Genomic DNA, 144,179 nt, shown 5'->3' on the forward strand with positions numbered 1-144,179 from the left:
GGGAGTCTGTATTCCAATATGATATTTACATATTATTTCATATACCGAACACACACACATACACACACACACAGAGCTTTCTGCTTTGTGTTTTTTCTTTGAAAGGCCCAGGGTATGGTCAACCAATTCTCTTGGCTGCTTAGCAACAGGCAATTGAGCCTGCCTATCAATTCTCAGTTTATAATAACCTGAGGCAGACCTAGATTTTTGTTTTCCCTTGAGCTTTTGTCTTCCCTTCCCTCTATAATAAATACCAGAAATGTAGGGGCAGCATGTGTCAGAAATCCTCTAGTGGAATATCTTTCATCGCGCTGGCAGGGCTGCTCCTCTGGCAGGACAGAGCTCCAGGTCCTACACACCCTACTATCCTTTGTTAAAACGTTTGAGAGATTCATTCTCCATTGGGCCACACCTCACAGTGGATTTATCATTTAAATAGCTAAGTTAAAAAAAAAAAAAAGTTCTATTTAAAAGATGACCCAAAGGGTTCACCTGGACAGAGAGACTGAATGCAACCCTCAAGATACACAAAACCTGGATGTCTCTGTCTTTGAATGTGCTATAAAAAAAAGACAGGATATAATTAATTTTACTGGCCAGTAGAGCCCTAAACAGCATGTCGTTCACTGCAGCTTAAGGGTCTGGAGCTGAGGGGCCTGGCTGTGCCCCTGGAGGGAAATGGCAGTGGCAATGCATGATGGTGTTGGGAAAGGAGTGTTGTGCCTCAGTGAGCACTGAGGAATTGCTGCCTAGAGTTGGTGGAGGGCAGCACATGGTGCTGATGGAAAGGAAGCTGTTTAGCCCATCCTGAGGGTGCCTGATGGGCAGTGGGTGGGATGTGGTGGGGTCTCGTGGTCACCTTTGCTGTAACAGGACACTTCCTCTGAAACTTTTGCTCTCCTTTGGCAGCATCTTAGGGATGCTGCTTGCTGACCATCACTGCCCTTACTCAGGAAGGAAAAGAAACCTATAAGGCCTGGAGATAAGGGCTTTTTATCTGCAGATAAGAAGTGGGCAAATGGGAGAAGCCTGCACCCACTTCTGCCCTATGAGCAGGCCCATTCATAGGGCTTAGAGCAGAGAGGTGTGGGGATTGTGTGGTCTTTTTAGATGTGACTCTTCCATGCCAGGATGACTGCAATTCTCACAGTTATCCTGAACCAAACCGAAGAATTTCCATCGTAAAGAAGCATTTCTGGGAGACTGACATGTTTTTTACAAGCAGGTGAGCAGGAGTAGCCCAGCCAGCCCACATGTCCTGAGTCACTCTGGCAAGGAATCAACATCCCTGGTGCTGGTCTGCAGCCCTCAGCCTCAGCACAGCTCTCGTGCTCACACAGCATGGTGCAAAGCTGCTGCCCACAGCCCTCCTGCCCAAAGCCCTGCTCTCCCTGCCCATGGGGTTCCTTTCCAAACTCCATGCAGCCTGCAGCTCTCCTGGCTGCGCTCCCCACAGAGGATGTTTTCCCTCATGTGGGGAGTCCTAGCTCTTGGGGAGAGGTTTCACACCATCCAGCCCCTCACCTTACCAAGATATCCCTGCTCATTGCAGGTCCTTGCACTCCCCAGGCATTGCTGATTGCTGATTGCTGATTGATGAGCACACAGCACTGTCCCCCAGGTCCCTCATGACATCCCAGGCTGTCTGGAGGGGACCTGCAAACAAACCATGACATGAATGACTGAAATACTCTCACTCAGGTCTCTTAAATTCCTGCAGGCAGACTCTGATCCTTACCTGGTCTCCACTGTAGGCACATCACAGGACCAAGTGCTGCTTCTCCCCAGAGCTCATGACATGAAGGATAGTCAGAAACTGCTGGCAGTGCCTTTGCTTTCCTGATCTTTCTGTGTATCAGCGGGTTCTTAAAATGCTGGTTCATGGAGATGGTAGAAATGATGTGGGTGGAGAAATCCACTAATATGCATGGATTTCCTCTCACAAGGACCAGACCTCAGAAAATTTGTAGCATGAGTGGAGCTCATGCCAGGGAAGGAGAGCTGGGGGTCCCCATGGTCCCCTTGAGCACAGCTCATGTGCTCACAGGCCCCCTCTGGGCTGGAGCCTGTTGAATTTTTCTGATCTGCTGGATCATGTAATACAATCTCACATCTTCTGTTTGCTGGAAATATAGCAGAGGATCCAGCTTTTAAAAAAGCAGAACATCTGGAAATGAAACATAGGCAGGGAATACATGGAGACTGGCCCAGGTGTTCCCTTAAGTATAACTTCAGTTAATAGAAGCAGCACACGACTGAGAATGCACATAGCCAGCACCTTTCTCCAAGAGGCATCTTCTCCTTCATGTTGTGCCCTCCTGTTAGGACAGTAAGATTACAGGACAAAGCAAGCTTTACCTTTCAAAATAAGATGTTAAAGGAAAAAGGTATTTTTCACAAAATCTGTGCATTTTACCTGTTCATAGCAGGAATTAAAAATCTACAAAGAAATTCAGGACACTTGGTGCACTATTGTTTCAATGGTAATTTCTGGCTGCAAAGCATCCAGCAGGGGTTACAGAAATGCTATGCAATCTTTCAAGAAAGGAGAAATATTGTAAAACATATTAGCTGTGGTGTAAATGAGAAAGAACTTCATTGAAGCCACACAGGAACTTCACAAAATTGACAGTATTTTAAGTATGCATTTAGCTTACAGTAACTCTGGCACAATTCTCCACTGGAAACTTCAGCATTAGTTAATAAACTTTTAAAAGTTTACTTATGGATAAGAGTATATGTTTAAGAAAACAGAACAACCAAAAAGAAAACAAAATACTGGAACAAGTATTCAGACAAGAGGTTACGCTATTTTAACACCCTAAATTCAGCTCTGGCTCTCAAAATATTGACATTTTCATGGATACACTCTTCCCATAGACCCTTGTACATTTATGCACCTGAACATCTGGTGCACAAGGTGGAATGAGACCCTTTTCCACAATGAGGATGCAGCACTGACAGTATTTGAGGAAAACAGCTTTGCTTTACCAAGAACAATCAGCAGCAACGACAAAGTCCAAACCAGAATAACATAGGATAGAAGAAATGCAACTGGGAGTGCAAACTGATGAAAAAATGGCTCCAGTGTACAAGAAAATTATCCATATTGAAGCTTTGTGAGTGTTCAACTATTTATTATGCTCACACACATGGTGATAAATTAAAATTCTTGTTGGCAAAATGTCCATTCAAAATTAAATGATGCTGTAGCCTCACCATGAGGATTTCTGTTGTACCAACTCACATTTGTAATAAACTTTATTAAACGTGATAAAATATTACACAGTTCAAACAGAGAAATCCAACAGGGAAATCATGTCCGTTTTTGTTAAACTAAGCAGCAGAGCTTTGTCGTTGGCATTAGAACAGCTCTGAGTTTTGCTAGAAATATGTTCTAGAAAATCTCCCCATAGTTCTTAATGAATAATTAAAGACAATATATAACTGAGATGCTTGTTTGCTACCTCCAGAGTTAGATCCTAGAGGAGCATTAAATTAATTTTTAATCACCTATGCTATGGTTAAAGTTATAGGACACAAAATTTCATTCTAAATAGACTCATCATATAAAGAATAATCCCAAGGTTACAACCTGGCTAGCAGGAAGTGTACAATGACTAATAAAGCAGAAAGGGCAACATTAGCACAGCTTACAGCTACTCCAAGTTATTTTCAGATATCATCTGTTTGTGCCTCTTTCCTACATGTTCCATGACTTTAACAGAGCACCATGATGCAAATGCTCAAATCTTGCAGTGCAGTTCTCCTTGCTTTTGTGGTCACCTTTTCACCCCAGAAGCTGGAAACTGATGAGGCCTTTTGAGTGTACAGGGTCTGTACAAGATCTTACCCATTTAAATTATTTATCAGTGTGGAGGCAATTTCTGTTAGTGCCTCAGGGTGATGCTGCAAATGTTTCACAAATGTATTATCCAAGAAAAATTCAGTATAACAAGTTGTCTGCAAAATAAATTTGTAGAGAACAATGTAATCATTAGGAAATCCAGCCCATTTTAAGTAATTGCTAACTGCACCTAGGCTTCCATTAATGACTGCATAATTGTGTTTCACCTAGTATTAACTTTGTCCTCAAGAAAGGCTGTTTTTTCTTTGGAATAAATGAACATAATAAAAGAAGGGAACAATGAGGGAGTGACAAAATCAGTACAAACTTTAAACCAAAAAGGAAAAGAGGAGTTACCAAGTACCCTGTGCCATGGATGACTCAGTATTTGTATAGAAATTCTACAGTCTACCACTGAGATATGCAGCATGCAAGAACATATTTGAATGCAGATGGACTACATTTTGTGGGGCTATGATGAAGCATGAGAGTTTAGGACACAGTGTCTGTGCCCAGTGAAGCTTTTGTTTTGTCAGAAGCAGAAAGCAGTTTTGGAAACCCTGGTGTGCAATTTCTTGGCAAACTCTCACCATCTCAGCCAATGATCCATACTCAAGGTGGAAAAGCCTTACTAATGCTTGAAATGAAAATTGGAGAGGAAGGAAAACGGGGATGTGCTCAACACCTAATCTCATCCTGTTTTCTTAACTGCTTTTGAACATAGGCATTTAGAATAAACCTGTCTATGATGTGTAGACAGTCTCTTTATCAAAACTAACCTGATGAAGGAGAAATTCAGGGCACACACACCTAGCCAGAACAGTGAGGTTTCTTCCTTCTCCAAAAGAAACTTCTAGTCCCAACAAGCTCTGCAGATGTATATGCTTCCTATACAGATTTACACAGATTAACTTGGATGAGTGAGTATCTTGTCATTTTGGGGTTTGAGAGAGTATCTTCAAGAGATTTTTCAAATAAAGACGTGACTAAATTTCAAGGCTTTTAAGAGAGACCCATGAGCTGAGAAGGTCTGTTAGGACTCCTTGAAGATGTCTAAAGATACCTGCAAATGCAGGAAGGTGTATATGACTTTCCCCCAGCACCCAGCTAGGGATATGCTACTTAATTATGATTAGAAATCTTAGCTGGAGCCTGTACTTTAGAGCTGCCATTCAGTGCTGGTGATGATGAACTGTATTAGGAAGGACATGGGAAAAACTTGTAAGTGCCAAGCTGAAGCAATCCTAAACTTGGTTGTTCCTTTTTCTCATTTTAGGTCAGAGCATAAATTGTAGATGAAATGTGGCTCCTGCCAGAAGATTACAGTTATGGTTTCTATACCCAGTAAAGATGGAAAGAACCATGCAGTATATACATATACATGTACATGTACATATACATATATATATAAATGTATGTATGTATGTAATTTTTTTTAAATCTTGACTTTGGCCACGAGGGGTTTAGACCTGCAGGGCCTTTTGTGCCACCCACTTTTCACCATCTCAAAATATTGCACAGATTTCTGGCTAAAACCAGAATGCACATATATCCCTCAATTTACAGCACACCTTATTTTCCCTCCAAAGTCTGTCATGCCAAGGCAACAAAGACCTGAGCAGTGAAAAAACATTTGCAACCATATGGGCATTTAAATTCTGATTCATTAATTTGACTTTTTTTTTTTTTTTTTTTTTTTTTTTTTTTTTTTTTTTTTTTTTTTTTGGTGGTAATCCAGAGTGCAAGAGATCTAGCTATTCCAGACATCACTCAAATACTGACCAAGACAAGATTGCCTGTTACTAAAACCTTTGTGAACTGGTTAGTCACATCTAGATTAACACTTTGTGACCTTTAGAGGAAGGTCTCGCAAGCTCAAAGATTAAACAGAGAGGAATGTGCATCTGATCATGCAATACACTAATGGCTCTGTGTTTAAATATCACCTGGCTGGAGGGATTCACTGTTTCGAAGACAGCAACATCATCCTCCAGGAATCTTCTCTCTGAATTGTGCAAAACTGAATCAGAGAATTGGCTCAAAACACCGTAAGCTTTTACTTCTGTCAGCACTGCTACGAACCCAGGTAGTAGTTTAAGAAAGGTGATTGATCACTTTTGTTTCTGTGCTTATTTTTATTTTAATCTTATTTATTTTTTTAGATAAGCAGGGCTCCTCAGCTCACTCCACCTGGGAGGTTGCTGTGGTCAGATGTCCTCCCCTGGGCTGTGCAGGCAGTCCTGATGAAGACAACATCAGCTCACCCTTGGTAGCTCTGCTTCTCTGAGACGTCACCTTCACAGATCCTTGCTAGCAGGGTGAGCCCCAAATCACACGGTCTCTGTACAACAATGCCCTAGCTACCAATTGGTGAGAGAAATCAAAGTTATGTCTAGTGCTCCTCCTTCATAGGAATTTTAATTGCGTGAAATTGAAGGATTTGCATTTACTCTTTTTTTTAGCACTGCGTACAAGTTGCAGCTTTGTCTCAATGAACTGTCTGAAATAAATACAAGCTGAACATGGGAGTTACCCATGCCCTTGGATTATAACACAGGCAGGATTCAAAAACTCAGTCTACAGCTGCGACCCACTGACTCAATGAAGTTGAAACATTCCATTAAAAAAAAACCCAACAACTCCACATGAGAAGTTCCCAGGAGCATGACAAACCGATGGGTAAAATAACGTGTGGGCTGGAGAAAGCACTATCAAGGAAACGCCTTGATCTTGAACTGTGGCCGCCAGATCACAGAGCAGTCTTGAGGGAGGACATCAGGTTCCCATCCGATTGCTGCTTATAGTAAATGGTCCCAGAATATCCCATTACAGAGAGAGGGTGCATACAGCTACCACAGGCATTAGCTGACTGCTCAACTATGTCCCTGCAACATATAAAAATCAAATAACAAAGCAGATGATGAAAGAGAAACAATCAAAATGAAATTAAAGCTGACTGGTATCTTAATGTACAGTAAATTGCCTTGTGTTGTCCTGAGGAGCTAGGTAGGCATGTTGGTACTAAATAATAAAAAAATTAACCCTGCTCTTTTTATTTAATCTCAATGTTAAAAGCTGTTCCATGTTGTCATTGCAGCCATAATATTTGGAACAAACTTTGGCTGCTCTCACTTTTCCAAAATCTTATTCCCTGTTAAAATCCAAGAGAAGCTTACAAAGAGGATAACCAGCTCAATTTCAGACATGCTGGGGGGGTCTGTAGGTAGCACAGTTCAAGCATAGAAATTTAAATCTGTGCTCTTTTGGTAAATATGTTAAAAAAGAAAGAGGGCTAAAATCACTTTAAGTCGCTAAAATATGGAGCCACACAATAGCCAAAAGCTATGGAAATAGAAGAGCAGAGAAAAGACACTTTCAGAATATAAAAGCTGGCAAGAAAGTATTAAATTTCAGCTCTACTAAATAAAGTATCATCTAAAGGATTTTGTTTAAAAGACATTGCTGAGATCATAATCAATCAGTCTGGCTACTTGGACACAGCACCCCATCAGAGAATTTAGCAAAAATGAAGTACTAAATTATTCAGTATTTAAACAACTGTGTAAGGAATATGTAGCTGAAAAGGACAAACTGCAAACCAAGATTATTTTCCTGTTACATCAGTATATACAGTAGTTTTAACAGGGCTTTCCAGGCAGAGATCTAGACACTTTTTCCATGCAGAGAATCGAGATCCCAGGTTTTAGTCTAGTATTTTAAAGTCAAATTACACTAGTATTTAGATGCAGCTGAAAAGGATTACCTCTTTCTCTCAACTTTTAAAATTAACATTTTTACTCTATTTACATCTATGTTTTCTCTTTCTCAGTTAGGCTACCTTTTTGATAAAAAATACCCAGAAAAATCCCCTGCCCTTCTCTATTACAAATCCGGGCAATGTTAAGCTTATAAAAAAACACTAGGTAAGTCTTATCTTTGTATTATGTGTACTACACACATACAGTACAGGAGTATGTCCAAGGAGTCACTGAGATAACACTTTTCAGACAAATACTATGTATTTTAAGAAAGATAACTGGAAATTATTAAGTTAAAAAAATTCAGTTTCCTCAGGTTTTTCTAGCTGTCGTAAATCTGTAAATCTAGCAGATGAGATTTACATTTTCCATGAAGAGTTTTGATGAATTTTGGATATGCTTTGATACATCAGCTCTAATCTTCTGAAAGATTGTCCCTTTTCAAGTCTTCCTCAGGATTCATTATCAACCTTTTGAATGTCTTACAAAACATGAATACAAGCCTAGTAGTGCTGGAGACTGTATAACAGCAGGTAACAGCCGTAAGAACAATGACAAAATGGGCATTTTTGCATGCAATTTCACGCAATTTTCATACACAGCTGTTAAAACACAGGCAGGAGTTCTGTAACACTGGAATTCACAAAGAACTGATACTGTAAAATGTTACGCGGACACCTGACAAAATGGAAAGTGTTGTTTGCCAGTGCCTGCATCTCAAGGTCACAGTATTAAAGAGCATCAAAATAACTTGTTAAGGTGATAAATTTTGTCTCAAGCCCCCATCTCTTTTATTTTAGCATTGAATTTCCTTCTGGCAGCTGCACTAAAATACTAAACCACTCTCAGAGGCTGAATGACACGATCTGGGCATCATGGTTTATTGACTCATGATGGATAACTAACACACACTTCAATTCTTTGATCAGTGGTAGGGTTTCTTACTTACCTTGCAAATGTATGCTGCAAATTTCTGAACAGTAGGAAACCTCAAATCTAAGCCAAACAATAATGACTAAAAGAGCAGACATCAACTACACCTAATTTAATATTAAGATTTGTTTTTAGAGGATGCTTCTTGAAACTTTATACCAAAAGTTCTTAGTCATCAGTCACAGAGCAAGCAGGAATGTTGTACTGGATGGAACTATGGTCGATGTTAGGACTCATTCAAATCTACTTCCACAATGTGGTGATAGCACTGCCTGTTGAACAGAATTTGAGGTGTTCTGCATTATTTAAAAACACAACTGTTTCAAATCATCGTGTTTCTACCCTGCCACTGTTTTAAAAGATTTTCAGAGTTCTAACCCCTTTTTTCCCCCATCATATGTAAAACATTAGAAGTGAAAATCTTACTCTGACAGATTTAACCCATATACATTTACCTAAATAGATAATTGTTACTTATGTGACAGTCTTCAAAATAAATCAAACATGTCCAAATAAACACCTACAACATCCACCTTATTTTTTTCTCACTGTTCTTAAAGTATGTTAAAAAAATGTAGAGGCCCGTACATTTGTAAAGGCAACTTGAGAATTCAGCAGCAAAACCAACTTACAGAAAGTACACTATAAAATAACACTTTTAAGACCCAGACCTTACATTAGTGAATTACTGACCTATACCCAACCTTCATTTTTGTATTGCTTAACTTCTGAGCAGCTTTAGAGATTTTATAATGTATTTCCTTCTGAACTCAGGAAAACAAAATCCAACAGAAGTGGGAAGGCCCACCCCTGTGGCATGTGAGCCAAACACCTCCCTGGTGGCACAGCATGGCAGCTTGCTTTCCTGATGGTTTCCTCCAGGCTAGGTGCAATAAACCAGAGGTCCAGTCCTGCCACCCTTTGAGGGCTGACACATTCTGCCAGAGGATTTTGGCTCTTTTTCCTTAGAAGGAATGGTGAGAATCTTCAGATGCATCCCAGGCTAGAAATGTTTTACAGCAACTACTTCACTGCTTCTACTTCACTTAAGCTCTGTCAGATTCCCTCTTGTCAACCTTTGCCTTCTCCAGCCCCCATTCCAGGTCAGTTTCCATTACTTCTGGAAACATCCCATGGTCTATTTCATAAAGACTCTTTACAGCTTATGTCTTCTGCTCCAGCCAGTTCCAGTTGTCTGCTCTGTGTCACAAAGACAAGGGGCAGTCACTGCTTTTGGTGGCATTAGGATCAGTCCTCACAGCTCATCAAGGTCTTGTTTGCATCCACTCACTTCCCTCAGGCCTTTTATCATCTCTACAGTCAAACTGGACAGCTGCTTCTTTCCTCAAGCTCTGTAAGGGGTCAATCAACCCAAACAACAAAACCCCCCACTACTTTTTTATTCCTGAAGGCATCCTACTTTCAAGGAGCTGAGAGAGGGAATATTGCTGGGCTACAACTGATGGGACTGGCCCACTTGCTTAGCACAGGTGGGAGGGGCACAGGGAGTATCAGCAGGGCTAGATGGACTGAGGGAGGGCATGTGCCATGGAAGTTAACTACTTAGAAGAAACTGTCAACTGATCTTCAAAACCTCCACAGGCACTGCCAGTAATGCCCCTGGACTGAAGGCCTAAGGAAGTCACAGCTTCTGTCTTGATGTTTTAGAACAGACATTTTTGAGATCATTGTGGGGTTAAGTTTGACAACTTAATAAAAACTTGTTACTGAGCCTTCTAAAACAGAGAACCACAACAACTTCCCTGCTCAATACAAATAAAAATACAAGGCATGTAAGCATTTGACAATTCCTTTCTTTTTGCCAGTTATGGTAAATTCAAGTCAAGAAATGTTAAGCAGTTGGTCTTTCTCAAATGGTATTTTGTAAAATAAAAATCCAAATACCAAAATGCATCTTGGCATGTATTACAATGAAAAAGTGTTGACATGCATTCACGCTTTCATTTTTTTTCAAGGAATAAAGTACGAGTAAGGATCCACATGTTTGCCATACTGCAAACTCCTTGTTCTTAGTGAGAAGTACTTACTTTTGCAGACAATCCCACACAAATCAGTGCTTCCTTCCCTTAGATGTCACATTAAACTGCTCAGGTTTTAAGTGCTGTGTATGGGATTTGCAATCTGTTACAGTGCAAGTAAAGAGGATTGTCTGTATTTATGGAGCAAATGCCGGAAAGCAAAAAGAGAATGACATCTGCTTTGAAGTACCTGCAGACAGTACAACTGGCATATTTTGGAATTCTAAGGTGACAGTGTTGGACCAGCATGTGAAATTCTGCTGCTGACATCAAATCAATGTACTGCTTTTTTCTGCAAAGGAGAAATACTCTGGTGTTTTTCCCTTGTTTTTCTTCTAATTCAGTGATAGGCAGCAATATGAAATGCCAACATTGCCAGCAGATAACTTCTGTACTTCTGCGTTCAATGAACCCCTTAAGATGGCATGTAATGTCTGGTTGAAGTAGCACACTCTTTATTTAAGATGATCTATCTGGCAATAATAATGTATATTAAAAATACACATGCACATTTTTGCAGACTTGCAATTTAATGTATTTTCAGAATTCACTACAAAAATGCTGTTTCACAACTGTAACCATACACTGGGACTCCTACAGTAGTATGGATAATGTACAGATGTCTTTCCCAGGACTACCGCTACTGCGCATTGTGCAAATTGTCTAGGACTGCAATCCTTCCTCAGCAGCAGTTGGAAGAAAATTTGTGAGCTGAATACTGATATCAAAATACAGATTTAAATAATTTACTCTTAAAAACATTCATATTTATAACCTCTTACAGAAAATAAAACAATTAATCTGATTATCAGATACATCCCTCAGTTTTTCCAGTTCCAAGGTATACACAGGTCTCCATCCTGCAGCACAGAGTAGAAATGTGAAATGCATAGGTGCATGCCTTGTAGGTAGGGCAAGGATTCCTCCAGCAGCCGCTCACAACAATCTATCATCTGTGCACTGGAAACACTGGGTTCCTTATACAACCGATCCAAAGAAAATCTTTCAGTGGAAGCATCGATTAGCTCTTTCTCTGTAATCATCATCCTAGCAAACGGAGACAACACACAGCGACAAAATTACAACTTCATCTCTTGAAACTCCCACCTTGAAATAAGCATTTCAATATATATAGAATATATATTAAAACCAGAAATACTGAAGTAGATTTTATGCAGGTAAATAAAGGTGTCAACTTATGCACAGATATGGTACAGCTGAGATTTTTGTGCAGGTTGATACACACACCTATCTCAGAGATCAGAGTGAACATTCTTCCGTGACTATGGGCATAGCATGCCCATGGAGTCACGTTTCAAAGCCTGCACCGTGCCATCTTTTTGCTCACTAAGTAACTGGGAAAAACACAAAAATAAAAACCATGTGAGGCAACATCTTTTATGTAAGGGATGAAAGTACTTAAATAACATCGAAAATAAAAGTTTTAAGCATAAAACCATGTTCATAATTACTGTGTCTTAATTACACCAGTACTCTGTATGTCATCAAAATCAACAACTGACAAGTACAGTCAACTTATGCATATTAACTGCATTAGTAACTTCCCAACTGCAGAATTTTGTTGATCTGCTTAGACCTGATGATCTTAAATGTCTTTTCCAACCTAAATGATTCTATGAATTTTGTTTCCAAAGCTTGCAGGTGATTTTTTTCCTTCACCTCAGCAAAATAAGATACCACATGGCAAACTCAAACTACTCAGAAAAAAAGTTAATGTGTAGATTTAATTAAGTCACTGGAGCTGTGACTGATCAACTAATGAAGAGAGTTCAGGTTCAGCCAGTCCCACTAGCTCAGGCACTGTGCCACATGAACACAGCTGCACTTCCAAACCAGCTTGGCTACAGACACTGCACCACCACTGGGATGTAAAATCAGCCCAACCTAGGCATGGACACTGCTACTGAGACCATTCACCTCACACTAAAACACTACTGTAGGGCCTTGCCACCACTCTCTCCAGAGCTCAGGATGGGATCTCTGTGTACTTGCATGGCACTGTGCTCTGCTGAGGCAGTTGGCTCACTGCACAAGAACCCAGCCCACCCTCACAGTCAGGGATAAGCTGAGCCAGTGATTTAACCTAGAGCAAAGCCTGTCCTCTCTATGGCTCATTTCTATGCCACCTTCCTGAGTGCATTCCCAAATACCTAGGCACCAAGGTTTCCTGTTCTGTGAAACCTTAGGCTCCCCTGAAGGAGTTTCAGTCAGCTGGACAACTGGAGGTTTGTTTTCATTCACTTCCATAGGGAGGCTTGCACCTTTATCACAACACAAACCTCATACTTTACAGAAGCATGGGAAGGAGAATCCTGCATTACTAGAAGACTGACATTATCCACACAGATAACAGAACTTTCTAGAGCAGCAGTGCATTCAGGTCAGAATTCCAGCCACTCTGTGCTGTTTACTGCATGTAAAACACTGAAGTCCATGTGCAAAGTACATCCAGTACGTCTCAAAATATTTTCCTTTATCTTAGGGCCTCTTTAACCACCACACGAGGATACAGAAAATCAGAAAACCAGAATGAGTTCTGTCCAAGGAAGCTTCAAGTGGAAAAGGAGTTTTCAGCTTCGATAAAAGGCAAGTAAGAGGAAATATGACATAGCCACAAAAAAAAGCAGAGGTGACAGAGAATGACTGTTTTGTATTTCCTATCACACAAGAACAAAAGAATGACAAATGCAATCATCAGGCTGTGGGTCTGTAAATCACAGAACACCTCCTCTCCTCTTTCAGATATACATACCATATGCGATTCAAATATGCAATTTGCTGCCATGGGGTATTTGGAGCCACAAAATGCAAATTGGCTCAAAAAATAAGATGACAATTAAGAGGGGGAAAATAAAAAGGTCTACTGAATGCTATTAACATAAGATAATGCTTCCAGCTTCAAGTATTTTCTCAAGTGCAGTCAGTCAGAAACTGGGAAGGAGAGTGGAGTAAAAAAACCCACCACATTTTTTGCCCCATCCATAAAGCCTCTCCATAAGCTAATGGATGACGGGGACAGACATTGTGACCCAGTATATTTGTTCTTTACTATTTCACACAAACCAGCAATCATCCAGCACACAAGATACGCATCTTGGCTCTTACATTCTTACAACACAGCTGCTTGTACTCTGAGAGCACAGTTTTCCTGCATTAGTGCCTTTATGAAGTGCGGTAGTATGAGCTTTTTTGGAGAGTGAGTTACCCAGATGCAAATGCATACATTTGCTACAACATCCCTCCCAAAATCTATAGACAATACTTTCCCAGCTGTCACATGTGGACAGTTACACAGAGAGCTATTCAGTAGTTACAATTTATATGGCAAAAATCTAACTTCAAAGCTGGACTAGGGTTATGGAAAAATTCCAACAAATCATGTTTACTGAAGTCCACCTGCAAAACATATCTTTCCAAGTAATGAGGTCTTAACAGAGTTAAACCCATAGCGCCTTCAGCAACTCATGCCTAAAATCACTTCACAAAAGCATATCTGGATCTATGCATCATGTATACACTCAAGACAGTTTGATAGCTCAACAACTCATCAAAAGCTTTCCAAAGCAGAAAAATAAACTTGCAGCAACAACCTCTAAAAGGACTGTACCACCCAGTTACCCATCACAGTATTTTACTGAAAAAACCCAGTATCTCTACTTCATCCTCAAGAACATATGCAGCATACAAGGTCAAGAACCAAATTTACAGTTCTGATAGATATTATAAAGCATGGATCTAATATTAAGTATGGTGCTGTGACTCCCTACTGTAATCTCTCTCACTCCCATCTGTGAGAGAGTACCCACAAGGTGTTTCATCATTCTAACCCTTTTTTTTTTTTTTTCCTTGTTAGGCACTAACTAACATTCTTCTCAACTAACCGACAAGCAACTAGAAATAATGATTCTCTAGTTGGTCTCAGTTATTTTTAGTTTAGATTTCACTGTTTTTTTGTCACATTGTAATTAACATTAATACAAGTTGTTGCTTTTCTTACTGAATAAGGTGTTTTCCACCTCTTCCTTGATAAAATAATTGTAAAGAAAATTATGCAATTTTGTCTTGTAGGCGAAGATATTTTACTTCTGAATTAAGTATAATGGTCTCTACAAGGTGAAAGGGGGTATTTTCTAATGACTGTTTGTGTTCATTAATGCTGTAATTCTTTACCTAGTAAAGCTGATGGATAAAATTCTATTTTAGAAACCGAAGGGGTTTTTTTCACCAAAAGAGCATGAATCCATTCTTTAAAATTCTCCTCCTCCTCCAAAAAAATCCAAAACAGGACATGCAAAGATTTTAATGAGCTAAATGTATCAAGTCACATGAACACTTACTCCTCCTTTCTTTTCAGATTCTCTCTTGCTTCCTGTGCTTTGGCAAAAATAAACCACTGAAGAGCTGCTGGATCACAGACTGTTGGGATCATAAAGTGTCCAAATGCATGTAAGCTTGGTGCGTATCTGTCACTAATGAAACATGATGGAAGTAAAAAACAAGGTACAGATTTTAATGCAACTATTTCTGTAAATTATCTTCAGAAAAATTCTAAAGATAAAAGAATATAAATTAATCACAATCACAATAATTGGTAAAAAAATATTGTTTGGTTCATGAGACTAGAGAAATACAGTAAGTAACACTTTTTAAAAATTACATTTCAAAAGCAGCTGGTAAGAATACTCAAAAAATATCAACACCAGCATGACAGCACAAAGATTTGATTTAACCCAGCATAACACTGTAAAATAGACAGAACTTTGAGTCCAACTTGAATGAAATTAAGCAGGATTTTCTTCAGTCTGATTCCTTCTTAACCCATAAAAATGCACTTAAAACCTTCTGAAACAAAAAGATTTTGACATAATGAAAATCCAAGATTATATTACTTTTCTTCTTAGTGAGAGCAATAAGCAGTGTAACAAAAAAAAAGAAAAGAGTAATAGCTTTAAAAGAAATCAACCTTCCCTGCAAATACCTACCTTTCCAGAATCATTTGCAAGCCTCGCAGACTGCGAGGATGAAAAGGTAGTCTGCTGTCACGTAGTTTATTATAGAAAGAGTTCAAAGTCTCATAGTATTCTTCTAGAGTCAACAGAGGTTGCAGTTCTTCAATATATATTACTTGGATGCCTCCCAGAAGTTGGCTTATCCGATCTTCCAAGAGCAGCAGCCTTTTTTGAAGCTTAAAATAATTTGGCAGTCTCTCAAAAATCTGTGCATACACATGAACAAACATTTTCTATGTTACAGAGCATAAAATTTAATTTTAATAAATTAAATAAAAAATTATTAAATAAATTAAATAATAAAAAAACCCCAAGAAATTATAAAAGAGATACTTAACAATGCAAACATGGAACCCAAGGGGAAAAAATTAAAATCGAAGAACACCAAAGGTGAGAAATATCAAGTATATTCTTTTTGGGGTAAGATATAATGGAACAAGCTTTTAAGTATTTTCTGTGTTTATAACATGAAGGCACCAAAAGGACATAAAAACTTGGATGGATATCCTCTATATATCAAAAAATTAATAGTCTCAGTTAAAAAAAAAATCTATAACCTGACGCCTGTATAAAACTTTTATCACCCCAGTTTTAGTGGTAGAGTTATTCCTCATACAGTAGTCACTACCTACCACCTACCCTGTTGTTATTATTTTAAAGTAGTTTTTCATACAAAAAAAGTGCTGCTGGAACAAGTGAACTGATTTCAGAATTATCTCATTCGAAATGCAGGAGGACAGTAGAACAGATAGCAGATAGTTCTGGTAGTAGAATCAGAACAGCTTTTGGAACAATAAAATTTGGTTCAGCATTTGCATTTGTTACAGAGAAAACCAGAAAAAATCCTTTAAATATTGTACCTCTGACCAAGCATTCTACAGACTGACTTGTACAGTATTCTACTGCTTTCTTCTACCAATTAGTAACAAAAAGTAACAAAGCAATTAGAAACAAAAAGCACTTAGGACTACTTTCTAAAATGGGATAGAACTGGACAAACATGCTCTCTAAAAACTGAGTCATAAACCTCTTCAAGATTTTCACTGACTTTCTGTGTAACACTCCACATGATTTTCAGTGCATTTCAAAATAAAAATCCTTTGATTTCAGGTTCAAACATATACCTCACCTTTGTCTCCTCAAGCAAATACCATCGCTACAACTAACTACACACATTGTTCCACCTGCATGGCATTTTGTGTGGATCTATGACCCCTTTGGAAAAAGCCACAGCAAAGGCTAGAAAGAAATATTTACCTTCTCAAGGAAGTTGCTGTTTAATATTAATCAGAACACTTTTATTCCAATGACTATCAACACTCTCTAATCCCAGAAAGTTTTCTATTAAATTCTAGTTTCTCAGTTTAAGTTCTTAGCAAATCATTCACACTAACAAGGCATGGTTTGTTTTCCCCTCTCAGTGAAACACATATGCAAAAATTCAAACACCACCAGAGAAAGAATATTGAGTGTTAACTTTTCATATTATTCACTGATTGGAATACAGAAAGAGAATATTCTGATATTCTAGCAGGGTGAAATTCCCAACTATGAAATTCCACCAATAATCTCCTTTTGGAAGAAATATTTTTTGATAGAAGTATCAGTAATGCTTCAGTAACCAAGATTAAAGAAAAATTCCTCATGTGATATGCTGATATTGCTACATCTTTAGTTTTTGGTCCTTTGCATACAACACTTATAATTTAGGATGTTAGAAAGCTTATCAGTTCTGAACTTTACACAAGCAGGAGCAGAACTGGCATAGTCACTAAAGATAAAATTGCGCAACATCCACATTAGCTGCCTAAAAGAACAAAACGGAGTGACAGGGTTGGTTTGTAGCCATTGACTGAAATCATCAGTTCACAACTCCCTTTAGATCTCATATTTACAGAAGATCGGAATAAAATCCATTACTTCTTCATGGGAATGAGCTCTTTAAGGATCACAAAGTATTCTGCCAGGACTCACTGCACAGACTGGAACAGTGCATAACAAATTAGTTTTCTTTATAGCTAATCAGGAGTAGTACTGACTTGTTAATGAAAGCAGCAGCAAAGATCTAGCAAAGACTGTTGTTAGTACCAGCATACACAGGATTAAATTTAGAACGCAGTGTACACCATTATGCTAAACCCATTAACTGTTCGCTTCAAATTACTCATCAGTTATCTGCACCCATCAATATTTTTGTTACAGTTTAAAAAAGGATGTCACAACAAGAGGAGTTATATTACTTTTAAATCTTCTTACTTTGGTCCACTGATGATGAACATCCATGGTCCCCAGCATTATGTGACCTGCTGCACTCATACCAGAGCGGTCTGTAAATACCACTGTGCGTCCTAGAGATTGAACAAAGCTCTTTACTCATTTGGGTTACTGCAGTCATTCCTACAATTGCTGAAGACTTAACTATGCTGCTAACATGTCACAAGCAATGTATTTCTGCAACACAAATGCACGTGAGTAGGTGCTTCTGTTATTCTCAAAATTTTGAAGGAGATTCTTGCGAAGTACAGTTTAAGAATTTCTTTTCATACAAACCTGACCCAGCATTTGCCTTCTCTCTGTTTGAACTTCATAGATTTTTAGTTACTCAGACATTTTTCTTAAGACTACTTTTAAAATATGGGAAAATCTCAGCAGAGAGGATGTTCAAAGAATCTGTATAAATCACGTATAGAGTAGGAAACAGGCTATATGCTTGAAGAACATACAACATAAAAGTGGGTCAAAGAACTATTAGCAAGGCCATTCAACACTACTTCAGAACTCTGCAATGTGCAAGCTGTAAGAAACACTTGCACATAACTCTTTTTTTACATAGAGACAAAATAAAAGGCTAATTCTACGTGGATGTTTAGGGGGATAGATCAGTTTTGAGTCTGTTTTTTTACGTAGAGTACAAAGATCCTCAAGAATTCTTTAGGGTAAAAGTACAGGAAACTGTTTATCAAAATAAGCCTTCACAAAAGTCTTCAGTTTGATGTATTCATCTACAAGACGAAGCTTAAATAGGAGCTCTTGCTCTCAGAATTCAGTTTTCCAAAATCCGAAGGAAGACCAACACTGACTTCACGGCATCCACCCTTGTATCCTAAGACAACATCAACTGTACCTGTATAATTACTGACAGATATTTGTCCAGTGTATTATTAAATATCTTCAAAGATGGAGACTACAACAGGTTCACAAGACAGATTTCTCCAGCACTTTGAATTCTTAGCACGCTTAGGAAAGGAAACTCATTTGAAACCTGATACAATTTAAAACTACTACCTATGGTCCTACCCACTCTGTCTATTGGCAAAGGATTAGGCGAACCCTCAAATGAAAGCCACTCAAAACTGAGTATCTGCAGACAGGCATAAAATGTGGAATTACAATTAGAGGAAACAGCTACTGCCACAGATCCAACAGCTGTATGAGAAGAATGGGGGGTGAGGCTTACAGAATATTTTAGTTTTTCCTGAGAAAATACTGGTATATTCAGTACTAATAATAGAGCACTGAATTATTATATATTATACTAACAATATAGTTATTCTATGGAATACGCATGAGAAAAGAACGCAATACAATTTTAAAGGTATTCTAGTAAATCCTTGTTTGAGTTAGAGACCCACTCACATTTTTGTCTTGAATATACCATTGCTAACAATCTGTTGCTACCTCCACCCTTTCAGAGGTTCAGTTTAGAGTTTTTACTGATTTTCAGTTTTACTAGTTCAATTTTACTAGTTTTCAGTTTAGAGTTTCATTGCTAATATTAAGTCCGGTGCCTTCAACTGACTCCACTTACTTCTTCACTAAGAAGTAAACTAGAAGCTGAGTGCAGTGAATAAACTACAAAGAAAGGTCACTTCAAAAAATACCCAGTAACCTAAAATATAAGTTCTCACCAGTTTTTCAGTAAGCCTGACAAGTTTGTTTTTGCACTTACCAAAAGAATTTGTAAAAAGTACTGGAGGCTCCCATGTCACAGAAGACCCACGTTCATTTCTGAATCAATATTTTATTAGGATATATTAAAAAAAGCAACAGAAATACCTTTAACATTCTTTAATATTTCAGGTCGCTGCTGGACCAAGCGACCCAGACTGTGTAGCTGACTACAGCGGTGAGCAATACCCCAGCTTCTCTGCCACCTAAATAGAAATGTGATTGAAAGCACTTAATCCTCAATATCATTTTAAATGAAGATCACAGAAGTTGAGATGCAGCTCAAAGCCTTAAAACACAAGCAAAATAGCACCCCAGTAGTAATAAAATGCTACTCAAAAGCTGTCCACATCATATGCTATGTGAACAGCTAAAAAGCCTAAATAAAATTTCAGTGTTTCTTAAAGTGAGTCCCAAAAAAACAAGCAAAGAAAACCAACACAAATACAAAACCAGGTAGATAGAATGCATAAATCTCTCCCAAAGTAAGAAAGGGGTTAGTAAGAAAACAGGGACAGTGTTTGGTTTGGTCATGGAGCATGCAGTTTGTTTGGACACTGTGTAATGTTTGTCCAGAAGAGAAAATGCAGTATGTAAGGACATTGTCTTTTTTCTCTTTTTTTTTGGTTCCTAGTCCAAAACATTACCATGATTCCAATGGAAAAATGGAAAGTTGCTATGTATTATTCATATTTTACAGTGGAGTAATTTTTGCAGGTGTTACCTTGCTGGCTTTAATACGCATAGTTTTAACGTCTTTTCCATCCAAGACAGACCAGAGAGATTGTTAATTTCAAAAAGCATCTAAATTGTGAAGTTGTCCCAGTGTATTGGAAAAATACACAGACTTCTAGCTGATATAAAACTGTCTCAAAGTGGGAAATTACCATTTCTTTATTGTACTACGTCTGTCTGGAATTGAGTTAATTTTCTTCATACCACAAGTATTTTTATATTTTTTACTAAAACAGTAATCACAGCACACCAATATTTTGGCTACTGTGTAGTGCTGGCACAGTGTCCAGGTCTTCACTTTTTTTTCCTGCTCTGCCCCCCACCATCAGCAAATAGGCTGGGGCGGACAAAATGCTGGGAGGGAACACAACCAGGATGGGTGACTCCAGCTAACCAAAGGGATATTCCACACCATATGCCATGATCAACAATAAATGCTTAGGGAAAGGAAAAGGAAGTGGGAACCTCATGGTTATGGTGTTTGTCCTCCCAAACAAACATTACATATGAGGCCCAACTGTCCAGAAGGGGCTAAACACCTGCCTGTCAATGGGGAACAGAGAGTTAATTCCTCCTTTTGCTCAGCTTGAACTCACAGCTTTGCTTCACTACAGCTATTACACTTCTACTTTAATCTACAAATTTTCTTGCTTGTGCTCCTCCTGCTCTCCTCCTCCCATTCCAGTGGGGATGTATGAGCAAGTGGCTGTGTGGATAATCAGCTGCTGGATGGGGTTAACCCACACCATCTCATTTAGGGAAACCCAACTGGAAAAACCTCGCTTTTTAAGATGCAGAGAATGGCACTATGTCACAGCACTTGTGAGGCAATTTAATCTAATACAAGTAATTAAAATAATTATTTACTGTAACCTAGCAATATCACTTTGCTTTCAGCAGCACCAGACGGGAGTGGAAAAAGGTGGCCATTTCTTCATCTGTCCTAAGCTTATACATGGAATAAAGCCGATGACCCAGTTATTTTTCAGATCTCTGTGAACACTAGCATGAGGCTCCAGAATCACAAGCAACAGTGTCCTATTAAGATACTGGCTTGTCAGATTTCCAGCACTCACATTCTTTACTGAATTATACCAATATAAATCATGGAAGATTAATAACTCTTCATGGAACACAGTAGCTTTAATATATTTCAGAAGTGCAATCTATTTAAGAAAATAAATATAAGCCATCAATAAAATCAAAACTATGCATTTAATACTGAAGACTGTTTCAGAATCTTAAAAACCCTCACTATAGCACAGTTACAGAGCATTAGAAATTGTGTTCAAAAAACCTGGCTTCAGCTTAAAAGAAACCAGGGTCTTTTACAGGGTGAAAGGACAAAAGCATGATTTCAGAAGCTCCAACTCTCTCTTTCCTGGTCAAAAAAATAGAACCTAACAGACTAGCCCTTGAAATAATCCCTGAAAGTTTATTTTCCAGTTGGTGAATACCTTCACTGCCACTTTCCTAACCCTGAATATCTCACTTCAGAACATCCTCACTCAAAGGCACAAAATTAAACAAAGGATTGCAAATTATTTTCTGGAAAATATTCTGAAGAATCAGTATCTCCAACTGCACTCAGCTCTTTCAATCAAACAAATCTCCTCCTCCTCTGGAAAGTGAGAAACAAAACACTAGAAGAAAGAACATCTCAATTAAGCATTCACAAGATGTCAGTATGTACCATGTGCAAACTTGCATTTCACTGCCAGTCTAGTTACCCTTGTAGATATTAACTTGAATTCAGGAAATGCAATTTTAACCAGCAAAACATCCAAACTAACACACAGACACATATTTCTGTGTTTGCCTCAAATGGAGCCTACATTTTCAGTTACAAATAGGAGGTCTCTCGGAGCAGATTGTAGCAGGAAACTTTTATCCCAATAGAATTCTTCTAGAAAAAAAAACTCAGTGCAGTAACACTTTTTCATATATGAAATAAAGCTGTTTTGCTGAAGCAAGCTTTTGAAGTTCATAGCATAGTACTAGGCAACACTTCCTTGCTTTGACTGTCTTAATCCAAGTTCAGTTGATCTAATGTATTACCTGATATCTGAGAGCTGGAGCTCATGACAAAGTTCAATTTTTAAACGTTCTAGTTCTTTTCTAAGCGGCAAACTCTTTTTCAGCTTTTTTACTGCACTTGCTTCATTATCATCTAGCCAGGACCTGAAAGAGGAGGAAAAATACTCAACAGTAGAAGCATGCTGCTGTATGATCTATCATGTAAACAGTACAGGTAACTCAATTCTTACTGCTAATATAAGTGTTTCAAGCCAAATTATCAGGTAAAAGATTTTTTTAAAAATAGAGGATAGAAGATGAAATTGCTAAATGCTTTACCTTAAGATATTTACAATGGAAATCCTGGCACTTAATGTCTTCGGAGGGGACTAAGGAATCAAACTGAATTCAAACCACTGACAAATTAAAACTGTAAGATTTGGATGTGTGTGTAAAAGGCATAAAACAGCATATTAGTGTGATTTCAGGGGATATCTTCAGAACTTTGTGGTTTAATTAAAGAAGTTTCCATACATCTGCCTTTAAAAAAACCCCAAACAAACCCAAATGCACCAAAACCTAACAAAAAAACCCCAACCAAAGTGATCAGAGTAGACTATCAAATATGGGAGGTGGTACTAAAGGGCTAAGTTAGGTAACTTTTACAGAGCTGACATGAACATAGATTAAACAGGTCAAAGTTTTATAGTTTTTTTGCCAATAACCACAACCAGACAAACATGACTCTGAGTACATCTAAAATTTCAGTAGATAATTCTGTTTCTAGGAAAAAGTTACTCTTTAAGAGATTTAGCCTTTGTTCATAGCATAAACTTATTTTCATACTCTTATTTTTACAAACAAAAGGTTCCATTCTCATACTGTATTTTAAGCAAAAAAATTCAAACTCAAGTAAAAAGACAGGCCTGATGCCAGCTGTCTATATATTAAAACAAGACTGTTAATATGTAACTGTCCATGGCATCCTTGTAAATGTGTAAAAATAAGTAAAAATATTCTCTAGAATGTTAAATCTCAGTTAAGTGTTTTACAACTGTGTATATTACAGTAGTTTTATTTCTGAAGTGGTTTGCAGGATGAGGAGTACACTTTGCTCTGAAGATCCTGCCAGCATAGTTGTGCATTCATTTCAAATGGCACCTAAATCTCATTGTAACAAAAAGTTTTTCAAGGCCCCAAAACGTGTATGTGTCCTAAAACGAACACATGCGATTTTTTAAAAACCATTAACTTCTAATACAAAACACTCTACATGTAATGCAAGTTCAGTATTTATAACTGCATTGATTTAAATATTAAGGTTTTCATGCTGAACAACAAACGAGAAGCACAACACTAAGATACCATGCATATTAAAACCTTTTAACCTTAGTTTTCATGTATTATTTCCCATCCTCACCAGAATGTGATAATGAACTAGGAACAATAAAGATAACAGACATATAGGTTTGTGTTCCAGAAGTCCTGTAAGAGGTAAGGAACTATTTGGAGCAAGTGGAACCTCTGTCTCCTTCTGAACTGCCACAAATATTCCACAAATCTGAAAAAACAGATCAACCAGAACTAGATTGACCAAACATGACTGCTGGGCAAAGAGACAAGAATGCTTCAGGTTTGCTGGCACTGTAGTTATGCCAGGAGCTCATTTGAAATCCAATTACAAAAAACATGACAAAACTACATGTTGGACAATAAAGTTTTGTATTATTCATAATGTTTATTGGCTACCTTTAAAAAACTCAGCATTAGAATAAGACCAGTTAAGGTTACAAAATTTCAGTTCAGTGAAAAAGCATTACGTACATTAAAGTTGTTTCCACTCTCTGGGCTTGCTCTAGCTCCTCCTCAGGATCCTTGAACCCAGTAAACGAGTAATAGGTCTTATCCCATTTGATAGGTCTGTTCACTGTGCTTTTTGCTTCCTTGTGGGGCTGAGAGTTCAAACTCTGAACATGCTCTGTAGACAAACTGCAGGAGTTGAGAATATCTAATACTGTGCTCAGGAGATCCCTAGTATGTAACGTAAAACTGACTGCTCGAAACCCTGTAAAAAACAAACATTATTTAATTAAAATTATTTAAAATGCATTCCCACTTCCTTTCCCTTACACAAGAAACAAAACAAGGCACAGATAATTGGAAATTTCAATAAGATATTTTCAATAATATTGAAATAATTGAAAGATAATTTCAATACTCACTGTAAAATTCTCATGCAGTTTAACTATGTCTCATCACTTAGCTACCGGGCCTAACTTCCCTGTTACAAAGCAAGCTTTTGACTTGAGAGTAGAAGATAGCTTCCAGTTCAAATGTTTATGTTAAATAGACCAGACATAACACCACTATTTTCTTGAAAAACAGCATGATTTTGTTTTCTAGCACAAGGGTCCCTCACAATTTGCTCAAGTGTTTTGACTGTCAGAATATATAATGTAAAACTCATCTGTCAGGCAAGGCATATTGGTACATTGGAGACAAATTTGTAGAACAAAGTTAATCAAAAGCAACATTCCAAATCTGGCAATATTTTTTGTAGTCTCTATGATAAGAGACAATGAAGTAAATTGAAACTTCAGATATTATACAGCTTGAACTTAGAGAGTAAGTTCCTGTTGATTCTATAAGTGCCCTGAAGTTGTGTACTACACCTGAACTGCAATGAGGACAAGAATCCAACTGTTGTTCCAGTTAAACATGGCAATGGTATCAAAAGCGGAAATATTATAATTTATATCCACCTTTGTCTTTTACTTCCTCATACTGTAACTTAACCTCAACTCTGCTATGTCTCATTCTTTCATGGCTTTTTAAAGCTTAAGATGTTTAATTACTTGGGATGGTCCCAACTGCCTGATTTGATACGGATTTTCATGGTTTGACAGCATTTTTTTCATTTGAAAAGTCATTATGACTGCACAAGGCTAAGCAATGGTCTGAAGGAATTTAAATACAGGAAGATACATTCTGCACAATATAAAAGCACCTGAAGCACTGAAGGACTCCTGAACATTCGAAGAGTTTGGTTCTCTTTCTCTTACATAAAAAGTAAGCTGAGTTGGCTTAAAAGAATGAAATCCTGGTTTCTGTAGGTTCTCCAAGTAGCCATTTAGTCTCTTCAGAGAGTTTTCATTTACTTCCTGTTTTAAAACAAAAACAAACAAAAAAACATTACAGAAGATGAACTTGGCCATTTTTCATCTAAACCTTTTTAATCTTATATGCAGAATCAGGTTTTACAAAGTGCCAGTTGCTTTTAATGAGTTGTGATACAGTTCACATTCTCAGCATTTATAATTACACTGCATGAATAAATTTGTATTGTGTACATACTTGTGTATTTGTTTACATTCCAAGACCCACTGGCTTTCAAGCTTAAAGAAATTAATTGGTTCAAATATAATGCACAACATTTCAAAGAGATAAAGCAGTATGTATTATAAATTGGCCTGGAAGGATTCAGTATTTTCTTTATAACAATTAGAACATATGATTACCAAATAATAGACTTTTAAGGGACCTAACCTTGCTAAAAATTGAGGAAGTACGTATTTTTGTTCTCTGGAACCAACCATATTAAATTCTAACACTACTTTTGTCTCTCTGACAGCAGGAAAACTAGAAAACTTCCATCCTTGATACATGAAATATTTACAAAGAAAGCACACTAAAATATATTTACCCTCTCTTTGGGATGCTGGCCAAAGAAATCTGGATGTACAGCAAAATAGAAAGGTCTGAGAGCATTGATGGCATCAGCGCCTGACAAAGTTCTTGACTGAAGAACGCACTGCAGCAATATCTTGTCCAGACATAACCTAACAAAGAAGTAAGATATTTATGTATGATGCTACCAATCAAGTGACAAACTGATATAATTACATTAAAATGTGACAGAATGGAATAAACATTCACAGTTGCAAGTATAATGATTTAAAACTGGTATTAGGAGTCTGAGTTCTGGATCTTCCCCCTTAGCATTCACAAAGCTGTGCTCTGACAGAGCCAATCCAACAGGTTTGAGGGATGGTGGATGCTAATGGTAGAACAGGACTTGTAAATAAGTACAGCAACCTCTCTCTACTTTCTCAAAGATGCCTCAAATAAAAATTCCCCAGTCAAGTAGCTCCAATTGCAAATACTGGCTTTTGTGGTATTTTTGTAGACATTGCTGAAGCTGCTCTTAAAAGCCAACCTTTATATCTCTGAACCTCCAAGTTAAAGAGCCAAACCCAGCATTTTTCAAGTAGTGCCAAAAGAACATTAAATTCTACCAAGGAATAATAATCATAATTCAGTGAAAAAAAGGTCTGCATTATGTTCTGAGTTCCATTAAAAAAAAAAATCTATTTTCCTGAACATACTCTTTTATAGAAAACATCAAGTAAAAAGACAGTACTTTCTGCCCTTTCATCTTCACTGAATTACAAGGATTAGAAGATGTTTAATTGTAGGAGAAGCTAAGATCAGAAGGAAAAGTTAAGTTGAAGAAGTTCTAGGAAGCTCAGAAAGTGCCAAATTATTGAATACCTGCAATTATGTAGAAATCAAACAGTTCTGTAATGAGCACACTTGTGTAACAGAAGACTGAAATGGAAAGAAAAACCAAGTCCTGCATGAAAGACCACCGAAATATCCTGTCATTGTTCAAAGGCAATATTCAGGTTTAGCAAACTAAGTATCAGGAGACAGTACACACAAAAGCAGTAAGAAAATGAGAATTGTGAGGTGTACAATGGGTTTCCCTTACAGCTGATTTCACAAGCTAACAAATTCAACAGGCTGCTTTCTGTGATTAACATTCATTTTAGTTTGCAAATCAGAAGGGCAGGGGCACTGCTCTGTTAAGCAGTACAATACAGTCTTACTCCTCATAGTGTCATTCAAACTGCAACCCCCAAAAAGGAAAATATATGTCAGAATAAAGCTGCTTCCAATTCACATAAAACAAGTAACTTTAGCAGTAATAGACAGCAGGACTGTTTTACAGAGAGCTATTTGTCCAGCACCCTAGACCAAATAATCATCCTGGACACAGAAATATGGGATATTTTTCTGACTGCTGTCATTAATTTTAAAAAATCCAAAACCCCCCCAAATTTGTGTTCAGACAATAAGCAGAATGTTTTATCTTGGCAAATGATATGTGACAACATTTGAATTGTCAAGCAGATGCAGTGACCCTTACTTTACCTTTTCTCTGTCAACTTTTCCAGCTGTTCAGTTAAAAACATCAAAGCAGTTAAGACTAATGTTGTTTGCCTAAGAGGTGGGCAAATATTTAATTAGCAGGTCTTAAAAGGCAGCTTGCTGAAAACAGAAGTTCTTGTAGAAAAGTGGGACAGAAAACCCGTGATGTAAGAAGACTGAAGGAATTTCAAATCCATTATGACTTAAAACCAATTTTCATGCTTGTGGATGAAATATAAGATTTAAAAAAAAAAAGCTAAAATATATTACTGGCAAACACTTCTACCTCTTTGTTGGCTACACCTTAGACACTCTTAAGACTAAGACTAGTCATCACTACAGCCCATGATCCTACTCAAAATAGCAGGAGATGGTGAAGTACCACAGACATATCACGTTTTTAGGGAGAGTGAAAGTTCTTCAGGACAAAAATATGCCACAGTTGCTCAGTGACACAGGAAGAACATCTCTACTAGGCCAGGTAAGACAGGAAACAAAGCACACTGGATAAAAGTCCACTCGGTCACGTGCTTTACCATTTTGGATCTGGAAACACCAAAATAATTGTCCTGCTGAGGAAAAAAAAAAAAGCAATTTTATCTCTTTTTTTTGGGTAGCAAGTGGACACAAAACAGTAAAAGGAAAAAAAAAATCTAGCAAAGGAAAAAGTAAATTAACCAGTTACCTTTCTGACTGCAGCTGATTGCTATGCATGAAATTCACATCCTCCTAGACCAAGCTGCTTGGAGGAAGAGGAGCTCAGTTCTCTGTTCACCTAATTCGTACACCATCTCCCATATCCACTCTCAAGCTACACTGCATGATGTTTCCAGTAGTTCACAAAAAAAGTTCCAACATACCTTGAAACCATTAATCATACTTTCCAAGTTTATTAATCATGAAGTTCAGTCCCTTATTCTACATGAAAAATGGCCAAGAATGGATAACTTCAGTTCTGTTGTTTTGTATCTAAACAACACTGTCGTGCTAGTAGGAAGGCTTGGGATTCCAGCCAAAAGTCTATTTTGAACTTGCTTAAAAGAGAAATGCTCAAAGGCCAAAATTAGTCTGCGTGACAGAAGGAAGAATTCATTCACTGAAGGTGAAAGACAGAATTCTGAGGCATCTTTCAACTGAAGTGACGAAGTAAGTGAATTAAAATGAATTTAGAGAGATAAAATGCAAGAAACATGTTTATGGCTTCACTCACAAGGAGTAAAGATTGTTCCAAGAGCTTCATTTAGATCTGAAGAGCAGAGAAAGGCTTCGTATTGAAATCAAGGTCACAACTACTTCGAGGACAGTGTCTCCACGAAAGACATGAAACACAATCTCCAGTAGAACACATTATGCAATCATACTCTAGGACTGATTTAATTTATTGGTTAAATAATTCCTTTCAGCTTTCCTTTTCTTCACATCTCTCCAAAGTTCAAGTTTTTGGCGTATAGCTTTGGCACTGAAAAGCTCTGTTAAATTAAGCTCATAGTTACAGACATATTCACACATTTTGAAACACTAAGCTTTAATAACTCAATAATGCAGTAATATATTTGATATCATATTCATATTTCTCATAATTAAGCCATTTAAAACCCCTTGTTTTGTTGAGAGCCTTTTTAATGTCTCACTCGAGGACAGGAATATGGCTTTGGAGGATTTTCAACTGTGGATGCTCTGCTGAAAGCTTCAAGCTGTAAAGATGAGAATGTCAAAGAAATAAGCATGGAACTATAAAAACACCAAAACAGTTTCACATATATGGAAGTCATAAGCAAACACTTAAATGCTAAAGGTAAATTAGGTCAGTAACATGTCATACCTTCTCACGGTTCTCAAGCAGCAAAACATTTCAGCAACTCAATGCTCAAGCCGAATTTCAGCCATCCACTAATTCACTGAAAAAAAGGAAAAAAAAATCTCTTTCAGTAATGGATGTGGGTATTTTCCCATTACTTATCAGTGCATTTTCAAAACCTCAGGTGGTAACTTTTAAAGTCACAACAGTAACATAAAATTGAGCAACCACACATAAAACCCAAAGCTTTGTGTAAGAATGTTTTCAGTTTCCTCTACTAACAGTGAGTCTTGCCAATATTAAGAGTTGTTACCATATTTTCATTTGGGGATGAATATTCCCAGTTAGGGGAAGAAACTCCTAAGAATTATAAAAGCAAAAAACCAAAAACTTTCTTTAAGCACTAAGACATACCAGCTCATGGAAGTCCACGTAAATGTTTACTAAATCCTACACTCAAGCAAATGTCAATACTTTAAAATGTCAATATTTTAACATGCCAACTACTTTATGGGAGGAAAATACAAAATCAGCGGGAAAAATCTTTATCAAATGTTTGCAGACATTCATAAAAATGAATTAGCACTTTTTGCCAGTAACTTCTGCATTAGGCAACTGGAGGGGAGAGTCTTCTAACACGAGACAAACCATTTGGTATGTAAGAGTGCAAATACACACCTAATTATTAGGGATTATGAGGTAAGCTCCCTATTGGCAATATTTTCAAGCTTTTTTAAAAAAAATACACTTGGCACTTTTCAAAATAACATGCCTGCTATGCATGCTGTTTTAAAGTGCCTGAGATGAACAGCTATCAGAGAAATTTCATCCCAAAGCTGTTCCAATACAGCGTGACACTTCCTATGCCTACTTTGCAAAACTCTTGAAGTTTTAGATGTGCAGAACAAATATACTTAACCAAGAACCTAAATTTTTACTAGAGGCAGATAGTGGGAGAAAAATATATACAGAGATAAAATATGCCCAAAACATTCGGTAATTTTTGTTTTCAAATTTTCAGCTAGGTGGGCAAGACAGTAATCATGTTATTTTCACTGTCTGTGACAACAGTCCTAATCACAAATTAAGTTAAATACATTAGCAAGCTCTCTGGTCATAAAACAGTTTTCCCTGACCGTAATTTTACCTTCAGGCATTTGGGCAGAGGATGGAAAAAACTCAACAATTTCACTTAATCCGCGGTGACGCTTTATATAACCAGACAAAAGCATCATTGTTTCTTGCTTTAAATGCTCTATTAACTGCTTAGAAATTGGTACACTGCTTAGCTGAAAAACAAAACCTCCTGGTTTTGACTGAGCTCCACCTGCACCCCACCTCAAAGACAAACCCGCTGAAACACGACAAAACATGAATTATGTTGCAGAAGCCTTTGGCACAACGACGTCGCCCATCGCTGCCACCTCCCCGCTCAGCCCGCGCTTGTCTATTTCAGGTGTTTACCTACACTTGAGGCAGCACCGAGATAACAGCGTGAAAATCAACAAAACGACAGCACTCAGAAAATAAGCTCGGGCGAACGTGACTGGCTCACTGCTTGAAAGGAAACAAGCTGCTAGTGGTGCGACCACTAACAGTTTTAACTACTGAAAGCAGAGCCCTGGTAGAATCCGCTTTGAAATCCATTAAAATGCAAAGTCTTCCCAGAGGGCGGCAGAGCTGACCGCAGTCAGGCTCACGGGCCTTTCGCACCCTCAGAAGCAAGGCGCGGGATAAGGAGCCGCCGGTGCCGGGCCGGGCCGAGCCGAACCAAACCGGGCCGGGCCGGGCCGAGCCGAGCCGAGCCGAGCCGAGCCCGGCCGAGATCCGGGGCCGCGCGTGCCGGCGCGCACGTACCGCCACGCGCGTGCCAGCGCACGGACAGCCCCCGGTCCCCACCCCGCCGGCGGACACCGAGCGACACAGCCCGGCCCGTTTTCAAAGCAGACCCCCCCCCACACCGCCCGGGCTCGGCCTCGCACCGTTCGCCGGCCGCCGTCCGAGCGGACCCCCCGCGCAGGTGGGCGGTGGGCCGCGCCGCCTTCACTCGTGCCCTCGCCTGACGGAGAGCCGCGCCGAGGCCCCCAGCCCGGCCCCGCTTACCGCCTCAGCCAGCCTGCTCCCGCCGGGGCTCGGCCCCATCGCCCCCGCCGACGGCCCCGGAGGGGGCGGGCCCGGGGGATTCCCGCCGGGGGCGGGGCCGGCGCGGGGGCGAGGCCGGCGCGCGCCTGCGCTCCCGCCCCCTGGCGGCTCCTCCGCTGAGCGGCCGCTCGGGGCGGGCGGGGCTCCCCCAGGCCGGGCCCCGCCCCCGGCTCTGCCGCGCAGGGCTGCCTCCTGCCTGAGGGGAGGCGACCTTTTCCCCTTCCAGAGGCTGCTGCGCCCCTCCATCCAGCTACGCCCACTGCGGTTCCTCGGGGACACAGAAGGGGAAACCCCCAATGCAGGAAAGCCTGCCCTTTTGCAGAGGGGATGGCAGCCGTTGAGCCAAATGCTTGCGTGCGCTTCACGTCGCCTTTGTTCTGCAGAAAGAAAACACCAAGTAGGCGAAGAACCAGGCGTGAACTCTGCAGTCCCGAGGGGAATGCAAAGCTGTTTGCCGTGTAACTGCAGTTACACAGAATCAATTGGGCTGGAAAAGCCCTCTCAGATCCTGGAGTCCAACCTGTGACCGAACACCACCCGGCCACTAGACCATGGCACTGAATGCCACATCCAATCTTTCCTGAAACGCCTCCAGGGACGGTGACTCCACCACCTCTTTAGGCAGCCCATTCCAGTGTCTAGACACCCTTTCTGTGAAGGAACTCCTCCTGTTGTCCAATCTAAACCTCCCCTGGCAGAGCTTAAGATTACGTCTTAAATTAGTAATGCTTGACATACACATACATTTACACATCTATTTTTCTTCCAAGGTAGCTGGTGTCAAAATGCAGCTGATACAGGGACATGGAACCTCGGAGCAAAAATGTCTATTGCTGTCAGTCTGAGAACAAAGGGAGAGTAACTGTTAGGGATTGGAGTTACTTGCACGCAATCTACTGCATTTCCACGCAGAAAAGGTTAAAAAGAGAACTGACAAGGTTTAGGAACTATCTGTAGTTCAGTGAAGCTTTAAATCAAGTTAACAGTCTCACAAGCCCTTGAGGGATTTTCATAATTTCCATAAAGTGCAGTGTGTTTTTTGCTTCCCAGTAGAAGCCAATCAGTTAAGTAAGCAAATTGCTTGGACAATTATGCAAATGAAAAAATAAATTTAATTAATTCAACAGAAAAGTGTGCTGTTTGTTTCACCTGGGATTTATTTTAACTCACTGAGGAATAAAATAAATTGAGAGAGGTCATCAGGAAATGTCACTGCCCGAGACCAGCTCAACTGTTTAGGGTACACATTTTCCAACAGAGCCCCCACCCCTGCACAGGCATTAGTTCCTGCTTTTTAGCTAAGTCTCAACATTTGTTGCGCTGATGGGAGTACTACTATGGCTTTATCTGGTCGTGATATTCCCTGTCCATACCCAGGACACATCCCACTAGCTCAACAAGAGCGGCACGGATTTCCAGACGGAAAGTTTTCTTTATACCAGATAAAATTATCATCTGAAAAAGTTTGTGTTTTGACCTCTTGTGCCCTAACAGAGAATTTTAAGCATTCTTGTTTCTTAATTCTAACTTGCTAAAGTGGCAATTTAACTGTTTTTGCCTTGCTCGTTTGTTTCTGTTTTGGTCCTTGGTCTGTGGAAGGTCAAAAATAGCATCAGTTTCTCCAATCCCATCACATGCAATGGTACAGAATTCTGCGACAATCATGTCAGAATTCATTTTGGATACTACACATTGTTCTAGTAATTTTACAAAAAAAAGTTATGCAGGAGTTAAGACTGAAAAATGTAGAGCTGGCATTTGCAAAAAACCCTCCAACAAAACCACGAAGATGTAAGATGCACCTGGAGAATGTGAATGGACAAAAAACGTGAATAATTGCTTTTCCTGTGGCTAAATCCTATTAAGCTCAGGAGCATGGCATTGAGACTTTAGTAATTAAACTTCTACTACTATAGCAGAGACATTTTACTATTTCTCCTCAGATGAAATTCTCACTACATTCATTTGAATTCTTCAGTGAACTGAGCACAGCCTGTAACCCTGGCTGCAGCCTTGACTTCCAGTTAAAGCTGGAAGCTGGCAATCTCCACAGCTGGGAGTTTCAGCCCAATTTATTCATGAGCATTTGCTACATTGTGTGCTCTAGTGTGGTGAAAAACTGCACAGGCTGACTGATTTTACATTTTCTTAACCTCCTCATGCTGCATATCATACTCTAGATTCTTGTAGTAGTTACTAGATATTAAACTCTCCATGTCTACTTTGCTGCTTGACTGTCTTCCTGCGTATCAAAGACTGTTCATTACAGGAATCTGAACAAAATTAAATAATTTAACGACAATAAGACTCACAGATATTTTGAATGCTTTATATAAATAATAAAAAACATTTATTAACAACAACTCCTCCAAAATGTTCCCCACCCCCCACTACTCTTTATAAAACACCATAAAACTACTAAGCTCCTATTTCCAGCTTCTCACCTCCATGCCACATATGAGTTAAGAACTCTCAAAATTATCAATACTTTGAAATGAAATTGTGGTAAGTCTTCCAAACCACATTATTCTGTTTCAGTTACAAGAAACTGTCCATACCCAACAAAAATAATCTTTCCACGAGCACAGTGTGTAATCAGTGACAACTGAAGAAAGATTTTCACAGAGGGAGATTCTCACGCATCTAACAACATACTGAAGGAGCACAGCGTTGTCTACTCCAAGCTACTGAGCACAGCACAGGAAAGTTTGTATTTGCACATTTTTCTGTCTCTCTCTGCAAACAGGTAAACACACGTTTTATTTCCTATATGAAAAACTGTATCAAATAAGTTGCTTAATGTCAAACACAGATTTTTTTCACCTTAACTTAAACCTGGGAAAAACTAAAAACATGGATATTGTCCACTAAGTGGCTGGCTCTGCAAAACTGCATTGCCTCTGTTGTACTTAACTTTATTTCTCAGAACATTTTTCATCTTTTCAGTCTCATTTCCATTCCACAGTGGAGTTTTGTCCTGTTTGACACATGGAGTTCCTGTTACCAAAATACCAAGAATGTTACTCAAGAAACCTTTCTGATACACATCAAAATGATGAAATTTGCATTCTATTTCATGTAGACCCAGACAAAACAAAAATGTGAAAAACAGGACTTAACCACAAAGTTGTTTAAATTGCCTAATGGTCTATCATGGTGATACAGGCAGAAACACTATTGTCAGAAACACCAGAAGCCTCAGTTGTAACGAAACTTCTGAACAATGATGTGGGGATCGTGCCTTGCTTGTTATTATAAAACATTACTGAGATTACATCCTATCTGCTGAAGATGATACTCAGGAGATAGAGCCAAAACATTGAAAAATTTTACACAGTTCCAAGTTAAGCTTGAAGGTCAATTATTAACCTCTGTCTGCAAAATAAAGCAACAGTTGGAGTTTTGTTCTGGGGATGATCTAAATGAAAATTCAAGGTTGCTTACAGTGAAAAGATATCTGCTGTCTCTAGAACAAACCCAAGCTTTGAAGCCAGAGATTACAAAGAGGATTTTGTCCTTGTGTGCCAGTCAAACACAGTATTAGCCACCTTGGGTACTGCTTACAGAAATGTGGGATTTAGCTGAGGGTCAGATAGCCTGTGTCTAATTCCAAGAGAGATTAAGCTACAAAGGATCCTAGAAAAAGTAATCAGCAAAAATTACTTAAGTTTCTTACTACCAGTTTTAGTTTGCTGGAACCTTCCAAAATTGCTCTTTTCACTAATGCTGAGGTTGTTGCAAGACCATCAGATTAGATCACTCACCTGAAACCTGATTACTTCTTAGCCACTCTTTCAGCTACTGGGAAGCAAAAGCAGCAGAATCTGGCTGGATTTTACCAGGTGGATATCGTGGCAAATGGCAGAGCCATCTTTGTGAATACAATGGGGTGGAACCCAAAGTTTGTTTGAACTAGTGCCAACTGTACTCTAAGACTGAGGTGAACAGCTTCTGAAGAAATGCCATCTGGTACCATTGGTACTGAATCTACCATTTTTTACAAGGCAGGCAGATGAGATCCTTACAGATGAATGATACCCTGTGAAAAGACAAGAGCCTCTATCCTTGCATTTTTCTGTACAGTGGCACAGGAGGAAAGTAGTGATCTTGGTGGTCATCAGATTAAATCCTCTCTCTTCCACAAGCAACTCCCTAACAGACTGGATGAGAACTGGTATTGAAAAGGGTCAGGACTAGCCCTGAAGAGGTCAAGAATTCAACAACTGATGATCATATTCATGACATCAGATTAATGGTATACACCCCAAGACTTGGAGTGGCAACCTCCCCCAAAGAGAAAAACCACTCACACCAAAACCCTCCATAACCATTCAGTACTAAGATCACGATGGCTTTCATGATTCAGAGCCGCAAAGGACACCTGCAATAATGCTGCAGGAACTGGGAAGAGACTTATGCTGCCCCAAAGGAGAGACATTTTTCAAACATTGAGGTCTTATGCCACCATCTTGATCTCACTTATGATGGAACAGCCTAAAAAAAAAGCGTGAACTTCTATACCTGAAAGAGCTGAAGTGTTCAGAACAAAAGGCATTAAAAGGGATGGAGAGCAGGACCAAAAGAACTGTATTACTGGCAAGTTTGTGAAGGTTGGTACTGGAGATCTAAACTAACAACACTACAAAAGTGACGAGGTCAGGTAAGTATCAACTTTGACAGAGATCGTATTGTTTTGCCATGAGAGTTCTTCTGATATTAAATGTTTGCTTCTTCTTCCTCAGGCTGTCGAGTGTGAGTTAAGCAACTCATGCTTTGAATCTGATGCAGGATTTTCTGGTGGAGAAAAAGCAGAAATCCTGAAGAACTAGGAATGGTGAAACAAGCTTGCTAGAAACCTCCATCCCATCACAAAGTTGGCAGAACCTAAAAGATGGGCAAACCCACCTGCCTCTAAGAGCATAACTGAAGGAGAAAGCAAGTTTTAAGTGGAAGTAACCTTAGACACAAATGTGAAACCATACACAAGCTATTATCTAATTAAATTTGTACCAAATAAATATCTAACTAAATTATCAACTAAACCTTCAGCTGTGAGCAACATGTGTAGGCTCTCTCAGTTCTGTGAAGAAAGGTATCCTAAGTCAGGCATGTCTCAAGTGATTTTGAAGTTATTTTATTCTCAGTGCTTTTTATTGGGCTTTTGGAGAAAAGAAGTTAAGATTTACAGTGCAAACAGTTGGGACAGTGTCCTCACAAGTTACTGTGAGACAGACAAAAGGACACATGTATTAGTTGTACAGACTATGAAGCAATGTGGGAAACGTCTCACTGAAGAACAGGAGATACACTCAATCAATGCACTTGCCTACACTTTTATCTATGCTTATACTACACTTATATGATCACCTGCTGGGAGAAGTAAGCTAGTGCTAAATTCTCTGTAAGAATGGAGAATGTAGGTTCTGAGGCTGCAGCTTCCTCATTATCTAATGATGCCATTTCAAAACATCTATATGACAGTGTGACAGTTTATACAGTTTATACTTTCTGTGCTACTATCTGCATTATCATCAATACAGTATTTAAAAACACAACTTGAGTTTGAAACTTTTCTGTAAATCAGCAAGGCACAGCCCAAACACAGTGCGAACTATTTAATAACTACTGAAACAGGTAGACCTTCTCAGCCCATTTCATATTCTCCTGAAGCCATTTTAGAGCAGATGAATGCTCCAGGCTGTAAACTTCTTCCATATTGACATTCATTGTCAAATGCTTAAGAAAAAGCTTTGGATCAGATAAACGAGCTGCTTGGATCAGCCTCTCCACTGCCATGTGATATGCACTGTTATTCTGAACTGTCTGATCTTCACATCTGCAAGGAAATTTTTAAAAGTACAAAATTAGGTACCATACAGGCCCTGTGTCACTTGCCCAACACTTTACACTGGCTGAAAGATTACAAAAACCTTAAAATAATGCCTTGTATTCACTTCACTGATAAATCTTGTAAGTTCTAGACAGATTTTAGATTATTATTCTGAAGAACTAAAAATTATAGAAAGTATATATTTAACATATTTTATGGCAATGAAACGGAACAGGCTTTAATGCCACTGCAAAGTAGCTCTGCAGTATTCACAGCACATTTCATGAAAAAATGTTTGTCTCTGTGCCGGAAAATTCAGTAATTCAGTAAAGGAATGCAAACCATTTAATGGACTGATTACAGCAAGAATTCATGTACATGCTTGAATCCATAAGGTTTACTCAGTTTTGGCATGTAATCACTTTTGGAACAAGGCTGTGCCTAAGTGACATGCCTGGATTTTTTGCAAGAGCAGAACTCACTCTTTAAGAAAACAAACACATATACAATGCCATACACATGAAAATGAGAGAGAAAAAATTTCTCACTTACCAAGGAACAAAATTAAAATATGTATTCTTTGGGAAGGATAAGGAAAGTAAGATCTATTACTAACATGGTCACGTGAACAAATACAATCAAAATGGTATGTATCTGGCAACAAACCTTTTCAGTATTACTTGAAGAGTCTGACTTGTAGTCCTTGAACTTTGAATATCACTGGCATTTGAAACAAGAAATATTTCAATGGTCAAGAGCATCTCAACTTCAGACAGGTAAGATGGAATCTTCAGAAGTTTGTGACAAAAATTTCCCTGCAGCTCTGGGTAGCAACCCAGTGATAAAGCATCTGAGAATAAATTCAGAAAGGTGAGGAATCAGCATTACCAATATTAAATATAGATCTGTTTTCTTCTGTGTGTGACTAAATGCAGAAAAACCCAACCCCAAACCATTAATGGATTTTAATATTTCACCTATGAAATGGCCTGATTTGAGAACACAGCAAACAGTATTCACATACAATATTCACTGTTGTAAAATGTTTTGGTTTTTAATCAATTAGTGTTATCAGCTATGATTAAAAAGCTCTGTCTGGGGACACCAAGTGTGTAGTAACACAAGTACAATTTAGGCAGGTCAGACAGAAGCTGTTAATCATGGTCAAAGTGAGAGAACGTTTGAACAGCATCTCCTGCTTTGCTCCCCTGTCTTCTGTCAAGTGATCCCAGCAACCCAACCTATATAGCATTTCAGGGGGAAAAAAAAAGAGATGAGGAAAAACAATCATTTTAATGTTAAAAAAACCCAAGTATTCATCCCAGAAAGCATGGACTCTTAAAGCAGTCTGCTAACCACCACAATTCTAAGACAGAATCAAACAGCGAGTAATGTGCAATACGGAGAGACCCTATGCAAAGTGGCACAACCCAGTATTACCTTAGCTCAGAAACTGGTAGTTAAAAACAATTACAGACTACTAGCTTTTAGTTGAAAGGAATTTTCTTATAGTTAGGATAAACTTATTAGCCAGGCTTTTCAAATCTTAAATATTAGAAATTTTACCACTACAGAGATGGTGCTACACTTCTAGAGAGAAGTATAAGGAAATCTAATTTGCGTAGGTGAAAAAGTGAAGATGATGCACTTCTCAACCATTTCAGGGTTCACATTCCTGAAATTTTAGAACTGAATATAAAAAATTGATTTTATAATAATTACATTTATTTCATGCCAGGTAGTATGCACTAATTCTTATTTCCAACACACCATTTCCTAATAAATATTTTGGTTAGAAATAAATTCCTGAGAGTGACACAGTGTTTTTCTTCTTACTCGTTTCTCTCCAACATACTGAGCTGCTAATGAGCACATTATCCAAAGAATGTAAGAGAAGGATATTGTTTAAGAAGCAACTTACTTTTGTAATAGGTCCTAGCTTTAGACCATAAAGAACTTCTTCCCAAAGCTGTGATTAATCTTCTAAGTAAAACAAAATCAATAGCAATTTTTTTTGAAAACATGAAGTCTACTGCAGATGATGAGACCCCAAGGTTCTTGTTCTCAAAACAGGCATTTATCAGCTTGTTAAAAAGGCAGCTGTATTGAGAAGCATCTACAGTATCTGAAATGAAATCAAGAATATTAACTACTGAATTAAGTCAAATGCAAATCTAATTGAAGAATCACTTCTCAGTCAGTACTCTTGCCTCTATCAGCAAGATGGAGTAAGGTTGGGATAACACAAATGCTTTCTTCATCAAAAGTCTTTTCACTCAGTAGTTCATTCACATTGTGAAGGGTAAGTATTAAGGTTCAAGTAATAATTTGCTGGCAAAACCAACAGAATCAGATACAAATACATTCACTTGCTCATCTTCAACTGATCTCTCAGACTTAAGGTTTCCACCAATAAAAATCCCCTTGGTGCTCCCATTTCTGCTTCTGCTCTTACTCTGAACTCTCTCCTTTTGGGCAGGACTCAGCAGCCTTGTATTCACCTCAGAACTCCAAGAACTAAATCCTTTCAGTATTTGCTAAGTAGATGGTCTTCCAACCAATCTCTCCTGACATATCTAAAAGCATACACTGGCAACAGGCTGAGACCTACACACAGGAATCTGCCAAGGTTTCCTCAGTGGAGCCTAAGTATTTATGCATCTCATTTTAAAGTAGTTGTCCAAAATTTGTGAGATAAACTGAGCCTGAAAGAGCACTCAGCTCTTAACATGGTATGTAAGAGACAGCTAGGTTAGCTAGCTCAGTTCAAGAATATCCCCACCTCATTCACCTGAAGTTAAGATAAAATTAATTGTGCCAATTATATCCCTGTTTTATCTCACTGTATAGACTGTGTACGATACTTAAAAATTTAAGAGGTCTTTCCTGTTGCTCCTGTTGCTCCTGAGCGTAAGAGGTCAGGTGTGTGTGCACATCCAAGTGTGTATGCACAAGTGCAGCAAGGGCTGCAGAGTGCAACACATATTTTAACTAACACTATAATCTTTGCAAAAAAAAAAATAGGCTTGCATAAACCCATCTTACTTCTTGAATAAATTTTAGCTAGAAAACACTACAAAACCAGCACAGAACCATCTGTTAAGTTTTTAGCTCTTAACAGAGTATAGTTTCTTTACTTACCAGAATGTTCCTGCAAACCTGGTAAGTTCTGCAGAACTTCAAATGCCTGTCTGTACAAACTCTTCCTCAAGTATTTGTGCACTATTGCACATAACAGATTATGTCGATTGAGGATGTCCATTTTATCACAGGGCCACAACGGTGCATCTGTAGTCCACTCTGACTCTGTGGCAAACAACAGTGCAGTGTTACTTCTAGGAACTGGAACTTCTGGATGCTGAGACTTTTGGCCATTAAGAATGTAGTGTAAACTGTACCACAACACAAATTTCAGAACTGCACAGAAACTGCAGATTGAGTTATTAATAATTTGTTCCTTATGACCAATACTCCTCAGACTGATTCTCTGAACCTTTGTATTGTAAATCACTCCTTTTATGGTATATCACTGCAGTAAAATGGACTGTCAGTGGCATATATAGATATGCATGTATCTATGTACATCTGTAAAACTGAATGGCAGATTTACAACCTCAGTATTACTTTACAGCATACAGTGCATTTTTATACTTATGAATTTCTTGTCTTTTCAGCAGATCAGAATTCCAAAAAGACATATGTAGCAATTGCAGAAATATGGTACTGTTCTAAAGGAATTATATTAAATGGGGATACTGTGAGGTGCAAAGGAATGTTTCATCTACCCAAGCCAGAAATTTTTTTGACACAAAATGTCCCCTGGTTCAAAGGAAAACTACATGGGGCAGGGTCATTTTCCAAGCGGCACTCCTCCCTCATTACACCACATTTTTGACTAGAATGGTGTTGATAGCAGACTACTGTGAAACCTTCTGAAAAAATCAGGCATTAGTTGTAATACTTCTTGTACATATGCAGAAGAATACTAACCAATAAGATGGATCCCATTTCCTTTGTTGTCCCAGTATTATTAACTGTATTTAGTAGCACAAACCAGCCTGTAACTTTGCTATGAAATCTGTCATAGAAATGAATTGTTCAAAATGAATTCAAAACTGTTAAGACAGGCTTACCTCTCAATACCCTTGTTGCTCCATCCAAATCTCCAGAATGAAGAAAGATTTCTGCAGCTTTATTAACAATCTGACATCTTGATGCTGACCTCCCTGCACCTACAAGTCCTTTCAAGAGTGTAAAATCTATCTGCAGCTCATGCAGTTTATCTAAAACCTTCCTTCCCTAGTGTAAGAGGGAGAAGGGAAAAGGGGAAGGTTGGAGAAAGCAATGACATCAGTGAATACATGGTATATTTACAAAAAATAAAGCAGATTTAATTAAGTGACACAGATTTATAGGTATCAGTTCAGTTATCCAAACTGACACTTAAAGACACTTTTGAAGGCCTACAGGTATCTGCAATCATTTATTTCAGCACAGCCCATTAAAAATACTAATATTAACTGCAGCTAACATTTAAGGTGCAAAGAACCCATTCAACTGTAGACGTTATGTGGCTGAAGGGGAAAATTACATACCAGAAAGACTCAGGTGAAACTTGAAATATAAGTGTAAACTAGAAATGAAAAATAAAATTAAGGAGGATCTGAGTCTATTCCACCCTTCTGGCAAAAGAAGTGGCCACTAGGAAGTGGTCTTTATAGAGAAATGGTAAGTATGTAGCCATAAACAGAAAAATTATCCATAAAGGAAGGGCACTTAATTAAAACGCAGTTGTGGAATGAAATCCTTAATTGGACTAGAACCTCTGACCAGTTCTCTGAAATATTAAAAAGCTGAGTAAAAATAAACCATAGCAATGTCTTTCAAGGAAAGGTTGAAATAGAAAGTGGATGAAATAGCTGCCAAAGGAGCATTAATGTTACAGAATCCTCTACAAGTAAATATCCAGGAAGCAGCCTGGCGTTGCTTGAAGAGCTGTCTCCATACAAGACACATTCATGTTGCAAATCTGCATGCTTTTTTGAAATACATCTGTTTTACGAACTTTCTTTACCTCTTATAAAGAATATTCTCTTCAGGACCAAGGAGCATACATATTTTACCCCTGAAACCACCAATCATCAAAGCTCTGCAATAAAGGGTTTCGATGTTCATGAAGGAAAAATGATCTGGAAAGCACATTTAGAGTTTCAGGCTGTCCAACATATTCATAAAATAGCATGTCGCATGTCCTAAAGCCAGAATTAATTTGGGCAGAACAGGAAGAGCAAATCCATTACTACCTTGCTTTCTGGACCACCTTTTGGGCAAAAAAGATATGGTATCAAGTAGATACTAGCTCATAACTACAGGATTAGGGATTTATCTGATACATATAATGGAGTGAAACTGGAAGAGAGAGGTAAGAATGACAGATCCCTGAAGCAGAGACCAATTTGGGATCCGCCAGTTCTGATAAAAATCATTCAGAGCAGAGTCTCATTCACACTCTGATATGGTCAACACGGGTTGTCTCTAAGATTGGTTCAGGATCTTGGTCAGTAACCTCTTGAGAAGGAGGTTTGATACCAAACTCAACACTCAAAGAAACAAAGATCTTTTGCTCTAGACATGAAAAGAAATCATAGTATTGTAAAAAGCATCTACTTTTAGTGACTCATGTTGTACAAGAAAAACACTACACATGCTTTTCACACCCTGCACTTCTGAAATTAGGACATGAAGATTAAGCTCCTTGGAATATCAGGGGTTGTGCAATCCAAGTATCAGGCTCACCCTTAAGATGGATCTGGAAAACAGCTAAAATGTATGAAGGCATACAAACATTATAAGCTGAAGACGATGGCCAAAACCCAAGGCAAACAAAACTCTTGAGTGGGCACTACCACTCCTCAATGGCAAGAATTTAGATTATCCCTTCTATGGTCAGGAATAGCTTTACTCTTCTAACTGTTTAGTGGAACAAAAATGCCTGAAATGCTCCAGTGCAGCATTACCCAAGTGCTAATGCAAAGACCTTCTCTCCTTCCATTTAATCTTAAAAAGTACCACACTGTGTTGCAGCTTTATACTGACCTGCTGAAGACTATTCAACTCAAAAAGCCAATGCTGCAAAATTAATGCTTCATCAGAACAGGTACCCTGCCTCTAGACTAAGGCCCTCTATCAAATTATCTCTTGGGACATGGCTTGACCCTGGCAACAGACTGAGCAGTGCACAGGTTTTTTACATAACAGAATTCCTAAATGTCATCCCCTAGAGACAATCGTACAGAAGACAACTTAATTCCTTGATGCAAACCAGAAAGGGTTCTCTAATGATAATTCCCAAAAAAAGCCAACCCAAAACCTCAAGAGACAAAAGGGGATAAGAGCATTGGTTTCTGTTCATAAAAATTCATGTTAGAAATCAAATTTCTAGCATGACGTGTGGGATGAGGAACATCCCAGTACAGCATAATTATTAGCTGGAAGGATCAGGCCCAAGTTCAGAATGTGATCACTGACCAAAACACACTCTAAAATCACTGGTGTTTTACATTATTTCTTTCTGCTGTTACGTGACACATTGCTTTCTATAAATGATACAGTTTGGTATGCACTCCTTCCTTCCAGGAACAAAAAGACAAATTTAACATTGAAATGGATCTTGCTACAGTGAAAAATGATGACCAATACTGCCTGAGGCCTAAGGAATGTAAAACATCCAGTCAAAAGTGTGGTCTCTTAGCCCTGGCCCTGTGTAATATTTGACAGCAAAGATATGATTGTAATGGATTTGTGATTGCTGAGTTTTGCAAGATTCACAGAACTTCGAAACTTAGATTCAGTGGAAGAAAAGCACTTCCAGCAGTGTTTGGGGAACAAGCAGTTCACCAAGTGCAGCTTTGCTATGCTGCTTTTTTGTCTCCCTGGCCTTATCCATTCCATCTGAGGTCAGATGCAGAAATACCAGTGCAGGAAATTGCCCAAACTTCTCTAAATATCACTCGAATTGGGAGGTCTCAGAATACAGTATGATTGCCAGGAGGAAGAAAGCGATGTTTCTGGGAAACAATCCCATCAGCACCTCACCTCAGAATCTCAGAAGACCTGTCTCTTAGTTGAGATTCAACCTCAGCTCAGAAAAATCACAAGCTGAACCTGAGCAATCAGTTTCTAGGTTGCAGGACAAAGTTATGATGGGCTCCATAGAAAGGCACAATGAAATGCTTCAGTCCAGCTGGACAATTAAGAAGTACTAAGATGGAAGGGGGCAGGTGGCACACCCAGTCATTCCACTAGAGAAACACAGTTTAATACCCAGAAGATAAATTACTAATTCTTTTTCTTCCAGTCAGTTTCCTGTAGCCCTGCATACCTTTATCCACTGCAGTACTTTATGATATGAATACATTACGCTTATCCCAGTCCTTCCAATGAAATGTCTGTCTGCTTCATTATGGTGTGAATTTTTCATTACTGGAAAGAAAAAGAAAAGGCCATTTTTTTTTGACTTCTCATGTAGATGCAATTTTAAAGCAATGACACACTTCAAAAACATAGTAATTGTGAAAATACTAAATACATTTTCCGAAATATTTGCCATTAAAAGTAGCAACTTCCTTAGTCTTAACACCAGAAGCAGGGCAAATAACTATAGTTTATTAAGACACTATTTCATAGTAGTCTAAGTCGTCCATAAAGTGCTTGGACATGTAATGGCATAATTTAGTAATAACATCATTAGTTATAAAGTAAGCTTTACATTTTCTGGCACCATGAAGAAATTTTGGTAATTGCAGAACTGAGTAACTACAAGCTTTTCAAATCCTGTTATACAACCTCTTTGGAAGCACTGTTGGTATTTTAGAGCAGTGGTCTCAAAGTAGGGTGTGAGCACAACAATATATTCAGAGGTGGGAAAGAAATATTTCTGTACTAATGGAAAATAAATAAAATATTTTAAAATTTAGTGCTTATTTGATATTTATCTCATATCTGTATTTTCTATTTTTGTGTATGGTTTATAATGCATTTAACAATTTGGTGTAGCAGCACATGTATATAACATATAAATAAATAAACTGGGGGGGACTGCTCAAAAATTATTTACTGATGGAAGTGTCTATCAGGAGGTGCCTATTGGGAGACCACTGCTCTAGGGAAGACAGATTAAGTTCCAAGCCCTAACAAAATCTTCTCCCTGTGCCACAACTGGAAGCTCTGACAGCTTTTTTATAATATGAAAGTCTGTGGTCAGAAAGGTCATGTCATGTATCTGGAATAAATACTTGTTATGTTTTAGTACCCAATACAAACTGAAAAATATCTAAGTAATCCTTTATAAAATTATTTAATATCCCACTGACACTTCACCAACCCTCAGTAATTTGCAAACTTACTAGGGAGAATGAAATAGATAAGCAAATCAAGTGGCACAGGGAGGAAAGAGGCAAGAAAACCTGCCAGAACACCTGTCAGAGCTATTAAACACAGGAACATTGGGTTCTTGAGCACCCAGCCCTTGCACAAACCTTTGGCTCCTCAGGGAACAAAATAATTCTAAAAATCAACTGACTAAAAAAAAATTAAATACGTGAGCTAACCTCTTCAATGTGTTCTAAAATACACAACTATATATCCATTTACAGCGCTAAAGTTCATTTGTCACTTCACATGACAGTACTTAAACACATTTGCCTTTGTCCTGAGCATAGGCCATTTTTATTAAAAGACTGTGAATTCTGGGTTCTCTTTTTGATTTCACAAAACTCTAGTGTTCCTCCTCCAGGATGTTCCTTGACTTCAGGCATAAGCAACTATGCATTTTACTTCTATTGCAAAATAGCTTCTATTGAACATTACAGCTGATTGTATTCACACCTCAAAAAATGCAGAATATTGTAACGCAAAATTAACTTACATATGAAAACCATATGAATTTTTTATCTCTCTTAAAAACCTTACCTTAAAAAAAAGTATTTCTCGCATCTTAATTTTACCTGCATCAGCAAAATCACAAAAAGGAACTCCTGGTCTGTCTGTCTCAGAATCATCGGTTAGTATTTCAGCAATAGATAAAAACAATTTCTGGAGATCATCAAAATGTTCACATCCAGTTCTTGCATTCAGATACAAAGCTCCCAGCTTGGTCCAATCCCTTTTTTCCTTGCAATGCTGTAAAGAAGGCAAAGGATAAACGTCAGCAAACCTGCTTCCAGAAAACCAAACAGAAAGTAACATTATAATTTGAGATATGTACCTGGGATAGACTTAAAGGAGAAAAAAAAAGGAGATGAAACTCTACTGCCAAGAACCTTCACGTTCATACAGCAGTTACATGTTGCCAAACTTGCATGGTCTGCTAATTACGTCTGTCCCTCAAGAAATTAAATTCCTTTTTTCATGTCATGACCCCAGCTGAGAAACCTCATAACTTATTCATCCTATTTAAGAACTGGCATTTCTTCAGTATTTTTTTTCCATGATGCATGCTGAATTTATGGTTATCTTCTATATGATTTAGTCTTTTGCTTGCCAGATCACTTGATGACCTTGGTGTTAGAGCAGTAAAAAATCAGTCCTGTTTTTTCCCTTTTTATATTTCAATTTCTGGATCTGCACAGGATGTTGATAATATGTAAACTATATTATAATTGTGCATAATGAGTAATCTGACCTTAAATATGAAAGACGTAAGTGTCCAAATAAAGAATATTTTACAATATTTTCTTATTCTTTAAAATCCCGGCTTAGCGTTGTCAATTGCAGCTTTTACAATTGTGTGTTTTTATACTAGATATGAATTCTATCTGCTAGATAATGTACTAAATAAATTTTTGGTGAGGGATGATGTACCACTACAAATTACAAGCACAACAAAAGTAAAGCACAGGAAATAATTGCTTTAAGTTACAAAATCTTTGAATTAGATGCAAAACAAAGATGAAAACTACAAGTGTGTAAAATAAAATACTGACATTACAGAAAGGCCAAAGACAGTTTTCTCCTGCATGTTAAGCCTTCCCAAACATGGCTTTGCATAGAAGTATTTTATCATAAGCTCACTACACTTAATAATAAAGACCGCTAATTTTAAAAGGTGTAGAAATCATTATTTCTAATAGGTTTAAAAGAAGTAATGAAGAATGCATGTACTGTACCTGAATTTCAGCCACTGCCAAGTTGAAGTCAAAAATCCATGTCTTTTCAAAGTGTCTTTCCTTAAATCTTCCATATGAAAAGAAATTAATACTTAATTTTAACACATCTTATTCAACTAGCAGAAGGTGAACAACAAATTATCACATATGAACAATAAACTGATGGGATTTTTGATCCTATTTGTTTCTCATTACACAAACTGCACACTGAAAACACTCATTTAAAACTTTGCCAAGGGAATTTTGTGTATTAAATGCATGTATTAAACAAATAATTGAGCAGAACTATTTTCACAGAATGTATTCCCCTGCGTCAGCAGAAATGTAACTGAAAAGGTACAAGTAAGACAGTCCACCAAGTAAATGAAGAACTGCATTGTCTGTTTTTCTGACATAAAATGACTACTGCTACCTTCAAGTACTTAGGAGCCCGACAGTTTATTCTGCTGCCACTGCTAAAACAATGGATACATCTACCCAGTGTGATGCTATGGTGTGGGGAGATACATAACCTACATAACTTACACATCAATGTGCCAACACATCAATGTGCCAACACGTGGACAGCAGCACAGCTGCTCAGTCTTCACAGGTAAAGATCATTTCTCAACTTCAGATGAACATACATACATACAGAGGCAATCTGGGAAAGGTCATGCCTTTGTGAATCAGATTCCTGATACAAAAAGTGATAAAAAATACCTCCAACATGTGAGGTAAGTTGCACTGTTAAAACACTGAGATCCATGGCTGAAAGTACTGTACGGGAAAAGCATGCAAAAGCAGTAAATAATTTCTACAATGCTTTCAGCTGGAACTGTGGAGGCTTGTTTTCAGACAGCAGATGCTGCATATTTGGTTTCCTCTAAGAATCAAAGGTATGCTTATGAATCACAAATCCAGTTTCTCAACTTGTGTGTGTATGATGCTGACGTTACAAAAAAGGATCACAATCTTGTTCAAATGATGGGGATGCAGCAACAGTTTTAGAACAGATTTGACATTTTGCCCAGCATATTCCAGCAGTACTTAAAAAATGACCCTCCTGCCTAGTAGCGTTGGCACATACGTTTATGTAGTCACACTGTAAAGGAAACTGGAAAACTACATCAGATTATAACTAATCTTATTGCCTAGAAAGGTTATTTATTACAGACCTACTATTTGGTTATGTGTGCCTAAATGATACATTAAACCATCTAATTTGGCTAGCTATATGAACATGTATCACAGCTGGCAGCAGATTGTACAATGATGATTGATATGGAAAAAACTAATAACTGTGGTCAGAATCTTAGTCTTGATTTAACAATCCTTGATCTTTGAAGCACAATAGATTGACAGTGCTTTAAAATACAATGAAGCATGATGTGACAGAGTTTTCATCCAAAACATCTTTTAAAGATTTTACATAGATTTATAAAAATGGATGCTGATGAAGGAACTAGACAGGTAAAATTAGAAAAGAGCTCTTTAAAGGCGTACCTGGATCTTACGTTCAAAACAGTACTTATTTCCCAATTGGAAACTTGCAATTGTTGAAGTAACTTGATAATACAGTCAAAATGTTCTAACTCAAGGAACATACCAGCATCAATGAGCTGTAATATCAAATAAGGTAAGAAAAGTAAGCATACAAAAAACTGTCATGACTTAACGCATCTTTGGAGATAAATGGCAAACAACATTGGGAAAAATACATCACAGTGAATCTCAGTCCAAACCGAAGGAATAAATGAAAACCAGTACCACGAATTTAGCTATTCACAGTAACATTTTTAATATTATTTCAGTACTGGTTTTTTTAAGTGGTATGTTTGAGTTTTAAAACAGGCAACGCATTTCAGAAATTCCAAAAAGCAGCAGTAGTACAAACAAAACTCATACCTTACAAAAGGTACTGATCAATGTAGGCACAGCATTTCTTATATTCAAAGAAGCCACATGCTCAAAAACTTTCAGAAGAACATCTACAGCTGGCTAATACAGACAAAAAAAGAACAATCAGTTTTGCAACCCTGTTCAATTAGATAGCTTAGAGATTTTATAATAGGAACTTCTGAATTACTTCCCTCACCCATGATTTGAGTACCGGAGTAAAAACAAACCTATTATTACAAATGGCATAGTACTCAAAAAACTAAAACTGAAACTAAGATTTTAAAAATATTATGAAGTCACCTACCAGTGTCTTGATTTGTACAACTACATTCAGTATCTCAAATACTTCTTGCAACAAACAGTTGTTGAGCAATGAAACAAGAAGATCATTCAGCACTTCAGAAGCAAAATCCACACCAGGAGTAACTTCTCTGTAATACTGCACAAATATTTGAACTGAAAAAGTAATTAACTCAATTTTACTTTGGGGCAACTTATGGCACCTATTTAGACAAGTTATTTTCTTACATTTTATACACAGTGTAACAAGCCTTAATTGTCCAAGATACTACAGGACAGGGATATGGAGAAATATGGGTGAAAGGATCCAGTTTGGACACAGTGTTAACCTTACTAGAACCAGACCAACTACTCCGAAATATCTTGTATCATTGAGCTGAGCACTGTAAGCCCTGTAGGTTTCAAGAAAGCTTAGCTGATTTGGTGCAGAACAAGAAAAATGCACAAACTCAGGTTGTATTTGGTATGCACATCAAAGTAGTAAAGGCTTTCCAGACAGGAAGCTTTAGGAAGTGAAGTTCAGTGATAGAGTGGATGGTCTTACAACCTGTTCCAGGTTGTACCCTTACTTGAGAAACATGTACTGTAGCCTGCTGGTACCCAGTGTCACCCACTAAAACACTCATGTGTCCAGCATGGGAACACTGCAGCACAGGGTGCAACTGAATTCCCCATTCACATTCTGCTACACCCTAAGAAGCTTTCAAAAGTTAAAAGACTGCCCAGGACTGTTATAAAAGGAATCACTGTCCAGAGTAAAATCAATACAGAAGACCTTTCTGACTGAACTCAAAAGCTCAGTTGTATCTGAATCAACTGCAGTCCCTAGAATGTGGTAATCATATTGTTTGCATATATGGTATAAAGACTAAACTAAACCTGTTTTGGGAGGGTGCAGTAGCAACACTTAATTTCAAGTGCTTCCATTCTCAAGTGTTTGGGTTTCTGATATTTGGCCAGGGTGTTCAAAAGCACCTTAATAAAATCTGGGATCTGGTAAACCTCCCTCCTATCCCATTTATGTATTTCTACTCCCAAGTCTAGTTAGTCAGGCTGAGTTAATTTTATGTGGAAGTAAGATTTCTAACAACCGCCTGAGGAAATTGCGTATCTAAATTTCTAGCCTTACTGGGAAACTGAACCATGAGAAAGCAGGGACTGAGTGTATTCATTAATTTGAAGTAAGAACTTTTTATTCACTGCTGGAGTGGTAACCATATTTCTCTCAACAGCCTATTTAATTTGCTTAAGTATCAAAGATACATCAACACCTACTACTGTATCATACCTGCACGTTTTAGGAGGCCTGATTCTTTGACACTAATGTATGTCCTAAGAATTGCCATGCAAATCTGTAAAAAAAATATATATATAGTAAAATGTAACCTCAGTTTATGCCAAACAAAAGAACTACCCAGAAATGTGAGTTCTATTATGTAATGAGCTTTACATTGCTTCTATTTAAGCCAAACATACTGACAAATGGTGTAAGAAGGTAATGGGGTCTTGTAGGCAAAGGCTCTGTCAAAAGCCCAGCAAATCAAACAGAGAAATAATGCAGATTAAATGTTTGGGAAAGAGGCTGCTGGGACCACAAATGTGTGAATGTGTGTGTATATACTCATAGCAAACAAAAGAAAAAAGAAGAATTTGAAAGTGCAGTTACTTCAAAACTAGTATAAAATGGGGCAGACTACAAAAAAAGAAAGGGAAGCAAAAAGGTGAAAGTGAAACATGGTAAGTAAAAATTACATGACTGTACCAAATAAGAAGTCAAAAAATCATCCAGAAATAAAGATGGTAACACTGATTGTCATGAAGAATCATTCATAAGCACACAACAAAAACCTCACGACGAACTTGATTTAATGAGCCATTTTACCAGAGACTGACTTCACTAAAAAAAAAAAAAATCCACACCTAGAATGTTTTAATGTTATTTGGTATTGGAACATTCTTGTCTTAACAACTTATTCTGTCAGCTTTGTGATACCTACACATTTTGCTCCATCTCTGCATATGAAGACGTAAAGACTACTGATATTACATCTTAGAATTCCAAGTTAGGGAAGATCCCCACCCATCCTTTTAGAAATTATCTGTCACTTCTGGAACATTTACAGTCTCTCTGCACAACAATGTAAATGGGTCATATTTAATACTATTTTGTGAAATAGTGAAACATCAAGAGACAAAAAATGCCCTAAATTAGTAGTCATGGTATTACAGAACAGGTATTACAGGTTTATTTTTACATGCAACTTCAAAATGACGCAAGATTCGCTCACAAAGTCTGTTATACTGCAAATGAATTATCATCAAAGCAGAAGACACTGGTTTACGGCCAAGACATCTTTCGTTTTTTAAACCCATTAACCTGTTCAGATCACCAAGCCAAAAAATGCAAAAATTGTACATCTAAGTATAAATAAAGCTTATTTTTATTTTGAAGTAGTATTGTAACGTTGAACTATAGTCCAAGTTACACCTTTCAGAAAGTCATGTCAAATTTTTGACCATGAATATATGTGAAGCGTCACTTGGAAATAGGTTAATTAATTTAATCCAAATCTATACTCCCAGGTGGCTGAGGGCATTTCCGGAACAAACTTCAGCATGTGCTTACAGTATGGAAATTAGCTTGCTTTCTTTTGGAATCCGTTTTTCTCCTTCTTTGGACTGACTCCCAAAAAAAAGCCAAGATTGCATCTGGAGCACTGACTGTTCCAAGTATTCGTGAAATCACTTGGAAAACCCACTTGTAGTAGTATTTAATCATGGGACATGCTGTATTACGTTAATAAAAGAAACTAAATGTGTTAATTATTTACAGCTTCTAGAAGGCTTCAGTTGATTTAGTTGTCCCAATTTTGAAAGGTGTAACTGCATCCACAGACCATGTAAAAATTTTAATTCTGAGTTAACGGTAATAGATTTTGAATGAAGGTACATGAAACAGATGATTCTTATGTTCAAAAGGCAGTATAAATCACACTATTCTGTCATATATCAGTTGATTCCCTGACTCATTTAACATGACAATTTAATAAAAACCATAATAAAGGCCTCTATATCTTATACAAGTAACCAACTTTCCAGTAAAACATGGTCCTACTACAGTAACACAGAGGTGCTTACTCAGAAGAGCAAGCACAAGAATTCACTAAATACTTCAGCATCTCCCAGTCAGTGCACACTCTAATGGTTAATAAGTGAGGAAACCCCATACTGCATCCTTTCCTGCAGTGAGATCAAAACCAGGATCCATCTTACAGGATGTTTCTGTATGCTGTGGAATCTTTGAGACGCACACTCCCTACTCACTGCGGCTGAAACTGACCAAAAGGTTCCAGGTCAATTAGCGGTGGTTAGAGACAGTAAGAAAAGAACAGTGTGAAGTCTCATTTCTTTAGGAAGCCACATTAAAAAAACAAAACCCAAAAACCACCACAGCAGAAGCATACACCCAAGGTCCTGAAGTTGCAAGATAACACTAATGAAGACAGAAATCCTCCCATTTTGTATCCTTTTTTTTGCCAGTTAGGAGGTTCATAGCATCAAGGAAAGGGAAAGCATGAAGTCACAAAATGTAAAAGTTTCTTCAGTGGATAGGAGCCCAAAAAAATTAATGAGTAAGGCGCACAAAGCTAAAATAAAATCACAAAGAGAAATACAGCTTGCATCAAGACACGTTTTCAAACCATTTATTTAACCATGAAATCATTATCTATGCTACACTCTGAAGTGTCATTTGAGCAGAACAATTTATTGTATTAAGCTTGCTGTCTCTTGCCCTTTCACTGAGGACCACTGAGAAGAGTCCAGCTTCATCTCCTTTACCTAACTATCTCCATCAGACACTCATACATATTGTTAAGATCCACCCTCCCTTTAAATACTTTGGGAAGTATTCAAAACAGTCTCAACAAAACAGATTTCACTGTTTGAAAATGGAAGGCACCTTTAAAAAAAAAAAAACAAAAAAACCCCTGGTAACCTGTCCAACTTGCTGAGCACAAGAGAATGCTGTTTTTCAAAACATATGGTTTTATAAATTCAGGCACTGCTGTGCTGTGTGATCAACCACAACTGCAAAGTATCAAACACTAGGAAGTTATGCCTTAAACCATTAACCCATTACTTAATCAAAAAGAAAAAATGTCCATTATGGAGAAATGCATTTCTCTTCAAAAATCATTGTAACTATTATCACTGAAAACACAGCTCTAAGGAAGTGGACTATCAGTCTGCATCACAGTTCCTGAAGATTTATTCCTCTTGTATAAGATTAGATGCCTTTATTGCTTCTTTACCTGTTTTCCATTTATGTACTTTGGTGCCACCATGAGGTGCTTGGCCTATTGTAATTTTTAAATGGACAGGTCTAAAAATATAAATACATACACAAACAAAATTTAAGGGTACTTTTAGACAACAAAGAAAGTTTGGCTAGGTGGACAGAACAGTAAAAGTGTGCTGGAGTGCTGCACCACAAGTAAAATCAAATAGAATGGATTCTTAAGAGTTACAGGCAAATAATCCTTTAATGTGCCCATATTATAATGAAGCACTACAAACCACAATAATTCAGATAAACTAGCTGAAAATTACAAATCATCGCTACAGCCTACCAAAGATATATCGCACTTGAGAAAAAAGGAAAAATATTCCATACAAAACTACTCTCAAATTATCTTTGTATTTTTAAGATGTCATACAAATTTTCAAAGGGGTTAAAAAGCATTAGAACAAAAATAAAGCTTTTTTTTTTTTTAGATACATAGAGGAAAAGAGAAAACATTAAGAAAAATAAAGCCTAATTGCATTGAAGTATTTTAAAAATTCTGACGCAGTATATTTAAGACATAAGGAAGATGGATAAGCTCCTTTAGATGCTAATTGTTTTTAGCAATTATGTCTAACAGGTTAACTGCAAGTTATTTTTTACATTTCAATTCTGAATTTTTTTACTTACTGACACTAAAAATAAAACTGCCCTCATACCAATTAAGATGGTCAGTAAGAAATAAATCTTGTAAGACTTGATAAGGACAAGTTCAGATATTTGTTATTGTTTAGTTGTTTTAATGCTTTTGTTTCCTTCCAAGTAACTTACAAAACTTTCACCCAGCCAATTTCAAAATCTTATTACATGTCAGCACAATTAGGTTGCCTTGCACAGTTCTTGGAAGCATTAGACACATAATGTCTCTGTTAAATGGTTTGAAAACATATCTGCTTTGCCCATCATTAGAAAACAATTTCTACTTGCAAATATTACTAAAATTGTTGCTCCATTTAAGGAGATTACAGCTTTTTAAAACAAAATGCCCATGTTGCACTAAACATGCAGAAAGTGATATACCATAGATGGCTTTTGACTTTAACAATACATACGAAGTCTTTGCAAAGGTTTGCTTAAGTCTCTGATGCTCAGGATAGAAATGTCTCAGAATATGCCCATTCTACTACTCTGTATTTGTACAGCCTAATTCTTGATCTTTTGTTGATGTGTGCTCTCTTAAAACACCTATCAGCTCAAAATTATACCATATTTAAAAAAAACTTTAGAAGGCCTTGAGAGGAAGAATTTCTGAATAATTTTTTCATCCATCAATCTCTGTGATTTACTCCCTTTCCTTATATAAATGAACAAAGGAGAGGATGTTTTGCTTCTTAAAAAATGTTCATACTTACAACCTTTTCCTTACTTCAATAAATCTTTTTACCTTTTCATCCCCTTGTCCAGGAACATGACAGAACCAACATTTTGCTCTTTCACACCCACGTAAAGTCATGAAATAGTATCTGCAGTATTTACGGGGCAAATTAAGTGCATCAAGGATCTGCTGGACTGAATGAGAAGCCTGAAATAAAATATAATTACAACAAGCAGAAGCAGCCAGAATATTTCTTGAAAGCATACAAGCTTTTTTCCCCCCAGAATTTCAAAATATCTACAAATAATAAACAAAAGCAGAAAAAAAGTGATCTATAATTACGCCTCTGAAACATGCCTCATCTCTATACTGTACTTGCAGTGTTTCAAAGGACACAAAGATCAATCCCTTGTCATGTCATGTCTAACACAACAAAAGCCTGTCTTGAATACCATGAACAGGGATAATGCAAGGCCTGCTAAATGAGATGGAGAATGAGTAGAAAGGAGGGAGAAGGGTGCCAAGCTCCTGCACAGCTCTGAGTAACTATCTAAGAATTCCGGGGCATCAATTTCCTTTACACTTTTTCAGGGCCCAGCATCACAGATAAAGCAGGCTGTACTAAACATGTGAAGCCTTGTCTGCTTTTTAGTTCTACAAAAACCAATTAAAAAAAAACATTATTTGATTTTGCTTAAGCTGATAACAGAAATCAAGAAAACTCCAATGTGAATAGCTGTCCCTTCATCACTGATTTTTTTCTCAGAAATTATATTTACTCAGTGATAACATCTTTAAAAGTGTAAAAACATAAATATATACAGATTCATAATTTCTGACTTGATACATGGGCAACTGTCCAAATACCCATTAGAAATTTAGTACCAAAAGATCAGAAATTAAAGATTTAACAACTCACAATTGCATTTTTCTCCATCGTCCTTGGCTCAGTATCTCCACAATTCTTCAATGGCAGTACAGTACTTCTTCCTGAAGATTTGTAACCTAAAAATTAGAATGAGGGCAGCAAATCACATAATAAAAACAAATCACACTGAAACCATTCTCATTTATCTTATTTTCCTTTATATTTATAGTTCCTTCAAGTCACAGCAATGATTAATGAAAATTTGATTAATACAGTCTAAAGCCAGTAATTTTAAGTACAGTTTTCTTAATTATCCTAAAAGTGAGACTTTACACAAACTTCAAGAGTAAGCACATTTAAATTAAAAACTTCACTACTTTATCCAAGATTCCCACTCTAACTTACAGAGATAAGAAAAGGAATAAAATAATCCAGAAGTTTTAATTTCAAAAGGAAAAAACCCTACCCACTTTATCAGTAATCTTTGCATTCCAACATCACTAGCCCTAAATTTAAGCTATTTTTTCAGAACTGATAGAAAACCTTTCATACTCATATGTTTTAAGCAGTGCAGTAGCAAGCTGATGCCCAATGTAAGTTACTGGTTTCTTAACCATTAAATTTGGTTTTAGAACTTTAATTATTACTGAATGACAGCTTTCTTTCTTTGAAAAATGAATAATGTTAATGGGAGATAAAAGTTCAAATTTTCAACTCCATATCTAAAGACAAATGAGAGCTTTCAAATGCCCTGCTTTCTAGGATTCCCATCTGGCCCCTTCAAAGAACTGGATGTTCAAAAGACAGGGTGCTCAGCCCTTCTGACAAACTATAGTTACTAAAGAGCATCCAGTAATGAATATTCTACTAGACATTTGCACTAGGCACATTGTTCTTAATCTGCATGTCTTTCTGAACAGATAGGGCTATCACAAGATAGGAAGGAAAAGCACAGCATAGAACAATGTTATGTACTGCCACACTGCAAACCCTTGTGGAAGCGATGGTGCACCATTCGATAAATTCAGGATTGGATACATTTAGTGAAAAGAAAAAGACTGAGAAAACAACCAACCACTAGCTACAGATAAATGCCACTGAGAATTTGATCTCTCCCCTGGATTCTTACCATCCCCAAGCAGAGAGTTTTGACCAGGTCCTTTCAACTGAGAGCTTGTACTCTCCCTCCTGACTGTAGGTCAGACTTGTAGGGAAACAAGCACTAAAGTGAAATAGTCAATCCTGCCTGCACAGTTCTGGGAATAAAAGGTTGTTTTGCCCTGTCCTAGCACAGAAACACTTGCTTTGGCAACTTTCAAATGATTTTAAGAAGGAAGATTTAGAAGAACTCTTCAGAAGGTATATATGCTTTTGACACCAAAGACGAGCAGTTTCAAGCAACTGGAGTCTGAAGACATATTCAAACTTGTTTTTTATAGCATCTCTGTTTCTTGCACCAGCTGAAAATATTGTTAAATGACATGATGATAAAATAGTTCTATAAGCTCAGACTGACAGTACAATCTGAAACTAAACGAGAACCCCTGCCACTGATCGTAATTCAAGAAATCCATGTTTATAAACATCCACATTAATCAGTAATTCTAAAAACATTAACTCCCAAAGCAGCTGTTGCAAAGAAACAGAATGCAGTATCTATCCATAAGTAATCAATTCCAGGTTTTCTCTATCTTGTATGCCAAACAAACCATGCATTTATGTAAGGCTACATGTCCAGTTTGTTATGTGCAGTTTGTAATTATAGTTCCATTACATTATAATTTCTCTGGTGGCAGAGACACTAAAGAACTATCTGTCCCAGGTGTGAAGTATACTGGGTCAACATGAAGTGCTGTTTATTAAATCTACATAATTTCCTTGATTCAGTCTAATGAATGGCTCAAAAACATTTGAATTGGCATAAACAACAAAGTTCTGACCTTCAGCAAGGTGGGCAAACCACTTTGGCAAGTTTTGTTAAGAAAAACCAACAAACCAAATGTGCAGTCACATTCTCTGACCACAAATAAAGAAAAACAAGTTACTTGCTACCAACATGTCTCACACACAATGTGTCAGACTACTAAGAATGCAGGTACTGATGTACCATTAAAGTATCTGAGAATCATAAGTATCAAGATAGAATGATTTCTGTTTGACCATACCAAATAGAATGCTGCAAAAATCCAACCCAAAACCCCTCACTAGCCTACCATATGAGAGCTTGCACTTTTGCTTTTATATATGCAAAGTAAAATTCCAGCCAACACCTTCAGGAACTGAAGACAGTGCTTACGATTTCATAGGTAAATAAAGGACAAAAAAAAAAATTCTGAAGATCTCACCAACATAGCATGCAATACCATTTGTCCCGGATTTCATCACTGTACCTTCACTGAAGAGATTTAGTTTTGGGTCATTCAATGGCAATCCTGATAGCAATTCACAGTTCACGTTGTATTTACAGTCACTGCTGAGTATTTAAAAAAAAAAAAGTTAAAATTCATTTGTTTAACCAAATTAAACAGGTGCTTCTCTCATATACTGCATACCTAAAAAGGGGGATTAAGTGTATAAAATATTAGAATTTCTTCAGCAATTTATGCAACACTTCAGAGCTTGCTGTAAATTTAAATAGCTAGCAGTCCCAAGAATTTTACTTTCATTACTCTCATTGCTTGGTCCAATCTGATTACGATTTTAGCTGAGTTTTTTCTGCCCTAAGGCATAACCCCATGAAATTCAAGAAATACGCAGAAAAAGCACGTATGAACCCCCCCCCCCTTTTTTTCCCCTCCCACTATGCTGACAGGAAGACCGAGGTAATTTCTGCCACCTCTGAAGAAGCATCTACCTTGCTGTAGTTTGTTACTATCTGCCGAAGGAGTAAACCTTAAGGCTTTTCAAATTACATTTGAAGAGTCAACTGTTTTCTTCCCATAAAACTGACAACTGGGCTGAAGATTTAGGTGATTTCAAAGGGAACTCAAATGAAAGACTGTTCTGCCTTAATTCCCAAACGTGTACATTCCAGAGAATTAAACTGATAAAATGTGGCTTTAAAAAAATAAGCTAAAATATTGCTAGCAAAATACTTAGTAATCTCTTTCATATTTGTAAGTAAAGCCACAGGAAAAAAATCATCCCCTTTCATGAGATCTCCCTCCCTTTCACTTTAGAATCACAGTTCAGTACAAAGGAAATTTCATCTTGCTTGCTTCTCTGCAGACAGAAACAGAATTGCTATCTCCTCTGAGGGATTCTAGCTATTTAACACTTCTCACAGCCAGGATAATTCAACTTATTCCTAAACTTCAGGATGTTTTTAATACAATTTGAAATAAAAATGCTACAGCAGAGAGGAAGAAATTCCACCTAACCAACCCAAACTTATCAAGATGAATCTTTATTCTTGTCAATGCACTGGGTTGGTTTCCAGAGGGGAAAAATCTGCAGCTTTAGTTACTCAGAAATTTCAAGTTACCATGTAAACTCTTATGCTTCTTCATGGTGCCAGACTTAGATCTCACACAACAGGATTTTCATAGCAGCTTACTTTCAGATCTCTTCAGTCTAGACATGAAACTACACACAATTTTGCCAGGAACTGTAAACTACATAGCGCTACAATATTTTTTTTCAGTAACAGCATCACTGTAAGTGGAGTTTGCTAAGTAAGAACAGCAATTGTTTTCTAGATAAAACTTTGCAATGGTAACATTTTTGAGTGAAACTAGAGAAAATAGTACAATTCCAAACGAAGGCCTCTTCTCCAACCACACAGAGTACTGCATTGCACAGACATATTTTATCCAGCATAATCTATTTATTCTATAGTACAAAGAACTATTCATGCTACTAAGGTAAATTTAAATGGGTATTTTAGCAGAAGAAGGAACTTGGAGCTCTCTGGTGCATTAACGAAAAGATTCAGTATTCTCAACAGATTTCTGGCACACTCAAGTCTGTCACAGAAATGTGAGTGGTGCTGAAAAAAAAAGTCCAAAGAGCTGACTTTCTTCTGCATCACCTGAGGTTTCTTGATTATTTTGAAAATTACTGTGTCCTGGTTCCAGCCAAGACAGGGTTAATGTCTGCAGTAGCTAATTGGTGATTACTGCTCCTAAACTACAACACTCTGAAATATGTTATTTCTCTTCTAAATACTTAAGAATTCCATCTTAAGTATACCTGTCCTACAGAAAATTATTCTCCGTCATTTCTGGACTGCTGATCAATGCAAATTTCTTAGTCTGACACTAATTCAGGACAATTACCCACCATGTGAAGTTCAACAAGGGAAAGTGATGGATTCTGCACCATTCAGGGACAACCCTGAATGTATGGACAGACTGAGCAATGAGAGGGTTTGAGAGAGCGCTGCGGAAAGCGACCTGGGGGTCCTGGTTGATGGCAAGTTGGATATGAGTCAGCAGTGCCCTGGTAGCCAGGAGGACTACCAGTGTCCTGGGGTGCATCAGGCACAGCATGGCCAGCCAGGAAAGGGAGGGGATTGTCCTGCTCTGCTCTGCACTGGGGCAGCCTCACCTTGAATATTTTGTGCAGTTTTGGGTGCCACAATATTAGAAAAACATTAAGCTATTGGAGACAGTCCAGAGGAGGGCAATGAAGATTGTAAAGGGCCTTGAGGGGAAGCCAATTGAGAAGTGGCTGATGTCACTTAGTCTGTTCAGGCTGGAGAAGACTAAGGAGAGACCTCACGGCAGTCTACAACTTCCTCATGAGGGGAAGAGGAACAGACACTGATCTCTGGGGTGACCAGTGACAGGACCTGTGGGAACAGCCTGAAATTTTGTCAGGGAAGGTTTAGGGTGAATATTAGAAAAGGTTCTTCACGCAAAAGGTGGTTGGGCACTGAAGAGGCTCCCCAGGGATGTGGTCACAGCACCAAGCCTTAGAGAATTCAGGAAGAATTCGGGCAGTACTCTTGGGTACACGGTTTGACTCTTGGGAATGGTATTATGTGGGACCAGGAGTAGGACTTGATGATCCTTATGGATCCCTTTCAACTCAGCTTATTCAGTGATTCTGTGATTCTGAAAATCAGACTAAGAAACAATGTGCACAATAAACACCACAAACACAGCTTGAAGCTAGAAGAACAGCAAAGCATGTCCTTAACTCCATGTGACACGTTTTTAAGCACCTTTGTCTACTGCTGTACAAATATTTGTCAGCCTGAATTTGAATGAGATCTTTCAATTCCTTCATAAGCGGAAAAGAAAAATGAAAGCTTCATGATTTATTTATTACTGTTTTTTGGTTAAGTTCTGGTAAGTGCTATTGTAGCAAGAAATGCATCTTATGCAACACTCACATTGAGATGCAAAAGTGAGGCACTGTGATAAAGCAGATATATTTTGTCACCAATCAAAAGACAAAATAACCCCTATTGTCCTGTCAGGTTATGATTATACTTGTTCTGTACTTTGCAGAGTGAAATTATATTATTTCACTTATTTATTTTCTTCATCACATAGTTACAATAACACAGAAAACTGAATTAAATACTGATGGTGTTCAGGCAACATGACATTTCATATGTATAGCAAATGGGAAACACCACAGGTTACATGAAGGACACACACTACACATACCTCTTTTCAGCTTCACTCTTTTTATCTTCTTCAACATCAGGCACTCCATCTGCAAGCTCGAACTGTGAAGATATTTAGAAGTTATTTTCAGGTACAGCAAAGCACTATGAAGCCTTTTATGCTGTACTCTACAGACTTAGAACTGTTAGTGACCATTGGAAGGTGTGATAAGACAGTTCTAACTGTAGAAACTGTAATTTGGTGTGTAGGGTTACTCTTACAACATCTTTGTTAATGGACATAGTGCCTTTAAACTCTGTGTTCTTTAAAATAGTGATTGTTAATCAGAAAAAAAAAAAAAAGTGATGTGACTGTCTTCACTTCTCTTTGCTCCCACTGATAATCTCAGCAATTTTTAGGCCCACTGCCAGATTTTAACTGTGCCTGACAGATGTGTGAAGAACTACAAAAGTAATTCTATCAAGTTTAATGAAATTTAAAACTGAACCAAATAGGAATTTTGCTCAGCTGTACACGACTGTGTTAAAAAATCCCCAACAATATGGAGAAAAAAGACAGTATTAAACATATTTGGAGAAGAGAATCTAAAAAGACTAATGCAGAATGAAGTAACAGAATCCTGGCTTTCATCCATCATTCATGAAGTAACTTAGGACTTCATATTCTACCGCAAATTTATGATAGCCAAAAGAATTAGAGATGCATATGCTCCATCAGATTTCCAAACTTTATTTTACCAGTTCCAGAATATTTTTAGCATTTTCTCCATGGCTGGCTTTTGCCCTTTTCACAGGATTACTAACTGGAAAAACCATCAAAAAATCTGAAACCACCAAAAATCTTAAAATCACCAAAATCTGAAAATTTCCCCTAATGGTAGAGTACCTGCAACAAGTGTTCTGCCAACTGGATTTCCCCCACTGCTATTTTCTATCCACATACAGAGCAGGTTTAGCTAGGGCTTAGTGTGTATTTTGTGGTTTAAGTTTGGGTTGGGTAAGATTATTTGTACCTATTTTCTGCTGTCCAAAACAGCACAGAAAAGCAAGCACTAGGACACTGATTTTATAAAGCCACAGTGCTATGAAGCAACCCAGCCGGGACTGACCTAATGCAACAAGTACTCCACCTTCAGCAAACTGCACAATTTGACAGACCATTTTTGTCTCTCTAAAAGGTCAAACAACAAAATGGCACTGATAACTGTGTGAATTGCATGTTAGCAGCCCCAATTCCAATTGCTGAAGGAAATGTTTCTCTTCTTTTAAATGATTTTGAAAGGGTAACTGATTCTCTGCTGTTTGATTAATTTCTCAATTACTTACCAATTTTTAACCAAGTGAATTTTACAGTTTAACTGATCCAGTTAAAAACCATTATCCACTCTTGAAGTAGTGGAAAACTAAATGCTATCAGCAGCTATGTCTGAGCAGCAAAGAGATGTAAATTCTGATTTCTTATCAAAGAAGCAAATAGTATAAAACTTCAGCAAATCTTAAAATACTAGACATTATCCAAAGGAAGGGGGACAGAGCAAGTAGAAAGTCATAAAGTCAGTGAGCATGAAAATGGTTTCCTCTGAACAGCTAGGAAGTTAATATGTTAATGTAAAGGCCCTTTTGCCCAAGTAACAAAGCACAGAATGATCCTTCTTGGATGCACAATGGCTGTGCAGCTCTACAGCTTTCCAACACTATCCCATCATTCTGATACTGTGTGGTGAGAAGCATTTAACAGCAACTTTTAAAACTAGGTATGTTATGTAAAAATGTCACATACGCAAAGTAGTACTCATAGGTGTTCACTGGAACAGTCATTTTCATACCATTGGTACTACAGCATTACTGCAACAACAGATAGAACAATAACCTGTTTCATTTCAAATTTGAAGATGAATTATTAGTGACAATTTAAAAAAAAATCAAGTTCAGTTATGCAAAGATGACACTGTCCATACACAGTAAGCTATTAAATGCTAGTATTATTTTTATTAAAGGAAACTTAAGATTTTGTTGATAAAACAGCATCAGTAATTAAAATTATCCAATTATGTGGATTATAATTTCTTAAACGATTTAAGGAGAGAAAGCATAATTTCTCAGTACCTTTTCATCCACATCAAAACTCTCCAAAAGTTCATCTAGTTTGCTCTGTTTCCCATCTTTAAGAAAGTCCTCACTAACATCTCCCGAAGGACTGCTACCTCTGGAGGAGTTGTGGGTTTTCACATCTTCAGCTGAAAATGTATAAACACATTGCTTTATGTGTTTCCCATGCTGCAAGACAACAAAGCTTTTATTTCCTAAATATTACAAAGACTTAGTACTAATGACATTTAAGAACGCCTAGGACTTCCTAAATGTGAAATTTATATGGACAAATATTTCATGCTTAAGGCAGGAACCATTTCAAATAAATATTAGGCTGAATCTGCAATTAAAATTCTATCCAAGCTGTATGTTCTGTAATGGTCCTTGCACAACAGTACAACAGGTTCATTTATAGAATATTGAATTCACTATTTTAGAAATAAATTCAGTTAAGCTTTCTTTTATTAAAACACAGCCAAAGATGTGTGTAGTAATTTGCTAAGCAAAAAGACTTAGTCTGTCTTAGAAAAGGGCATAAGGTAATCATAATGACATGATGCAACCCTGAACTAAATATAAAACCCAGCAAGAATTCAGTGTTAGGAAATTTCAGCACGTTTTGCAGATGCCACAGGAAATGAGCAATACACCTGGCTGCAACTTTCTGAAACAGCCATTTATGTACAACAGAAAAGTTCTGTATAAAAAAGAAATTCGCTACTGGATCACATGAATGAGTTTCAACTGCAGTGCATTGTCCAGACACAGAAAGAAAGAATCAGCTTAGTACTGAAAGAGCTTTTGTCTTATAGTCACTGGTCTCTGTATGATCACCAAGTACAAGACACATCTGGCTGAACACAACATACATAAGATTCCCACTTGAAAGGTGAAGAGGATTGATGTCATCCAGAATATTTTAACTGTAGTAATTCTACCCCTTCTTAAATGGTGAAGCCACTAAGGCAAGCAGCCATGACCTCACTCCTGTAACACAGGACACCAAAGCAGTAACACATTTCTAAACTAATACATAGATAGTACTTAGCAATACCAGGCAGCTTTCTTTTGTTCTGTACAGGTCTTTTTTAAAAATCATGCATTAGTAAGTTACTGTGTGTATATTCATCTAAGATTGTGATGCGATCCTGTTTCTCAGATCTGGGAGGGACTTAACTTTTCTTTATTTTAAGCACCACAAAAAGAACCAAAGACTTTTAGCCTCAAAGTTTGCTTGAATATGAAGTAAAATGACAAAGAAAATGCAGAAGTTACTGAATAGTACAGAACTTGCTGCCAGGTTTGGCTTCAATCACCTCAGCATTGCAGATTCCATGGCACTGGCCCCCCTTCTCTTTGCATGACCAGAGGCCCAAGTGTGCACTTCCTCTCTACTCCTCCTTGCGTCTATTTCTTGGTATCTGAGCTCTTAAAACCTCATTTTTATTTTTGCCTTCTAATCCCTGAAGCCTGAAATCTTCTCTTCCCCTAATAGTCACTAGTCACTCCTTTCCAGGAGGCTGTATCTGCCCAAATCAGTCTTTCTACATGAACATAACACACTAATGTGGAAAACCAGCATGAGAGGTACTGTCACAGACACCTTTCAAGCCTGAAGCAAAACCAACACATAATGTCACGACGTCAGATTAACAGCAAAGTGACAAACTGGTACCAGAAAGGGAAACACCATGAACTTCCAAAACCAGTCTCAGCACTCAGTGTGTTCTCTCCACTGTGTCAGTAACGAGCTTCTATTCAAAGTCACAATCCTGTTCCTCCAACCTGTCTAATAGAAACTTCCACATCAAGTATACCTTGCACAGTAGGTCTGGTATGCAAGCTGAAGAAAACAAAACAAATCACATCCATGTGCTGCCTAGCTGGACTTTCTGCTTTAATAGGAAGAAAAAAACCACTAAGTCAGAAGTAATCTTATCTTATTAAAAAAGGGCATCCTTTAAAAACAAAACAGTGTCTCAGTGGAATGGGCATAGCATCCACAAAAAAACCCAAAAGAACAACCTGGAAATAAACCAGATTACAAAACTCTATGTGCTGATGAACACAAGAGAACAACCACCTCTAACTGTGAGCCAAACTTCAAAGTGGTATCACAGTATTCAGTGTCTTACTACGATCTCAACAACTAATGGAATTCTTTGCCTGAACTAGCAGAGAAATGTCAAAAACCCCCACAACCAAAACCAAACCAAAAATCCCACCCCAACCCACCAGTATTATGAACAGGCAAGTACTACAGAGAAGTAGATGTTCCCTGTATGACTCAGGCTTACGTCATTTTGAAATACGTTAATTTTATGTGCATTAGGAAACAAATTGCTGTTACAATAAAAAGACAATACAAAAACTGACAAGATCCTCTTTATTTTATGGAAAGCGGAAAGCCTAGGTTTTGCCACAAAACAGCTTTTTGGTTTCTTTCTTCTTTTGATTGCATACCAAAAAAATGTCAGAGACTCTTACCTTTTAACACCAAATTACAGGAGTTTTCAGTATCATTCGACTTTTCAGTATCATTCAGTATCATTCCAGATTCTTGCATGCATCTGATTTGAACAAACAGTGTATTTAAGATTTCAATCTTGCACAAAAGCAAAAATAATCTACCAGTTACATAAAATCAAAAGTTATCAGTAAAACTTTTAGCCATGGACAGAATCCCTACATCCAACACGCTCCTGTAAGACTCTTTTTAACTTTCTGTTTTGGCTTTCTTATGTTCATCCCTTCAGGTATACACCTAAACATGTAAAGTAAAACCAAGACACTTCAAATCTCAAAATTTTCAGTAAAAGCTCATTATCTCATTTAAGCTTTGCCTAAAATACTGAGAAGGGAAATTATCGCTGTATAGCAAATCAAGGAAATACTGTGCTAATGAGCCACTTTATCAGTTTCTAAAGAATGTGATTTATAGTATTTTTATATTCAACATCATTTGCATAAAAATGAATCTCAAAGGGAGTTACAAAAACAACTGTTCATAGAAAGACACTTCACCTATTTCAAAGATAACTTGGGAAAAAGTAAATATTTCTCCTTAGGAAAGCTCAGGAGGCACAAATACATATAAATCATCATCACAGATTTTGGAAGCCCGTAGCTGGTGAATGATACCAAGTATAATAATAGCAAGCTGACTAGTAAATGCGACAGAAAATAGCAAAGAGAAGCATGTGTGAAAAATGAGTTTTCCTGCCCCATTCAGGCTTCAAGCCAAATGTTTTCCTGATGCGTGGAAGTGACCAGTACTCTTCTCTTAGTAAAATGCAAGCACCAGAGAAATAAAATAACCTGTTGAAGTCCCAGTTGTATTTGACAAAAGTCAACAACAAAAATGATCTGGTATTATCTGGTGATATCATAAGTTAACTGACAAAGCTGTGGTAAGGTCTATTGCCTTATTTTAATATTCTCATATTCAGTTCATTAATATGCTGGTGACTGCTATCAGCTGTGGTTAGTCACCATCTAATGATTGTGCATCAAATTATGGAAGATAAAAAGTAAAGTAAGACATTTTGCTTGATTCTTCAGCAAATCAAGGGGAAATTCTAGGAAACAAGAACCCTGCATTTTTATTTTCCTTGGCTAATAGCAAACAGATTCAACAGGTATCAGAAAGAAAGTTTTAGTATGACTTCAAACAAGTTCATTTTTCACCTAATGATCTCTAATGTTACTTTAAGTCAATGTAATTACTAATTTAAGGGAGTGTTTGTCCTCCCTTATAAAGTACTTACAAGATCCAATAAAGTTTTCGGTTAATATTGACATAAATAGCAAAATTTATGACCCTAACCAATACACGAGTGTAAAGGGCTCAGAGGTTCTGGTCTCCCATTCTGTGCAAAAGCTGTCTGGACAGTCAGTTGGAAACCACAGCCATTATTACTCTGGGTAATATAAAGCATATACTCATTCTATTATACAGTGTATATGAGATATCATACACCCTGCCCAAAATGAATACTCCTTCTAATAAATTTACTATGATACAGCCTAGCTGCCTCTCAAGAAGTTGGATGCTCCTACTACAGCCCTGTTCTCTAGAGGCTTGTTTTGGCAGAAATTTTATTCTATTAATATCGAATGTTTTATATTCCCATGTTCAAAAAACTGCTTAGCACCTCAAAGAAGATTCCCTTCCTCTTTTGCACATGGTTTTAATGAAAGGGAAAGGATAAGGAGAGCAGGGAATAAAAAGGAAAGCAGTTATAAGGTGGTATGGTGTTGAAAATAATTACAGCATTACTAAAAATATAGGTAACATAAAGCCACCCAGAAAGACCACGCAAAGAAAATTAAAACACCCATTCCAATGAAAGAACCTAATCTTCAGAGGAGAATCTTGTATTATTTCTATCTAAACTTTATGTTTTCATTGGTAAAATGAAAAATTCAATCCTAAAACTTTTTCACTGAACACAAGTATCAAAGCTTAAGAGAGAAAACAGACTAGACAGTCAATGAGTTAATCTATTCCATGAAGAACTACTACCTCACTTACAAAAGTTAGTTTATACTTTAAACTTCTTTTCCTCCTCCTGTGACTTTTATTATCATCTCAAAACCTAGCAAAACATTAACACCTAATGATTTACACCGGGATCTTGCTGTATGAAGATACAGGATCATAAGCCTCTACAACACCTTAGCCAAATCACACATTTAAAAAATATTCACGTCTGGGGATAGGAAAGAAAGAGGGAAGAATGGCAGAATGGAATACTGTTGTAGAGACAACCATTTACTCTTACAGATCCAAGAGAAGAATAAGCTACATCTAAAACGTAAAAACATTTCTAAGTATTATACCACTTTACAACTAAGAAAAATGCCTTCAAAGGGGTACCTGCTATCTCAAATCAGGTCAGATTAAAAATATTACTTTTAATTATGTTTGTTCCTATTTTCATATTTCACTTCATTTAAACAAGCCCTTTAAGACGACCTTATACTATTATTCAGAGTTTATCCCAGCTCTTATGAAGAACAAATTAATTTATCTGCATTCAGAATACTGTCATGGCTCAATCAAACCTTGACACATAAAATCAAATAAAGAAATTAATTTCACCAGAAATTAGTGAAATTCTCTAAGGAAGCCTGACCAGTAAAACCAAAATATATGGATATGAGATAAAAGTACTAAGGAATATTGTGATAAAAAAGAATGATATGCATACCTGAAACTATTCTCTGCTGAATATGTCTTTTCTGAGGTAAGGGGAGACTCAGGCTTAATATACTCCTTTGTGTCTTTAACACAGTTTGCCGAGGACTCTTTCACTGGAGAATTTTCACAGCGTGCAGGTGCAAGCTCCTCTTCATTATTGGTTCCAAAGAGGTCAGGGTCATCCTGAATCACATCAATGACAAGAACATCTTGATTGTAAGCTTCAAGGATATCTGGTAAATTCTGACTTTTGTGTTGTGAAAGATTCCCTCTTGAATTTCTATCATCATTTATTTCTAATCCGACCAGGTGGTTGACTGAATTCCATAAATGATCAGCAAAACTAGATTTCAGCCCACTTTCAGTACCACAGACATCAGGCACAGATGACTCTGGCTGTCCATCAAGAAGAGGATGTGGATATGCAGAAAAACTTTCAGGGAGCACAGACATGTAATTTGAGAGGTTTACAGAGCCATCACACTGGAAGTCCTTACTGTTGATCTCATCTACTTTTTTCAGTGTGGAAGCTGTAGATATAGCATCACTCATGACAGGAAGAAGATGCTGCTCAGAATTTATCAAGAAAGTCTCTTCACCTGTGTTCTGCCTTCCTGAAACACTAGTGATTTCAAGAAGATCTAGTGGACTACATTTTTTTTTTTTAAATGAACGGACAGATTCCAATTTCTTCGATTTAGGTTTGTTTCTGCATAAAGGAACTTTGAATTTTGTCAGGTTTCCAGAGCTTAATGGTTTGATTAGCTTCAAATCAGGAAGTGTCTGGTTCACTACTGATACTTCAGGGCTGAAGTTTATTCTGTTTGTGTTACCTGCAGAAGTGCCATTCTGGATTGTCACAGCCAGGTTTCTATTTGTCACATCTCCATCTTCACCTTTTTGTTTCGTTGTACCATTCTGGACTGTTGTAGACACGTTTCTATCTGTCACAACTCCTTCACCTTTACCTTTTTGTTTTGTTGTGTCATTCCAGACTGTCACAGACAGGTTTCTGTTTGTCACAGACAGGTTCCTATTTGTCACATTTCCTGCATATTTATGATTTTGTTTTGTTGTAGCATTCTGGACTGTCACAGACAGGTTTCTATTTGTCACATTTCCTGCATATTTATGCTTTTGTTTTGTTGTAGCATTCTGGACTGTCACAGACAGGTTTCTATTTGTCACAACTCCTTCATCTTTGTCTTTGTATTTTGTTGTAGCATTCTGAACTGTCACAGACAGGTTTCCATTTGTCACAACTCCTTCATCTTTACCTTTGTGTTTTGTTGTACCGTTCTGGACTGTCACAGACAGGTTTCTATTTGTCACAACTCCTTCATCTTTATCTTTGTGTTTTGTTGTACCATTCTGGACTGTCACAGACAGGTTGCCTTCTGCTACATCTCCATTTTCATCTTTTTGTTTTGCTGCAAAATTCAAGGTTGCTTTAACTTCTTGCATATCATGGTTAAAAGCCACAGCACTTCTATCTGTATTAGCTGGTGATTCCCCATTTTCATTGTTCATTGTCAAAGTCTCATAAATATCCCCAGAAAAGGATTCCGTTGTTTCAACTGAAGTTTGAGAGTCAGTATTTGGGTCAATCTTTTTATGTGTAATTTCTTTTCTAATTTCTGCCAATGACGTATGCAAATCCAATTGTTTCAAATTCCCAGGCACTGCACTAGGTCCTACAGCTTCAACATTGCTTTTATCAGAGGAATCCTCAAAGACAGCCTCTAAAAGTCTTCCTCCTTCTGAGATGGACCTACGATTTTTAAGAAACAATTCAGAAGTCCTGGCACAAGTTTCAATAGGCCAAACTTTTTTACCAGTCATTGGTATTGCTCTTTGACAAGTAAACTGCTGCAATTTCTTATTAACTTTGTTCAAATCTTCACCTGTCTTGCTTTTGTGACAATCAGAAATATCATGGGTCTGAGCTAACACTCCTAGATGACCTGAGGCAGCTGCATTTTGTGCCACACTGTTTGAATTTTCTCCTTTTGCTTTTACAGAGAGGTCACATGTCTTCTTAAAGCCACTTTCAAATGCAAGTAATTTGGTACTATTCTTTCCCCAGGCTGATGCAGTTTGTACTTCATGTGCATTTTTTTCTGTATGAAAATCTGATGTAGGATCACAGGAATCTGACAGAGTATGATTTAGTCCTGAAACTGCAAATGAGCTTGACATCGTAACTGCTGCTTCTGTTTGCAGCTCACACTTTTTGTATTTACTAGCCATATCTGCGGATTTCTCAGTGATTTTCGTGTTTTTTCTACGCTTTCTACCAATATTCCCCTTTTTTATCCTCAAACACTTAGTGCTTTCACTCAGACAGCATGAAAAACACCCTTCCTCATTTTCATTCTTTCCTTTATTAGATGATAAACCACCTCTCATGGGTGATCTCTCAATTTGCATTCCACTAGTGTGGCAAATTTTATCATTCAGGTCTCCAGTACCATGTGCTACATGGAAGAATCCATTTAATTTATAGCTGTTGGTCGTTCCATTAGCTGAAGGCTTCACTAATGTATTGATATAAGTACAATCCTCTAGTATCACAAATGGATTCTTATCCGTTGCACAGAGCAAGCCACTACAACGGTTTAGGGCATTACTGCAATGTTCAGCATCACATCTTGCAGACGTATTCATCACTTTTTCAGCTGCAGTTACACTTAAACTTTGCAAGTGATTGATTTGACCAGATCTGTGTTGCCTTTTCTTACATTGCACACCAGACTCTTTTGCTACAGCATGGCATAGAAAGCTCTTGTTTTCAGTCCCACCTGAAGCAGAAACTGTGGAAGATCTAGAATAGTGAGATTGCTTTTCCTTAGAATCTTCAAATCTGTTTTGCGTTGTCTTAACCTTCTTTGCAGCCTGTGAAGTACCAGCGTCTTGCTCGATTGCTTTCAATTGTTCCTTTGCTGATTAAAAAAACCAAAGAACTGTCATTAAGAAAAGTCTAAGGGAAAAAGACTACCCTATTGAGAAAGGTATTTATAAGGAGAACCAAAAAACCCCAAACATTCAAAGAACATGACAGTGTATAAGGCTAATATATTTCTGTAAAGTCTTATGCATTTTTTTTTAAACAAATACTATTAGAAGACTTAGAGTAATAAAAAAATGTATTATCTTCAGCAACAAATGCAAAGAGGAACAGAACCTTATGGTGTTATAAGGACATTGGAAGTTGTATATTTGTTGTATATTCCACATAGGCAGAAACCAAATTAGAGCAAATCTGGCAAGAAAATGCAGATGCTGTTTGCACACTCAGCCTTAAAATCTTTTGTTCACACTGCAGATTCTCTGTAATAGGAATGTTTATTCATAAGAATATCTTTCAGACACAGAGTCCAATCAAATGTATCAGACTTATCAAGAAGATGCAGGAAAACTAAATGACTTGCATTTTTAAAGACTACTACTTTTTATTTGAAAGCAAATACAGATTACGTAAAAAACTGTGTATCTCAAAATTTAGACTGGAGAACGGACTCAAGAACATGCTAGTATAATGTCGGTTTTTTTGGACCTCTGTTTTCAAGGTAAGACACAATTTTAATACCTCAGTTTTTCAGAGAGTATTTAGATAAAATATTAATCTACAGTAAATATTTGTCATTTGAATGTATTCACTCTGAAAGTAAAAAGAATGTTGTTAGGCAATCATCCTGGAAAAAAGAGGCTTTTAAAACTCCTCTTTCAGAATTGTTCCAGTTTGATGCAACATTCTCTTAAAACATCCAAATACAATCATTGCTTCTACATTTTTTGGGATTTTGCAGAGAATAGCGACTAAAAATTAGAAAGTTCTGAGGGCAAACCCCAGCATCCTATAAAGGCAGACACTGAAACAACACAACACGATACATATTCAAAAATGAACAGGTAACAGACAGATGTATGAAGAATTGACTGTCTTTTATTCTGGCATCGCTGAAACTATTGCCTCCTTTCGTGCTTGTGCCAGACCACCTCTGCAGAAATAGGGAATACTTTTGAGGGAAACAAACTCCCAACACTTCCTACCAAAGGTCTGTTGCTGCCCACACCCCTTCCTTCCTCCCTCCCTCTACCCCCTCAAAAAGCTAACTAGTCTCCTCTCCTTTGCATTAAAGACTGCTTTTCTCGTTCACGAAAACTCTTTCCTCTTTCTAAAAATCTGCCTTCTTCTAAGGCTGGTGGTACACACAGTACTGGGAAGCACACCCTAGCTTTATCTCTGCATTTCCCAAACTAGTTAGCAGCCAGTTTTTAAATGGGTCTTACTGCAGGACAAGTCCCTGGGAGCCCAAATTCTGTACCTGTACTACAGTGGAGGTCTACCAGTGCTTACCACTTTCTGCAGGGCTGTCTAGTCCTTTCTGAAGGCTTGAGCTCTGCCGCTCTTCTTTCATGCAACGCTTCTGAGTCTTTCTTCTGGCTGTTGGCTGTTCTTGTCCACTCAGACCCTGCAGCTGCTGTGACAGCAGTGCATTTCTGTTCTTTGTACCCCGAGCTCCTTTCCTGGACTCTGGACACAGTGTACACTGCTCTAACAAGGCAAAACTACCCCTCTCTCTGGGACCATGTAGTTTTGGTTTCACCACTGATCTACTGCCTTTCTTGCCCAAGCATCTCTTCTCTTTTTCCTGTGTCCCTAATGCTCTTGATCCAATTAATGGACACCCATTTAACTTCTCTGGTGTATCAACTGCTCCCTGAGCCTTCGGTTCAAGCATGACTTCCTCAGCCCCCAAATTCTCCCTAAGATCTGGGATTTGCATATTCTGCGTCATTACAGAGTCAGTGCATTTCATTTCAGTACTCCATGTGATCTTTTTGGGTTGCAGACCTTCTGGTTCTGGAAAACAGGATACTCCATGTCTCTCTGTGCTCTCAATTTTTCCATTCAAGGATGGGATTTGTAATTTTATTTCCATACAGGAATATTTGCCTTCTTTTCCTGAGCCCCTTAAACCCTCCTGACAAGCTGAGAGGTTCAGGTCTTCCGAGCAAGGTTCATTCTCTTCAATCCCTGCTGAGAACTTATTGTGCAAAGTAGTTCCTGAGAAAACCAGCTGTTGACTTTGCCCCGTCCCTCTTTTCAGAGTCCCTTCCCAGCGCGCTGCTGCAGCAGCACCTGCTGCTTGCCAACGTTCACACTCAGCTGTGTCTGAAACGGGTGAAGCTACACCCTTGCTTCTTCCGGGAGACTTCTTCCCGTGCTGGATCCCCTTGGTTTTTTTACCTGGGAATTTCTGGCTGTTCTCACCTTGCTCCTTCTGCATGGGCACAAAAGGAGCAAAACACTTAAATGAAGTGCCAGAGAACCTGGCAGGTTGTAGAATGGAAGGTATGGACTGCTCAGGCTTTCTCTTCGGTGCCGGGCGAGGACTCCGCTTCACTGCCAGCTTTTCCCCTGGCTCACACCGTGCACCCCAAGAGCTGGGGCTGGTGACCTCCGGCTCAACCGGCTTCATTTCGCTGGCTCTCACCACCTTCCCTGACCTCAAGTGCGGCATCTCGATGGCGCAGAGACAGCAGCAGATCCCACAAAACCCGCTCGCCAACGCGCCTTTCGCTGCAGCCTCGCTCGCCCGGCACCCCCGTGGGTGCAGGCCCGACCTGGAGCGGAAGACAGCCCCTCTCCGAGGCTGCCGCCTCAGCGGACACCCGGGCGAGCCCGCACCGACAGAAAGAAAGCGCAGGCCGCCCAGAAAAAACCCACGGCTACCGACTAGCCCTTCCTGACACCCCCGCCGCCGCCCTCAGATATACACCCGGAGCAACCTCTCACAGAGCAGGGCGGTGAAGGAAGCAGCCACGCACCTATCCAGCCTCAAGCAGGCCGCTGCCTGCAGCCTCCCGCGCCACTTTCCCACCCTCTCTCTCTCTCTCCTTCTCTCTCTGCCCTCGTCTACCGATCCGTCCCTCGACGCCTCGTCCGAGCGCCACCAACCCGCCGAAAGAGCCGAGCTGCCGCCGCCCCGGCGGGCAACGGTGCTGCGGCGGCGTGAGGGCAGCTCCGCGGCGCGGCGGGGCGAGCGGGGAGCCGGCGGGAACACCCGCCCGGTTGCTCTTGCCCTCTCGCCGGCTCAGCGGTGCCTCCTGCACGCTTAAACCCCGGCGACGGCGAGCGCGGCTCGTCCGGGCGGCCGTGTATCGGAGTCGGCAGCGCCCGGCCGGGCGGGCGTGCCTCGGTTTTGCTGCGCAGCCGTCGTGCTGCCCCATGGTGCCCGAAGCGGCGTGGGGAGCTGCCGGGCCCGGGCACAGCCGCAGCCGCGCGCTGATGGGGCAGCCAGGGTAACGGGCTGCGGTGTGGAACTGCCAGAGCTGCGAGCAAACGCCCAGCTCGCCCCGAGCGCGGAGTCGCGCGGCTAAACGCCCAGGCTTGCCCATTCCGTCAGGTGTTCCATCTACCTCAGGGATGCAGTGTTCCTTCCTTCGAGCACGGCGCTTCAGGAGCTCGTCCGCACTGAGACGCCATGCGGTTGTCTCACAGAATGGGTCAGGCTGGGAGGGACCACAGGGGTCACCTTGTCCAACCTCCCGGCTCGAGCAGGGCCATCCCAGACCACGTGGTACAGGTTTGTGTCCAGACGGTTGTGGAATATCTCCAGTGAGGGAGACTCCACAGCGTTTCTGGGCAACCTGTTCCAGTGCTTGGTGACCTGCACAGTAAAGAAGTTCATCCTTACATTCCAGTGGAGCTTCCTGTGCATCAATTTGTGGCTGTTGGCTCTTGTTCTATTGCTTGGCACCGCCAAGAAGAGCCTGGCTCTTATCCTTTTGGCACCTCCGTCTTTAGATAGTGGCAGACTTTGCTGACGTCCCTTCTCAGTCATCTCTTCTGGAGGCTGAACAGGCCCAGATCCCTCAGCTTTTCCTTGTAAGAGAGATGCTCCAGTTCTGTGATCACCTTTGAAGCTCTCCACTGGACCTGCTCTAAGAGCTCCATGTGTCTTTTATGCTGAGGACATCAGCTTTGTATTTCAAATAACACAGATTCTCAAGACTTGAGTTGGGGGAAAAAAATCACTGAGATTATATAGTCAAAAACATTAGAAGTTGGTGTTTGGGCTTTGAATAGGGTGGTAGTTTCAACACAGGTGGAGAACACCAAAGCTTCAGGACCATCCATTGTGTGATAGTGTGAACATGTAGAAGTTAGCTTAAAAAACCAATGTTATACAAAGAGTGAATCCAAGAGGCAGATGATATGAAAATACCAAATTATGAAACTTAATAAGGTGGTACTATAATGCCAATCAGCAAAATTGCACATGGTTGGTAAATGACCATGTCCTACAAGCAGTCCCTTTCTGTTTGCCTCAGGTGGTCTCTGAGGGAGGAAGGACCTTACCCAAAATCATTTCACCATGGCTTAGTGCTTTCTGGTGTTCACATTTCATACATACTAATTTGAGGTCCGTGCAAAGAAATAAGGCATTTTGTGTCACGACTTGCAAGAGGTGCAGTACTGTGGATGTAAAAGAGTGATTGGAAAGGCGTGTTTTGCTAATTGGCATTGGCTCACTATGTGACTTCAGGCCATGTATCTGACTTTATCTTTGTTTCTCCAACTAGAGATGGAAATAATGCATTTCAGTCCAAATGAAGATAGAGACCAACGGATTTTTACTAAAATCTCTCCATAGATGAAGAAAGAACAACAGGTAGAGTGGAAATGGTTTCTTTTCATTTGCTAATCATCTTTTCAGATTGCACATACATGCCTAAGTACAAAAAGTCAGCAAGTGGCTAACTAAAGTTAAATAAAGCAGAAAATACAGATTTCTTAGGCGGTTTCTCCCATAGCTCAGTAGTGTGCTTCTGGTCCTTGGGGCAGAAAGGACCCAGTAAAAGGGAGTTAACTGCACGATATTTATCATTGTCAGTTTTCTGCAAGGCTGGTATTACATAAAACATTCAGCTCTGGTGAAATTTAACCATTTAACCTTTCCAGTTCAAACCTTCTTCAGTGTGGAACAGTCTTTTAAGTTTTATAGCAAGATGAAGAAAATATGCTGAAAAGCGGTAGTAAAGGAAATCTGGAAGAATGGCATATGAATTATCTTACTGCTCACTCTAATTTTTGCGATTTTAGTATTTAGTCAGTTATTTACAATGATGAGAACTCTCCTCACACCAGATTTTTATGAAATGAATAAAAAATCTACTTGAAATGAATACTAATTAAAAGCATTCTTCATTAAAGTACTTTGAAAAAAGCACTAGAGCTTCAGAAAGGACATTTTGAAGCAGCTGTGGATTATGTTAAAAAACAGATTGCATTTAATTTACAAAACTGCTAGAAAGAGGTAGTATAAACATTGTCTTGCAAAGTGGATCAATTTAATCATCTTTTAAAAATACTTGAAAGATAAGAGAATTTCAATTTATAGGTATATTTAAAGAAATTCTGTGTCAAGCGTTTATTAAAACTGTAGGTTGTTACAGTGGAAATAACTTTCAAAAATCATATAAACAGCTTAAGGAGGAAAAGTGAGCTATTTTCACATTCCAACAACATTTGAATTAGTAATACTGCAAGAAAACGTTTAAACTTTATTTTTAAATTATATCTTGTTTAGAAATAAAGGTAAATGCTTGTTCCTCTTGAGTTTCATAGTTTTTTATCTCAATGCCATATCTAAATTTTAGCACTAATTCAACTTTTGCTGATCTGTTGCTTTGTTTGACTGATTTCTTGTTCGTTCTAGACACTTCCAGACAGTAATAGAAAGATGAGGTACCAGGTGTCTGACAGTAAAAAGGGAATCATGGTGCCTAAAATATTTTTTTCGCCAGTATTACCAGTATTCTTAGAGATGCCTGGAAATTTTCAAGTGGGAAAAAGGAACTTCTGTGACTACATTTATATAAAGTCCATAATTTTTTTTTCCTCAGAGGAGTGTGTACACTTAGCTCCCCAACTAATGTAATTTACATTGCTACTGTGGAGAAATTGTGGCTGCAGCTCTAACAATGATACATTTGAGTAATCTTCCAAAAGTTTTTGAATGATTGAAATTTATAAACACATAATCCAGCTATGTAGGTGAGTAAATCGTATAAATTTTTTATTGGGTAGTATTTTAGACTTTGTTAATATACTCACCTGGCAACAGGAATAAAGCTGTCTTTTTTCTTAGCTAGGGAACTTGAAAGAATTAACTTGAAAATGAACCTTTTTTTTTTTTTTTGTGAGACAATGTGAAAAATATCCACCTGGACCACTTCTTTTTACACTGCTTGCATCTTCATGCTTGGCTGAGGGAGTTATTTGGCTGAGATTTGTTATCTCTAGCAAACCTTGGTGAAAAGAGTTTGGCTGTGCTGTGATAACTGAGACTGAGCTCCGAAGAATATGCCTAGTCTGCTAACACCAAATAAAGCCCATAAGTAATACAGCTAAAAAGAAACAGGACAGAGTTTCAGTCCAGTATGTCTAAGAAACTATCGTTTTATAATCTCAAGGATTTATTAACAGTTCTGAGCTATTGGTTTTGCAAAGTTAGAACCCAAAGATAGTAAACATTGACATGATTTTTAAGTAACTTCTTTATCCCCTGCTTTCTGTTCAAATACACAGGTGCTTTGGAAATAAGTGCATTCTAATCTGTTGAAGTAAGAAGTTGTTTTTTTTCTCCAGCCATTCATGTATATCTCTCTAAACTTGGTTTTGCTTTTCACTTCCAGGCTCTTGAGTCAAGAGCCACCTTTGACATGGCATCCAATGAGAATTGTGGTAACTGCCCTTGTACTGGGCTTGAGGTACAGTGTTTGTGGTCAGCTCATGTCCTTGGTCACTCCCCTGTGTAGGTTTTGACTGAGTTCATACTGACAGCTGTTTCCTCATCTGGCCTGACACTGTGAACTTTATTAGACAAGGGCCACAGGCAGGGTGATGAGAGCAAAGATACCTCAGTGAAAATATGTGATCTGTTTTGTGAAACTGCTGAGTGATAGTACTACAAAGTGTCGTGATGGGAGACTGGGTGAATGCAGTGAGTAGCTGGATACCTCAACCTCTTTCTTGGTGTCTGTTTTCATTATAGAGCTGAATAGGGCAGATTAAAGTAACTTCGTTTTCCACCAGTTTACAATGAGTCATTGGAGGAAAAAGGACAGCTGTTATATTTTGTAATGAACCATCTGGAATTTCTTGGTAGATCCTCTGATTCCTAATTTACTACTGAATTGTGACAGCATGGAAATCAAAATTATTGATTGTATGGAATCAGTGTTTCCCTGTGGCAATTCTGTTTCTGTCAAAGGATAGTCATAGGAGGGATAAGGACCTCTCATACTGGTTTTGCAAACCTTGAAAGTCATGTATAATTTGCCTCTTTTTTTGTAATTATGCTGCTTGACATTTTTTCTGGAAGACTGACTTTCCAGATGATCACATGTGATCTGAACCTTACAGAAAGTGCCACTAATTGGTTTTAAGGTTCCACAAAGGAACTCCTGTGTAAGGTTCATATTCTGTTTTACTCCCTTTTATTCATGGCTCTTTTAAAAATTTCAAGTGCTAGGAGTTTAAGAATAAACTACCTAGCTAGCTGGAATGAGAAATTCAAAAAATACAAAAGCAATAGAGGATTGTCAAGTAGGGGACTACACATTCAGTCTCGATTTATTTTAAAATTCTCTAAATAAAACATATCTTTGCTTTCACGTAGATAATACATACCATATACCTACCACTAAGGCTGTCTTTAGAATCGGCAGCTTCTAAAGGCTGGATGAAAAAGATGGAGTTAGGAGAAAATTATCTGCACACCAGAAAGTACGTGACACCTCCATCTTACTGCCAAAAAAAGATTATAAGGTGTGATTTCTAGATGAGAAAGTTAAAAAAGGAAAAGAGAAAATGAAAGTTGAGTAAATCAGAGCTAGGAAAGGAATAGGATTAGAAATAGTAGGGGTGCGGTAAGGTATAGATAGAATGCAGTAAACCAGTAGATAATCAGGGAAAACAGTGCTAGACAGAACACAGACAAAAAAAAGACAAATTGCTTCAGACAACTACTCTTAAAAGAAAGGAGCAGTGAAGACTAAACCCAGTAATAGAAAACCTTCCTGTGGTTCAGACTGACTGAAGAAACAGTGGGGGATCATTTTTAGTAGTGCTCCTAGGAAAAGTAAAGAGAGCCTGAACTTTGAATAGTGACAGTGATCAATCACAAGCTGGGACCCCAATCTGAGACCTAATTAGTCTTGCTGTTAGGCATTGAGAGTGACTGGCTTCTACATTCAATTTCTTGTGCCGTGGTCATCCATTAAGGCCTTACATCTTTGTCTGCTTAGTAGTGTCAAGGTGGCTAACATACCAAGTGTGAAGCCTCAGAACAACCTGCTGTGTCTTTTCTTCCTTGGGTGATTCATCCATAAGCATTGGGTCACTCCACATCACCCAATATGTTATATAGCTTGTATATATAGTTTTGAACCTGAGGAGTGTATTTATAGTTACTCTATGTTTTTAGAGCTGCAGATCTAGGAAATGTTTGTTACGTACTTTGTTGGGTTTTTGTTTGTTTGTTTTTTTTTCTTTTTGTTGTTGCTGTTGTGGTTGGGGTTTTTTGGGGGGAGGGGTTTTCTTTGTTTGTTTTGTTGGGGGTTTTGGGGTTTTTTTGGTTTTTTGAGGCAGTATTACTCTCTAGCAAGGGAATTTTGTTTTACAGTTGATGAAACCATGCTGACTATGGTGCAGTGCGCTGACTATACGGCTTCCTCTAACCAAAGCAGCGTGCAACCATTTTGGAATATATACTGACTTTACCACTGAACATTTTCCCACTGGCATATCCAGGGTAATTTATGGGAGGAGTTGCATGAAAGCTGATGTCATTGGTTCACATATCCAAGAGTGCAACATCTTGCTGTGGAGGAAAGAGCAGAGTAGATCAGAAACTTACCTACATTTGCATTCATCTGCTTACTTCTTCACATGTAATTAATTATGTCATTTGAAGACAACAGAAAATGATCTTCAGATAAACCAGGCACATACTAGGCACTGTAGCAAGGGTAGGAGATAAAATCCATTGATGCTAAGTCAAAGTAAGGCACCCATTCAGCAGGGAGTTCCATCCAACATAAATTGTTTGCTTAATATTGATATCACTTGCATATCTTCATACTTTGGTGGGCTGAGTGGCTGGGTCATAACCTCTGAGTGATACCTCAGCTATTTGCATTCTGTGTATGAGAAGACAGTTTCATTTAAAATTGAAATACTCCTTGCTTGTGCATCCTGCTTCTTAGCCAGCATTTGGGGACAGATAATGTCCCCACCTTCACCTCTTCACCTAGATAAATATTTTTCTAATCAGCATGAAGATTGTTGATGTGTTTGTGACGGCCCAGTTTCCATATGGCACTAACTGCAAGAGTGTCCACTCTTTGGCGTCGCTGTCTTTTGCTGGGTCACACTGAACACATAAGTAATTGTGGAAAGTGTGATTTCTGGAGTCATTGCCCCACGAACAACTACTCTGGTTACTGTGGAGCAGAATGTCTCTGTGCTTGCTGGTGTGGAAAAATGTGTAATTATTGAAGAAATCAGATGTTTCACTGTTATAGGAGGAATTATTTGTTGGACTGCCCTTCAGCCTTGCCACTTTCTAGAGCAATTCCTTTGACGCCAAATAGAGAAAACGTCCTTTAATAATATAACACAATACCTCTGAAACCCCATTATGACTCATGACTCCACTGTAGGTTTTCTGCATAATATTACTGTTACTATTACTATTACTATTACTATTACTATTACTATTACATTGGTAGAATTCTTAAGTGAGTAGTTATATTCCTGGTTGCTACGTCAGTCAGCAGAGGACAATTGGATGAGCCATGTCAAATGCTAGTTTCTTGAACATGTGAAGACTTTCTGAGCATAGACTGTACATGGATGGTTTGAAGACTTTAATTCATGATGATAATTAAAACTGTAGTTTCACATTCACAATGTTTGACATGTTGCTCAAGATGAAAATGGGGGTGTTTTGCATTAATCATGGTGTGATGATCAAGTAGTAAATGAGGTTATATATTCACACAGCACAGGGTACAGAAACGAAGAAGGATAGGTCTTCTCTGATGTTACAGTGTCTATGCAGAAATAGCTTCCTTGTACCTCAGGAGCCTTTCTTTCAAATGCTTACTCACCTGTAAAAAGGCTGGCAATAAGTTATAATTCTCAGTGCATGGCAATGTTGTTGTCAGCGTCCAACACACAAGTCAGAACAGCAAGGCAGTCAATCTCCTTCTTGGCTGCAGCAGTTGTGTTGCATCCACTATTTGTGTGCCTGCTTATGTCAGTCATTCCTTCCTGGTCTCTGAGTAAGTACTGGGCAATTTTTTCTAAATTTGACTGTCATGGGATAGAGATCAGGTCTGTTAAGTTCCTGTATATTTCATAAAGATGGACATTCATGTAGATGAGAAATCATCCACGGAAAGAAAGGCTCACTCTTTATTAAACATGAGTGAATCCCCAGGAAAAGGCATGTCAGATACCAGGTCTTGTCCCACTACTTACAGAGCTACTGATTATAAGATCTTGAATATGGTTTGAGGCAAGACAGGGGGGCATCTTGCTTGTGAGAAGACCTGCTGGAGGGAAGAGGGCTTCCATGGGAGTTACAATTGCTGGCAGAGCTTCATGACCAGAAGGCCCTAAATTGTTCCTGAGGGTTTCCTAAAGTTGGGGCACACAAGCTGTAAAGCAGTATTAATCCATCTGTGGAGTAATATGTTTCCATATGAGGCACATCTGAATGTTTTTCAGGACTATTCCAATAAATGAGCCTCTTTCTTGATCCATAGAATTTAAAGGAAAATTATTTATATATATAATGTTGTGTAATGAAATTATGAATAAATGTAAACACTGTATTTATTTACATTAGAATTATATAAGTTGCTTTTGTAAATATGCCAATAGTTATTTATCTTCGCAGCTTATGTTTGAATTTCCCATTCTGTTTTGAACCATGAAAAAAAGCCAGGTATTTATATTCATTTTGCATGCTCAACAGTCTGAAAAGAGACAACTGAAATCAGTCAGTTGCCTTATGTGGGCTAAGAATGATGCCTGCAGGGATTAAGGTGATCACGGCTAGGCAAATGCTAAACTGAAACATCTTCCTGTGCTGCAGGGTACACCCGGTACCTTGTCTTTTCCCCACCCTCGCATAACATTTGCACTTCATCTTCAGGTAGTGGTTTGTCACATAAATCTGCATTGTGGTCTTCCTGGGGGCTGTTAGCTTGTTTTTCCTGGCTGCTGAGGAAATGATTATGTATAGCCAAAGACAAATAATTATTTCTAATCAGGAATCTTTTTGGATGTTTTTAACTAACATTTTTCCTTTGGAGTAGTTGCAGGCTTCTGTGAATACAATATGTTTCATTACTTTATAGGCTGTATTTATTAAAACAGAAAGATGGATTAACAAATTGCTGTGTCATTAAAAGAGTGAGGCACTATGTACAGCATTTGCTTTTTCAGAAACCTGTTTTCTGATACCGTCATCCTCCTCTTCTCTTTTCCTACATAAATGTTTTCTATGTAGTGAGATGGGAAAGTTACTGTAAACAATTCAGGGGCTGCACTGAGTCCTTTTGTTCACTTTGGAATTTGTTGGTGCAGCTGGACCTAGTGCACTGCCAAGAGGCTATGCATGGGGCTGCATAGAGCTCTGTGGTGGGTTTTCTTGGTCTTCCCCTTTTATGTATGAGTAGATGCTGAGGGCACACCCCAGTGTGAATGAGAACTGGTACTGAAGCAGCAAATCTTTCCATATTCTAACCTCACCTTCTCCATGCTTGAACGCTCAGCTTGGGTTTTGTGTCTGTTGTTCTCTTTCAGGGTGACAGGTAACCTCCTTGACCAGCAAGTGCTGGCTCCATGAGCTGGGATGTGTGCTCTGCCACCACAGCCAGGCTTCACACATACAAACCTCTGCATCTTGGGAAAACAAAAAGAAACAGGAGAAGCAGGAGACTTTGGAAAGAGAAATCTTGGCATGCTTTGTGAGGAGACTGCCATTTCTTTGCCCTCATCTGCTTCCTTCTCCACCATGCATGAAGGCTTCAAGCCATATAATATGAATCAGTACATACTCTATAAAAAGGCTATAATATATAGCCTATTTTAGCTAAAGAAAACAAACTAAACCAGCATGTCTCATTAGTCAAATGGACATGCAGAGATACTGTTCTGAAAAGGAATTATGTACACTGCAATAGTATTCACCAGGACACACAACCTATACATTTTTATTATCCCCTCCCACATAACCCTTCATGTCATCCTTTTGGGGAGGCTTGCCATTTAAACGGTAGGCTTTTGGGCCAGGGACCATTATTCTGGGTGTCTTTGATTCTCAGAATGAGGCATCAGCTGATGGAACCTGCAAGTTGCTGCTGTGCCCTGTACATGTGAGATAACAGCGGTAACGTTTGCGGGGGCAACTGAGCAAAGAATTTTATCATATATGGCCTTTAAATATTGACTAATTGATTTAGCGCTTGAGAAGTATTTGGGGCTTGTGGATTTGTCTACTGAAATTGTAAATAGCTGCTGCTAGCAGTCTCCAGCTGGATTCAGAGAACACTGCTGGTCACAGTGACCTTCCCTCCTGTTCATTTTTTGTTGCAAAAAATAGTTGGAAAAAAGAATTAATCAGGACTGTCATTCACATTATTCAGACTATATTAATTCCTATGTTAAAACGTACCTTCTGTGAAATGAAACCATTTTTATGAGAAGGAAACTAAACTATGTTCAATTAAAATGCCAGAGGTTGTTACAGTTAGGTATTTATATAGATTTATACACTCAATTTTCCCTGCTATTTTATGAAATTCTCATGATAGAAATTGTTTTCCAGAATCATAAAATGTTTTAGGAGAAATACAGGCTGTGGGTAGTAGATTGGATTTTTCAGGAATGAATGGCTGCCCTGCTTGCAAATTCAATCGTGGAGCAAATGGCACGGTGGTGTAGGGAATTTGCAAAGCTCTAGCCAGGTAGTGATGAAAACCTAGTAATATTTTGATACATTGATAAACAGGAAGCATTTATTTGAAAAACATGATGAATGGCGCTTTCTTGATTGTTAACCTGTGATGACCTTCTCAGGGAAAAAAAGGTTGATTCTCACTGAAAGTCTGAACACACAAGCAGACTTGTCTGTGCTAACTCAGTCCACAGGGTAACCAAAAGAAGTGAAAGAGTTTTTCAAACAAACTAGATGAATTGGTTCTCCTAAGTGCCTCTGGCCTTTAAATCTCTGATATATTTTGTAGTCTTGAACCCCTTTACAGCATACATAACTGGTTAACATACTGAATAATGCTCCATTGAGAATTCCTGGATGACTTTCCTCTCTTTTACTCAATGTAAACTTTATACCTTAAGATAATATAATTTAGTTCAACTCACTCTAAGCTACATCATACTAAGGAATCAGCTTTCAGAGCTTTTGGGTTGCTTTTGAAGGAGATTCAAGAATTATGGTTTTGCCAAAAATGTCCCACCCCAAAAGTGTGAAAACTTCAAGCAGTATCACTCTGTATTTCCCTCTATAAGCAAAAAGTTTGGACATTTTTCATTAATTTTGCTGGCCTGTGCCACTAACAGGATGGGATGAGGAGATCCCTGAGGAAGGACAAATTGAGGTATTTCCCACAGCAGCAGCAATATAGTTGTCTCAGTGTGTTGCCTATACCCTTAACAAGCCCTTGTGAGGTTGCAGAAATTCTGCACTGCAGTATCCTTTCAGGGTAAAAGTTTTCTAATTTCTGTGAAAGGTTCAGGCTCCACCAATGGATGTTTTTCTCAGGGAAAAAAAAATTCTACCAAAATTTTCCAGCTGGCTCTTGTTCTTAATATAGGGAGGATGCATGGTGTTTTTCATAGCTAATAAAGATGTTGATGTCCTACTTTATAATGAAGCTTAGTTTTGACTGTGGAAATGTGACTCATTCTTCCAGAGATTTAACACTGAAATAATAACTCAGCTAATACTATGTTCAGTAGCTTAGATCTCTCACCTAGCAGCACCTTTTGCTGAATTAACCCTTACCTTTTCTGTCTCACTTTTGTATGTCTGAAACCAGTCTCCTGGCAAGGGCTGAGCACCCAAAAACATTGCTCAGTCCAAGGGGCCCTGCCTCCTCTTCCTGATGTCATTTTGGCATCACTAACCTGTAACTGTATTGAAATGACTTCTTGAATAGGACCTTAAAATGCCAGCTTTCTGTGTACCCTATTTCTTTCTGCCAAGTCCTCCGAGCTCCCAGTTGCTCAAGTAATAGTGTGATTATCCTGTGGTTGTTTATCACTTAATCTTTGATGAAAAGAAGGGCAAAAAAGCAGGGAGGTGGAAATTTTCTCTGTGTGTCATGTTTAGGACAGGTGGTGACAAACGCTGGTGCTGGAAAGATTTGTCCAAAGTGTCTCTGTTCCCAGCAGATGGTGCTGCGCTGGTGGCCATGAGCAAGGGATGTGTCTAGGACTGACAGCTCCTCTTTTGGGTACCAGCCCTTCTCCAGCACTTTGTGAGATGCAACTTGAGATGCAAAGTGTATTGAGGGAAAGGGATCTAGAGGACACTGGAAATTGCCATCATGCAGTGTGGAAGCAGCCTGTTTACACAAGTGCATAGGTGCTTCACAATCTGAATTCCCCCTTGCGGTGTTTCGTTATCCCTCAAGGTTTGCATCATTTGTATAAATATACAGCTTACTTTTGGGGCTAGAAATTATGTGCACCCTCATTTTGTCAGTCCTCTTAGATGGGTCAGGGCAGTGCTTGTCTTTCATTCTTGATTAAAGAATTATAGAATGTCTTGGTAAAGAAAGAAAAAAATCTTTGTCTCCCTACTCTGCTATTTTGGAGTGATTTGTAAATGTGAAAAGCACTTAGCAGTTAGGTAAGCAAAACTGCAATATTTGTTGTTTGCTTTATAAAAATCACATTTTTTGCTATTGTAACTACAAGCCCTGTACTCAGGAATTCTAACACTAAAAAATGTGAGTTTTCAGTAAGTTCTGGTTTGTGCGTCTCAAACAGGAAGACACTGGCAATAGTCAGAAATTATTTTGGTGATATCCTCCTGCCATATGGAGCACCATTTGCCTGTGACTCATGTAGTGACTAATAGGGGGTCAAGGATTCTGAGCAGTGAGGAAGGGACCTCATAAGTGACCTCATGGCTGATAAGACCAGCCCTAGCAAAAGTAACTTTTTAATATTAAAGTCTTCTCACAGATTTTTGTCTAATAGTCTGAGCACACAAACTTTTTAGGGTAGCCTTTGTATCACTGGCATTTTTTGTGCCTCATCTAAACATGTTTTGTAGTGCTTGAATGCTGTATTTTAAGTATGTGGGAGGAAGAAAAAGTATATACAAAATGCTGTGGATTACCCTGTGCTTTGAAACAGCACCTGATTTTTAAAGACCTTATTACAAAGGTCATAGTAACAATATATTAGAACCCCATGCGTTATTCAATAATAATTTTTTTTAATCCTGGAGTAAAAAAAAATTGATTACCAATGTTGAATGTAATCAGGGAGAATGAGCATATAAGAAATCTTCACAAGCAACAAAACGAATCAGTTCAATATTGTTTCCCTTGTAAGGCCATGGCCTTTTCATCACACTGACCATGTAGATATAGCAGGGCTTGCAGTATTTTCTTCCTTGCCTTTGGGATTATCACTAAGCAACTGGCCCCTCACTGTTTCTGTGCTCAGATCTGGTTTAGTGAGATTTGCCTCATTTTGAACTTTTTCTCTTTTAGAAACCGCATCAGGAATTAATGGACTAAAAGGAAAGTGCCTTGGATGAGTGACATTTCTTTGTTGAAGAATTAGAAATTACATTATCTTCTCCAGCCCTCAATGGAGAGAACTTGAAAAGTGTCTCTGACACCCCCACTGCATCCTACTGCTGTTGAAATTTTGCAGGTTTGGAGAAGGTCAATTTTGGAGGTGCCTATAAACAATATAGCAAATGTATGTGCTTGCACATAAATGTCTTATTTCAGCAGTTAAGTAAATAATATGCTGTCAGTGCAATTCAGATGGTTTGCTACATTGCAGCACAAGACACAAGATACTTCTATGCAGAAATCCAGTTTATATAACCTATTTCCCCCTGAGGATGAAGTCTACTAAAAAAAAAATAATTCTGTACTGCTTCTTTTAGGTCATTACCTGGGAGGGGGGAACTCTATAATCACAGAGTTTGAACTGGACTGGTACACAGAATCATAGAGTCTTAGAATGTTAAGGGCTTGGAATGGACCTTAAAGGTCATCCAGTCCCAACGCCCCTGCCAAAACTAATAAACCTTTCTGTCCCATTCCAACATGTGTGTTGAAGACAGTGGAGTATCCCACGTTAGCTATGGGAGAAATAATTTTTAGATGTATGTCTGGATTTTCTTTCTAAACACTGGGCATAAAAATGAGTGCAACAAGAAGTGCATGTCCTACACTAGCTCTATTCCATGCTCACTGAATCTGCTTAGAAAGAGTGGTAGCTTTTTCCAGGGATGCCAAGCTCTTATAAACGGCATCACAAATTTTTCAGGCTATCAGCTGAGTAAAGCCTTTTGTTAGCCTCTATTTAGTATCAACACAGAGAGATAAAAGAAAAGGATGTCCTGGAGATTTTCCTGGGGCAGACTTCATCCCTTTTTATTCCACCACGAAATGAAGAGACATCCCTGAATGTACTGCACATTTATGATACAGGAAACACAGAGATGCTTTGTAATAGAGCAGCAAAATGCAAATAATTATGTGCAACCTTATAATTACAAAATGGCACTCATGTCGTGTTTATGAAGTGGCTGTTGCTGACATGAGTTACCTGGTTAGTTCCTAGGTGCAGCTGGCCACCTTTTGAGTCAAATATCTTCAGGGAATAAAGGAAAATTAAGTGACTCTCAGCTCCTCCTTTTTTTTTGTGCTTTAATCCACTTCTGAATGTCACGGAAATACGGGTTGCTGTGTAGCAAAAGTCTGTATTTTTAATTCAAGTTTTAATTCCGTAAGTTATCATGTTCTTCAGTTCATCCTCATACCAGACTTGCATTAATTAGTAGTAGGAAATTCTCTGAGAAACTTCATTGCTTGATACAGATGATTATGGCAAGTTAATTGCTGGTTCAGAATTTCCCCCCTATGATTAAAGTTTCAGAGAGTCTCATGACACAGTTATGGGACACTGCTTTTCTTTGAGATTAGTTGTCTTTCATTAAAGACTAACTTTACAGATTCTGGTATTGGATGTTTCATTTGAAGAAACCTGATTTTTTTTCCCCAAGCAGATAAGAGCCATTCTTCTCTCTCTGGTGAGATTGTATTGAAGGGGGGAATACTGTCTTGTGAAGATGGTATGAAAAATCCCATTTCTGGACGACAGGCATAATGGGAAATGCCATTCCCACACTTCACAGACACACAAGGGAAAGTGTACTCCAGCCCCAGACAATCAAACCTTTAATTGTAAGGCTAATGCTGATTTATTGCAGACTACAGAGTGATTTTTTTCCCTTGGCCCTTAGAATAGCCAGGTCTCTCCCCTTTCCCTTGTGCCATTCCCCGTGCATGGCATACGCCATGGACTAAGGTAGCTGTGCTCACGCCTGGAGTCTCAAAACTTTCCCTTACAGCAGCACAGCAAGCTACCATTTATTTTTAATTGCTCCCCACCGTGTAGGCCAATTAAGGATGAAGCCAGCAGGGCAAGGATCACTGGCAAAGCCTTTGAAGGGAGCAGACCCAGCATTTGCTTCGCCGGAAGGCTACCATTCACACATTTGTGCAAGAATGCAAACAATTGGGCTCACTCAGTGGGATCAAGTGCTATCTAGTTCAGTGTGAACCACTTTCTAGTGCAGATGGCAGTGAGAGTGGCAGCATCACTGAATATTATCCTCGGGGTTAGAAACTTTCCAAATGAGATTTCCATTCGTGACCCTCCCCATTTCAGCAGGAAACACCTGCTAAAGCAGCTTTAGGAAATGCCTCTCATTAGCAGCTTCTGTTTGAGCTCAGTTTTTCCTAGCCATCGCAGTTCGGCAGGCTTAAGAACTTGATCTTTTGATAATATGAAAGAGAAAATATTAGAGGATAGTGGGTACAGCCAACATTTTGGGCTCATGCTTTCTGCTACCTTAGTTATCCTTTTAAAATCCTTGTTTGAAACCTTTATTTTTCCTAGATTTCAACCTCCTAGAAAAGAGGATTGTTGGACATCCTAAACAGCTTGGCCATTCCCAGGAAATCCTGGATGAAGGGTTTGCTGGTTAGATTGGAATTAGCAACCCAGTATTTTTAATGCTTTGAGGGAAAGAATGAGTCTGCAAATTTGGTCATGAGTGTTCTGAGCAGTCTGTGCTTTCCAGCTTCTGTGGAAGAGACACAGGATTTATGTCCAGTTTCACAAAGAGCTGGGAAATACCAACCAGCATGCACAAACCCAAAAATCACTGCAGAAAAGTAGGAAACTCAGTGTTATCCTGGAAAAAGTTTTCAGGAGGGCTTGCTGTTCCTTGCAGTGGGCTTTTACAAATTGTTGGTTGTGGCTCACACATCAGCAGGGCTGTGTCTGCTCAGTGTTAGGGACACACAATATTGGGCTCAGGACGGGTTTGGTGTCCCTTCATGTCTGAATGCACAACATGCAGGTAAATGTTAGTCAAAATAAGCCCAAATTCTGTCTTTGTTCTTCTGTTCATTGCATGAGGAGCCTGCTGGTGTCTCCATGAGTTTTCAGTTCCCCAGGGAAGCCTTCCAGTTACCCACTGGCCAGGATGGGGAAGGCAATGGGTGCAGCCAGTGCTTCTGGCTAATGACACTGACCTGCCCTGCTGATTGTCTGCACACCTCAGTGATGCCAACTTCACCATTTTCAACCTTTTAAAAAATAGTTAATTTATAAATGTTTTCGTGTTTTCCGGTGGAGGAGCAGACCCTGTATGAGAAATCTTAGATTATTAACAACTAGCCTTTTAAGAATCGCTTAAAATTCTGGCCACAGCTTTTATATATATATAAAAGACACTCAGGGGTCTTTTCTAAATGAAGATAGCCTTCATAGTGCTCATTAAACCTCTTACCTAAGCAATTGTTTAGTCATCCGTCTGGGAAAGCCCTGTATGACTGAAAGGGCTGATGTCAGGTTTTAAATTCTATTCTTCATACAGCAGCAATGGAAGATGATGCAGCTGAACAGAGGCTGCAGTTCCATCATGAGTAGGCAGGTTTCATTTTACACGTATGCCATGCAGCCTGTTTTTGCATGTTGTAGAAAACAGCCACTCCCTGGTTTGTCTGTATATTGGATTTTCCCACAGAAACTCCTGCAAACATCTATGAGGCAGGAGGCCAGCATGGCTTGGGTTATTCACAGGTGTTTCCCACCTCCCCAGGCCCCTGCAGCACATCTCCCTGCTCCATTCCCTGAGCTGCTCCCTGAGCCACTGCAGCCCATCTAGCAGAAAAGAGGAGGAATTTCCTGACACACGCCGAGCCCCAGGAGCCCGAGCTCCCCAGGCTGCCGGGCTCTCACTGACACGGCATTGATGCTGCAGATGAGAGGACTGGCATGTCTCTAGGGCTGGAAAAGAAATGGAGCTTCTGCAGTTACTTGCGTTCTGAACCTAGTTTCTCTCTCCCTGTGTGACTGCTTTTTAAGATTTCTCTGCATGTAGACTTCTGGGGATTCTGCAGCTTTCAGTGCCACATGAAGTCATTGTGAGGATCAGTTACTGATGGCTGTTAAAGCAAGCCAGCTATTAACATGGCTAAGGGTATTTTCTTTTTTGTTGTTACATTAAATGTATTTCAGCAGTAATTTAAGATTTAAATTGAATTTCATCTTTCATGACACCAAGAAAGCACTGTTGTTTTACAAATTGTTCACATATCTTATGGGTCTAAGTTTGTCCTAAATTTAAAGAAGCTAATAATTATATACAAAATATGTATAAAATTAATTGCCACATTTCTGGTTTTTTTTTTTCTTTACATATCTGTAACATTACTATGTTACGAAGATGGAAATTCTCAAACACTCTTTTCTGGAAAGAAATTCAGCTTCTTAAAACTGTATAAATAATAACTGAAAGAAGATGTATTTGTGCTTTCCTGATAGTGGAGTAAAACAGTGCCTCTGTATGCTTTAATCTGGCATTCAGTGATTGTGCAGCATGGTGATCTAACAGTCTTCAGGTTTTAGAGGCTGGATTCAGCAGTACTTGCAAAATTGTTTTCAACATGGTAGAGAATTGTAGCGAGGGAAGAGACAAAGCTGTTCAGTGTTAGACAAAGGTTTATCACCCTTATTGCCAGTAGTGTATGTTTTGTAAGTTAGGATATGACTGACTGTCTATTTATATGGCTGTTATAGAAATATATGTGTTTGTGTGTGTGTTTGGAATGTGATTTTTCAAAAACAAGCTGGATGTGCACTCCTGTATGTAGTTAATCATTTCACTATGATGCTTATATCATGAAAGCTCAATAATTGTGTTACAAAACCCTCAATATTATGATGGTTTGTCATGTTGTACCCATGACTGATAAGTCCTAGGTTACATCAATACATGAAAACCCAAGTTTATATACTAAAATAGGAGCCTGTCATTTCAGAAGAAAAAAAACCCATTAGATAAAAGTAAACTACTAACTTATATTCATGAGCACCTATCAGCATTTAATAAGATGCCATCCAGTTCACACCAAATGCCATATCCTGCCTTCTGTTGACTGTGCTATCTGAGCCTGGGGATTTGACTTGCTATATTTGCTTCCCATGTTTTTGTAGCCAGAAAGTATTTGAAAGAAAACTTTTGTTTGATTTCTTACTGAGATGAGAATCACATTTCAGTTGACAGGGAGTGGCTGGGTCTGCAGGTGCTGTGGGTTTGTTTGGGTATTTTTTGTGCCTGTGGTCTGGAAAGTGCTCTCTCGCATCTCCAGAGCCTGAATGTGCATTAGGGCAGCTGAGATGAGAAGACAGGGAGTCAGCCTACCATGACTGTCCATGCTGCTAAAACAGAGTGCAGAAAACATAACAGGTGTTGGGGGCTTTAGGTATCACACCCATTGCGGCTGAGGCATTGCATGCTCAGGAGGGAAGATGGTCATGGCAGTACAGGCAGAGATGGTCATGGAGAGGGGAGGGCCAAGCCACAGGAAAGCAAGTACAGATGGAAAGAGCATTCACACTTTGGAAACAAGAGGTGGGAAGAAAAGCTGGCTTTGGCTGAAATTGCGAGTGAGACTCCCAGGACCTGGGTACATTATTTGCTTTGGCTTGGGCTCCCTGTGTTGTAGGGGGTAAAACAAGAAAACTGTTTCTGGCTTTCAGTCACTCATGTGCACCCAAGGTGTCCCTCAAGGCTTAAGATGATCATAATGTAAAAAAACCAAACTTCTAGTCAGCAGTGTTCCAAACACTTAGCAGTGTTCTTTGAAGGAATTTCCTCCCTGGGGTTCTGTACAGTTCAAGCCTCTACCACTTTTTCTAGGAGCTGTCTGTTGCTTTCAAAAGACAAGTTTGTCCTATCTGGGTACAAATATTTGCCTTTCAGTTTTCATCTGATTTCAGTATATGGGCAACACCCACTATTTAAGAAATGTATGTTTTCTCTTGCTAGAGGGATTGCTTTTCTTTCCCCTGTTGACACCAATCACAGGATCAAACATGTCCCTGAACCCTTGCTTGGGTCATGGAGCTGTAAAACCAGCACTGCAAAGGAGCTAGCATCAGCCTAAGCCTGTGCTGGCTCAAAAAACACATAGACACTCTCCATCCTCTCTTTTACATGCACAGTGAGGGGAGAGAGCACAAAACTGGAATTACTGCATGTCAGCATGTATCTGGAATAGAACAAATGAGGATGTGAGTTTCAAATAGGAACTGGACATCTAAATCTCCAGTTTGTTTGAGATTTATTGATCTTTCATGGTCATACTGAGAAGCAGTCGTATAGGGAGTGGTCTGTAGTGTACACAAGAACAGTCCTATAAGACAGTTTTTATCTTTGTATTTTAAATCCCCACTTTTATCACATAAACACTAAAATTAGAAATGTCCTCACAAAAATCATTATGCCCAAAATGTTAGCAAAAATTACTTTTGCTAACAGTGGTGCATTTAATTCTCCTAGTGCAGCCCAGCATCCATCTTATTAGTCCAAATTTGCATTTGATGTAACTGCATGCCATGGATTTTGTCACCAATTATCATTCTTTTCAAGGGAGGATGTTTGTGATTTGGGCTGAAATATGCTAATTACTGAAAACCACCGACACGTGAAGAACTCAGTATTTCAGCCTACTCCTGATACCGGCGAGAGTGGCGAATGTGAAATACCACCTGTCAAGCACTTGCAGCAGATATAGCATACATTCTGCAGTGTCCTAGGGAGTCAGAGATGTGGGAAATGAAACTGCTGGAGGGGGCGATGCTGTTGCTTGCCTCTACGATCTGTGCACGGAGCATCCCGGCAGCGTGGCATGTCAGGAATTCCTCCGCTGAGTGGGAAAGGCGGCATCGCAGCAAGCTGCTGAGCTCGGCAATGCTTCCCTTTCCAAAGGGGAAAAGTTTGCATGAGGATTTTTTTGTTTCTTTAAAAATCCATACTTGCAAACCAGCGACTTACACACAAGAATAACATGGAGGATTATTTTGAAAGTGCTTTAAAAAGATTGCCAGAGAAGGGGACTGCTGATTGTTCACAGCCACGCAAAGCTGTTGCTGCCTATTCATTTCATTCATCCTAAATACCCAGTCGCAGTTTAATTCCTAGATGTACTGTATGCCCTTTCGTGTATAATCAGCCTAATTTGTCTTCAGCTGCAAGCAAGTGAACCAAGATTCATTTAGTTAAGCAAGCTAAGCAAAAACATTCTTTGCTCACAGATGGGTAAGCCAGCCGATATCTTAAGATAAATGAAGGGAATTTTGTTTTCTTTTCTTAGCTACTGTAAGGACTCCTACGGACAGAAGAATGACAAAACAAATTTTGTCCCTCCATGTTTTTAATTAGTTAAACAGGGAAAGACTAATAGATCTCATCCTGGAATCTGGAATCCTAATTTGCAATATTGGATGTTGTTTTGACTTCAACTGGCACTTTTAACAAATAGACTTTTCACTAGAGGTTTTCAGAAAGACCGCATGTAATATTAGATGAGAGGTACTTAATTAATGTAGGAAAGCGCCAACAAACTATCAGCCAGCACTGACTTGTCTTGGATTTGAAATAAAAGGTATTTGCTCTGTGCTGCCTGCCTAGCAATTACCGTTAAATGGGTGTGGATTTAGGCCAATTCTTAATGAAAAAGGGGCCAACTCACAATAAATGTTACCCGTGTTGTCTTGGGTTACACTGATAGTGTGGTGAATGAATCAAACAAAATGCAAACATTAATCTGGCTGACCCTAGGGCAACCAGTGGGAGGCAGAGATCAGATGTGACCCCCTTATCCCTGTGCCCTGTCTGAGGGCACAAGGCAAGAGCCAAATCTGCCCATCACACCTCCCTCACACTGAGCAAAAAGATTTGCAAAATAGCTTCAATAGGACATAATGTTGTCAAAAGAGAGTGTACACAGTGCAAAGTGCTGAGAATTGAAACCTTTTTAATCCCAACGATCAGTTTGAATACTAGCAGGGCTTGCTAGCAAGAACTGTGCATTTTTGCTACTGAGAACTGTGCAACCATTTTTTAGCCATATTCTTCCTCCCGATCGCATGCAGGAGAAAGCAGGTGGGGAGGGGAGAAAAGTGCACCTTTCCAGGCTCTGGCATTTTCTTGGTAGAGGAGCGAAGTTCAGGACAAGTTGGAAGTGTCTCAACCCTGCATGTCAGTGTTGTGTCCTCAGTGGGCCAGAGAATAAAGTGAGCATTAGCAGCTCTTTCTGCTCCTCTCTGTCTTCCTGGGAAAAATTCCAGGAGATGCAGGAGCAAGGGAGGACATATCCTGTTCTGCCCCTGGAATCAATGGGGCAGTGAGCCCCTCTAACTAGGGATGCAGGGGAAAGAGGAGTGGTTTGCATTAGAGTCGATGGGGAAGGAGACTTTGCTATGAAGAGGTTAGTTTAGGAAAGAGGAGACTATATCTCCCCAGGACTATAGAGGGAACCCAAAGATTGTGAAAACTGCAGAAATCCTGAGAGCCCTTGGTGAAAGGATTTTGCTTGTCAGAGGGCAGGGTGATTGCCTTGGGACCGGTAAGAAACTAGGGAGCTGAATACCTTTTTCTGTCTTCCACTCCCTGTCATCATGAACAGCCACCAGGAAGGTCCTCTCCCTGATTTCTTACCCATGTTCACCCAATGGGCAGCAGGGAGCAGGTTGGCAGCTCCCTTGAGCTTCAACAGACAGCAGAGGTAAAAAATCTGATAATTCCCCAGCCTAGAGTCTCATGCTATCATTGTTACCTTCCTTCTCTTCTTTTTGAACAGTTTGCAAATAGCATCTTAAGGTAAGGATTTTCTTTGCCACTGTCCTGCTGTCTTTCCCTGTCCTCTCTCTGTCTTCGCCAGTCTCTACAACAGACACTAGAAGAGACAGTTTTTGCACATGAATATTTTTCTAATCCCAGCACTGTGCAAAATGGATTTCAGCCTGCCTGGGGCCAGGTCTCCTCATGCCCTGTTGGTGGATACAGCCTCTTCTCCATTTCAAGCTCCTTCAAGTCTTTTAGCCCATCCTGGAGCGCCTGAAAGCCCAAGCATGCCCTGTGTATTGCTCCCCCTGGCAAGCACTGGCTCATCCTGAAGCAGGTCAAGGTAATTACTTGGAAAATAAATTCTGTTTAGAGAACTTGTTATTTCTTTAGGTTAGCCAGGCACAGCAGTCAAATGGGGATTTTCCTCATAATCTTCAGATCAGAAGTGTGGGATATGTCACAGTTACCTGGGAAGTTATGGTTGTATTTCGCACTGGCCGCTCATCAGTGTAATCACATCTTTAGTCTCACAGCCTCAGCTTTTCTGTGGTAGTGATGCTCAGTAAACCTTTCTCTTCAGATGCACTATGAGAGCAACCTTTAGTAGCCACCTGCAGCCCTGGTTGCCTCCCATTAATCCATTTTGGCCCCCTGCCATTTGGATGAGCAAACTGCTGTTCTTTCTGTTATTACTTTTTTTTTTCCCTCAAAAAGCAATCAAATTTGTAATAAATCGAATTACTTTTTCAGTTACCTGGTTTTTTTTGTGTAATTGAAGGAAGTGGTTTATTTTTGAGCACAGTGGGTTATTCACAGCCCTAAAATTAGTTTTTCTTTTCTTAGGCCAGAGATACATTTGCCACTAACACAGCTGAAGCATAAACCAGTATTTAAATGAGAGGTGAGAAATGAAAAATGTATTGATTGACCAAAACCTTCTGTGCCACTGAGCACTGTGCAGTGATCTAACTAGTGGTGAAACAAATAACTTATCACAGTATTGGAATTACATGCACGTATTGGGAAATTCTCTTTTTTTTTGTTCACAAAAGGACTTGATCACATGCCATTATTCAGAGACTAGCTGAAATCTCTGCAGGCCTTTGCTCTGTAATCTAAAAAGCCCTTTGCTTTTTACTATGGTAGGCTTTGGCAGCTACAAGAAAATGCAAAATGATGGCTGTGCTTGTATCGATTATCATCCTAATTCTGTTCTCGGTGAAGTCCATCACAAACCTGCCACAGCCTCCCGTGGGAGTGAGTGCAGGCTGTGTATAATTGCAGTTACTTTAATACAAATGTACTTACTTGACACTTGAAATTCTGCATTCTTGCTGCAGTTATGCTGTGAGCAGCATTAAATTAACTGTCTCCCAGAAAAAGGCTGAGACCACTCATACTCACCTATAGTCCTATTTTCCTCACCTATAGTCCTCTTTTCTGCTGGAGGAGTGACAACCCCTTGCCTGGAGCAGATCCTCTAGCAGTGCAGGGCTTTCTTCTGCTTCCCCTGGTCACCTGTGAGATCCCTGTGACATACTATGTCTTTGTGATGGTTTAGCTGCCCACTGGCAATTGCTCATTTTGATGCTCTGTGTGATATCTCTACTTAATGTATGCTCCTTATCTCATTTATTTTATGACCTCTCTACCCATTCTGATCTTCAGTCACTCCAAATTCTCTTTGTTGCCTACTTCTCCTGTTTGGTTTGCTCAGTTAGCAGCCCTGCATCTGGTTTTTGGGTCACAGGGAATGAACAGCCTCTGGTTGAATGCCTCCTTCCTCAGGTGGCATATATCTATAGTTTTAGAGCTGTTCAGTGCCTTTTATGAGTTCTTTGCATTGTCCAAACACAGTATGTATAGCCATTTAGCTTTGCCAATAGGGCGCCTCCAGTTATATCTTTAATTCAGCCTGCACAAGAGGGGGTCATGAGGCTGTGGCTTTTTCCAGAGACTATTTTAGGTTTGTGGGTTGGGCAGAGCAACAGAAATTGAGCAGTTTCTACCATCTCTTTAAGAGGTGCAGTGTAAACCTGAACAGCCCTGATGCTGTGTTGCGCTGGGGAGGATTCACCCGCTCACAGCTCTCTCTAAGTGTGTCACTGGAGCAAAGCCTCTTGACAATACCCCATGAATTACCTGCTTCTGCTGTGTGCCAGGGCAAGGTCAGGACCTGGTTTTAACCTCATATTAGATCTTAGGTGCCTCCATGCACCCACTTTTTGCATACAAGACTTGGCAACTTAAAAACTGGCTGTTCTTTCTGCCTGCAGTTCACCAGCTGCCTGTCAGGTTCTACAGAGAGCTGCTGAGGGAGGAGGCAGAGCAGTGTATCACAGCCTACTTAGTCTGCCTTTCAGAGAAATCTCTCTGCCCTAAAAGAACTGAAATACCTCAAAGCATCATTTTCAAATGTTAATATGGAGAGTCCTGGGTACCCAGGGGGTACAGGCATAAGCCTTTACAAAATATCTGTCCCAAAGTTGGAGAAGTCTTAGATTTGTGTTTCAGTATCAGTCTTCCCTATTGAACTTACGACCTGTTTCAATAAAATAAATATTCTAAAGATCTCCAGCTTGTCCTGGTTTCAGCAGAGATAGAGTTCATTTTTTTCTTAGTAGTTGGTACAGTGCTGTGTTTTGAATTCAGCAGGAGAATAAAGTTGGTGACACACTGCTGTTTTGATTGTTGCTGAGCAGTGCTTACACTAACTCAAGGACTTTTCAGTTTTCCACGCTCTGCCAGTGAGGAGGTGCACAAGACGCTGGGAAGAAGCATAGACTGGACTGTTGATCAGAAATGGCCAAAGGGATATTCCATACCATGAAACATCATGTCCAGTATATAAACTGAGGGAAGTTGGCCAGGAGGTACCAATCTCTGCTCAGAGATGGGCTGGACATCAGTCAGTGGGTGGTGAACAACTGTAGTGTATCAAGCATCACTTGTTTTACTTGGGGTTTATTTTTCTTGGGCTTGTTTTCCTGCTTTCATTAAACAGTAACAATAATAATACCAACAACAGCAACAACAACAACACCCAAAACATTATTATTGTTGTTGTTATTATTAACTTTGTTTCAGTTCTTATTAATTTCAATTCTTTCTATCTCGACCCATGAGTTTTTACTTTTTTCCAATTCTCCTCCCCATCCCACTGGGACTGAGGATGTGAGCATCTGTGTAGTTCTTGGTTGCTGTCTGGGGTTAAACTGTGACACAGCTAAGTGTCAGCAAGTTATATCTACCCTTGCAAAATCTTAGGGACCCCATGACTGCTTTGGGGGAGGACTTTGCAAGCACAGCTGGTAAGAGTGTTCAAAACTGTGACCTTGTGATAGGCCTCTGGTTCCCTGGGTAAAGTGCATACCACTCAGACTTGGAAGATGTAACCAAAGATGAGAACAGATCATGTAGCTGATCTTTTCATGGCCCACACATGGGTGGACTTGATCCCATATATCCAAGCTCCAGTGGTCCTCTCCACAGAGATCCTTTGTACTCTCACAGCAATGGGGTGTGGCTGTACTCTGTATAATTAATTTTTAATTTTGCTGAATAAGTGAATTGGAGCCAAGGTGATTAAATTGCCTCCTGGGAGCTTCCTGGAGCAAAGAGCAAGGCTTGGGAGGAGTTTAGAAATGGTGCTTGTACAGAGACTTTGCTTCACCACATCTCCTCTAGCTTAGGAGCAAAGACTACTGACTGGTTAGGCTGGAGACATCTATTTAGCAGGGATTGTGACAAATTCCAGTTTAACCAGGGGGAATACAGTGCATAATTTGCACCAACCCATTTTTATATTACAATGTGGTGGAGTGGGTAAGGGTGGAAGGAACCACAGGAGGTCACCAAGTCCATCTTCCCTGCTCAAGCATGTCAAGATCATCGAGCTCAATGTGTCCTATGATCTAGGCTCAATTATCTTGCACAACAGAGCTTCCAGCTTTGCAGGTTTAGAGGCAGAGCCCCGTGAAGATCCCAAACACAGCTGCTTTGCACCCTGAACTGGTGCTGCCATGACTTACACCAGCGCACACTGACTAGGCACTTCATTGCATTCAATCAAAACTAAATAAGAGGTGTCTTTTCCTTCCTATCCCCATGTTTACCCCTTGAGGTGATCAAATACACAAATATTAATTTGACAAGACACTCCTTAAATCTGACAGGAGAGGAGAGAGTTTGAGAGCAGGTACCAGCCTTACTGGGGCAAGTTACAGGCAGCTTCTGGCCAGTAGCTGAGCTCTGGAGATGCAGGAGGGTAATGGCAACATGTCATACAGCTCTGTCCCTGCAGACAACCAGGAAAAGAGGAGGGATGTGTACATGTATGTATGAAACTTGGTGCCTCCATAATCACACTGGGGAGACTTTAAAAGAAGCTGCACTGAATCCATTCATGCTTACATCTGCTGCAAATGGGTGATTATATGAAATCGTTGGTGAAATATAAGCCTTGACTTTTTTCCCCCATTCATCATGAAATGAGATTAAAGGAGTAGCAGAAGACATCAGATGAAATAGTGGAGGAAGGACCTGTCCACTGGGTGCCTGTACTAAGGAAGGAGGTGAGGGCCCAGGGTCCCATGGGGCTTACATGAGCCCTGGTCTCTGGTTCCTGTTCATCTGAGATGTCTACAAGCTCACTGTACACTGTAGAAACTACAGGTTCTTCTCTGGTAGTTCAAGAGGCAGTATGTTTTATTCCCCTTTAAAGTGGCCTACAGAACTCATTTTACCTGGCAATTGCACATAGACAAGAAATTTAATTTGGGAGAAAAATTTTGCTGTTGCAAGTTTTCCACCCCTCCCAAAGCAGCATGCTTGAGGACTAACATCCCAGCCCTCCCTTTTCCAAAGCTCAGGCACTGACTCACCTGCAGAGGCTGAGGCTGAGGACACAGCTGATCACATCTGTTGAAGCTGAAGAAACTTTTTTCTGTTTGAGACTTTTGGGTTTTGTTCAGCTGACAAACAGAAATTATTGGTAGCTCATTTGCATTGCAAGTGTGCATTAAAATGCATGAGGCGTGTGAGGCTGGGGCTGGTGGAAGAAAAATGTGTGCAATTTGTGGAAACTGTGGATTGTTATGACTCCTGAATTGGCATATTTATATGCTTCATTGTTCTTAGATTTGGGATTTTCGGTTTGTCAAATCTAGTGTGTGTGTGTCACATACATATCATGGCAGACTTTTTGTTGTTTTTCTTTCATGGAAGACCTTTCAGTGCAACCAAGGCCATAGCATAGCCATCACTACTGGGCAGCAGGCTAGATGACCCAGGAGAGATCCTATCCAGCTCAAATCATTCTTTTTCAGGAATACAGTTGCCAAGCTATGATATTTCTTGAGAATTCATCATACTACAAATCACAGTTGGGGAACGAATACAAATCCTGTGTGATGTCTCCAACTGAGACAGTATTTTTAATCTTGCTTTCTCAGTTGTCTAAAGGCAGAAAAATTGAAGGCAAGATTAAGACTTGTTATGCACAGGATCAAAAAATGGTTTTTTGAGGTATAACATTAAGAGGTGTTTTTTGATTTGGGGATCCCAAAAGCAGAGGTGCTTTTGGAAGATAATATATGCAGACATGTACTGAGTAACAGACAAGCTCATTTATCTTAGTCCTCTTTTTGCAGAACACTTGAAGGAGCTTTATAGATCCTGAAAAAGCTTCAGACTCTTGCAGTACAAAAATCACTGACATTAAGAGAACAGACTTTAAACTCCTAACCACTTTTCGTATGCTGCTCTATGTGACTAAGAAGTCATATTATGCCATAGCATGTAAAACATTATGTCACTGATTATATAAATTGTATTTCTTCTGGTCTCACAAATACACAAGTGAAATTTATGAGACTGTATCACAAGCTGGATATTGCCACATAAACGTGATAGATACTGCTTTTTCATTAGATGCATTCAGCATTCCTCTCAGGGAACAGATTTATTGGATAAGGTCCTTTTATATCCCCAGAATGATGCAGGGCAGCCTCACCATTACCTTCAGGAACTCTGGAGACTTTCACTGTACCTGCTGCAAGCCCCTGGTCCCTGTAGTGCCTCGAACCATGGGGCTGTGAGGTGAGTTTCAGCATGTCTCTAGTGCCCGACAGAGAATGAGCTTATTGGCAGCATGAGCAGTGTCAGCAGAAAAGGAAAAAGGAAGTTAATATCTTGTAGTTTTTATCATACAGGCAGCAGGACAAGCTGCTGAAGAAAAGAATGTTTGACTGCTGCTGTTGCTGTCTAATGCTGGACTTGGATTTCAGGAGTCAGGAATATGGCAGGTGTGCAGAAACTGTGAATAGATGGGGAGAAAAAGGAGCTAGGGAAGTTCCTTTGGTTCTGAGCTGCTCTGAGTGAAAGGCCATAAAATTGGCATCCTCTTGTGACAGAGGTGGTGACAGAAACACCCCAGTTCTAGTGAGGGATAATAAAAACGGAAGTTGTATAGCTTCAGGCTATACAAGAACAAGTTATCCCTTAAAGACACAGGGGAAAATACAGTGTATTTTTAATGTTTGTGTGGCACTTTTAAGCTAGAAATTGTTATGAATGCTAAATATTATGTTCTCTAATATGTAAAATGGTGACTAATACTATTACATTCTGTCATACAAGAGCCCTTGGGATGCAAATTCAAAGAGATGCAATAAATAACTGTAAAAGGAAAAAAAAAAAGGGAAAGAGGGAGAACAGAACCCCACTTCTCATTTCAGTGGGAATGTGCTGATTGACAGCAGACTTATGGAGACATTTCTCTTCTCTACTTGGGTTGCAGAGCCCACACCCTCTTCAGGGAGAAGGGGGTAGCAAGAAAATGGGTCTGGCTGCCTGCTGCCTCACAGAGCAGCTGTGGATGAGCACTGCCTCACAGCAGTCTGTGTAGAATCCATGGTTATGGACCCGACTCTTCCCCTCATCTGTTTCAAACCAGTGAACATAAGCAGCAATGCTGCCCAAGCCTTACGCTTCTGAGCTGTTAAAGTAAAGCTCTTGGTTGGTTTTTGAGAGCCCAGCAGCAGCTTTTCTTACAATAGATCTGTTTCAAAGCTGCTGCTTGGGGAAAGTGGCATCTCACTGCCACCCACTCTCCTGACTCCTGCTGGACACCACCAGTGCTCTGCAGTGAGGGATACAGCCTTCCTTCCTCCTACACTGTGTCTGCATTCAATTTTTTGCCGAGTTTTTGTGTCGTTTCTATGTGCTGTTGTCAAATGAAATTGCTGCAGGCTGGGGGAAGAGTAGTTGGAAAGTAGCCCAGTGGAAAAGTACCTGGGGTGCTGGTCGACAGCCGGCTGAACCCAAGCCAGTGTGTGCTCAGGTGGCCAAGAAGGCCAATGGCATCCTAGCTTATTTTAAAAATAGTGTGGCCAGCAGGACCAGGGCAGTGATTGTCCTTCTGTACTTGGCACTGGTGAGGCCACACCTCAAATTCTGTGTCCACTTCTGAGCCCCTCACGACAACTAAGACATTGAGGTGCTGGAGCTTTTCCAGAGAAGGGCAACAGAGCTGGGGAAGGGTCTGAAGCACAAGAGGAGTGGCTGAGGGTGCTGGGGTTGTTTAGCCTGGACAAGAGGAGGCTCAGGGGAGACCTTATTTCTCCCTTGAACTTCCTGAAAGGAGGCTATAGCCAGGTGAGGGTTGGCCTCTTACTCCCAGATAACAAGGAACAGGACAAGGAAAAATGTCCTCAAGCTGTGCCAGGAGAGGTTCAGGTTCAATATCAGATAAAAAATTCCTCACTGAAAAAGAGATTAAGCAACAGAATGGGCTGCCTAGGGAAGTGGTGGAGTCACCATCCCTTGAAGTGTTCAAGAAATGGCTGGGTGTGGCACTTAGTGCTATGGTTTAGTTGACATTATGATGTTCAGCCAAAGGTTGGACTGAGTCCTGGAGGTCTTTTCCAACCTTAATGACTCTGTGATTCTATGACTGGTTTATAACCAGTTACGGGGGTAAACAGGATTGTGCCTGACCAGATTGCATGCTGTGTTGACATGACCACCTTGGTGGCCAGGAAGGGGGGAATGGTAGTGAATGCCATTTGTCCCTGCTTTAGTAGAGTTTTTGCCACAGTAGCCCACACTACTACTGGTTAGGGGGTCCTTTCTGGGGCTGCAACAATTCAATGTTTCCACCGGTGAGCTGGGTAAGGGGACAGAGCACACCCATTGCAAGTTCCTGATGGCACTTTGGCAGGTGTCAATTCTTACAGGCAGGGAGGGTCCTGACTCAATGCCCCATGCCATTGGTGACAGCCTGGTGAAAGCCCCAGACAGGTCCTAGCTGTGGATGACCTGTAGGTCCTGCTGGTTGCTGCTGCTGGCTCCACAGAGGGGCAGGGTGCTGAAGACAACCTGCAGTGGGAAAACCCAACCCAGAAGGAGAGTAAAAAAGCAATGGGATTATTTCGCTAAGCCCAGATATAATAAGCAGAGCTTGATGAAATGTGCTGGGTGAGTGCGTTTTGCATGCGGCTGTTTCTACGGGAGTAATTTTTCTCGTTTTGGTTTTAATTAGCCAGGCTTAAATTAGCAGCATCTACTGTTGATATTCCTCCTTGAACAGCTAGAACACTTTCAATCAGGAGACTTATTAATATGCAAAAAAATGATTTGTTTTGATTTCAGTCTGGAAGGGTTCCCCCCCCCGCCCAAGTTTCCATTTCAGTATCTTCTGTTCTAAATGAAGGTGAAATTGCTGTGGCCACGTAAAAGAATTTGGGTTATCTGGGGAAAGAGGAAAGACTTGATGGAGAGTTTCAGAAACTCCCATCTGGATTGGTATTTGTTCTGCTGTATTTTACTATGCTGAAACACCACCCTGCTGTGGGATAGCAGGAGGCTCACCCAGGCTGCTGTGCTCCCTCACAGGGTAATTAAAATGAAAACCATACAAATATTTTTTGCTTCCCAAAGATACTGGGGCTCTTCTCAGCTATCTCCTTCCCTCCCAACCTACAGTTTTGGATAGGAGGAAGGTGTAAGTTTTTTCACTCCATAGTTCTGAATCACTTCACAGGTATGTTTGCATCAGTGTATTTACACTGCAGATGACTGATGCTGACCTGCACATAAAAAGATGACCCAGCAAGCCTCACACATGGTGGGGGGCTTCGTTGGGTCTTGCTAAGAATGTCAGGTCCAAGCACCATTTCTTTGCTGTGAATTTTTTTGGCTGATATGGCAGCAAATTTAATTTGTTTACTTCTCTAATCTGGAAGCCTTTGGAGAGGTGCAGGCATCAAGAGTGAAACTGGGCCAAAACACTGAAGTAGGTGGCTGAGAGGCAGTTTTGGGCTGTAGAGCATCATAGGTCTCCCCAGCTCTCAGTGGTGGGACTTTGGTCAGCCTCTCTGTAGGCTCTGTCCTGTCTGAAGCACACTATTTAAAGACCACAGGGTCTTTAAATCTGTTTCTGTGAGACACCCAGATGGGGATGGTCTGGGCTTTTTACTATTACTTGTGCAAGTGTTTATAAAACCCTGCTGTGGGTCATAACCCTGCTGTGTTGTGTGCAGTGTATATACAGAGAAAGCTGGGGAAATGCTGAAAAGAAGTCTGAAAGGGGACAAATGTCTTGGCCTTTTAATCTCCCTTGGCACAGCAGGAGTGGCAGAATGAACAGAGTCATGCCTCCCCACTCTGCTCCCTTGTGGAGAAGACTAAGGGCACCCAGACCCTTGCCACTGCATTGCAGGGCAAGGTCAATGTGGGCAAAGTTTTGCTCTCTGCCTTATTGCTTATTTTTGTCAAAAAAAGTAATTTAGAAATTGTTTGATTTTTTATTTCCCTCTAAGAAAATACCAGAGTCTGTCACTGTTAATCTGGGTTATATTCAATAACAGAGTGTCTGACTTTTGCTATAAAACTGTTTCCAAGTATGGCTTTTTCCTTCTATGAACATATGGGGGAAAGTACTTTTTTTTCTTGATCAAATGTAGCTAGGAGACTTGGTGGACACCAAGTCATGTGCTTAAATTCAAAGAGACTTGATTCTTCAGATGCAGAGTCAGATTTGTCTTGGGTTTGAATGAAACAGATTGTGAAAAGCAGTGATTTACACAGTGCAAATCATCCGGTCTGGCACTATTTGCTTTAGGCTGGTTGTGTAATTACAAGTGTTGAGTAACAGAATGTTACCGGATGTTCTCACCACCTCCCCAGCCAGGTACACCTCCCAGCTGGAGATGTGGGGATATGAATTCAAGAAGAGAAAAGAGGTTACCCCATAACAGAGGCCAAAGAGGACCTCAGTGCAGGGTGAAGTCACTGTGCCCCCCTTCAGCTGGGGACCTGCCTGTGAGGCCACAAGCAAGCCAGAGAAACAGCCACTGAAATGGGGTTTTGAGTAACCTGGAGACGGAACTGATGAGACAGACTGATAGACTGACGGACAGGACAGTGGCTGTGGGTCCAGTGAGTAGAAAGTGTGCCAGGGTGCTACAGCCTTGGCTCCTGTCTGCCCAGGGACCATTTAATATTCAAAAAGCCTGTGAAGAAAGGGATTTGGACTGCCAAAATATTGCCTTCAAAAGAAAGAATTTGTGATTGAGAGGCATAACAGCAATGCCTCTAAGTGACATTTGCTTTGGAGGACTGGAAGGACACACTTTCGACGTGTGTTTTCAGTGTGCCTTTCTTCAACTGCAATTCCTCCTGACTCCAGGGAATTGGAGCCCTGTGTGTCCCTGGAAATTAAAACTAAAACTGGCTTCAGTGGTATTTCCTGAAATGCGTTTTCATCTCATTGAATCTGTCCTAGCAGCAGCCCCAAAGCATCCAAGATTTCATTTTCATGTAGTAGTGATCAAAAGCAACATCAGCAAGGAATAAATAGACAAAGCCATGCTGCGGGGATATTAATTCACATGACAAGGCAGAGCAGTTTGCTTTATTAAAAAAGAAAGCTCGTGTGAGGGTTTTCTTGGTCACTGAGTATTTCGGTCACTAAAAACATCTGTATTTTGCAATCTAGTATTTTTCGGGGTCTTGTCTTGGAGAGAATAAATCTCCAGCTTCTTGTGAATGAAGCTGCAGCCCTGGTGAAGGTGCCTGAATTTGTGATATGCCTGGGGCACAGGCAGACAAGGACGGGGCTGAGGGGGAAGCTCAGCGTCATCATGATGGAGGCATCGGTGTTAACGGTATTTGGCCATTGGAATCTGCTTGCTCATCCTGGCAGGGACAGGGAGACATTTTGGTGAATATCTGCCTTTTCCGCAGCACAAATACAACTCCTTTGTTTATAAAGGAAAAACCCCAGCTACGTGGGTTGTCTTTCACATGGGTTAAAACAAGTCAACTCCACCCAAAGCTGCCCAGGACTGAGCCACCTGGAAGGCTCCCTGTGGCTGCCCTGGCCCTAGGGCAGCACCACCTCCCACGCAGGCAGCTGCCTGTGTGCTCACTGCTGCATTGCTGCGGGCAGAGACGTTTCTGCATTTCTTTTCCCTGACAGCAGACATTTCTCCCCCTTGACAGGATGAGTGATGCTGTTCTCTCTGCATGTGCTGTTGGGAGCAGTCACCAGCTCTGCTTCCCTTACCTTGTCATTAAGCAGCAGAGACATTGCCATTTTGAATTCAAGGCTCGAAGACAGTATGATTTTAATTTGAGTGATGAAACGAGAAGGGCTTTTACAGCAACACAGCTTCCAGAATGCGATTCAATACTTTTGGGTTTAGACTAGCAGAAAGTGGGAAGAGATCAAAACCCATTCCTGGAGGAAAAGAGCTGCTGCTTCTCACCAGAGACTTACCACACACTTCAGCTGACATGGGAGATGCTGTCATTGTGTGACGGGTCTCTCTGGAGGTCCCCACAGTCGAACAACAAGAAGTCTGTTTGGAACAATAAAATAGTAAACTAGATGTGTTGAAATCTAGGAAAGGGAGATTATGGAGTTATGTAGTGCAGGAGTACTTTCCCTGGAAACACGCTGTGGATGTGTAGCACTTCCCAGGCATTTGGGGACTTTTAATCTCCAAGAGTCTTCCACAACATAGCTACAGAGTTGGGATATGTGCTGGCCCACATGGCTGTTACTATGGAAACCTTTATTCTAACATAGTGAAGAATAGTAATGCAAGCCCCCTAAAATGCTTAAGCCTTCCATCATTCATCAAGGAATAGGGCTGTCAGGTCTATCGTGATAGCAGCACCTTTTCCAGAAGACTCTCCTTCTCCTTATCAGTTGAGGGTGGTGGGCACCTACAAAAACCAGCACAAAGCTCTGCCTCCTTAGACCTCCACCAGATCCGGCATCTGCAGTGGTGGGATACAGCCAGAGCTTTGGAAATGAAACACAATTTGCAGAGTTAGCAGCTGCTTCAGTCCACGGCTGCTATTCACATGGAGAAGCTGCTGGCTTTCCTGGAAAGCCCAGGGACGCATGCTCCCGCAGCTACACATCCCCAGTGTAGAGAGACCAGGGCAGGAAGAGTTCAGGGCATGAGACCCCTATGCAAAGGAAGGAATCAAGGTTTAGTCATTTTAATAACCACTTCACTGAAGGCATATGGCGGGCAATGTATTGGGTTGCTGAGTTTTTGACATATGCCAGACTTCTCTAAAATTGAGCTTTTCTTCCCAAACTGCCAACATTTTTAGCTGAACCATGGAGATGCCATATACACTCAAAGTACTAATATAGACCTCAGACATCTTCCCAGCTCTGTTTTTTTTGTGCTGTTCCACACCAGGAATGGATCAGACCATCCCAAGCCCCTGCCCCAGACTCTGCAGACAGAGCAGCAGCAGGGACAAAACTGCAGTGGCACAGGGATTGGCATCTGGTCCCAGCCTCCCTCCTGACACCCAGACCATGTCCCTGTGAGAAGAGGAGTTTTCCTGGCATGAAGAAGGTATCAGAGAGCAGCTGGCTGGATTGCTTTGCACATCTTTTTCAAAATGGTCTCTGTGACGGCAAGAGCTACGTGCATTAAGCTTGCATGCGTGGGCAGCACTTTCCTGCTAATGCATGGTTGGAGAACTAGGTCTAATCAAATGCAATGTAAAAACTCATTTATTGAGGCACATATAGTTTTGTTAAGGAAGAAGGAACTGTTTGTCAAAGAAACATCATAATTTTTGGATTTTCCCCTATACATAAGGAGTATGACACAGCAAAGTCTCTGCTGCTTTGGCTTTTAAGCAGAGAGAATCTCCCTAGAGGGCAGGTTATAAAACTTCTCTGAGTAGTTTATGTGATCTTCAGAGACTGCTTGCTCCCTTCTGTTCTTTACATCAACCTTTGAGTGAAAGTTCTTTAGCCTTAGTTATTTAGTCTAGTGATTTTTATGCTCTTTGTGGTGCCACTTCACTGCACAATGGGGATGTTTTGGCCCCAGTTATGTGCACATTTGAGGCCTGACTATATACTTGAGGACTCTTGATTATTCTAAAAATACCTATCGAATATACCTAATATGCTGTGTTTAAAACAGTAGCTGTGAACAAGCCTCTTTTCCTCCTCCTTAATGTCACCTCTTGCTCACCGTGTTAGGATGCCTGAAGACTGTTTCTGTATTTCCTCCCTCCCTCTGTGAAGCTTTTATAGCACCAAAATAAAACCTGACTCAGGTCTGTGGGTACCAAAATTCAGCCCCACCTACTGTTTGCTTTGCAACGCTGCCTGAAATATCATTTTAATTTCACATTAGTTGCTTGCCAAGGAGAAAGCCCAATTAAAGAGACGAAGAGGAAATCTGTTAATGGCACTTTTCACGAGGAACACCGCAGTAACAAAGCAGCGTGCATGCGAGCACAGAGTGAGAGATGCTGAGCCCTACTGTGCCTGTCAGCTTGGCTGTTGTATGCAGGGGAAAAGAGAACAAAATTTACAAGGTTGCTTACTCTCTGAAGTGGTATGTGAGCTGCTGGCAAGCCCAGGAAGGAAACAAAAAACCCATTCGAAACAATTGAAGAACAGCGTGGATGTGCTGAGAAAATAAACCCATCACATTTAAATTTCAAAGGGTTCAAGGGTGAAATTAAATACTATTTGCTTAGATACAAAAACCACTTTTGGAGTAACAGCCCCATTAAAAAAATCTCACAAGAGACTACAGCCCAGCATTTCAGGTTTGATAGACTTTGCACTTTTTTTCCCCCCCACTGATGAGCACAGTCTTTTATTAAGGTTTTAAAATCAGGCCTTTCAACAATTCTAATGGGGTATTTTTTCAGGGTAAACTTCCATTTTTTATGATAATGCACAAGTAGGTGGAAGGATATGTAAAACACCAGAAAACTGTCCAAGTGTACCCACAGACTGCAAGGGCCTCTCTTTTGGGGGGCTATCCAGAAACCTGGTGAGCACCTGGTTTTCCATCTCAGCAGCCAGGACTGAGGTTGACGTGAAGATGAACTGTAGGCACTTATTAAGAATAACACACAAATTAAAAACCTATATTGAACTATTTATTTTGTGCATTCACCTTTCGCGGCAACACATGCCAGCTGCTGAAGGGAGCAAACAGAAATTGATTCCATCACCTGAAGCTGACAGTCAGCTATTCAACCTGCAATCCAACTCGTGAGATGACATGATCAGACTTCTTAATGACAAGCAGGAGTGCTTGATTTTCAGCAGCAGTGCTACATTATGGCATGCATTAATTTGCTAGGAAATTGCTTTAGAAGAGCATAATGGGTGATGTATTCAAGTTCAAGTTGTAGTACAATGAATGCCCCAAAGGTACCTCTGAAGTGTGATGTTCCCATGAAATTCTTTAGCAAAGGGAGCTGAAAATTACCTGTCTCCACATTTCATACTTGGAGAAGTATGGAGATAGTCTATCAGGTCACCTAGCAGTGGATATTAAGCATTAACCTATTTCAAATGCTATGTGTATTTACCAACAGAAACTGAATAGGTCAAACAGGTTTCTGGCTCACAGTAAAATTTGAAATGGTGTTTAGTTTCATATATGAATAGCTGCTCATGTAAATTGGTGTGTGTGCATGCAAGGGCTGTTGGAACTATTTCTTTGCTGCCTCCTGTTTCTAAAGAATTTTGTGTATTGCCCCATGAAACAAACTGTAGAAAAAAGTTTCAAGCTTTAAAACAAGGTTCTAATAAACAATGAGATTACCACACAGAACACAGTTTGTGTTAGCAGAGGACAAGTTTAATAAACACTGTTCTTGCACATTGGATTCACAAATTCATAGTGCATGAATGAGAAACACGGTCTAACTTTTCCTCTCGTCAATGACAAAAAGCCAATGCTAGCCTGCATCCGCAGATTGCCCTTCCAATGTACCAATGAGCCTCCCATACACCTTACATTGATCATGGTATTTGACTTTTTGCTACAAAAGAAATTCAGGGCTACTTGTGCAGGAAGTCCACCTGAACAGAAAGATTAGGATGGGTCCAATGTAACCACCATTGTCATCTTTCATTTGCATTTCCAGGCTGTCCCATACTGTTTCCGATCTTGTGCGTATCTTGACTGTCCCCTACGTCTATCTCCATACCAGCAATAACACATCCAGGATGGAACTGAAATAATTTTTACTACCATGTTCAGTCAGATGAGTTAGGATAATGAAGAAAACTTCCCAAAAAAACCTTCATCTGTTCTATGTTACCTGAATCGTTTCTCTGCACTTCTTCACTCTTTGCTTTAGACATATCTAGTGGTTTATATCATACATGGGAACAGCCAGACACACCTGAGAGCACAGAGCTATCTTGAGGAGTGGGAGGAAGGGAAAACCCACCAGAGAAAACCCAATCCTGAGATCAAGAGCACATGCCTGCTTTCTGAGGTCAAAACTGAACAGCGTTTCAGTTTGACTTAAGGGATTGTGTACGGTGGCCATCAGCTGTGGCCAACCTCCATGTACATGACCCAGTTTTGTATGGAAAGCACTCTTCTGTAACCCACTCCTCTCAAACTAACATCACACTGGTGTTGTGGTACAAAGGAGGAGGCAAAGATGAGCCTGTATTTCAGATCTGAAATGCATGGCACATGTTACAGGGTCATTTGGTTTGAGTGTGCCTTGGTGTCCCTCTACACCTAGAAATTTATGAGGCACTGCTTTAGCAACGTTTTCTCTCTTTTAAGAACTGCAGTTGTTGGTACTTCTGGATGACCCCACCATTCTTTCATTCATCACAACACACCTAGGGCTGGTTTAGTATCAACACCAAGGAGTCCAACTTTTTTCCTGGTGTGTACAGGACCTCTTACAGAGAAGATGGTTGTGTGTTGAGATAGAAGAGGGATCAGAACAAGTCACAGGCAAGGACCACAGACACATCTGTCAGGGAGAGCCACACCTGGAGCATGCAGAGGGTTTTTCTTTTTACTGTTTGCCACATCTTAATAAAAGCTACCTGTTCCTTAACATTCATATGGCATATGAATGAGCAGTGACCATATTGCTGCCAGTGCTGCCCTGTGCCTGCTGAAGCTCTGCACTGCACAGCGACGCAGGGTTTCGGGGCCAGACCCACAGAGATATTTAGGGGCCTAACTTCTATTTCAGACTTCAGTGGGAGGCTGGTGCCTAAATAGGAGTTGAGCACCTGATTACCTTTGCAGGTCTGGGCTTGCATGGAAGCAGCCAGGAGGTGCTCCACATCCCCTGCCTGCCCACAGGAAATGCTGCTCCTCTCCAGCCGGCGGTCGAACCGTGGTGCGGTGCGACCCTGGTGTTGTGAAGTAGCCGTTCTCCGACTGGTGACGGCCTGATTCACAACACCAGCTGCTGCACGGCACCTGAGGGGCCCCTGGCCAGGCTCCCTGCTCCTGGGCTCCTCTGTGCTCTGCACTTCTTCTCCATGGTCCATCTTCCACATCATCGAGTGCTGGAAAGCAAAGTGACAGGGTTAGATCCCTGATCCCAGGAGTAATATAGCCCTGTTTGAAATATAAAAATGTGAAGGGTGTATGCCTCCAAGGAAAAAAAATAGAAGTGGCAAACTGGCTTGGCACTCAAGATCTAAGGCTTCACAGAGGTGGCCATTGGAGCACAATGCTGCAAACATGTACATCAGCACTCCTGCAACTCATTCCCTGCACTCATCTCTTGAGAGCTGGCAGCTGGAAGGTGGGGGAAGCAACCTAGAAACTCAGCCAAGCCCTCAGAGACATGGGAGAAGCAGGCTGCTTTTTCACAGATCCCAGGATATTCTCAAAAGGAGAGCAGTGTCCCAGGGACCACTTGGCTTCCTGAGTGCACCATGGCCATGAACCTTCACGCCTGCACCCTGTCTGCTCCTCCCAGGTGGGTGAGACACCAGCACATGTGTGGTCCATTCCCAGAAGCTGCCCAATGCACTGGCGTTTGGGACGGTGCTCCCCACCCCACAAATGTCCCAATCTGCAGGCTCTTCATTCCCCACTAAGACACCCAACCCTCAGGAGCTGTCAGAAGCTGAGGGACACAGCCCACTGCTGACCAGGAAAAATGAGCTTCTTGTAAAATCACAAGGGGAGTTATGGATTCTGGAGCTCAAGGGAAATCTCCCTTGCCTGTGCAGGACTGACACTGGTGAGCACGCAAACCATCACAGCACGCACACAGCGTGTCTCTCGAGCAGCATGAGGGCTCAGGGTTGCAATGCTGCAGCACTACAGGAATGCTCTTGGGAAGGGCACGGGGCCAGGTGGTCCTGCAGCTTTTCAAGCAGACAAAAAGAGGTGGAAACGGACGTGGTTCTTCCAGATTCCCCTCAAAATGCTGCACTGGTGGTACAACGACTCCCTTGTCATGGGTCATTCTTAAGGGGCTACCAGCAACTCCTTATTGAGTTAACTAATCTAGGCACATGTGAAAAATAAGCAAATAATAAACTTGATCTTGTGTATTAGAGACCTCCTTCAGCAACCAGAATCCAGAAGAAGGCAGTTTCTGTGAGTTAGTTCAGGACTATCCCTGGGATGAGGACTCACTGAGGGAGTCCTTAAGCAAACTGGATAGAAGGAAAGTGATATGCAGCCAAGCTTGCCTCCAGGGAGAACTGCTGGGTTTTAATAGTTCTCCTGAAATGGGTTGGATTTGGAGGCAAAGGAAACATCCTCCCCCATCCATGCCCACTGCCCAATTTAATCCAAGGGAAACTTCATGCCTTGTCTTTCCTCTGCAGAGAAGGGAGATGTGGTCATGTATGGTCCCTGGGCAGAGAAGTAAGTAACATATGCACTAGCAGGAAATATTCCAGAGAGCCAGGTTATGCACTCTAGTTGCTGTAGGAAATGAAACTACATTTCTTGACACCTATGCATGTGTGCACACTTACAAAATCCCAGTCATGTTGTATTAACAGCTTTTATTTAAAGAGCCGTTTCCAAAATTTTAACATGTTGCAACAAGAAGAAAAGAGTATTTATATTTTATGTGTATCTATTATTCCTATCAGCCTTCAACTCTGAAAGGAAGAACCAGAAAGCTGAACTTGTGTTGTGGCTGGTGCTGATCAATGGTGACACGCTAATGGGCTGGATGAAGGGGAATTATCTCACCAGAGCAGGTCTTTCACTGTCTGTGGCAGGACTGAGCACACTCGATGAACCACACTGTGCCACACACAGAGCAATGCCAAATACTTTTAGTACGTTTTCTGTTCCCTGGGAACACAAAAGTCTGCTGCTAGTACTGTGGGTGGGAAAAGGAATAGCAAATTATATGAGCCTGTTTCAAGGTTGTTGAAATCCTTCTGAATCCTTTAATACAATCTGCGCTGAAGCATATCAGATTACTTTAAAAAAGCATGCTACCATATATGCATTGCTTGCAGTCTGGAAGAAGCAATTTTTAAGGCCTTTTCAAGTTAAAAACCAAAATTATATGTGGTACAAGTGAGAAATGAATGTTTAATCTACTTTCTCTCCCCTTAACACACCAGAGATGGAGGCTGGTTTTCTGTTTCTTTACCCCCTTGGTCAAATACTTCAGTGTAGTCTTAGTGTACATCTAAGCTTTTTTAATTTTAATACTCTCCCATTTTTACTTAATATGATTTTATTTAGTCATCTACTGGCAATAGCATTCATATTCTTTGGCACTACATGGTCTGAAAGCTTTTTAACAATTTCAGGTGGATTGCACGTAGGGAAGAGTAGAATCTCCTAAACAGCTGAGTAACACACAGTGAAGGAACAGCATTCCCCCATGGCCAGCTGGGTCCAGAAGCCCTGAGGAAAACCACCAAGCCCAAATATTTACTTTAGGATAACACTAGTGCATTAGGAGAAGAAAGTCATCTCCTATAAATAGGAAAATAAATTTCTCCGTTTGGGGGGGGAAAATCCACAAAACACAAACCCACCCAATAACACAGATAATCCTGCCTAGGAATTAGCATTTTCGTGTGTATGTGTATACATATACATATATTTAGAAACAGGAAAGAGTAATGAGAAGCCGTGCCAACGAGCTGGTTTTTGTACACTGAGTTCCAGGCAGAGAGCAGGACTTGGGCATGGGGTCAGCACTAGACTCTGCAATCCCAACTGCAACTCCACCCTGAAAGGTTATTATCGCCCTTAATATCCCATGCAAATAGATTTTCTTGCTTTGGTCACAGCAGTCTATTAATTCAGCCCTCTTGTCTGGTACATCTTTATCCTTTGCAGGTTAATCCTGCCAAATTCCCTTGCTGTAGTACATGTCACACAGCATATAATATCCAACAATGCAATTTTGCTAATCCTGTTTTATCAGCTTTGTTGCCTTGTCTGGTCAATCCAATAGCGAAAAACCGCACATAAGGTTTTTGCCAAGATCTCCCTCTCTTTTGCCCCTCCACCCCCTCCCTTTTGTACGGTTTCAATTAAATAGTTTGAGAGCAGAACATAGCATTTGGATATCTGCCAACGTCCTTCAGAAGCAGAATGTCAAGGCACTTAATTATATAGGTCTCCCAATTCTTTCAGGCGCCCCACCTACCCAGTCAGCTGAATTTACTAAATGCAAGTGTAAAAAATCAGCTCAAATCTCCTTTTAAAACACTCCCCATGCATTAAGGACTTGAAGATGGCTGAATAGCGACATATTTATCGCCCATTATCTTACTAAAAGATTAAACAAATGAGTAAAGACTGTCTCATTAACAGTTCTTTGTTGTTTTGTTTACTGTTTAGTGGACTCATTAACATTAATTATTAGAAGAGGAACATCAATTATTGCAATAACCTTTGTCAAGCCAGCAAACTGACTGCTAAACAGCAAACGGATCCTTGTTTACCAGGCAGGATTTGCATGGACTGAAAGAAGAAAAAGAAAAGAACCCCATAAAATCCTCAGCATCACTCTGAAGCGGGAGAGATGCAGTGTCGCTTGTTAAGTCGGGCATCAGTGGCACGTCCTGCTCAAGACCTCTAGACAGAGAATAAAACGGTGAGTAAATTCTGAGGTTAACTCCACAAGACTTGCTTACCCAGCTCTAAGTGGCGAGATGTGAACAAAGGGATCCCTACTTCCTCTGGCGCTTGCCAGGCTGTATTTATTACACTAATTATTTTAACGCAGGGAACAGCCCTTTCTCTCCCTCGTCATCAGCGCAGTGCATATGCTTGTATAAATATAACGCAGACTGCAGCATCGATTTCAGGATTCTCCATCAACACGCTGCTAGAGCTGACTGCTTCACTGCCTCAGGTGAAGGGCATTCTTACAGTTACACGATATTATGGCTCAGGCTTTTTCCTCCTCCCTTTCCCTCTTCCTCTGATTTCATTTTCCTTTTGAGAAAACCAATCCCAGGTGGAGATCTCCTCCTTTGCCCGAGCAGAGATTCAGTGTTGTAGCAGTATTTTAAACACACCATATATTTCAGCAGCTCTGGCAGGAGTTAAATACCAGCAGTAGCACATCCATTATTTAAAATACTGTGAGGAAGAAAGCTGAGTCACACTAAGCTGTATCTGCCACCTCTGACACTGCTTCTCAGCCTAGATACAAGTGCTAGCCTGTGCCCAAGAACAAAACGAACTTTTCCAGAAGGACCCTGAGCCAAATCCAGAGGTTTAAGATTATATACAAATAGAAACAAGGGCAGCAAAGTGCTGCACTTTCTGCAGATGCTTCCACAGCTACACGCAGTGAGTGAATACGCAGATGTCTCCTTACACCAGCCAGGTTTTAAAGAACAAACCCTTGCAGTTTCTGAGCAGCTGCCCTGTGACGGCTGCCCCGTGCTCAGCATCGCCAGAGCCTTCCTCCCCACCCCCAGCCCCAGCAGAGAGGTCCACCAACACCTTCCCCTTGCTGCCCCTTGTAGTACATCGACTGTGTCTGGATCTCCCACTAATTAAAAAGTGAAACAATTAAGCTGTTTGCTAAATGAACCATTCTGGCCCTATAGCCTCCCGTCCAGGGAGAGAGGTCCACAGAGACAGCGTAGCCCGTTACCTCGGCATGAATTTGTGCTGACAGGACAGTCCATCCGTCTTCACATCTTTGGACAGCTGTGCTTACCTAGCAGAATGTAAACATCTCTGAACTTTGCTTACTGGATAAAAGGAAGCATTAGTTTCCGATTGCATTTCCTCCTACAAGATCAATCATACACACACACGGGCCAGACACAGCATCCCTGTGTTTGTAATTAATCTCGTAAAGGAAGAACATCTCCTCTCAATCGATTGCTGTATTTGTATGCAGCCTTCCTGCAAGGGAGGGAGTAGAAGAAAATAAAAGCCACTAGCAGAATAATAATCAGCTGATTTCTTAATAAAGGCTGGTATGTGCTATATGTGCACAGCCAGGTGCTTTTTTAGGTGAGCTGATTCTCTGTTGGAAAAATCCCCTTGCAATTAATGTTGATCATTAACATCGAGGACTGCACGATTGCCTTTGGATGTCCTGATAGTGGGATTCCGTGTTATCATGACAAAATTCAAAAGGATTTTCTGGCTTTTTTTCTGATGTTTTCACCAAAACAATACACGTGTACTTCAAAATAATCTTCCAGATGTTTTACTGTCTCTTGCTAAGTGTTATTGATTGTAGACAACCAAACTGAATGCCACACAATCTCTGTGTTCACTGCCTGGTTTGCACATAGGAAACTCCTTCCCACCAAACACATCTGATCATGAAAGACATCTCCTTCACGTTTTCCTTACTGTGTATGGGGGTGTTTAAAATCCAGACTGAGGAAATATTTATTAGAAAACCAACAAACACCCCGAACGGCACAACCTGCTAGATAATCCACTTCCCGAAGAACAATTTCCTGCCCTCTCAGAGAAAGAGGTGTGCACAAAGTTACTGCCCTTCTGAGGCCCACCAAGACTCAATTTGATTCCCTCAAGGCAGAGGGAATCAAATGCAGTGTTTAAAAAACAAAAAAGGGAAAGTAAGTGCTTTTCAGCAGTTCCGAGGAGCCAGGCCTGCCCCTTTCTACTGTTTTAGATCCGTCGGTTTCATTGCACAAAGTGCACTGAGCTCACTGGCATTTACACTGGGCTAGAATATTCTTTATAATGAGAAAATAAATAGTCTCCGAGACATATTCAGATGAAATGTACACTTCTGATAGGCACCATGCTAGTCTAGAGTGCTGCTGCCCATTTTGATTTAAAGAAACAATATGAAGATTTGCTTGCTGAATGCAATATTGAGACAAGTCAGCACCCTTTTCCCCATTAGGCAAAAAGCAGCAGGACAGGGCTGCTACCATTCAGACACAGAGCTCACTCTGTGGTACTTCACACAAACTGCTTTACAGGGTCTAATGCTTACGTGATCAAATATTCAGAAATATTGAAAGGTACATGTCTGAGAAAAAAAACCAGCCATATATTTTAGGAAACTGATTTACAACAACATAGAACAGAGTCAGTATAATAACACTTTAAAATAAAATGCGGGTGTGGTATTATCTCCCTGACTGCCAACAGTGCAGCCTCATCTGCAAGGCCTGTGAAGGCCTGGAAGCATCATTCTTCCCATCAGCATCCCACCATTGCATTCGGTGACAACGTGGTCCTTGCTAAATGCTCTGCTGTGCTACAGCCTCTTTCAGGACAGAGGCTGATCATTTTTATTTTGTACTACTCCTTTTTAATTTAAACATCTTTTATCTCCAGAAGAATGGAAATTTTGCCTCAAAGGATATCCACAAAATACCTAACTGTATAATTATATATGATTTTCATAAAGAATTGGATGCCAACACATCCATTTTAGAACTTCTTTATCGGAAAATACATCTATGTGATAACAAGCAGGCTTTCATCTGGGAAATCTATAGCCCATTACCAGACTGCCCTTTCACTGTTTATAGGAACTGCCAGCAAACCAAGTTACAAATCATTGCTTTGAATCCTTCTGCTCGCTGCACGACAGAGGGACAGCCCTTGGACCAGGGGAGCTGGCATCTAATCCAAAATGATGGACCCTTCAGGAAGAGCGTTTGAGCGGCCAGCACCTCGACTCTTCCTCCCTCCTGACTGCAGCAAAGGAGAGATTTCCACAGCTGTGAGGTGAGCAGAGGCTGACACATGTGTCACTCTTAGGATGCCTTCTCTCTGCCCCTCCTTTATCAGGAGAGTCCTGGATGGGAAGTGTAAAGATGCTGTTTGCAAACACTGATCACTATAATTAAGACATTGTTCAAACATCCAGTGTTTGATAAGGTGCAAGGAAGATACAGTCTGGTCACAACTCACTGGCAACATAGAATACAAACGTGGTATGCACTCGACTAAAGGATAAATGGTAAGCCCAGAGCTGGGTACTGAGTGTTAACCTATGCTTTCTCTGTGTGCCTGTTTAACAGGAGACTTCAGACACCTGACTGACTTGGAAGTTTTGATGCCTCACCAGTTGCCTTGAGGCTGCGAATCTTAGAACATGAGGTTTTCCTGTGACATTTGACTTTTCTGCCTGAAACCCAGAGAGCTGAGGAGCAGATAGAACACAGGTAACAGTAACCCACTGCAAATCATAATTCACTGCATGTTCTGAGTAAAACTTACATAGAGTGCAAAAGGAAGGGAATTTTTCTGTTCCCGGTTCCTCCATATCCGTGTGACCGTCACTGTCCCTTGCCCCTATATGTACTGCTCTCAGGTCTGGAAGACTAGTGAATGCAAATCATTCTTCAGGAAAAGAAGATCCCAAACTCCTTTAAAGTCTATCTGCTGTTTGTTATGATTTTTTCACAACTAGCTACCCTTCTGTTGCCAGACCTAGAGAGGTTGAAGACACACATTTCTGAAAGCCGGCAGGAAGACAATAACAATTAACAGAATTATTCAGTTCTGTTGAAGCCAGATAAAAACCACGATCTGCATAAGAATTCAAAATTATATCCCTAATGAAATGTAGTTTCTAGTCCCAGCTATTTTTTCCTAAAAAAAAAACCCCAAATAAACAACCAAACAAAACCAACCAACCAACCAAACACTAACCCCCCCCAAAACCCCTCAAAAATTCCCCTAACAAACAAAGGAAACACCCCAAAGCAACCCCTAAGGATAAGTATGCAAAACCTTCTCTTTCCTTTGCAGAGTCACACTACAACCTATGTTAGTGCAAGCCAGCTGCACAAAGCCATCACCTCTTTTGTTATCAAACCAGTGAGAAAACATGAATCAAAGTGGAAATACTTCAGAGATTTCCCATTAAAGCTGCAAACTTGACAGAGAATCACATATGGTCAGTTGTACCACAAACGTGAAGTTACAGTCCTAAATCCAGCTGGTTTCCTTCATCAGAACAGGATGTGTCTGTCTAGCAGTAGTCACTGAAAGAATGAAGCAATCTAGGATCTGAAAAATAATAAGTTGGAAGGAAACATGTTTGAGGATTTCAGTTTAATTAATAGCAATAGATTTTATTATCCTCTGTCTCCAGTTTTGCTCTTAGTTCTTTTCATATTTGCTCTCTATTAATGAACAAAATATAATCAGAAAAACTAAGCATAAAAGAGTTTAATTAAGCAATTTTTGCAAATTTGGGGGGGGGGGGGTAAAAACCAAACAAACCAGAACAACAAACCTGCAAGAAAAAAAGCAAGACCACCGTGTATTTGGGATTGTTACTATGCAATATTCATGTCTCTATGGGGGTGTGTGTTATTATGGCACTAATTTGTTTAACACAAACAAGCATAAGTAGCTGAAGATGAAAACCTGTACCTAAAGACATGGCTGACAAAACATACTCATATGTGCAAATAGGGTACTTGGGAATAAAGCTAAACTGGGATTATTTGCACAAATAAGAGGGTTTTTTTTCCCTTCTCCAGCAGAGCTGACAATAAAAGTACCCCTGTCATCACCACAGCCTCCTGCAATGTTAACATTAAATTCTTCTCTGTGTGCATGTGTGCAGGCAGCTTTTGTTAGCGTTTGTCTACAAAATTACAATAGGTGTCTTTCCTTGTGCACTGGCTTGTGTGATAGTGGTTTAAAAGACAAAACCAAGCCCTGTCTTTAATATAGTGTTATCAGAGGCATCTCTCTTGGGGAGGTGTTATGGCCATCTAGCAGACACCTAGATGAGATATGTGCTTCTTTGGAGAGATATTGCTACAAAGCGTTTGAGAGAAAGAATGGATGCTTAGTTAATAGATGCGCATAATTACTAATCTGCGATGCTCCTTAATGGGAGATTTTGACAGGCAGTTTTGAGAGGTATCATAAAGACGTGCAATAGTGCTGCTGAGTTTGTAACTCATTCCCCTGGAATCCTCCAAGCTTAACTTTTATTAGCTGTAATTTTTTTTTCACCTTCAACGAATATTTGGAAAACACAGCCCGTTGCTGCCCTTCCCTCCCAGGGAAGCGTGTTAGAACAGAAACTTGCATCCAGATTTCCCTCATCTGCACATGCTGGGCACAGGCACTGCATCGCAACTGAGCAGGGATGGTTCTAGTGGAGGGGAACACTGTTCCTGTTATGAGAGAGGTTAATGCAAAGAAGGCACTACAGAAATGAAAAGGAGTTAAGGTGGATGATCTAGGGTGAGAGGGGATGTTCACACAGCAATATATCTTGGGAGGCCAATTACCCTAACTCAGGCTGAAAGTGTATGGGGGATCATGTTTTGCTCTCCGTAGTGGAGCTGCAAAACCATGTGTACCAGCTGGGTGTAATGGAAAATACCTGAAACTCAGCGGCTAGTGACTGGCTGTGCCTTTCCTCTGCATCCCTGCAAGCCAGCACAGCTGAGGGCAAGATTTCTGGTTCTTGCTATTCCTGTCCTGGAGAGGCAGGGTGGCCTGATTCACCGCTCAGCTGGTTTTGCTCCTGTGATTTCAGGGGATGGCCTAGATGTGCTGCAAGGAATTAACCCCTCGCCCTCCTTCCTGCACATGCCTTTTTGTTGTGAAGTGTAATAGCGAAAGAAACCACTACGACAACACCTCTCCCTGTGAGTGAGAATGATCAGCACAAAGCACTAAAAGCCCAAGCCCTGCTTGCAGACTGTTTTGAGTACTTGAAAGCAGCCTACATTTGGCTTTTGTCCCTGTCCTTCCTTTGGATTTCTATTGTACCTGGGCACCCTTGCAGGTGGGCATCATTCTTGCTGAAATCCCCTTATTTGCCTCACCGTCCATCCAACATCAAAGCACGCCAATGCTTTGAACAAGCAACCCAGAAGCTCCCATCTCTTTGCTCAGAGAGCAAAATACAACTCTGAAAGCACTCATGAGATCACGCGTGTGACAGGTTAATGTGGACTATTTTTGAAGGTGAAATGGAGGTGTTGAGGTCCAAGGGCAGTGAGTGGCACGATCCCAACTTCACTGCACGATGAAACAGGCCACCGGGTGTCTGTGGCTTTTCAGAAGCCCTGTCATGCATTGCAAACATATTTTGAAAGGTTTTATAAACAAATCCAAAGGAGGTTATTAAATTCATCATTCTGTGTGCAGAAGGCATGAAAAAATTGTTGTGAATCGGGTAAGTAAATAGAAGTCTAACAGCAAATAATAAAATGACATAAATAATACAAGAATGATGACTAGATTGCTGTATTTTGAGTGGATTTCAGACAGATGTGAAACAGGTGGTAATTATTTGCTACAGAGTAACTGCAATTTACTTGAATTAACTGCATAATACATTTTGGCCAGAAATCCTTGTATTAATGCAATGTTTTCTGAACTTCTTTAGGGAAAAACATCAGTTGTGTATCAAGTTGCATTTCACCATGGCACTTGTATTTTTTTATCCTCAATCAAATACAAACATTAAAGCAGATCTCTAAGGTCATGCAAGCTGCCAGGTCAGCAACGGGCAGGAGAAAATAGACACTGGCTCCATATAAGAGCTCCCTTCCTGTGGATTTCACCCCAAATGCCAACACAGAGGAGAACACCCCATCTCCTGCTGCTGTGCTCAGAAATATCCCCCTGGGCATCATCATGGACCAAGCGACAGGCTTGCAGGGTAACTCCTGTGGCTCTGCTTCCATCACGGTCATACCTACTGCATCTCGCCTGGTTTCAGGCACATAAACTAATTAGAATGATGTTCCAGAGGAAACTTCCTCTTGGATTTGGCACACAATTCTTTCAGCACACAATGATGAACAATCTTAATTTCCTTCAGACAATCTTTTCAGCTGTATTAATAAATTAAAACGTCAAAAATAAGAACAGCAGTGTCTGAAACTCCACCACCAAAAATAAACCCCAAAAAACTGGAAAGAAGCATTAAGCAAAAAATATTAAAACTACTGTGCAAGACACGTATTTGCTATATTTAGCTTTTTGCCCTACAGGATGATAATCCTAAAGTGGAACGAAAAATGTGCTGAATCACTACATCTAAAAAAAATGTATTCTTCTTCAAGCAAAATGTACCAGCCACGTAACACTGAATCTGACTGCTTTCCACCCTACATTAAAATACTTACTGAACTGAGAGAGATTAAGGAAAACCTGAGACCTTCCCAAATGCACGCTTCAGAGGAGCGGGGAATTAAATGAGAATTCATGTACTCGGAAGTTGGTATTCAGATTGTTCTGTGAAAGGAGCGTTCTACCTGTTTTGATAGCGCAAAGCACCATGACCGCTGCAGGACACAGGCACTACACGAACATCAGATCCCGAACCGCCTACCTTGTTCAGGAACAAGGGCACGAGAGCCAACCTCAGTGATGCTGTTCACACACGTTGGAAGCTAGTCCTGCAAATCCTTCAGCCAGTGGCGACAATGACAGAAATGTAGGGAAAAAAAATGCAGATCCTCGCCGTAATTTGTGAAAGTCTGGTATAGGAAACATGTTAAACGTTCGCACGGGCGATATGCATGAACAGAGCAAGCCTCTCAAAATGTAGACAATTGCTAAGTTTTTGAAGATGTATTTTAAAATGGGAGTTGTATTTTGTCAGCTAAAAAATAATTTTACAGAAATTGTTCCTATCTTGCTTGAATAAGCTAAGGTACCATATGGCAATTTCCACCAGTGGTGGCAATAATACCTTTTAATAAAAATAATATCCTTTTTCCTCTCAACAAGCTTTACAGATGAACACAGGAGAAAAAGCACACTTGAATTAAGCAGATGCTTATGACATTCCTCCCGGCCATATAATGTGATTTATTGAGTTATACTGCAGTCTTCGGCTTTTTAACCAGATTAAGGCTGAAAAAAAAGGCAGCAACTAAAACATTTTTCCTTTTTTATTTGTATTATGTTTAGTTATGTTGTATTTTTAGTTAAATAAAGTTGTGGAAGAGTACAGAAGCTACAAGAGCTAATGGCCCGGATATGTAATTAATCAGATTTGAAAAGCAAGGACCATTTATCTACATAAAACAAATAGAATCTATCCTATTAAGCTAACCCATTCAAATCACAAACCTGACTGCTGCTGGTGAGAATATTTTGCTTGGCAAAGGTCCTAAAGGTTCTAAAATTATGTATGCTATTTTTATTTTCTCCTTGGATTGGATTAGTTACTAAGCAACTGAAGTGTTCAGTTCTCTTGGTTAACAGACATACTGTATTTCATAAAATTGGTTACTGTATAGGACCTAAATGCCCGTGAAGAAAAGATGGAATCGTGGGGTTTGGGGACTATTTGCTTGTGAGTGATTTTGTGTAATGCTCTGTCCCGGCTTACAATTTAAATGTACATAACTACTATCTGGGTTGCAAGTTTTTACCAAGTTTTATCTTTAGGTTACATTTTTAAGAAAAGAGGGATCTCTAAATCAGCATCCTACTTGACAAGGGAATTTGATCACTTTTCATTTCCTAAAGATGCCGCTAAGGAATTGGAGGTCTTCTATCAGTGTAATACTCTTTGGTGCATTAAACAGAAATAGGACACAGGTTAATAAAAAGAAAAAAAAAAAAAAAGAGGTAAAAACCAGCAGGGAATATAAAGAAGATGCCCTGAAATAGCTCTCATTTGGAGTGAGAATGGACAAGAATTCTGACATAGAGGCAGAATCCTAGCAGCGTTCTTTAAAGCACATCCAAAGGTCCTATCTTTAGCTGATTTGTTGCTATCACTTGTAAGTAAGTATGTTCTTCGTATGGTCATACTAGGGTGGAAAAATCACTTCAGGCCTCTCAGGACTGTGAAGCATGCTGCTTAGTGATGCTGAAGCCCTATAAAAGCTCCATTGTGCACCAAGCTGTACAACTTCACAAACTCTCTTCCAAGTGCCCCTTAAACAGTGTACAATGTGGAGCTGATGGTGGCTTGATGGTTCATCCCTGTGTTCTTGCTTGTTTGTTTAACCCCAGATGAAACCTCTGGCACCTAGGAGGAATGAAATATTAGCTGTTACATAAAGTTACTCTAAAACGGTCCTCAGGAAAATGTGTGCCACCAAACACACCATAGAACACTTTCTGAAATTACAGACTGTGCCTAGACAAGTTAGCCTCCTCTCTCTCTGAGCCAGCTGATTGCCACTTTTCCACACTGACGGTGTGATGTGGCTGTGGTTCCCAAAGGTGCTCAGACACTCCTCATATAGGCAGAGCTCATAGATGCTTCTGGGTTCGACATGAAGTGCACACACTCGTGTGACCAGCTGCCACATCAAATATCTTCCCTGCTCTTGTGCAGCTTGGTCAGGTGAACTGCCTTTCCTTTGCAGCCTCCAAAAGAAAACCAACCTGTTAAAGCTGGCAAAGCATTTCTGAGCTCAGGGTGCACCAAGTGCCTAACTTGGCTTGCTTAGTTGTAGCGCAGTGAGGAAAAGCCAAGCTCATGTGAAGAGGTTGCCAAGCAGGGCATCTCTGCCCTCTGCAAATCCCTAGGAAATACCCAGTGAGCAGAGGGACAGAGAGAGATACTGGAGAGTGTGTATCAGTCCCACAGCTGCCTATGCCACCCGTTTGTTCTGGGCAATGTGTTTAAGCTCATACCCATAAATAGACTCTACTGGATGATGACAGAAGTAATTGGAAATGCTTAAAGCAGCTACTCCATAAATCATTTGCATTCACTGGGTTCCACCTGGGCCCTCACTGTACTCTCCTTCCTCTGCTTGGCTTGACAGGCGGAGCACAAAATGGGTCACTTTCTGCTCCCTTGAATATTTTATCACAAAAAAGGGAAAAGCAAAAGGTCAGTGTTCAAAGGGATTCCTTGTCCACATCTCTGTGCAACTTCAGCAGTCTGGGTAATCTCAGGACCAGACCTTTCAAGAAGCACACAAGACCTCTGACAAAATCACTGCCCTCATATCACAGTGCTTTCTCCTGTGTGGCTCCTTGCTGTCTCAAGGTTAATATGCACACACACAAAAAAATCTACTTGTCGGTACCAAAGCTGACCCGCAGTGTGTACTGCACTTTTCTGGAAAGTAGTTCAGGCAATTCAGTGCCTTCTTTCAACTGCAGTCTATTCCATAAGCACAACTCTTCTACAAGTTTTAAAACAACACTTAAAAAGAACCATTAGTGATGTCTGTGTAGGTACCACTGGACTGCAAGACAAAAAACAAGCCTACCTTCTGCAGCATATCTGCACTCAAACCTGCTCACTTAAGGACCCACAACCCTTGCAGAAGATCCTTGCCTGAAATCTGACAAATGAGCTATTTCAAAGTCAAAGGGAAGGGAAGAAAAATCCGTAGCTGTGGCCACTCCCACTTCTGTTCTCTGGCCAGCTGCAGAGAGAGTGAAATTTCGGTAATTTCTGTAGTGCCATTTAAGGCCAAAGGAGGCAGAGCTTTGTCAGTGAAAGCCAACAGTACAAATGCCATCAGGAACACTAGTGCCTTTTTTCAACCAGATACTGCACCACAAGATAGGCTGCTGCATGACTCAAAATAAATGTACTTTGCGTACATTTGGGTGCAAAGCACATTTAATTTAAATTCTAGGAACGTCTCAGCTTTTCCACCAGGAATTCCTTGGGTATCATCCTGAGTCAGCCATGAAGAGGACAGCAAATACAGAGGATCCTGATACTGGGGAAGATGGAGAAGGAGAGCGAGCAGTGTCTCAGCAACTAACAAACTAGTGTAGCAGTTTTAAATCATGTTTAAATAGCAGTGTTGAATAGTGACATGAACAAAATGTACTGGAAAAGACAAAACGTTTAAAAATCAATGGGGAAGTATGAGATGCTGATCTGCAGTACCAGTAAAGTACAGTTAGCACTGCTGGTAGGCACACTACGCTGTGGAACCTCAGAAGCACACCAAAACCCTAACACAAAGCAAAGCACAAAGCCAGTAATTTAGTTAGCTTTTTTAGGGTCAGCTTCTCTTGCTTCACCAAACCTTTGCTTTAATGTGCAGTGACACAGCAGTTCCACCCAGAGCATAATGGCTAAGCAAAGCCAACACGATTTCAGGTATAGGCACTGTTATACCCAAGAAATAATATCAGAACCAGTGTTTCAACACCAGAATTGCCATTTTGTAAACTATGTCATACCATTTCTTATAATGCCAGAAGCGCACCACAAGAGAATTCTTCAGAGATCCCTCTTATTGGATGCATTCCTGCAAAATCTTGGAGCAAAGCTGCTAGGATGTCTTAATTTTTGACATGTGCATGGTCCTCCTCACTTCAGCAGGACTGCTCACTGCCAGGTCGACTTGATACACAGCTGAGCCAAAAAGTCCTTATTTTGAAGTAAAGAAATGAAGCAAGGGGGCTGAACCTTACAAAGGAAGGAATTCTAATAGAAATGCCTCACCAAGCATGAACTCTTAGACCTTCAATATATTTTCCAATGCAAGCCTATACTCCTGCAGCCTGCTCCCGTGGAGTGCAATGCACCAGTGACTCCCAGGACTTCCCTGCAGCAGAGTAATATCATCATCTGCTTCACCCTTGCAGCTTGTGCTCTGACTGCCCACCAGCAGCAATACTCAAACTGCACTACACAGGAACTCAAACTGCACTCTTTCCATTTCCCAAACCACAACCATACAAGCCAGGCTGCTGATTTAAATGGGAATACTTGCAGGTTTGCAAAACCAGGTCACAGGGAGGGGGGAAAAAAAATCCTGTTTTGTAATGCCTGGAGAAGGTATGTGTGGGAGAGATGGGGTTTCTTTTCTAGGAAAAGAAATATACAGGGAAACTCAAGTAAAGGAAAATGAAGCCTCGCTTCTGAATCGAGACAAACGGCTGTCTTACTGGCACAAGTAAATTAAAGGTGAAAGCTTTGTCAGGAGCTGTACTCTGTGGAAGACAGCTAGAGAAGAAGAATTTAAGATTTCTGGGACAGGAAGAGTCACAAGAGATGAACATTGTATGATTTAATTATTCAACTGGAAGGATAAATTAAGCTTTTGACTTGGACTTGCATATAAAGAGAGCAATTAGCCTTCTCTTTAAGAAAATTAGCATACGGTTTAAGAAGGGAGTAATAGTTTAAAATGCTAGTATGAAATTGTTACTTATATGCAATGGTAATAGATCTGTATGCTAGACAGATTGAACTAGATGCTCCATTGTTTATTTCAATATTCCTTTTCCAAACCAGAAGATCTGGAGCTGGTTTTTATTGTTGGAAGTTCTGCCCCAATAATTCCATTTTCAGTGTGGACACAGCCTCCTCAAAACTCACTGAAGTCTTCTCCATTTCCAAACCCCCACTGCTGCTGTGTATCTTGGATATGTATTATTCATAGATTATTAATCCCCTTAAAATAGGTTTGTGCTGTGAATCTGCTCTTGAAATGGGCTTTACATATATGCACATATGCTTAGCTTGAGTTCGAGTTTTCATTACAGACTTCTGTACAATAATAGTCTGTATGACTATTAATCCACTTTTCTTATAAGGATGTGTGTGTGCATGTTTCTATACATATACACCTTTACTCTCCACACTCGGCTAGCACTGCATTAAACAATTCCAGTGAGATGAAGTTGTTTCAAAAAAAAACCCCAAAACATCTCTATCAAGCTTCAGACTTCCCAAGTGGGAAGTACGAGTATTCTGACCAAAATCAAACCCTACCAATCTATTCTAGCTAGGGAGCAAGCCCTTAATAATTATAAAAATACTTAGTCATTTATTCAAGGTTCAAATAAGGTTATTTTCCACATCAGAAAGGTATATAAGCTTTTTTTCCTACACTGTGCGCCAACTTGCAATAAACTATGCTCTGTTTGGAAACCTACCAAAAATTGCTGAGAGAGATTTCATCAGTACAGAGACGAGCACTTTTGACCCCATGTAAGATTTTGTTATGGTATCCCTATTTGAACAAGTAACAATTCTGAGGAAGTCAATGTTTGCTCTGCTATCATATTTCTATCTGGTAGCACTTTCCGGAGCGAAGAAATTGCTCTATCATGCGTGCAGAAGCACTTGGCTTCCACATAAAAAGTCCCCGGAGGGTTAAAAAAACAACAACCCACCACTTTTTGAAACCCTATCAACATGCACACAAATTGCACACCAAAGAACTGGCTAGTATAAATTTGAATGCATTTAATACCAAAGAGGAGCAAGACAGTAACTCTGAAGCAACAATCCCTCCTTTTTGAGTACCTTACTGTCAAACAAAATGTTTAAAAGAGGATTAATTCTCCATTTATGATATTTTACCAAGCACTTTTATGCTCAGATAATTAATTTTTCTAATTTAAAAAAAGAGAAAAGAAAATGTATCAGTGCAGGTTTTAGGGCATTTAAATAAGCATACATTAGTATAATTTTCATGTTTGAAGCCCTGGGATCTCAATAGTGAAAACCTAATGTGATTTGACCTCTTTTATACAGAAAATAGGTCAATGAAAAGAAGATATAACATCTGCAGCTCTACACACTTCCTTACATTCACCAAGTTTTTGTTGGTAGTAGTACTGGAGGGGAAAACATCAGGAGTAAACATACACGCGAAAAGTATCACTGTGTTAGTCACCAGTTAGGAACTCTGTCTTGTACATAACTTCTCAGTGTAACACAGAGCCCAAAATGACTAGGATGTACGTTTACAGTGAAAATTAGCAGCTCTGCCTTTTTGAAGTCAGATAGCATGACTTACTCTGAGCTGAATTTCAGCCATGAACATTTTGGAGCGTGTGTTAGAGCAGGAAGCACTGTGATGACTGAGGCTGCTGTGGGGAAGCTTCCTTGGTTGGATGTCAACTGCTGAGGTGCCACTGGCATTAATCAACGCTGATGTGGTCCTCATCTGCTCCCAGGGGACTATCCAGTCAGGAGCAAACATGTGTTCAGCCTGCAGCTCTCAGGGATACATCCCAAAAGCCTTGTGCCAGACCACCTACTGATGGGCAGGAGCAGGTCTTTAGGAAAAGGAGTATCTGTGCTTTTCTGTTTCTATGCTGACACTTGCTGGTTGGATAAACATCCAGGTGTTTGTTTATTTTTTCCTTTATCTGTGCAAATCCTTGAGAATGCTGCCCTTTGGGAGCAGGTTTTTGGAACAGCTGCCCAGGATGACAGGTGAATATTTATCTCCCTGTGTGGTTTAGTATGTAACTACCCTTGTCTCCCACCCTGCAGGTCAAGTTCATACAGTCAGACAGCACTTCTGAGGAAGCTGTAGAGAAATGTAGGGAGCAGGCTGTGGCTGCCAGATGGCCACATTATCTATCATCTATCTATCTATCTATATCTATCTATCTATCTATCTATCTATCTATCTATCTATCATCTATCTATCTATCTATCTATCTATCTATTTATTGTCTATCTCCCACTCCCTGGTGCCACCCCATCACGCAGCATCAACGGTGAGCTCTAGTGGGAAATTAATTCTCTCCCCTGCTTCTACTCAGGGAAGTTGCCACTCCACATTTTAAGTTTACAGTTATGCATCACCAAACAAGCCCCAAGAAAGGGGAAGACAGACAGGCTGGTGTTAAGTGACTTGTTCAATGTCAAATGGCAGCCAACAGCAGAAGTAGAAATAAAAGCCTGGGTCCCACATGATGCAGACTGTTGCTATATTTGCTAGTTTAAAGTTTGGCATACACTTCTGAAAATGAGTGCATGGTGAGGAATACACTTGAGTATTCCATGTCTTGTGTTTTTTCTACCACCACCAGTAGCCCATACAGAAGTCACTCAGACTTAACTGTTTCGAAAAAGCAAGAGATTGCATTCTTCCCAGGTGAAACCAAAATTACTCCCCCACCCCTTTCTGTGTTCAGGACAATGGACTGAGTACAAAGTATCATGGATATAATTTAGCAAATACAGGTTGTACATACTTATTTAATACAGAATTTTAATAATACACTGGTCCAAGCCTTTCTTTTGTATAACATTGTGGGATACCAGGGCCTTACAGTGGGACACGTCTCCCTGGCAATCCCCTCCTTTGCTGTACATAGGAACAGTGTGTCTGAATTATTGCTAGCATGGGTGTGAAATATATTAATGCAGATCTTATAAAGGCTAGTTTTGGAGGTTTATAAAAACCTGTATATTCTATTGAACAATTAGTTCTGGCAGCAAGGCCTTTAATCCAATAAAACCTCATTATGTCAATAACAGACCCCATGCAACATGCAAATCATACAGCTTTAGTGTCAACTCCCTGCCTGGTCAGTGTTAATGAGCAGGGCTGAGGGGGGATTTCCAGGGGTTTGGAGACTGCTTTATTTGCTTCAAATGCATTATTGTTTGCTTTGCTATTTTGGCAGCCCCTAAAAGCAAAGGGCCCCATGGCATCCCCAAAGCACATTGGGACCATTTGTGTGCAGTGTGTGCTCCAAAAAGGTCAGAGCCAAGATCAGTGCAGTGGCCACTGCTTCTGGTCATTCCCTTGAATTTTAACACATCCAAAGCAGGACAAATCCCCTTCCCTTTTGCTTTCCAGGATGTTCCCTCTTACCCCAAGATCACTAGCCTCTCCCCTCACTGCATCAGTCTCAGCCACACAGAGATAAAGACTGATTTGTTTTTCAGGAGCTAGGGAGAGAGAAAGGAAAAAAAAAAAAGCCAAAAAGGAAAAAAATAAAGCACAAAAGCACCAGTTATGGAGGAATTCAGTATTTTCACCACCTCTCCCCCCATCCCCGGCTTTAAGCATCAGCTCCAGTCAATTCCACCCAGACAATAAAGTCATTTATCACTCAAGGACCCGCACAGGTTCAATACCTGATGTAAAGCAGATGATTGCTTCCATTGATTCAGATGAAATATCCAAGCAGAGCCGCAGCCGGCCGTGGCTAGAGCGCATGCACCATTTGTGATGGTTTAATAAATAAACCATTGATTATAAAATGGAGCCTGATAAATCCTGACGGGGCAGATCTGCAGCTGTACCTCTCCTCTGACTCCTGTAATTAATGGCTTAGTACTGTGAGGACCCGCTCATCTAGAAGCAATAGCACATGTTAGCGACATTTATGCAAATGAGCATAATTACTGCACCCAGCGTAACTGACAAGGTCACTCCTTGTTTTGGCCGAGATTTTCTTGGTGGAGACCATCGGTGTTGGCTGGGGGTGTCTTGCCTTTCTTCAGCTGCCTGAGAAGACAGCATGATGTCAGGGGACAGGAGCTGAATCCCACAGCAAACGGGGATATGAGCCGTCAAATCAAGCAACCATCAGACGCTGAATGAGAGATGTGGGAATTGACTGGCCTTTGGATGGTCTGCAGGCTGGGAAAGCCTGCTGGTCCCACTCCTGGTCACAGGTTGAAAAGAACCTTGACATAAGATGCCCTTTGACAAATAGCATCTCACAAGCCCGAAAGAGAGCTCCTGGACAACTGTAGACTCATACAGTGTCTTTCTCCTAAGGAACAAAACCTTGTTGTGAACAGCTGTTTAAATTACCTCTTTTTCTCTTGAATAAGTGCTGGATATAGAGGGACACAACCAGGAAATACTCTTCCCACCACTGTGATGCACAACCCCAGAGCTCAGCCATGACTGAGAGGCCTTCAGCCACAGTCCACAGCACTGCAAGCTTTTGCCTCAATCTGCATGGATAATATCAGGAGAGAAGTATTATGTCTCTCTGTAACTGATATATATGCTTTTCCAAGAATGTGTTTCAGTATAAGCCAGGCTAATGCATGTGCAATTAGCAGTGGAATTGCTTTACTATTTACCAACCTATTAGACTCTCCAGTCAAAGGAATGTTCCAACTATCAGACAAATCTCGTACAATAGCTAACCATTTATATGAGACTAATTTAATTTCATAGTATTTTAACAAGGTTGCAGCTTCCTCATGACATTCTTTTATAATTTCAAGGCAAAACCCCAGGTCCTTTAAACATAAATTTATTGCAGAGGAGACTGGCAGAGAGAGGCAAGGAAGAAGGGATTTGTCTTCCATTTTTGTTTGACTCCTTCCACCCTGACTGGAGACAGAAATAGACACATGATTAAAAAAAAAAAAAAAAACCAAAAAAAACCCAACCCAACACACACACACACACACACACACACACACTCTCTCTCTCTCTCTCTCTCTCTCTAGATTTTATCACGGTAAATTCTTGTAATGTAAAGGGGTGACTTAGCCATTTCAATTTAAATGGGAAGTTAGCTTTCTTTGCAAACATTTACGTGTAGATCTACAAAACCCATTAAATAACATGGGGGGATTACTGAGTAGTGTCCATCAGAAAGCATTCATCTGAGTTAATTCTGTTTCCAAAATGAAATAAAGTGCAACAATAAATAATGGCTAATGTGTAATTCAATGTAAAGTCAGGATCAATCTTTTCTTTCATTAGATTTGGTACAGTATATGTGCTATGCATTTTTAATACCTTTAAATAATTTAGGAGAAATAGTGCAGAATAAGACTGACAGGAAATAGCCTGAGCTCTTAATTTTAGGAAACAGCCTATAAATTAAATTTCAGGAGGACATAACTTCTTGATTAAAGGTAAGTTGTTGTCACATCCAGAAAAAAAATGCAGCATTGTATCTTATTACTCTAATCCATTACATTTGCTACTGTAATTTAGGAGAGTACCACAAAGCCAACAACCAAAGAATCACAGCCTGGGACCTCACTGTGCTATATTCTGCCCAGCCACTGCAGAATGAACAGCAACAATCTAGAATTTGAAATCTTAAAGCAAAAAATGGCTTCTTTTATAAGCATGCATCAGCTTCTGATTTTTGACAGGCAGCCACAGCAAATGCATTTCTGACTCTTTCCATTTTCTTGCTGGCTGCTTCTTAACTGTCTCTCTCCCTCCTCCCCACCTGTCACTCCTGACCCTTATTTCTGCACGCGGTATTTCCGTCCTTCCCTTGGATCTGATGTGCCTGATAGACCGGGCATGCACGATGCTGATTAGCGCTGTCAGCTTTAAAGTTTCCCTAGCCCATTTCTCAGGTAATCTTGCACAAACGCCTATCTCCAGCCAGCACATGTGGCAGAGATGCAGTGGCTCACCTCTTATTTCAGAAACACCTGCAATAAATCAGAAAAAAGCTCTCAGCCCAGATGTTGAAAGGCAAGGGCATAACAGCCTGGCTGAAGCTGGAACTTGAACCCAAATCCCACGGTGTGCTTGTACTCTTCCCCGCAAGCTCGTCGTGGTGAAGGGCAGCAGTGGATCCACGGAGGCAAAATAAAAGGCAAAGCGTAATGCATGAGCGTATCCAGGCAAATAGCATTGCAAATGAATAACTCTACTCACACAAGCAATCTCCATAAATCCCAAATCATGTTTGTGTTCAAATACTTCCTCCCACGGCTGCAAAATGTGTGAAGAGGCTGAGAAAGAGTCACCCATAACTATAAGGATTCACACCTCTTAAAGCTGTCCCTATTAAAAACAAACTGTATTTACCAAAACAGTACACAAGCAACCTCGGCTGTCTCCCTCCCTTCAATCAACCAGGGAGAGCTCCAGCTCCTCCAGAGCAGACCAAGAAGGATATGCTTTTTCAGCCAAGGGGCTTGAAACAGCTTCCACTTCCACTTGGGGGATTCACTGCAGAAACTACCTAGTTTAAATCACATTTTATAGCTTGTGTCACACAGACTAAATAATTTAATCGCCCCTTCTGGCTTTAAAATCTACGAGTTAGGGAAACCTACCTATTGCATCACAGGTGGTAAATCTTTTTACTAAGAGAAGAGTAAGCTTGGCCTTGAAAAACAGGGCTTTTTAAAACCATCAGCCAAAGCCCCAGGTAACGCAGGGTGTGAGAAGTTTGTCATTGTGAAAGAGATGAGTGTTGGAAAAATCTCAGAGCCTGCAACTTTATGATCAGTTTAAGCTCTAAAAGACAATGTAAAATAATGCTTCTTGCAGTATTTGCAAATATATTATATTTGAAGAGGAAATTGTATATAAAGAGGAACGGAATATGAATTCAATTAACTCTACTAAAAACTAAAAATACCTAATCTAGCACAATGCTTCAGAAACTGAACCCTAAACATTATAGAGCATCCTGGCCTGCAGAGACCATATCGGGTTCAGCAGGAAAAAAAACAAAGAAAGAAAAAGCTGCATGTTGTTTCTCTCAGTCTAAAGGGAACTAGAATCTTAAAAAAAGCCTAAATGCACCTAAACTCCACTTAGAAGACTTACACAGCAACTAGTTATAAATGAAGTAATGGATTTCATGGGTTCCAACTTGATCATGTACTTTAGCAGGATGACTTATAACCACAAAGGTAATAATTTTTCTGTATATACTTCACATGCAAAATCAGTGCCCAATATTTTATTCTTCCCCAAACTGGTGTTTGCACATGACACCCCTCCTGAGAGGCCAGTGTCTTTGAAGGTGAACTGCTGAGCCACAACTTCACAGTTCACAGCCAAAACAGCATCTCAGAAGCCTCTTGGACTTTTCCCTCAAAGACAAGCAGCACAAGGAAGATTTCCCATGTGGAAATGGACACAAGACTTGGAGATACCATTGAAAAAAACACCTTCTAATCTTTAAGGAGTTGTGCAATGTTGGGATGCTCAGTGCTTTGTCCTGGTTAGGTCCTGAGCACAGCACTTTCAGCATATAGAGCTCTTCAAAGCTCTTGCATCTTGGAAAAGTTTTCTCTGCCTGATAGCTGCTGTTCTTATTAAAAAAAAAAAAAAAAGACCAGGGGAAATTTCTTCTGTCCTCAGAGGAAGAATCCCATTTAAAAAAAACCTGAGAATAGAAAAGTCAGTAAAGCGTAGAACAAATTTCCTCCTCAGTTTTCAAACAGGAAACACACTTCTGGTTTTCTTCTGCACATGCAACACCTCTCCATCTGACATTGATCTAATGTTTTGAATTTCTCAGCAGTTTCAAACCTAATTAAAAAAAAAATCTACTTAGCAGAAAGATGTTTTCCTCTTTTTTACTGCCAAATTTTTCCACCTCGTTACTGGTTCCAGATGCAAAGTGTGCAATGCCCAGGGAGCCAGTGACAGATTTAAGAGCTAGCCCCTGATGCCCATGCAGCGTTTCAGAGTAGCACTTTGGGACCAATGTGACTAACTGGGAGGTTCACAGCTTTCCAAATGAACACAGAATAACGGCTTCTCCTTTCTCATCTGGACCCAGCAGCAGAAGGCATCCAACTTCTGGGGAACTGTAATAGAAGTGCTCCCAATCAGCAATAGTAGATATTTCTAAACAGCTTTTCTATGAAGACATACACTGCATAGAGCCAAATAAATAGAGATTTTTTTAGTCCTCACATAAAGTGACCTGCATGACTTAAAGAGCAGCTTTATCATCTAATAAAACCTTCCATCACACTGAATGCCCCCGTGCATTCACGCACAGAGAAATAAAATGTGTGTGTGTGCACACGCAGCCCTATCGCATATCCTCGTGTTTCGCCATCTGGCATCCTTCTAGGGATTAATAAAAAAAAAAAAAAAAAAAGGTTTAAAACACCCCATACGCACCCAGGGAATGAGAACTCTTACAGAAGGTTTTAACAACCTGCATGGAGGTGCCATGGGACAGACAAGGCAAGCCAGCTAAGGCTACGAGTGTGCGTCAGGAGCACAAAATGCACATTTATCAAATCAGCAGGTGCAAAAAGTTACAACGATTTGTGTTTTATGTAGCATAAGTAAGCTGCAGACCAGTACAACTGATCAAAGCTTGCTCGAGTCCGGAGGAATTGAAATATGACAAATGGTAATGTGACAGAGAAATGTCAAAATAGATGAAGAATTACACATGCCAGTGACTGAACAAAAACTAGCTAAGATTAAGTCAGAGACAAAGATGAAATGCCAGATTGCCTAAAGCTAATTATCTGGACAATTAATGGAATGCCTGCAACTCGTTTTGATTATTAAGAGCACAGTCAATCGGAGAAAGGACAAAGCTATTTGCAAGAGTCTGCACTGATTTCCTCGGAAGAGGATGCTGGCAATGAAGCGGAAGAAATTCATACCCTGGAGATCACTAAGCCAGCTGCTAAACTATGGTACAGCCATGTCACCTGGTACCAAAATGATACCAGTCCTTTCCTTGGACTGTCCCTGGTGTCAAAATTCAATGCACATCTCAGTCCCAAGCTGATAATTTGACTGGCATACTAGATAAGGAAAAATATTTGCGTGTCTTTGATGCTACAAAATAAGACACATGCAAGTAACTATTTCTATAGCTTGACCTGACAGAAAGTAAAATGGAACTTCCTCCTGTTCTCTCTTAATTTTTTCATGCACCAGTTTTCAGGAAATTCATACATTCTTCTATATTTATCAACTCAAGAGCTAAATGTGGTTCCCAGATAAATTCTTTATGTGATGACACTTCTTAAATGGGCCACAGACCAGCCAGCCAGATGCAAATACCTACTCACTCAGCTAATAGAAGGGAATATCAAGATGTTTAATAAAAATATTCACTTGCTTTTTTTTGCCTTAAAGGAAAAAAAAAAAAGGAAGAAAAGATTCTAATCCCAAATACAGAAAGATTTTCTGTGGAGTTGTCTGTGCCTTTTTCTGTTACTGGTACAGGACTACCTTAGTATCTGGGATGAGAAGTACCCGGCAGGTTTCCCTTCTAAGCCCACATTTGTGTCAGTAAAAAGCACAGAGGCCACATTCTTTTGAAGATACAGTACTACATTTTAGCTTTTCTTCCCCACTCTAGTGAGATCCTCAGAAATATGTATGCATTCACCACTGCCATTAAGCATCATATCCATCAGCTGAAAGCCACTTTACCCTAGATAGCAGAGAGTGGAAATAGATGTGACCCAACCCTGGTGTTTCTCCGAAGGGCTTCCCCGCAGACAGTCCCTTCAAATATCAGATGTAAATTAGAGCCCCATCTCGACTCAGCAAGGCCTGTAGTGCAAACACCCAAGCCCTAGCTCTGCCAGACCCGTGAGGGTGAGCAGCATGGTCACAGCAAGATCCACTCAGCAGCCAGCTCAGATCTGCCAGGAAGGATCCAGGGGCTGGATTTATTCACTTGGGCTCTGGCATTGACTGACATAGTTATGCTGCTTTCAGCACTTTGGTAATTCTTTTGCACACATGTATATTCATTTTGGAGGTTTTTACATCTTTTAACAGCCCAAGATGTAGGAATTTCCAGAGTTGCCTTGATCCTCAGATGAGGATGTCTTTCAGCGTAGGGATCAAAAAGCAAAGCTGTTCCTGCTTCGTGTGTAAGTTCAGCTTTGTTGCCTTAAAAAGCAAGAGCCTAGAAGACAGCATGGCTACAGAATGGACTACAATCTGCTCTGCTTCTTGGGACAGACCCTTCGTGAGGCTAACAGTAGTTTAACACCCCATGTGGAGATTAAACTGGTTTTACAAACTCCGATCCTGAATAGGCACAGTATTTTAGCTAAGGGGAAGGCAGCCAGCTTTGCAGCAGGGAAACCAACTTCAAAAAGGCATGCTAGGAGGGAACTGTGCCTTCAAACACACTTTATCCATCCTTGGATGACAGAGATAAGATCATGCACTGGGGAACTGCACTTCCTATTTTGTTCTCTGCATGAGAAGGGCTGAGAAAGGGACCAATATTTAGGTTTTAAGAACTGATGTACTGCCTCAGAAAAAACCTGTCTGGTGACAAACACAGCTCTGCTGACTGGTTGGTGAAATGGCACTGGGCAGCAATCTCAATACCAGAATAAAGCAATTTTTGTAAAACCCCAATGAGTTTTGGAAACACAAAGAACACTTCTGCACATTACCCAGGAACAACGGCCTTTGCCCCAGATCCCTGTGAAATCCTGACTCCCAAACTCATTGGTGATAGAAGTCTGGAGAGTGACCCCAACCAGGACAGGACCTTTCAACACAACGAGGACCACCTCCTTTCATCTCAAACTATTGCTAGGACTCAGCCCACACTCAATTACCACCTGCAGGTAAGTTACAAGTAGGAAATATTTCAAATCCACAGGCCTAAAAGGCATTTTTTCCCACTGAAAGTGAAAAACTATCCTAAATGCTTTTGGTCATTTGTTAAATGTTAGGAAGCTTTTCAAACCATTTTATCTTGCTAACAGTTAGGGGGTTTCCAGACTCTTAGGAAGAAAAAAAATTAGTATTTCATCCTTCAGATAGGCCAAATCTCTTTTTCTTTTCATTTTAACTGATTTACACTTCTGAGATGGCGATTAACATTATTCTGATGTCGGTCAGAGACATCAGAATAAACAAAAGCTCTCAGCATATCAGGTCATACCACTGTTTGAAGAAAGTGCTTATACCATTCTCAGCTTTTCTTTTGGTTTGCCAAAACAAAGAAATCAGCTGTTTCCCAGGGGAGACATGACTGACACACTGATTTTCAAAACACAAATGTGATGGAGGTTAGTGCAAAATCAAACCTACCCAAGGAATCCACAGCGCCCCGTCCTGCAGGCTGAAGTCAAAGCAATGAAGTGGGGAACAAAACACACTGCAATGTTTTAAGGGGCACAAAAACCTGATACATCTATGTCCGCCACTGGAGTAAACTTTTCTGATCTTTGCTCACAAAAGATGATTTAAGGCTCTGAATTTTTTTTTTTCTCTCGAAACAGCATGTCAGAATAATACACACTTCTCCTGGCCCCATGGGAGACACAGGAATTGTGCCAATCCATCACACTGATACCACAGTATGCCCATCTCCCATGTCTGTGCTTTTAAAAGGTTAAAAAAACCCTCTAGGTTTTGTGGTAGTATATTTTTTCCCTTATCTCAGTCTTAAAAATAGTGGGAAAATTATACAATCTCCATCCATTTTTGGAGAGGCAATGCAAGGGGAAGCATCATTGCTGTACCCTAGATTTCTTCACAGGTCTGACAAAACCTGAGCCATCATGAAACAGAAGTGATCATGAGCTGAGTGCTGCCCTACGCTTTGCTTCACCTCGTACCAAACAGAGCCAAAGAGAGTACTGAAATAAGTATTGTAGGCTCCCGTACTACAATACATCCATCTCAAACACAGACGTGAAAGATCTTACAAGAGTGAGGCTTTGGTAAAGTGACAACTCTGTATTTAAATGATGATTTGTTTGGACAAGGTTTTCAGGAGGAATCCTGCACGGCAGCTGTTCCCAAGGAGCTCAGCATGAGCCAGAGCGCTCATTTTATCCTACCTTTTCATAGCCTTAAAAAACATGGTAGCATTCTCTGATTGACTACTCTTTTCATATCTCAGGAGAGGCTTTTTTCTATTACAAAATGTAACTTGTATTCTAAATCTCACAGATCTTACCTAGGGGAAGAGACAATACACAAGCAGAGGTTCCTCCTTTTCCAAAAACTCTGCCAGGGTGAGCTTTGGAAAACATGAACATTTTTAGACATTTAAAATCTCCAAATGAGGGAAAACCAAGAAAGCTTAAAAAGAATACCTGCATGCACATACTTGATTTAAATTATTAAATCCTACTCATTAAAATTAAAATGGTATCTACCTAAGAGGTGGCCCAAATGATAGCCCTGTTGTCCCATTAATTGTATTTATTCCAAAAGTCTAATAACGTTATCTTTGGCCCCAGCCTCAGCAGCCTGTAATTTAACACAAGCACCTTTTTTCGGCATGCGAATCAGGCACTAATGCTGTCTCTTTCATCCTCTTTTGTGCTTCTAAATTCAAAAACCTAAATGTCATTTTTCTTCAGATATGAAACACAGTCAGGGTCGCTGTAAAATAAAAGAGCAATTAACTTTGCTGTGAAAAAACTGTGGTACAGGAATGAAATGCAGTACTCGAAACAGTGGCTAAAATCTAAAACTCTTCCTACAAATGATATCCCTTAATCTAAAATGACAGGCTCAAATGACAGAACAGAGCTTCAGATATTCCTGAAAAATTAAAACAAAATAAGAAAAAGAAACTAGTGGAAGATATTCCTCCCACACACTAATTTCTTTGCTGGGCTTTCATTGCTTCAAGGTAAGAAATCTAGATGTTTTGGTAGCTGGAAAACTGGCTCTGTCTCCCTGCCATCTTCCCTCTCCCCAAATGAGCCCTAAACAGCTAATAAACATTAGCATAGAATTTCTCTAACATAGATTCCTTTACCACTCAAATGACAAAAGAAGTTTTATGAATGCTCTGAATAAAATTCAGGCTGGAGCTGTCCTAGCTGAAAAGACAAAGAGAAAGCTAACATTAAGGGCTTGAAGTTGATAAGTGTTTTAAAATACAAAATTATCTTGGCTCTGACCCTTCTTTAAAATCAGCCAAGATTTTGTAACTTGGTAAAATTAAATGCGTTATCAACACACAACTGACTGCTACCCAGCAAAGATAAATTATCTCATTAGTGCCATAGAAATCAGATGAGGCGTGCATAGTAAGTGACATTAAATGCAATTATAAAACCCTACTGAAGTGATGTTAGTGACCTGACACATGACAAAAAGCCCCAGCGAGGCAATACAGAATCCAGGCTGGAAGATGCGCTGATATTATTTCTATGCAGCATACATCAGATACAAAGCCACTACTTAGCCATCAGTAAAAATCCCATAATCAAAAGTGTTGGAAAGGTTTAAGAAATTATTTATATGCAAAGAAGGGGATATCTCTGAGAGGAGCACAGCTACCCAGTAAGGCAGCAATCTGCAGTTGCTGCGATGGGATGAGCGGGTTGGGAGAGCTGCCTTCCTGCATCGCCCACCTCCATCCTCACATGTGCACACAGTGCCGATCAGCTGCCAGACATAAGGCACCTTCCCACTTTTCACATCTGCAGCGGTAATTTCCCCATGTTAACCATCATAAAGTAAGAATGAAGAAAACACGTGGCTCAAAGAAACCACAGGGAGCCCCCTCCCATCTGCTGTCAGCAATACCAGTGACCCAAACCCTTCCTGACCAGCATTTATCTGGCTCTCCTCAAACTCCCCTGGTGCAGGACTGCTGCAAGCAGACTCTCCAGTGCTTCTCTCCCTTCTCTAGTGCAAAGATTTTACTAAAATCTGACCTACATTTCCTTGCTGCAACTGACTGCTCTTTATCCAACTCACAGCAGACAGATCACAGGCCATTCCTCCTCTCCAGCAGGCATTTACACTTCCAGGGTCACACAGCCTAGCCAAGAGACCCGATGACAGCTTCCATTATTTCAACCTGCTGTCCCACATCCTATTTCCGAAATACTTTGTCATTCTTGTTAACCTTTGCCCTTCCTTGTATTTTCCTTGAAGGGTTGTGCCCCAAAGCAGACACACAAATGCTCCAGCTGAGTCCTTATCAGGATCAGCTACCTTAAAAGATTAATCCATGCATCGTATGTGCAACCCTGTTCAGATCCAGCAAGTGGTATGTCACTGCCAACTACCAGATAGTTTTCAGACTACAGAAAGACACCCCTTAGGAGTCATGCCCTGCTTGGACAGTGAATTGGGCAGCCTAAACACTACCCTCTTCACTTGCCTCGCAGAACTCCACCCTCCACTAAAGCATGGTCCCCCAATGAGAGCCAAGTGCTGATGGCCATGGAGAGACTGGTAGGGCCACCTCACCCACAGGGACTGCTCTGGGGAAATGCTGAACTCCACCTTTCCACCATCAGCCTCTTTCACTGTCCTTGGTGCCCACGCCAAGCACAGCTGCAGGGCAAACCACAACACCTGACACCACCACTGATAAGAAACAACCCAGCAAATGTTCACAGCAAAGCAACTGCTTCCCACTGAACAGCTCAGCATCTCCCCAGGAACCTGAAAATGAGACCTGCGATTTGGTCTCTGCTTGAGGCAGAAGCTCTGTGGAGGGCTTAGGGATGGCTCTTCCCACAGCACCATCTTGATGGCTGGCAAAAAGGATTTTTCTTTTTTCTGGATTGTTGGTTTTTTC

General features: G+C 40.1%; 2 protein-coding genes and 1 long non-coding RNA gene across 13 annotated transcripts; 1 reads left to right on the top strand and 2 right to left on the bottom strand.

Annotated features, from left to right (window-relative positions):
• Positions 1-11,010: 11,010 nt before the first annotated feature.
• On the bottom strand, positions 11,011-31,576 carry TCAIM (T cell activation inhibitor, mitochondrial). 8 transcript variants are annotated; one of them, XM_085051193.1, is made up of 12 exons: positions 31,419-31,576; positions 29,340-29,415; positions 29,149-29,211; positions 26,010-26,145; positions 25,314-25,467; positions 24,131-24,371; positions 22,349-22,471; positions 19,664-19,761; positions 17,864-17,955; positions 15,581-15,813; positions 14,936-15,067; positions 11,011-11,624 (listed from the first exon to the last, which is right to left on the bottom strand). In XM_085051193.1, the coding sequence occupies exons 2-12, from the start codon at positions 29,366-29,368 to the stop codon at positions 11,399-11,401; spliced, it is 1,527 nt and encodes a 508-aa protein (XP_084907319.1). In that variant the 5' UTR covers positions 29,369-29,415; positions 31,419-31,576; the 3' UTR covers positions 11,011-11,398. The 8 variants fall into 8 exon arrangements, with proteins under 8 accessions (XP_084907319.1, XP_084907318.1, XP_084907322.1 ...); XM_085051192.1 differs by having other exon boundaries at positions 31,298-31,506; XM_085051196.1 differs by lacking the exon at positions 31,419-31,576 and adding an exon at positions 30,784-31,098.
• Positions 31,577-31,683: 107 nt separating this feature from the next.
• On the bottom strand, positions 31,684-75,309 carry TOPAZ1 (testis and ovary specific TOPAZ 1). 4 transcript variants are annotated; one of them, XM_085051202.1, is made up of 21 exons: positions 73,395-75,309; positions 69,045-71,976; positions 66,319-66,401; positions 63,847-63,977; positions 61,781-61,842; positions 58,526-58,635; positions 56,214-56,299; positions 55,364-55,501; positions 50,923-50,986; positions 49,639-49,790; positions 49,341-49,433; positions 48,939-49,054; positions 47,454-47,520; positions 46,293-46,467; positions 44,669-44,769; positions 41,421-41,586; positions 40,429-40,593; positions 39,209-39,412; positions 37,954-38,137; positions 37,098-37,293; positions 31,686-34,454 (listed from the first exon to the last, which is right to left on the bottom strand). In XM_085051202.1, exons 1-21 carry the CDS (start codon positions 74,560-74,562, stop codon positions 34,392-34,394), a joined length of 6,456 nt encoding a protein of 2,151 aa, XP_084907328.1. In that variant the 5' UTR covers positions 74,563-75,309; the 3' UTR covers positions 31,686-34,391. The 4 variants fall into 4 exon arrangements, with proteins under 4 accessions (XP_084907330.1, XP_084907328.1, XP_084907327.1 ...); XM_085051201.1 differs by having other exon boundaries at positions 56,214-56,284; positions 58,508-58,635; XM_085051203.1 differs by having other exon boundaries at positions 33,592-34,454; positions 56,214-56,284.
• Positions 71,971-76,674, top strand: LOC146441212 (uncharacterized). The gene is made up of 3 exons (XR_014849817.1): positions 71,971-72,603; positions 72,844-73,092; positions 76,628-76,674. It is a non-coding gene; the product is annotated as an uncharacterized LOC146441212 (long non-coding RNA).
• Positions 76,675-144,179: the final 67,505 nt, after the last annotated feature.

This window comes from Lichenostomus cassidix, chromosome 2 (genome assembly GCF_008360975.1).
Source record: "Lichenostomus cassidix isolate B80296 chromosome 2, HeHo_3.0, whole genome shotgun sequence".
In the NCBI taxonomy this organism is placed as follows: Eukaryota; Metazoa; Chordata; class Aves; order Passeriformes; family Meliphagidae; genus Lichenostomus; species Lichenostomus cassidix.

Bases quoted from the DNA above. Each gene is read 5' to 3' on its own strand.
- TCAIM (XM_085051193.1), bottom strand. From the start codon at position 29,368: ATGTTTTGCTGCTTGAGAACCGTGAGAAG. The intron at 26,146-29,148 runs GTGAGACATTAA...CTTCTTTGTTAG, and splicing joins AGCCATATTCCTGTCCTCGA to GTTATGTCTGGACAAGATAT. The intron at 15,814-17,863 runs GTAAGAAGATTT...GTGTATGCACAG, and splicing joins TTCATCATCAGTGGACCAAA to ATTTTTGAGAGACTGCCAAA.
- TOPAZ1 (XM_085051201.1), bottom strand. From the start codon at position 74,562: ATGCCGCACTTGAGGTCAGGGAAGGTGGTGAGAGCCAGCGAAATGAAG. The intron at 50,987-55,363 runs GTAAAAAGATTT...TTTTTTTTACAG, and splicing joins CTGGACAAGGGGATGAAAAG to ATTTGCATGGCAATTCTTAG. The intron at 44,770-46,292 runs GTAAAATTAAGA...TTTTCTTTCCAG, and splicing joins TTGTGATTTTGCTGATGCAG to TAATGAAAAATTCACACCAT.